At 42.6% G+C, this 120,000-nt stretch overlaps 1 protein-coding gene across 1 annotated transcript; it reads right to left on the bottom strand.

Moving 5' to 3' along the window:
- Positions 1–47,670: 47,670 nt before the first annotated feature.
- LOC311050654 (collagen alpha-6(VI) chain-like) lies at positions 47,671–115,360 on the bottom strand. The gene is made up of 37 exons (XM_084064740.1): positions 115,258–115,360; positions 106,028–106,134; positions 104,071–104,661; positions 102,476–103,111; positions 101,044–101,667; positions 99,560–100,120; positions 98,156–98,713; positions 97,368–97,937; positions 96,551–97,132; positions 96,103–96,443; positions 95,746–95,824; positions 94,536–94,681; positions 93,940–94,032; positions 92,461–92,514; positions 90,099–90,170; positions 89,479–89,505; positions 89,237–89,281; positions 87,834–87,887; positions 85,965–86,027; positions 80,758–80,823; positions 80,314–80,367; positions 62,940–62,975; positions 62,693–62,755; positions 60,833–60,895; positions 57,673–57,735; positions 57,511–57,573; positions 57,195–57,245; positions 55,024–55,059; positions 53,819–53,881; positions 53,488–53,550; positions 53,321–53,356; positions 53,193–53,229; positions 50,835–51,349; positions 49,407–49,503; positions 48,438–49,133; positions 48,252–48,341; positions 47,671–47,830 (listed from the first exon to the last, which is right to left on the bottom strand). Exons 2-37 carry the CDS (start codon positions 106,101–106,103, stop codon positions 47,718–47,720), a joined length of 7,377 nt encoding a protein of 2,458 aa, XP_083920866.1. The 5' UTR covers positions 106,104–106,134; positions 115,258–115,360; the 3' UTR covers positions 47,671–47,717.
- Positions 115,361–120,000: the final 4,640 nt, after the last annotated feature.

The following is a 120,000-nucleotide window of genomic DNA, read 5'->3' on the forward strand; positions in this document are numbered from 1 at the left end:
TACCACCTAAGGTGACCGTAAAGTTTTTGTATTTTTGTCTTCCTACATGTCTCTAGTTTATATTTTGGTATGATAACCCTTCCAATCTTGTAGCTTAATGGCAGTTATCACTACCTACCGGCTAATGTATCCGGTAGGAGACACAAAGTAGAATCTTTGTGTCTCCTACCCCGGGCATCAAATTATTGTGACAAAAAACAAAATATATCCATGTATTCAAGGCTTCATGGGGTGTGCAATTGATAACTTCTCAGATTTTTGGTGTTTGCAAAAAGACTGCTTTCCATAAGCTTGTAAAAGTTGACCCTCCTTCGGTCTGGGGTGGTCATAGCTGAATGGGTAGAGAGTCCCCCTGAAAAACTTAAAGGAGGAGTTCACCCAAAAAAATATTTATTTTCTATCAATTGCACACCCCATGAAGCCTTGAATACATGGATATATTTGTTTTTTGTCGCAATAATTTGATGCCCGGGGTAGGAGACACAAAGATTCTACTTTGTGTCTCCTACCGGATACATTAGCCGGTAGGTAGTGATAACTGCCATTAAGCTACAAGATTGGAAGGGTTATCATACCAAAATATAAACTAGAGACATGTAGGAAGACAAAAATACAAAAACTTTACGGTCACCTTAGGTGGTACCAATTTGTGTTGAATATCAGTGTTGGCCCCTGGACTATTGGCCGCACAGCAAGTGAGTGCAAAACGCGACTCTGTCTGTTAGATGTAGTATCAATTTACTATTTTTAAAAGTATTTCCTGGGCCGCCAGGGACCTTTCCGTGGGCCGCAAAACGCCCGCGGGCCGCGAGTTTGACACCGCTGGACTAGACGGACCCAGAACTGTCTTTGGAGACAATCTCCATTTATTCTGACAAGAAATAACATACAACACGTCTCCAGTTAGTTTGGTTTGTAGTGCAAGAACTCCTCTCTCGTTCCAACACGGAAATACACAAGCTCCAATATGAAATTGATAATATAATGCAACATACCTGACAAGAAATAACATACAACACGTCTCCAGTTAGTTTGGTTTGTAGTGCAAGAACTCCTCTCTAAACAAAGCCAAACAAACACTGTATAAATCGTTTGCAAGTACAATTCACATTTTGTTATACAGAGAAAACAACAAAAGACACCCACCTCGTTCCAACACGGAAATACACAAGGAAGAGGTGGAGGTGTGGCAAGGCATTTATACAGGGGACAGAAGGAGGAGACTAAATGAGCTGTGACCACTGTATTCTTATACACATGAACCATGGAGAATTAAGTCAGGTAGAAGCACTTATTTGTATCACATTTTGTGTAATTATATAACACTTATTGACACTGTTACATTCACCCCCTCAGAATTATACAAAATGCGTAACCCACACCACAAACGACACAGGCCCAGAAAAAAACAAAATCACAATAAAGTGAAATGACTCAGCTATAGCAGCTACCCATGGGAAGGTTAAGAGAAAAGAGATCCGCCTGGCTCCTAGCGAAATCACACAATACTCCATAGACAACATGAGGTGCCTTATACACCACACATATCCAGGCCATAGTCGAAGTGGGCACACATTTAAAAAAAAACAAAAAACAGATCAAACGTCTTTTTTTTTTTTTTTTCTTCTTTCTTTTACACATGAAACCTGGTAACAAAATCACACATGAACATCAACATCGAATATTGCTTCAAGTTGAGTCATAGACTCAATCAAACGACATACAGGCCTGATAACCCTACCAAACCGTGAGGTGAGTTGGGAACCTGCGTCTTGTCCCTGAGGTAAATCAAAACAGGCAGGGAAGGGGGCACACACAGGAGAGAGGCCCGGCATAGGGGAGGGGCCTGGCATCAAGGTATGTGTTACAGGGGGGGGCATTCGCCCCAGGGGAGAGATCTAGCCCAGGAGAGACATGTGGGTCAGGGGAGGGACAAGAGGGAGCATAAGCCCCAGGCAAGTCATTCGGAGCCAGGGAGGATGTTGTGGATGGAGGATATAGGCTGACAGTGTCAGAGCCCCCATCAGTGGAGGACTGCTCACGGACCCATGACTCTGTACGGTCATCACGATCACTGTCACAGGAGAGAGAATCAGACAGAGAGGGTGTAATGGTCGCTGCTGCTGTATCCACATCACACACCTCACAGTCACAGGAGAAACATCAAACACACTGGCGGCAGGCTGAGAGATTGTGGCGGGACCACCAGCTAAGGAGTCATCCAGGGGCAGGAAGTTGACCGGCAGCAACAGATTGCGATGGACCACTCGCTCATGCCCCCCCCGGTTTCTGATCCGGTGAATGTGGAGAGCAGGCTTTGAGGCAACGACGGTGTAGACAACGGGGTCCCACTTATCAGAAAGCTTCCGTTTCCCCTTCGTGCCCTTGTTTGCCACCAACACCCTGTCACCAGGAGAGAGCGGCAGGCCCTTAGCCTTCTTATTGTACTGGTCAGACTGATGCTTCCGCTCAGCCGAGCTGTTCTTCTGGGCCAGGAGCATGGCGGATTGCAGGTCACCCACCAAAGACTTCACATAGACATCGAAGTCACAGACAGTATCATCCAGTAGGGCATTCCTGAACATGAGGTCAACTGGCAATCTGGGGACCCTCCCAAACATCAGGTAGAAGGGAGCGAACCCTGTGGTCTCATGGACAGTGCAATTGTACACAAACGTCATAGACTGGATCATCTGAGGCCACTTCAGCTTTGATCTCGGGGGCAGGGACCTCAACATGTTGCCCAAGGTGCGGTTGAACCTCTCTGTCCCCCCGTTCCCCATGGGATGATAAGGAGAGGTCCTTGATTTGTCGACCCCAGCCAACTCCAGCAGCTCAGCGACCAGCTCACTTTCAAAGTTGGCCCCTTGATCAGCATGGATACGCTGCGGAAAGCCATAAACACAGAAGAAACCATCCCACAGCTTCTTTGCCACCCTCTTCGCCGTCTGGTCTTGACATGGGAAAGCATGAGCCAACTTCGTGAAGTGATCAGTGATCACAAGAACATCCACAGACTTATTGTTCTTGTCTTCAGCTGACCAGAAGTCGATGCATACAAGCTCCAGTGGGGCAGATGTTGTAATACTGTGCAGCGGGGCCCTCGCCGCAGGCTCTGGAGTCTTGCTGAGAATACATCTGTGGCAGCATTGCACATGATTGCGCACATCCTTCTCCATATCATACCAGAAGAAGCGCTGGCGGGCCAATGACAGGGTTCGGGGCAGACCCTGATGACCAGCCTGATCGTGAACACCAGATAACGCCTCCGACTTCAAGGATTCAGGTACAACAAACTGGAACCTCTTATGTCTGGTCAGTGGGTCTTTCGTGACTCTGTAGAGGATGCCATTCAGGAGTGTCAGCTTCTCCCACTGCTTCAAGACCCCCAGGCTTCGTTGGTCCTCCCTGCAGCGCTCACGTCTGGAAGGTCTGAGCTTCCTTCCAACGTAATAACTGACTCTCAAGATAACAGGATCCTGTTGCTGGTGGGACTGGAGGTCAGTGAGCGACATTGAAGGGAACATGTCATAACCTGGTGTGTTCAACGTGGCCAGATGGCCAGCCAGAGATGCTGCACACTGCTGCGGAACAGTGTCCCACTCATCAGGGAGGGATAGAATAGATGAGACATCACCCTCCGACATCGAAGCGTGCACAGCAGCAGATGAAGACGAATTGCCCAGTGACTGAGGCTGACATGTCAATCGGAAGACATCCTGCACACACACGTCTTGCACATCACTGACCTGTCGTAGCAGCTGAGAGTATGGTTCAGACAACAGGCGCTGGCTCAGAGGCTTCACAAATGGATCCCTGCTGAGAGCATCGGCCACCACATTCAGCCTCCCAGGAACATGTTTGATGTCAAAGTTGTACGGGGAAAGCTTAGAGACCCAACGCTGCTCGCAGGCATCTAGTTTCGGCTTGGTTAAGATATATGTGAGGGGGTTGTTGAACGTATGACCCTTGAGCCAGTGACTGAACTTATCACATACAGCCCATTTCAGAGCCAAGAACTCCAATCTATGGGCGGGGTAGTTGGCTTGACTGCGACTGAGAGACTTGCTTGCGAAAGCTATCGGCCTTGCCTTTTCTTCACCCGCAGGCACTTGAGACAAGACAGCACCCACACCATCTAGGGAAGCATCAGTGGAGAGGATAAACGGCCTGTCAAAATCAGGATGTGCCAACACCACACTGTTGAGGAGGGCACTTTTCAGATCCTCAAATGCTTTCTCACAGGCAGGTGTCCAATCCTGGGGCGTCAGCTTACGGAAGGTCCCAGCTCTCCGGCGGCCACTGGCACCCTTGACCTTCCTCTTCTGACCTGACGTTAGAGAGTAGAGGGGCTTCGCAACAGAAGAGCAACCCGGTATGTAATGCTGGTAGAACAGGGCCATGCCCAGGAAAGATTTTACTTTCCGCTGAGAAGGTGTACAGCCGTCGACATCCATGAGGTCCTCCTTCTTGAAGCCAGAGATGACGTCCACCTTCTCCTGGTCGACGGAGACGCCACTGCGGTCCACCACGTGGCCCAGGAACTTCACTGATCTACGGAGAAAGTGACATTTCTTCTATGACAGCTTAAGGTTATTAGCCCTGAGACGTGAGAAGACCACCTCAAGCCTTTTCAGGGATCCTTCCTCAGATGGGGCAAAGACCAATAAGTCATCCAGATAGCAGAGGAGGCTGGAAAAGTTCAGATCGCCAAAGATACTGAGCATCATCCGCATAAAGGATGCCGGAGAGTTGCACAGGCCTTGAGGGAGCCTGTTGTACTCATACAGGCCTAAAGGTGTCGTAAAGGCTGTGTACCGCCTATCGGACTCATGGAGGGGAATGTTGTAAAATCCCGACGTCAGATCCATGGTGTTGAAGAAGGCATTACCACCAAGGGCGGCTAGACAATCCCCCTGATGGGGCAGTGGGTGGGCATCCTTTACAGTCTTGGCGTTGAGCCAGCGGAAATCTGTGCAGATTCTCAAGTCCCCCGATTTCTTCCAGACCATGACCAGTGGAGAGGCATATTCACTGATAGACTTGCTAATGATGCCTCTCTCCTCCATGTCGGACAGCACTTCCCTCAGTTTATGATAGTCGGCTGGAGGGACACGGCGGTAGGGCAGCCGGAAGGGGCGTTCATCAGTGAGGTGAATACGGTGGACAAAATCATCTGCTTTTCCACAATCCAACTTTCGAGAAGACATCCTGATAGGCCAACACAAGCTCAGCCAGCCTCCTCTTCCATTCATCAGACACTTCACAGCCCTCCACATCGACATCAGCTAAGCCACAGCTTCTGAGCTGCTGCAAGGGGTCAGGAGCAAGGTCTGAGCAGGACCCAGAGTCAGGGGGGGAAACAGTCTGTGGCTTACATACACCTTGAGTAAGGGGCAGGTCCTCCATTGCAACACATGGGAAGACGTCGGCCAACTTAGCGTTTCGACGCAGTGTCACAGAGCTCTCAGTGGGGTTGAGGACCTTCATCGGGACCCAGCGGTCACCCCACATGGGTGTTACAACTCGCCCCACCATGATGTTCTTAGGAGCTGATCGGGCAGAGGTGGGCTCGACAATGACAGTACTCCCAGGAGACACAGGGGCATCACTTGGTAGCTTGCCCCACACCAGATACTCCTGCCGGGGCAGTAGGGTGACTGCTTGCCTCAACCTCACAGTGCCTACTCTCTCTGGTAGTTCTGGTTCAGACCAGCGGTTAATGCAACTCAGCAGCTGGAGGAACTCCTCACACTCTGGGTCAGTGTTAGTGGAAGAGATGAGATCCCAATACTTCTCAGTAGACTTCATCCTCTTCACAATGGGCCTGATCACATTGCTCCCAATGATGAGTTCATCACTCTGTCCAGGAACAAGGAATGTAGGGACTACAAATTTGAATCCATAAATGTCAATTTCCAAATCATAGATACACTTGGGCTGTGTAACAAGGCCACCACAGCCAACAGCCACCCTCCCGGGCACAGGTTTAGGATGCAGAAGAACACCAGCAGACCTCAGCTTAGCCTCTGCTTCAACACTGAGTGTGCAAGACATGCTTCCTGAATCAAGCATCCCTCTCATGGTAGACTGGCCACTGACCAACACAGGAGAATAAAACAGCTCACTGGCTTCTCCCACTCTCTGCGATCCCACAAGGATTACGGTCTTGTCATCAGGGAGCTTGTTACAACAGTTAACATAGATAGACTGCAAATCTTCTTTAACGAGGGCGAACGTGGCACTGCCCATGCTACCCCTCTCACAACATGGGCGGGCTAGTTTAAATCAGCACCAGAGGCAGGAGGTATTTGCATGGCAGGGGGCTGAGTAGCTTGCGTACATTCATGCCTCATGTGTCCAGGACCGTAGCAGTTGAGGCACAGCCTGTAGAGTCTGCAGTGTGCATGGGTTGAGCCAGAGCCACAAACTCTGCATGACGAAGGTTGAGAACCCTGCTGGGGTCGGCCAGATTGGCGGGTGCGGCCCTGCTGAAAAGAGCGGCCAGACTGATGGGGAGGCCCTCGACCTGGGACAAGAGAAGCAGTGCACAGGGACAGAACCTTGTCAAACATAGCAACCACCTGCTGAACACCAGGATCAGTTGCTTGAGGGCAGGCAGTAGCAGGCATTTGGGTGACAGCAGGAGCAGGGGACTGGGGGGAAAAGGCAGGAGGCAGGTGTTGACCCATCACTACAGTGGCGGGCTGAGATTGACCATAGACAGAGACAGGAACAGGAGAGACAGGGTCAAGGGCTAGATGGTGCGTCACTGGTGCTGGCTGAGGCTCAATAGGGTGAGAATAATGGGGGGAAACTGCCACGGGTCTCTGACTGTGAGCTGACAAGGTCAACACTTGTGGGGACTGGATGGCTGCCCTCCTCAGAGTCCTCATGTGAGCATCCAGGCGCTCCTGGACTTCAGCTGCAGTCCATTGTTCAGGTGCCTTCAGTTGAAATGACATGGCAAGACTGGGGTCTGGGCAGTGACTAATAAACATGAGCACCACTTCAGCACTAGGGTCCTCCACAGATTTACCCCGTCTACGGAGACACTCATCTGCTGCATCAATGGACTTGTTAAGGCGAATCCAATAATCCATAGCACTCTCACCAGCCCTCGGAACACTGCTGTAGAAATCTCTCATGGGCAGATTGGAGTAGGTCAACTCACTGAAGTTGCTCTTCAGGATGTCAAACACAGCGGTGGGCATATCTGCTGCACCCAACCCAGGGCGGCTGCGGAGAGACACCCTCACCACATCCCTAGCCTTGCCAGTCAGCCTTGACATAATAAGCTCATACATCTCTACATGCGTTTTACAGTCCATCCTCCTCAGGAAACATCTCATCATGTCCTCCCATTCATGGACGGAAAACGTATCAGTCTGGTCACCCCTGAAGTATGGTGGAGCCTTATTGTCGGACTGGACAACCACCCTCAACTGGGATGGATCAACATGACTGGTGGCCTGGCTGCTCGGGACCTCTGGCTGGGCGCTACTGCGCTGGTGCATGGTGTTAAAACTGGCTGTGATGTTTTCTCCAATCTGCTTTGCCAGATCAGCAATCATACTGCTAAATGCCTCCGTAGTGATAACTTGGGTGGGGGGAGGGTTCTGGACGGGGGGGAGGGTTAAAACCTGCAACTGATCTGGAGCCAGACTGGGCAATCGACACAGAGCTGGTAGCAGGGGCGGACTGGGCTATTGACATTGGGCTGGCAACAGGATTAAACTGGGAACCTGGCGTGGGACTGGAAATAGGGTTTGACTGGGTAATTGGTGTGGAGCTGGTAACAGGGACCAATGGTGAGTTAATCAGTGACTGGTCATTATAACCCTCAACCCCAACCAAGCCCACTGACCCACCCGTCCCATGATACATGGAGATCAATTGAGCCCTCCCCACCCCAGAAGTGATACCACGGCCAGCATTGTCACGGCCAGCCATAGCAAAATCATCAACAGTGTCTCCCCCTGACATGACAATGAAATGAAATATCGAAAAATTGAAGAAAAAAAAAAATGCACAAACACACTGTATCAAAAACACAGCCAAAACTCAAGCAAAGTGCAGATGAATTGTTAGACCTCATAAACCCTCAGATAAACTCGAAACAAACATGAGGAATTCACATCAAAACAATTATTGTGTACTTTTCACTTCTTTTTTTGTGTGTCTATTTTTCGTTCTTTTTTTTTTTTTTTTTTTTCTTTTCCTGTCTTTTTTTTTCAATTTCAGCAACTGGCATAAAACCAATATCTCGTACAAGCATCAATCAGTCCATGGAAGTAAGCAACAACAACAAAAAAACGAACTCCAGAATGAAGTCTGAACTCCATGAACCCCACAAAAACTGACCGTCAGAGTAGCGCCCACTCAAGTTCAAGTGCAGAGCTTCAAAGAGGCGGAGCAGACGGCGCGTAGTGCGGTGCGGAGGGGCCGCGGGGTGGACGGACGAGAGGAGCGGGGATCCAGCAGCTTTTCCCCGGGGACCAGGCGAGCGCTGGTCGGCGATGCGACGGGTCGTCACGGCACCAAGTGTAACCGGTGTAGTCTTTATCTCTGCGTTGTGTAATGGACTAGACGGACCCAGAACTGTCTTTGGAAACAATCTCCATTTATTCTGACAAGAAATAACATACAACACGTCTCCAGTTAGTTTGGTTTGTAGTGCAAGAACTCCTCTCTCGTTCCAACACGGAAATACACAAGCTCCAATATGAAATTGATAATATAATGCAACATACCTGACAAGAAATAACATACAACACGTCTCCAGTTAGTTTGGTTTGTAGTGCTCCTCTCTAAACAAAGCCAAACAAACACTGTATAAATCGTTTGCAAGTACAATTCACATTTTGTTATACAGAGAAAACAACAAAAGACACCCACCTCGTTCCAACAAGGAAATACACAAGGAAGAGGTGGAGGTGTGGCAAGGCATTTATACAGGGGACAGAAGGAGGAGACTAAATGAGCTGTGACCACTGTATTCTTATACACATGAACCATGGAGAATTAAGTCAGGTAGAAGCACTTATTTGTATCACATTTTGTGTAATTATATAACACTTATTGACACTGTTACATATATATATATATATATATATATATATATATATATATATATATATATATATATATATATATATATATATATATATATATATATATATATATATATATATATATACACATATATATATATATATACACATATATATATATATATATATATATATATATATATATATATATATATATATATATATATATATATATATATATATATATATATACATATATATATATATATATATATATATATATATATACGCACCATATATCTAGGTGTACCCTGGGATATTTTGGCTAAGCCAGGTGTACCTTGGCACCAAAAAGGTTGATAAACACTGATGTAGAGGATGCCATCATCTATACCTGCTAAACGGGGTCTGTATCCACCAGTCAAAGAATCATGTTCTTTAACTTCTCCAGCGCCTTCAACACCATCCAACCATGCCGGCTAGCTGAGAAGCTCGCTGCGATGCAGGTGGACCACTGGCTGGTGGTCAGGATCACGGACTGCCTCACGGGTAGACCGCAATACGTCAGACTGCAGGGTTGTCTGTCAGACTTGCCAGTGAGTAGTATAGATGAACCCCAGGGCACAGTGCTGTCACTCTTTTGTTCCCCCTTTACACCTCAGACTCCTGCATCAACTCTGATGACACCGTCATTGTCAGCCGCATCACAGGTGACAACAGAGATGAACACAATGCCCTGCTGGAGAGTGTCATGAGGTGGAGTGACAGTAACCTCTGGCTCAACACAGGCAAGACACTGCCTAATGCCCATTCTGATGACAACAGTATTTGTAATGATACTGTATTGATACTGTTTTTCGTCTTGGTCTTTCTTTGCAGTCATTGCTGGCAAACATCCACTTACATGACAATACTGAAATGAAACTGTATTTTCCACTGATATTGTATATTGTATTGATTCTGCAGCTTTTTGCATCTTTTATCATTACTATTAATAACTTGTTAGCTTAGCTGTGTCTCCTTTTTTTTCTCTGTGGGTTTTCTAAATGTACTGCTTTTTGCCATTGATTTGTGTGTGCGTGCGTGCTAGCATGCGTGTGTGTGTGTGTGTGTGTGTGTGTCAATGGGTTTGGTTGAAGTCAAGTTCACAGCTAATCACTGCTAGCATAATGAGTTTGAGTGATCATTTGTTCCCTGGTGCTATATGACAGAATGCAAATGGACTTTTACACGTTCAGTTATTTCTGGTTATTGACAAGGCATTGGGTTGACGATTTTGGCAAAGCTCTTGCTTGTCTTTAGTAACATCAGCTGACAGAACATAGTGCGCAGTCCATTCCACTTGCTTTTTTCTTTTCTGTATTGCGATGGTTGGTAGGAAGGCCAAGTTGTTGTTGGAACTTCATTAATTTAGGCTGCAGTAGGGTTATGCAGATTTACATTTCCAAACCGGTCTCATTTTCAGATTCAAAGACTGAGGACCAAACTGGTAATACAGACTTTGACCACTTAAGGAGACACATTTTCTGCTAATAAATGCAATGATTTTTTTTTTTTTGCATGGTTTCAGCTCACCTGTTTTGCCGCCTTCAAATATGTTTCCATATTGGCACAGTTTTCATTTTCTTGGACACTGAGTCGCTGCCGTAAACGTAACATCATTGGCATCGTTGCTCTTGTAGCCTATTCTTAACTTTTTTGCACATCTCATAGTGATGTATACTGGTTCAATCAGTAAACACAATCAAGCTCGTACAACGGACCGGCCTGGGTGAACCGGAAATCTACCCAAATCTAGGCTGCAGCATTACAACAGAATCCAGCAGGGGAGGAGCCAGGCCGAAGGCTGGGCCGGAGATTAGGTTTTCGCCCTTGTGTGTGTGTGACTCAGCAGTTAATGATAATTACTTTCTTTCCAACGCCTGCCATGCCTGTGGTTGATATGCCGATCAATTTTCCATATGATGGAGATCCACAGGCATGGGCTTCCCTGACTGTACAGCCCAACCTATCGGCTTCATGGATTGTCCAAGCTTTGCGTGACCTTTGTCCCACGCAACCATTATAAGTGGTAGTGGCCAGGATTACGACTCCATTCGTATACGAGGCTGTGCATTGTGCTTCTACCGTGGACCACTTCGTCCGTGTGTGAAATGTCCCGCCAGACAGTGCAGCTGAAAGGAGCATCCAAGAGAGATGAGTATGCTTCAGTGGCAGTAGGGCACAAGGTGTACTCCTTTGGAGGGCACAGCGAGAACAACAAGGATCAGATTGCTGTGCATGTCTTCAACACAGTGTCTTTGAGCTGGATGTTGCCCCCAGTGACAGTTGGAAGAGAACGTCACCTTGAGGTTCCCTCCATGCGCTGCGGTCACACAGCTGTGCTGATAGAAAATATCATCTACATCTGGGGGGGGAGGTACTTTGGACAAAATATTATCAGTAGATTGATACGGCAGCTAATCCGTGCTTGTTGCAATGTTCTTTATGCATTTGATGTCAACACACACAGATGGCTGAAACCCAAGATTTCTGGGACTAGTCCAAAGGCGAGGAGGAGGCACTCTGCCTGTGTTTCTGGGAAGGTCATGTATATCCATGGAGGATACACCACGCTGACTGTATGCACTAATGACATCTACAAGTTGGACACCACCACAATGGTCTGGTCTTTAATTAACACCAGAGGCACTCCAGTACCTGCTTCATCATGGCACTCTGCCACCATTATCGGAACAAAGATGTTTGTATTTGGCGGCCAAGGGAACCAGAGGGCCCTCTACAACAACATCAGAGTATTTGACACAGAGACCAGTTGCTGGTTGAGCACGCCTTCTGTACAGCAGCAACGATGCTTTGGCCATTCAGCTTTTGCCTACAACGGAGAGCTCTACATATTTGGTGGCTGGTTCAGCTGTTTCAGTGATCTCTGGAGATTCAATCCAGAGACCTTCTCCTGGAAGAAGGTTGACCCGAAGGGAAAGGGCCCATGTTCGTTGACTCTGATGTGCTGTTGCGTGGTTGGAAAGCATATCCTCTTTGGAGGATACAAAGGATTCAACACGCCAGCTGATGACCTGTACATCTTAGACTTAAGCCCTAGCCTGAAGACGTTATGCGAGCTAGTAGTTATTCAGTATGGTCTGGAGCAATCTGGACTCCCACACAACATCAGGTGGGAACTGGCAGCCATGACTACCAAAAGTAGACAGCGTCTAATAATGGGGTGTCTGCCCTGTGGATTTCTGCCTTCGTGTTGATGACATCATATTCATTATGTCAGTTCAGCTGACCTTTTTTTGGGCGGTGCAACCGCCCCTATATGTGAGGTTTGGACATCGACACCCATTGCACCCCCCCAACCCTGCGCTGTGATTGGCCACCATTGTACTCCCCTAACCCTGCACCGTGATTGGCCACCATGACTCTATTCAGGACTGTGATTGGCTAGAAACACATGACACATGTGCATAGCCCTATAAATAGGACTATGCACTTAAAAAAAACACATTGTTTTTTTTTAAGTGAATCACTTCCATCACTGTGATGACCACTGTGACCACACCACCCGCTTCACTCACACTGGGTGTGATTTTTTTTTTTATCCTTCGGCTATTTGAAAATAGCGTCACAATACAATCTACATTGTGGAGTTCCAACTTTTACGTATGTACAATAACACAAATAAAGCTATAGTCCATCCTGCAGCTGACCCTATTTCAAATTGCATCTCACCCCCCCTCTCCCACCTCTGTCGTATCAAAAATAAAGCAGAAATGCCAAAAAAAAGGGGGAAATATGACAATGGCACAGAACAAGTTCCAGGCAATAGAACAGAATAAATTAAAAGACAAGGAAATCACTGCCCTTAAAAAGGTTACCTTCATTCAGATAAGAAAGAAAGTTAAGCTAAGCAGCATCAAACAGGAGAATAGAGAACTCTACAACTCACAATCAGTGATACCCACCAGGAACTAAACAGCATCATACAGGACAATAGATAGTGCTTACCAATTGAACTGTGCATGGCTGCAAAGGAGATCTCCAAGGATATACAATTCTATGCCCAGTTGATCTCCATCAGGAATGAATATAGAAATAAAGAGATGGTTTGGGCTGAGGACATTATAGAAGAGGAAACATAGTAAACATTAGTGGATAGTAAAGAATAACTGGGGGTGGGAGAGGAAAATTAGTGTGACTGACCTTTTTCTTTTCTTTTAGTTTGCTGCTCATTTGCTGCTCATGTGTCATGTTTAACACAATAATAAAGTCAGAAGTAAAATTACATCAGAATTGCCGCTTACTTTCTAAAGTCCTCTCAGTTGTGTCCAAGAAAATACAATTCACTAGCTCTGGCACTCACTCCCCTTTCTGTCATCACAGTTTGTAGCCTACATGACACAGGACTTTTTTTTCTCCTGTCAGAATCTTGCCCCCTGGCTGGCAGAGACTAAATTTGCGAGGTTTTATGTTCGTTTTCATTTCGGTGCAGTTTAAACTAGAAAAAGTGCTCCTCGGAGCACAGGTCTCCGCCAGGTCAGGTAGGCTATTGTGGCCTCCTGGTGGCGCTATAATAGGCCGTGTGAAAAGGTTGCCATTTCTTCTTAGGCCTTGCACGACAATCGGACACTGACTGCATTCATGATTTGAGACATTTTGTTAAAAACATGTTTTGCTAAATTAGACCTGTTAAAAGTGTGGCATTTGTTCCTAAACATAGTGTGAATGTGCGTGCAAAGTTTGAGCGCAATTGGACGGTGCGTTCATGATTTGTGGAATTTTGTTCAAAACAAGCCAATAATGCAAACTTTAGATGTCAATCTTAGCCAATCAGTATGGCATATGAAAAATCAAACACATCCGTCGTGATCACATGACTATAGAGATCATGTGTACCGATTTGCGTGAAATTTGGATTCAATTGGAAGGAGTAGTATAAAATAATGTGTTTTACATAAGTCTGCCTCCTGGTGGCGCTATAAAAGGAAGATGTGAAAAATGTAGGGCAAAGGTTTTTCCTTGACCTCTAGGGAGTGTGCATACAAAGTTTTACACAGATCGGTGCAATTATAGGTAAAAACACGAACCGGCCTGTTATAGCGCCACCATGAGGCTGATTGAAAATGTTCAAATGGTAGTTCTTCCTCGGCCTAATGGGAATGAGCGTGCAACATTTCACGGAAATTGCATGCTGTGTTCATGATTTGAGGCATTTTGTTCAAAACGGAGCACTCCTGCAAACTTTGGAAGACATTTTTAGCCAATCAGGATGGAATATGAGAAATCTGAAAGACCTATTTGGTTTAATGACTACAGAGATACTGTGTACCGATTTGCGTGATTTTAGGACAAAATCTGTAGGAGTGCTGTCAAAAAATATGTTTTGCACAAATCGGCCTCCTGGTGGCGCTATAAATAGCTAAAAATTTGGGGCAAAGGTTCTGAATTGGCATCCAGGGAGTGCGTGTGCACAGTTTCGCTGCGATCAAGACAACGGTGCCGGAGATTAGCTGGTCACAGACGGACGGACACACGGACACACACACGGACCACGGACGGACGGACGGGGTGGAAAACATACTCTCTCGCCATGCCTTTCGGCCTGGCGGAGACAATAAAGCATATTTAAACATAAAGCATAGATTGCTAGCCTTGAACAGGGATATGCATTAGACAATGCATTTATAAAGTTTGGGACCGCAATGGAATTAAGTCTTCTGACTTTGTGCTATCTGGATAATTCTACTGTACTATGCACCTTGGTATCATGATTTATCAAATAAATCAAATCAAATACAATGCTGTGATTCCTGCTGATTTTGTGTCTTATCAATCTAGTTTAAAAGCTATGTTTCTGCACACCTTCGTAAATGGAGCCATACAGTATGTAGCCTATATTGCCAGAACTCTAATAAAAATATAGCTGCAAGCAGCAATGAGCGGTTTCGAGAAAACTGGCAGAGTGGCAGACTGGCAGACTGGCAGACTGGCAGACTGTGACAGAGTGGCAGACTGGCAGACTGTGACAGAGTGGCAGACTGGCAGACTGGAAGACTGTGACAGAGTGGCAGACTGGCAGACTGGCAGACTGGCAGACTGTGACAGACTGTGGCAGACTGGCAGACTGGCAGACAGACAGACTGTGGCAGACTGGCAGACTGGCAGACAGACAGACAGACAGACAGTGACAGAGTGGCAGACTGGCAGACTGTGACAGACTGGCAGACTGACAGACTGTGACAGAGTGGCAGACTGTGACAGAGTGGCAGACTAGCAGACTGGCAGACTGTGACAGAGTGGCAGACTGGCAGACTGTGACAGAGTGGCAGACTGGCAGACAGACAGACTGTGACAGAGTGGCAGACTGGCAGACTGGCAGACAGACAGACAGTGACAGAGTGGCAGACTGGCAGACTGGCAGAATGTGACAGAGTGGCAGACTGGCAGACTGGCAGACAGACAGACTGTGGCAGACTGGCAGACAGACAGACAGTGACAGAGTGGCAGACTGGCAGACTGTGACAGAGTGGCAGACTGGCAGACAGTGACAGAGTGGCAGACTGGCAGACTGGCAGACAGTGACAGAGTGGCAGACTGGCAGACAGACAGACAGACAGTGACAGAGTGGCAGACTGTGACAGAGTGGCAGACTGACAGACTGGCAGACTGTGACAGAGTGGCAGACTGGCAGACTGGCAGACAGACAGACTGTGGCAGACTGGCAGACTGGCAGACAGACAGACAGTGACAGAGTGGCAGACTGGCAGACAGACAGACTGTGACAGAGTGGCAGACTGGCAGACAGACAGACAGACAGACAGACAGTGACAGAGTGGCAGACTGGCAGACAGACAGACAGTGACAGAGTGGCAGACTGGCAGACAGACAGACTGTGACATAGTGACAGAGTGGCAGACTGGCAGACAGACAGACAGTGACAGAGTGGCAGACTGGCAGACAGTGACAGAGTGGCAGACTGGCAGACTGGCAGACAGTGACAGAGTGGCAGACTGGCAGACAGACAGACAGTGACAGAGTGGCAGACTGGCAGACTGGCAGACTGGCAGACAGACAAACAGTGACAGAGTGGCAGACTGGCAGACAGTGACAGAGTGGCAGATTGGCAGACAGACAGACAGTGACAGAGTGGCAGACTGGCAGACAGACAGACTGTGACATAGTGACAGAGTGGCAGACTGGCAGACAGACAGACAGTGACAGAGTGGCAGACTGGCAGACAGTGACAGAGTGGCAGACTGGCAGACTGGCAGACAGTGACAGAGTGGCAGACTGGCAGACAGACAGACAGTGACAGAGTGGCAGACTGGCAGACTGGCAGACTGGCAGACAGACAAACAGTGACAGAGTGGCAGACTGGCAGACTGGCAGACAGTGACAGAGTGGCAGATTGGCAGACAGACAGTGACAGAGTGAGAGAGAGGCAGACAGACAGAGAGACAGGCTACCAGGAGTATGTTTGTAACAAAGTAAGAATTCCAAATAATGATCACCTCGATGCATTGTTGGGGACAGGGATCAAACCAGCGACCTATGGATTCACAGGCTGCCTCTCTTCTTATTGAACTAGAAATATAGCCTCCCTGATGGTGTCTGTTGATATCTATAGGTTTTTCAGTCCGTTATGAACCAAGCCTCTGTTTTGCTAACTACTCTAGATTACTGGTTGACAAATATTTAGCAATAAAGTTTTGTTTTGTGTTCTTGGAATGGAAAGTAGTGAAAATAGTTGATCTACAAGCTGACAATGTGTTGCTATCTGAAAAGTTGTGAGATTGTAGATTGGCTATTTTCACAAGAAAGTATGTTGTACATACAAAAACAACTAATCTCAACAAAGCATTTCATGTTATTGTTTAAAAGTTGCACATGTCTGAATTAACAGGGTCATGTTTTGTACAATGCAATTTAAATGTAAACTGTAATCAGTGGGATTTGAACCAGGGACCTTCTGCACATGAGGCTCACACGCTACTGGTGGAGCTATTGAATCCACAGGATCAGACAGTGAGACAGGAGAATCTAACAAAACAAAACAAAAGGGCGAATGAAGTACGTCATGCATTAAAAATAACTACTTTCAAGTATACATTTCTTGTTATTTTTAACAATTGCACATGCATTTATTGATACAGTCATGTTGTGTGCAATGCAATTATAAGTCTACATGAGGTGGGATTCGAACCGGCGACCCTGTGGTTTCAAGGCAGATGATTAAGCTATCAAGCTATTGAACCAACACACCTGAACCTGTGAAAAAGGGCCTCAAACATTTATTTGACACAGTTTCACGCAAATTGCTCAGAAATCCTTGGTTTAAATGTTTTTCAAACTGCTCAATACATTTCGTAATGGAAACTAGTGAAAATAGTCGATCTACAAGCTCACAACGCGTTGCTATCTAAAAAGGTGTGAGATTGTAGATCAGCTATTTTCACAAGAAAGTATGTCATACATAAAAAACAACTACTCTCAAAAGCAATTCATGGTATTGTTTAAAAATTGCACATGTCTGAATTAACAGGGTCATGTTTTGTATAATGCAATTTAAATGTAAACTGTGACGAGTGGGGTTTGAACCGTGGACCTTTGGCACATGAGACTAACACTGTATTGATCAAGCTATTCAATCCACAGCCTTGGTCAGTGAGAAGGGAGAATCCAACAAAACAAAACAAAACAAAAGAGGGAATGAAGTACATCATACATTGAAAACAACTACTCTCAATAAGCGTTTCATTTAACAATTGCATGTTTATTCATTGATACAGTCATGTTGTGTGCAATGCAATTGAGTTGAGGTCTGCATGAGGTGAGATTTGAACCGGCGACCCTGTGGTATCAAGGCAGATGATTAAGCCATTGGGCTAACAGACCCGAACTGATGAAAAGGGAGTTCACACACATGACACACTTTCACGCAAATTGCTCAGAAATGCTGGATTTACATGTTTTTCAAACTGCTCAAAATTGCAGATAATCTAAGGGCGGAGCTTACTGGTCAAAGTGATACATGTGTTCCTCATGAGTCAAGGCACATGTGTAAGCAGGTTTAACGGCTGTCGGCCAAACGAGGCATGACTTTTGCCTGTTTAAAGTTTGCATTTTCAAAAAATTGCTATAGCGCCCCCCTTTGACCAATTGGAGTAAGATTGGTTTCAGTGATACTTGGAATGACCTTCTACAATATTGCAAAGTGTCAAACAAATGCGAGTCTGCATGTATGTTTTAGGGGCAGATGAATAATTGTCATAAAACTGCAATTTTCATTGGCTTATAAAAGCTTAACGTTTTCACTTATGGAAAATCCGCTTGCTCACGTCTGTCGGCATTGGTCCAAAGTTCATGTGTATACAGTTTCGTACAGATTGCTCAATCTGTACGAAGGAAGAGTCTTTTTTACTGCTTTTCATAGAATTCGAAATGGTGGGAGATCTAAAGGTCAGAGGTCAAAAGTCAGAGTGTGAAAGTTGTTAGGCATGAGGAGACGCATGTGTGCATCGAAGTTTCATGGCTGTGGGTCAAACAGGGCATGAGTTGTACCTGTTCAAAGTTGGCATATTTCAATTGAGTGCTACAGCGCCACCCTTTGGCCAATGTTTGTGAGTTTCGGGTTTTTGCCGTTTGGCATAGCCCTCTACCATATTGCCGAATTTCATAAAAAGTGACCACGCGGTTAGGCCAGAACTGGCAAAACCGGCGGAAGAATAATGAACTCTTACAGATGTAATAAGGCTTCGAGCCTATTGGCCTCGAAACCTTAATAATAGTGAAAGCCAAGGAACCCAATAAGGCTTCGAAGCCTGATAGGCTCTCGAAACCTTAATTTCAAATAAAAAGCCACCAGGCCACTAATGAGTTGTGAGTGAAGACAGGTGTGATTGGTGAGAAGGGTGGATCCAATCCATGGGAATAAGGATAATTCCTTTAACAATTCATGTAAGTCGTGCTTCCAATGACGGCCTGTGAGCAATTAGGGGTTAAGAGTCTTGCTCAGGGACAAATTGCATCGACACATTTGCTGGCCTGGCTTGGAATCGTACCTGGGGTAACCAGGGCCTCTGGCTCCTTAGGTAGGATCACTAACCACTCAGCTATAGCCACCCCTAAATAGGAGGAAGGTTGCTGACTAGATAGCTCTTTTCTATACCCACCCTGACTAACCTTAACCTCAGTAAAACAACGACCTAACCTCAAGAAACACTATTTGTAAAATAAAGAATTCCAAATAATGATCACTTTAACACATTGTTGGGGACAGGGATCGAACCAGCGACCTATGGATTCACAGGCTGCCTCTCTTCTCATTGAGCTAAAGATATGGCCTCCCTGATGGTGTCTGTTGATATTTATAGGTTTTTCCGTCCTATAGGTTCTTCCGGTGTGAGATTGTAGATCAGCTATTTTCACAAGAAAGTATGTCATACATAAAAAACAACTACTCTCAAAAGCATTTCATGTTATTGTTTAAAAATTGCACATGTCTGAATTAACAGGGTCATGTTTTGTACAATGCAATTTAAATGTAAACTGTGACGAGTGGGGATTGAACCGTGGACCTTTGGCACATGAGACTAACACTGTATTGATCAAGCTATTCAATCCACAGCCTTGGTCAGTGAGAAGGGAGAATCCAACAAAACAAAACAAAACAAAAGAGGGAATGAAGTACATCATACATTGAAAACAACTACTCTCAATAAGCGTTTCATTTAACAATTGCATGTTTATTCATTGATACAGTCATGTTTTGTGCAATGCAATTGAGTTGAGGTCTGCATGAGGTGAGATTTGAACCGGCGACCCTCTGGTATCAAGGCAGATGATTAAGCCATTGGGCCAACAGACCCGAACTGATGAAAAGGGAGTTCACACACATGACACACTTTCACGCAAATTGCTCAGAAATAGTGGATTTAAATGTTTTTCAAACTGCTCAAAATTGCAGACAATCTAAGGGCGGAGTTTACTGGTTAACAATTGCACATGTATTCATTGATACAGTCATGTTGTGTGCAATGCAATTATAATGAATTCTACATGACGTGGGATTCGAACCAGGAACCCTGTGGTTTCAAGGCAGATGATTAAGCCATTGGGCCAACAGACCTGTACTAGTGAAAAGGGAGTTTACACACATGACACACTTTCACGCAAATTGCTCAGAAATCCTTGGTTTAAATGTTTTTCAAACTGCTCAATATATTTCGGAATGGAAACTAGTGGAAAATAGTCGATCTACAAGCTCACAACGCGTTGCTATCTAAAAAGGTGTGAGATTGTAGATCGGCTATTTTCACAAGAAAGTATGTCATACATAAAAAACAACTACTCTCAAAAGCATTTCGTGTTATTGTCTAAACATTGCACATGTCTGAATTAACAGGGTCATGTTTTGTACAATGCAATTTAAATGTGAACTGTAATAAGTGGGATTCGAACCAGGGACCTTTGGCACATGAGACTCACACTCTACTGGTGGAGCTATCCAATACACAGCCTTAGACAGTGAAAAGGGAGAATCCAACAAAACAAAACAAAAGCGCGAATGAAGTACGTCATACATTGAAAATAACTACTTTCAAGTATTCATTTCTCATCATCTTTAACAATTGCACATGTATTCATTGATATAGTCATGTTGTGTGCAATGCAATTATAATTGAGTCTACCTGAGGTGGGATTCGAACCGGCTACCCTATGGTTTCAAGGCAGATGATTAAGCGATCAAGCTATTGAACCAACACACCTGAACCTGTGAAAAAGGGCCTCAAACATGTATTTGACACAGTTTCATGCAAATTGCTCAGAAATCCTGGATTTAAATGTTTTTCAAACTGCTCAAAATTGCAGACAATCTAAGGGCAGAGCTTACTGGTCAAAGTGATACATGTGTTCCTCATGAGTCAAGGCACATGTGTAAGCAGGTTTAACGGCTGTCGGCCAAACGAGGCATGACTTTTGCCTGTTTAAAGTTTGCATTTTCAAAAAATTGCTATAGCGCCCCCCTTTGACCAATTGGAGTAAGATTGGTTTCAGTGATACTTGGAAGGACCCTCTACAATATTGCAAAGTGTCAAACAAATGTGAGTCTGCGTGTATGTGTTAGGGGCAGATGAATAATTTAAAAAAAGCTGCAATTTTCATTGGCTTATAAAAGCTTAACGTTTTCACTTATGGAAAATCCGCTTGGTTACGTCTGTCGGCATTGGTCCAAAGTTCATGTGTATACAGTTTCGTACAGATTGCTCATAAATCCCAGGAGGAGTAGGCTTTTTACTGCTTTTTACTGCTTTTCATAGAATTCGAAATGGTGGGATATCTAAAGGTCAGAGGTCAAAAGTCAAACAGTGAAAGTTGTTAGGCATGAGGAGACGCATGTGTGCATCGAAGTTTCATGGCTGTGGGTCAAACAGGGCATGAGTTGTACCTGTTCAAAGTTGGCATATTTCAATTGAGTGCTACAGCGCCACCCTTTGGCCAATGTTTGTGAGTTTCGGGTTTTCGCCGTTTGGCATAGCCCTCTACCATATTGCCGAATTTCATAAAAAGTGACCACGCGGTTAGGCCAGAACTGGCAAAACCGGCGGAAGAATAATGAACTCTTACAGATGTAATAAGGCTTCGAGCCTATTGGCCTCGAAACCTTAATAACTAGAAAAGCACAGTTCTCTGCCAGGCCTGGTTGCCTACCCAGTGCCGTGTCAGTCGTGGGGTGCATCCGTCAGGACACAAGGAAGCTGTGGGGGGAAATAAGGAGTTTGAACGACAGACGGTGTAACTGTTTATTTTTTTTAAGAAATAGGCTCCGCCCCCACACATTTTTTAAGGCAATTACAGTATCAAAATACAATGTGTGTTCATTATTAGGTTAGGATTTTGCATGAAGCGCTGTGCATGAATGAACCTCGGTTTTCTTCCTTTCAGTCGACTGCATTGTGGCTCACTGACCTGTGTGCTAATCCAGCTCTCGCTATTGAAACTGTTGTATTAATTACTAACTTGCTAATCATATGAATTTAAGTCTTCTCATCTCTCCTTTGTTGTGCTCTGTATCTCTTGCATACAGCCTTGTGTGTGTGTGTGTGTGTGTGTGTGTGTGTGTGTGTGTGTGTGTGTGTGTGTGTGTGTGTGTGTGTGTGTGTGTGCGTGCGTGCGTGCGTGCGTGCGCCTGGAGACCACCAGGGGTCCAAATGGACCCTTATGTACCTCTGAGTGTAGAAATGGAACCAAATGGACCCGCAACACATAGTATGCAAGTAATAGGCTCTATGCACAGCAGCCATATTGTGAAGACATTCACAGGTGTTGCCAATGATACTAATGAAGGCTCTGTTCCATTCTTGGTCAAACAGAGTCAGGGTGCTGATATTGTGCATGTTGGCCAACTGGCTACACCAGTGGGTCTACAGTTGGGGTCCAGGGACCCTCATGGGCTTCCAAATGGCCCCTTACGGGTGTGTAACTCTTAGAGTGTACAAATGGAACCAAATGGACCCATAAGGGTCCATTTGGTTCCATTTGTACACTCTCAGAGTTATGGGGGTCGTGGAAACCACTGTGCTACACTAAATGGAACAGAGCCTTCATTAGTATCATTGGTAACACCTGTGAAGGAAGTGATAATATGGCTGCTGTGCATAGAGCCTATCCCACGCACCCCCAGGTGTCCTCTCTCTCTCTCTCTCTCTCTCTCTCTCTCTCTCTCTCTCTCTCCACATTTTCTTTCAACACAATTTTCTTCTTCTACTGTCCTACTGCAGCCTGATGACATGTCCCACTGCACCCTGTGTGGACACGCGCATGCGCTGTTGAGTTTTATGACAGCACTTAACCTCATTGATGTTCACATTATAAGTGAGTGTGCACAATGGCTACAACGCATAGGCTTGGATATACTTCCCACAAAGCCTGCACAATAGAGACAAACAGGGGACGGAGGCTCAGTCCTATCCTACATCCTCTCTTATAATATGTCCACAGACTTTATTCTATAATTGCCTACATTGTGTTGTAGATATAACTCGTAGAAATATAAAAATATAAAATCGTGAGTTACTATAATTACATTGCAATTAATGTATAACTTGGAAATTCCAAATATATTAAACCAGGGGTCTTCAACGTTTTCAGGCCAAGGACCCCCTAGCTGAGAGAGAGATGAAGCAGGGACCCCCTCAATATCGTACAAAATTGTGTTTCAGATTCAACATTTTTTGTTTACGTGGTCTGCTCTTTTTTACCCTCTACACCTATAGCCTCTTTGGCAAAAATAGCTGATCTACAAGCTCACAACACCTCGCGCTGCAAGGCGTTGTGAGCTGGTAGATCTGCTATTTTTGGCCAACGTTCTCATCAGAAAAGGGATACTAGGGTTCAAGTGGTTAAGGTGAAATAAAAAATTCTATCACACAAAGAAAAAATTTGGCGGACCCCCTGTAGTAACTCTGAGGACCCCCTAGGGGTCCCGGACCCCCTGTTGAAAGACCCCTGTATTAAACAAATAGGCTATCAAGGTGAAGTAAAAAAAAAAAAACGAGTTGAAGATGTGATGGAAATCAGTGTAGACTAGAGTCCTCCGTTGGAGACATTCTCACAAGGGCAAGGACATTACGACATGTTAGAGGCGTGGTATATTGGCATAATGAATAGGTCCTAGAATGCTAAATGAGGGCAAAGATAGAGCCAAGTTTGAGGTACTATAAAACTCCTTTATGGACGTTTTGTGGATGAGAAAAATACTTGATATGAACATCTAGTGATCGGTGATAGATCTTTCTGAGGATTTAAAGCTGCATGGACATGCGGACTGCGACTAAAAGTGAGCATGCTGGGAGCTATAGCCAATGTTGCATTGGCGAAGCTTTGAGATGGCTGGATAAAGGGGGCAGAGTCCTGGGCGAGGAAGGGTCTTGATCCTTCAGATATTGTACATTGTAAACCTACAGGATCGAATGACTACTGCAATGTGAGCCTTGAAAGACAGCTCTGAGAGAGAGAGAGAGAGAGAGAGAGAAAGGGGGGGAGAGTGCTCTCAGGGGAGTTGTTAAGGATTATTAAATGGGATCAATAGCTAACAAGGCCTCTGTGCACTCTCCCTCCATCCCTCACTACATCTCTCTATCTCTCCAGTTCTATCTCCCTCCATCTCTCTATATCCCCCTCAGGGGCGTCACGGCCATTCACTGTGCGTACGACGCGACACCCTCACTCTCACAGATCTGTGATTTCATACCCCCCACTTTTTGAAAAAAAATAAAATATATTTTTTAGATAATAAATCGGTAAAATCAGGCAAAAATAAGAATTAAATAACCTAACCCTAACCCTAAAACCGAAATAAAGTAACCAAAACACGAAAAAAACTAACAAAATCCGCCCCAAAAAACGCAAAATTTTGAAAATACAGAATTTGTTTACATTTGACAGTTACAAATGTTTTTCACGCTTTTTCAAAAATAGCAGATCTACAAGCTCATAGCGTGGCACTCGGTGCCGCGCTATGAGCTTGTATATCTGCTATTTTTGAATAGCCAAAGTGTAAAGTAAGGGGTATAGTCCACCGAAAGTCCATCCAACCTTCTGAGAGCCCGTGACGTCCCTGATCCCCCTCCATCTCTATACCTCTCCATTTGGTACTTGATGATGCTGTGAAGAAGAACATTAATATATGTAACATAGTTAAATGCAGTAACCTAATGTCTGCCATCCAATGTTGCTATACAACAAACATTTGCATTTATACTGCCAACTCTTTGCGCTCCATTACTCAAACAATGACACTGATCAACAGCTTTACTCTCCTCCATTACAACACCCAATCAAAAAACACATCAAGCCTAAGCCTGGTACAGATTCCAATCAGCACAAACCTGCCATGACATACCCAGCCGGCACAATTTCTATTATGCGTGTGCATGCGTTCAACAACATGTATGCTTTTGGGGTGGCCCTATGCACAGCAGCCAGGGGTCATCCCCGGGGAACATAGGTACGGTCCCCAGCAGCCACATTGTAAGACACTAGAAGTTCGGGCCGCTATGCGGCCCGAACGTCTAGCGTGACGCGTCGTTCACTTTGCAGTGCCACCTTACAGGCACCTCACAGTGTGAGAGAGAGTTTTGTGCTCTCCTAAATCCACGGCAGGCTTTGAAAGTACCCACTTCAGAAAGAGGTGACGTGCATCACCTCTCCAATGACCAAAACCCACTTTGTGATTACTCAGACCTGGTATGGCAGACCTGTGGGGAGTGTGCAGTGGTGTACAATGTGAAAAGATAGTTGAAATCGCAGGAGATGAAGTTAGCAGTTTATTTGTGTAAAGGGTCGTCGGCGTGGGTTGTGTTGAGGATGGAAGCCGTCGAACTGGTGCATCCTACCTATTTATAGGTAGGATGTGATGTCATGCTGTCGTGAGATTACGTCACACTGGCGTGTCTCATCGTGATGTCACGACCGTGATGTCATATGACGTCACACTGGCTACATACAACGTTACAGACAACCGACATGGCGCAGGATTCAAATTGTATATATAGATTCACAGGTGTTATCAATGATACTAATGAAAGCTCTGTTCCATTCTGGTCAGACGGAGTCAGGGTGCTGATATTGTGCATGTTGGCTCACTGGAAACACTCCCAAATGGCCCTTTACGGGTGTGTAACTCTGAGAGTGTACAAATGGAACCAAATTTGGTTCCATTTGTACGAGTTATGGGGGTCGTGGAAATCTGAAATTCAAAAATCTGAGAACTACTGTGCTACACTAAATGGAACAGAGCCTTCATTAGTATCACTGGTAACACCTGTGAAGGAAGTGATAATATGGCTGCTGTGCATAGAGCCTATAGGGCTACAAAGTTTGACAATTTTCTTAGCAGTTTCCTTTTTGATCAATCAAATAACTGAGAAACACAATTTTTGTCAACAAATCAGCGCGAATAGATTCCTTAGCATAATTGTATAATCCATTAGTCTGATTAACCACTTAAGCACCATTTTATACTTCATTGTGCAAAATGGCGAAAATAGCTGATCTCTATTATGTTGTGTTTTGGTCTTTGTCTGTTATGTCATGTTTATTTGTTGAAAAATTAATAAATACTTTAATGACAAAAAAATGTACATCTACATCAGGGATATTCAACTAGATTAGGCAGGGGGCCACAATTGTAAAATGACTTGAAGTCTGACAACAAAAACGCTTGTTGTGTGTTATAGGTCCGATAGGACACAAGAATGGACACATGATGATGCTGTGAAGAAGAACATTAATATATGTAACATAGTTAAATGCAGTAACCTAATGTCTGCCATCCAATGTTGCTATACAACAAACATTTGCATTTATACTGCCAACTCTTTGAGCTCCATTGCTCAAACAATGCCACTGATACACAACAGCTTTACGCTCCACCATTAGAACACCCAATCAAAAAACACATCAAGCCTAAGCCTAGTACAGATTCTAATCAGCACAAACCTGCCATGACATACCCAGTCATTTTGCCTGCACAATTTCTATTATGCCCGTGCATGCGTTCAACAACATGTATGCTTTTGGGGTTGACGTTATGCAGTGGTGGAAAGTAACTAAGTACATTTACTTAAGTACTGTACTTCAGTACAATTTTGAGGTATTTGAACTTTACTTGAGTACTTCCAATTTACAATACTTTTACTTCTACTCCACTACATCTCCGAGGCAAATATTGTACTTTTACTCGACTACATTTACTTGAAAACTTTAGTTACTAGTTACTTTGCAGATATAAATTATTACATTATAAAACATATATTAACCAATTTAGCCCTATTTTATACCTAGGCTATTTGAAAATAGCCGATCTACAAGCTCACAACGTGTCGCATCGCGACACGTTGTGAGCTTGTAGATCTGCTATTTTCAAATATTTAGTACTTTTACTTTTGGTACTTTAAGTACATTTTGATGCCAATACTTTTGTACTTTTACTCAAGTACATTTTTCATTCTGGACTTTTACTTGTAACAGTATTTTTATACTGCAGTATTGGTACTTTTACTTACAGTAAGTAAAGAATTTGAGTACTTTTTCCACCACTGCATGCATGCTTTTGGGGTTGATGCTATGCTGCACATCATCATCCCTGCCAATTAGGGCTACAAAGTTTGATCATTTTCTTAGCAGTTTCCTTTTTGATCAATCAAATAATTGAGAAACACAATTTTTGTCAACAAATCAGCGCGAATAGATTCCTTAGGATAATTGTATAATCCATTAGTCTGATTAGCCACTTAAGCACCATTTTATACTTCATTGTGCAAAATGGCGAAAATAGCTGATCTCTATTCTGTTGTGTTTTGGTCTTTATCTGTTATGTCATGTTTATTTGTTGAAACATTAATAAATACTTTAATGAAAAAAAAATGTACATCTACATCAGGGATATTCAACTAGATTAGGCAGGGGGCCACAATTGTAAAATGACTTGAAGTCAGGGGCCACAAGACGTGACAACAAAAACGCTTGTTGTGTGCTATAGGTCCGATAGGACACAAGAATGGACACATTATGTCCATTATGGTAACTTATTAGGGCCTGCTTCATACTGAATTCATGCATTTTGATGTTTGATAGGAAAATGTCTGTCAGTCCTTGGTGCACAGGCTTAGATTTTGATATTAAGAAAATAGGAAGTAGATATTTCAGGTAGTGAAGTGAAGAGTATTGCGAGCAATCAATCTTTCATCTGCAGCCCATAATCTCCTTCTTTTTATCTTTGTTTTCAGTTTCCTCTCTTCTCCAGGTCTCTACCCTAAAACACGTCTTTCTCCTACAACTGTGCGTGCGTGCGCACGTGCACATACAGTATGTGCGTGAGTGCACGCACGTGTGTAGCAGCCTAGAAGAGGCATTTCTAACTAATAGCGGTTTCACACTACGGCCCCGGGTGCGCACCCTGGGCCACTTGGCTGATGTTGTGGTAGTGTGAACGTTGCGTATCGTTCCCCGAAACGGATCCCCGTTCCGTTCCCGAAACCACCTCCGGAGGCAGTCTCGGATCCGAATCATGCGTCCTCGGAGACGGTACGCTGCAGTGTGAAAGCAAGCGTACTGTTTGACGGAAGTGGCCCGCTATTTGGAATAGGTGACGGTATATAAACTCGACAAAAACAGTCAACAAAAAGACGTTGCAGGTAAATCCACAGGGGTTCAACCATGGCCGGAACCGTGAAAGGATCCATCTGGTCTAATGAAGAAATTTCATGCTTGCTGGACATTAGGGCAACCGAGGACATACAAACACAATTGGACAATACACACAAAAATGCGGAAATATATGGAGTAATTAGTCAGTATTTGAGGGCTCGTGGGTACAACAGAACAATAGAACAGTGCCGTGTGAAGGTAAAAAGAATGAGATTGCAATATCACAAAGTGAAGGATGCGGTGCGCAAATCTGGCAGCTCTACTGACGAGAAGGACAAATTCGTATGGTTTGATAGGGTGGACAGTATACTTGGCCACAAACCATCGAGTGCGCCTGATGTTCTGGAGTCACAACCCATCTCACGTCCAGTAACTCCATTAACACCATCATCGGCGTCGCCAGCATCAACATCTCCACCTCCACCTCCCGAGTTCAATGTATCCGAGGAGAGCAGCACAGGACTGTTTAGTCCATCCCTGAGCCTGACAAGCAGTATGTAATAGTATTTAACATTAGCATTAAAATATTCTCAGTACAAGTGAGGGACTTGTGTGTGCCGGTCTTGTGGGGAAATGTGTTTAAATGCATCTGAATTATAGGAATACAAGCAATACTGCAATAAGCAGATGTCCGTATCCTTAATTTTACTTGAGTTAAAATACAAATGGATTGGCATCAAAAAGTACTTAACCAACTAGCCATGGTTCACATGATGCTTGTCTGGCACAAGCGTCACCTGTTCCTGGTTTGGTAAATGGTGCACGTATACATAAACGTTCAGATTTAAAATATAAAGTGCTTACTTCTAAGCCACGGATGTAACACGTTAAAGCGCCCTGGTCTAAGTACCCGTATTTTCCGTATTGTTCAATAAAATGCATTTTTATCCGATCGGTGGCCATTTGCTTAGAATTTACTCATGCTTTCAACTATGCGACTCTATCGGTTGGGAGGTGTACTGCACTGTTATACATTATAACTACATTATAAACATGGCCGCCGATCGGATTAAAATGCTTTTTATTGAACAATACGGAAGATACGGGAACTTAGACCCGGGCGCTTTAACTTGTTACATCCGTGGCTTTGGGTTAAGCACTTTATATTTGAAATCTGAACGTACAATCCGAACGCACACATGCATGAGATCCTATGACAGTTATGTTTCAGGGCTATTAGCCAACGTACAAGTCCTCATTATGCAGAATCATTAGTGATGCATTAATGTATTACGTTAATGGTGCAGCTGATAAAGCTGGGGATGATTTAAATGACTTTATGTGCTGCTGGGTTAAATTCATATATTCCAATAAATACCAAATAAATACATACTAATGTATGAATAATTAAAATCTGAATGAAAACATTTAAAATCGAAAGCTGTCAAATAATTGTAGTGGATTACAACTATAAATAAAAACACTGCAATACTTTAGTAAATGCATTAGTACTTTACACCACTGGCTGAAAGAGATTATATGAAGATTCAGCCAAGATCCACACACAATTTCTGGTTGCCTGTTATTACTGTAATAATATTTTTGATCAAGAGTTTGTTAATTTGTGCATGTACTTCATACCATCAAAAATGCTATTGCAGTTGAAGCCTGTAATGTTTTAGCTTTTTCATACTTTTATGCTGACAGGCACTTCAGATGAGACACGCAGTACATCCACACCTAGCAGTAGCACAGGAAGGAAGAGGAAAGCCAAAAGCAGTATGTCCAGCCTGATGAGCGAGTTCATGGAGATGCAGAACAGCCAACACACCGCATTTATGGAGGCAGAGCAGCTTCGTCAGCAGCAAGAGAAAGAATCTCTGGATGCCTGGATGAAGACCCAGATGGAGATGGAGGAGCGCCGGTTACAGGCACAGAGGGAGGAACGGCAAGAGACCAACATGATGTTCATGGAGATGATGGGCAGACTCTTTGACAGGATGCCTTCCTCCCAGCAGCAGCAGACCTCCTCACATCAACAACCTCCTTCACAGCAACAACCAGGATCATCCATGCAATACACTGCCCCACCAACCTTCAGAAATGCAGAGCTGCTGCCCAATACCCCTCACACCCAGTCTGCTGCTCATCATGCTACTCCCACTGTTCTACCTGCACAACCTGCTCAGTCTTTTTACTCTCCATCTCCATCTCCATCTCCTCCGACATCAGCATCAGCATTCAAGTGCCCTCACTGCCAGCGAGTCTGTACTTCACACCTGGGACTGTACAGCCACACCAAGTCCTGCTCCCGCAGTCAGAACCACCTCCCATTTTGAGTTGTTTACTTTGAGTTTGAGTTTTTGTTTTTTACTTTACTGTATACCATGTCCTTATGTTGTCTTTTTATTTAACTTCAAATGTGTGCCTACTATTACATACCGCTTGTCAGGCTCACGGATGGACTAAACAGTCCTGTGCTGCTCTCCTCGGATACATTGAACTCGGGAGGTGGAGGTGGAGATACTGATGCTGACGATGCCGATGGTGTTAATGGACGTGAGATGGGTTGTTGTGACTGTAGAACATCAGGCACACTTGATGGTTTGTGGCCAAGTATACTGTCCACCCTATCAAACCATACACATTTGTCCTTCTCGTCAGTAGAGCTGCCAGATCTGCGCACCGCATCCTAAACGTTGTGATATTGCAATCTGATTATTTTTACCTTCACACCTTCTATTGTTCTGTTGTACCCACGAGCCCTCAAATTTCATACGCAATGTCCAGCATTGAGCAAGCATGAAATTTCTTCATTAGACCAGAGGGTAAAGTAAATTTGAAGCAGAGAAATGTAAACAGATTTCACATGAACATTTTGTTCATGTTGTTATGATTTGATGTTTTGTTGAAATGTTTATTTTCTTTTATAGAAGGACATGATGTTTTGGCTGACTTGGCTGTTTGCAATAAAACAGGGTCATTGACCAGTATTTCTCTATACTAAGTTTTTTATCAAATCTTATTAGTGTGAAATCACAAGAGGTTCTCTCGAAACACTACATATCTTTGCTGTTAGTAAACTCTGTATCGCCATATAGCAACTTTTAATGCTTTTTCATCATAAATGAATGCCCTATTGCAGGGGTCTTCAACAGGGGGTCCGGGACCCCTAGGGCATTGGTTCTCAAAGTGGGGTCTGGGGACCCCCAGGGGTCCTTGAGGGGGTTCCAGGGGGTCCCCAGCAAAATGTGTGAACATAGCATAAAAATATTTTTGACCTTTTACACTTTGGCTATTCAAAAATAGCAGATATACAAGCTCATAGTGCGGCACCGAGTGCCACGCTATGAGCTTGTAGATCTGCTATTTTTGGCAAAGAGTTATAGGTGTAGAGGGGAAAAAAGAGCAGCAAAAGTTTTTCAGAAACACGATTTTATACAATATAGAGGGGGTCCCTGCTTCATCTCTCTCTCAGCTAGGGGGTCCTTGGCCTGAAAAGGTTGAAGACCCCTGCCCTATTGTCATACAGTGTCACACAAAAGTAGCAAAAACAGCCAAGCTACAAGCTGAAAATGCGGCGCAATGCGACACATTGAGCTTGTTGATCTGCTATTTTTGAGATTACAATATAGAGCAGATAACCACACTGATCTTGCATTGGAAAATATAAATTTTATTGTAAACATTAACAAAGATGCAACAGTGCTGGACCCACAAATCATAAATGAATAAAAATAAAAAGGTGAGTCTGCACACAGAATAACCAAAAGTGAACGCTCTAAAGTGAGCGTTTCTCCCATGTAGGGGTAGGGCTAATAAATTAATACATAAAATAAGACTATTTTTAAAGAACCAAAAATATATATATTACTTTGGAGACTATGGCAAGCGCGATCCTATCGCACACCTTCCTACATGACCAGCTATTGCTTTGCAGTCCAGAGGATGAGATCTGCGCGTAATGCGCGGATGTGCAGATTAAACAACAGACAGGCAGTGTCGAGGAATGAGTTTGTGTCAACTGTACTTTTCTTCATGGAGAAAAAGAAGAGCACAGGGCATCCCGTGTGGCGTTGGCCTCTGTGTTCGCCTGAGGGCGATCGAATTCATCCCCAGTGTCCGCAGGCTCTGCACCAAGGTCCAACTCCTCTTCCTCGTAAGCCTCATTGTTGACTTCACAGAAATTATGAAGGACACAGCAGGCTGTGATGGTGGCATTGATATTTTGCATGTGACTGTCATATCTCTTCATAAGACACAGCCATCGTCCTTTGAGGCGGCCAAATGCCCTCTCAACAGTTATCCGTGCCCTGCTGAGGCGGTAATTGAAATTCCTTTGGGCAGGAGTTGCTCCAGTTTCTGGGAATGGTTTCATCAACCAGGGGAGGAGTGGGTAGGCAGCATCACCCAGCATCACCACTGGCACATCTACACCACCAATCCTCTCTCTGACATTGGGGAACAGTGTGCCACTCTGACCCCTGTCGTAGACACTGGAATTCCCAAACACCCTGGCGTCATGCACCCGACCGGGCCATCCCACATTAATGTCCCAGAAGCGGAGCCGATGGTCGACTACAGCCTGCAGTATTACCGAGTAAAACCCCTTCCTATTGTAGTAGTCTGCAGGGGCGTTTGGTGGAGATACGATGGGAAGGTGGGTCCCATCAATAGTCCCTCCACACTGTGGGAAACCATGACGGTCACGGAAGCCTTGAATTATGGTTTGGAACTCTTGTTCCGATGGAACTGAAATGTATGTCGACAGTAACGTGTCCACAATTACCTTTATCACCTCATTGGTGATCTCACAGGCTGTCGATAGGCCAACACCAAATAAATGTGAGATGATCCTGTACAGTGTGTTGGTAGACATTCTCACGAGGCATATGGCCACACGTTTTTCCACCGACACAGGACTTCTCAGATGGGTTGGATCTCTCTCCAGATATGGGCGCAGAACGTCACACAGCTGCATGAAGGTGGCCCTCCTCATGCGGAAATTAGCTTGCCACTGCTGATCTCCCCAGGATCCAAGGACAAGCTGCCACCATGCCCCAGACCTCTCTTCAACCCACGTTGTCCTGAAGAAGAATAGAAACTACTTAATATATGTACATGTAGTATACTTATTTATATTATTTTGAATAGTGTACAAGTCGTTTTCTAATTGAGAATAATGAAAGTACAGTAGCTGATGATTCAGATGGTTATCACAACAATATATCACCAAGTTACATCTGAAGGGATATTACAAATAACATAACTTCACACTTTTTCTAAAGCATTGTGGAAATTGAAATAAACGTTCTGGTCAACAACTCGTATGTTTCTCACCTTGGTGACAAGCGCGAGTAGTAGTCAGCGAGTACAGTTGACATAAACGCGTTTCTCAACGCCGCCTGTCTGTTGTGGAATCTTCGCATCCGCGCATTACGCGCAGATCTCAGCCTCTGGACTGCAAAGGTATAGCTGGCCATGTAGGAAGGTGGGCGATAGGATCGCTCTTGCCATAGTCTCCAAAGTAATACAAACAATAATGCATAATAATCCATATTCAGACGACACACACTGGAGCGGAGCTGACCGCTGTGACCGCCGGCTGAGTGGCTGCAGTCAAGTAATGGCAAAGGGGCATTGAACTGCTTCTGCCCTGAATTTATGGCGTTTTTCCCACAAGTGGCTCCACTCAGTGGCTCCTATTCACAAAGCAGTTTACGACCATATGTTTTCATCTTACCGGCATCTTTTTATATATATATATATATATATATATATATATATATATATATATATATATATATATATATATATATATATATATATATATATATATATATATATATATATATATATACACACACACACACACGTATATCTTGTGGAGTTTCAGCTACTATGCATCCCAGAAATATATAGCTTATAAGGCTTTGTAATTTCGCATTTGTAAGTAAATATGGTAACTCATTTTTAGATGTAGGCCTACGTAGGTTTATGGTTTCCCAAGGACTATAGCCGTTTTACTCATGATAAAATTTCTCTTTCATAACAGATACATACATGTGCCAGATAATCCCCACACCAAGAGAGTAAAAAAAGGAAAGCCGTTGGATTGATTGATTGATTGATGTACTTTATTTAGTAAGACATGAGAAACAGTACATGGAAGTACAATTCACAATACAAGGTTTCAGTCATTCAGTCCGAATTCACTGTATAGGCTACTATAGTTGCCTTTTCATAAATTATATATTTTTGTACTTAAGCTGTCGTGAAAGTTTATAATATTTCGATACATTTTAAGTTTCAAATACAAAAATAGTAGTAGTTGTGAAGGTTTGCAAACTGGACAGTTAGACTGAATGTTTCCTGTATCCTCATCTTGCGCTAATGCACACAAGTGTTTCACCAGGTTTTATTTGTGTTGTTTCTCATAAGCGTGTATCCGTTGTCCGTCAACAACTGAACACATTCTTCTGTGCCTTGACTTCAGTGCGCTCTGTGCGCTGACTCTCTGCCCAGCCGCAACCCCGCCCCCTTGCTTTCAACTCCCTACGTAGAGGGTAGACGCCGCTGGCATATTTATGCGCGACCTGCACAAACATTGTCGCATAGTTGATGACGTCTGTGTCCACTGGCGAACAACTATGTGCATGCCGCCACCTATAGGATCGGGGGTATATATGCAAGTGTATTCGAGCGCGTTAGAGACTTGGCCAGTGTGAATGCGGGCCAGCCAAGCGCACTCGGAAACGGAGCGGTCTGGAGTGCGCACCCGAAACCATAGTCTGAAACGGCCCTAAGTTGCTAAAATACCAGCCTCTTGTGACTGCAGTCTCGTCATGTTAGTATGGATGTACGTATCTACAAGCGTTATATTTGGAAGGGGAGGACATGTCCACAGGGCGCAGTAAGACGTGTCCACAGGCACTAGTAGATACAAAAAGGTTGAACAGTTGAAAGGATGTGTGTGTGTGTGCGTGGTAGGCAGAGAGAGAGAGAGAGAGAGAGAGAGAGAGAGAGAGAGAGAGAGAGAGAGAGAGAGAGAGAGAGAGATAGATAGAGAGAGAGAGAGAGAGAGAGAGAGAGAGAGAGAGAGAGAGAGAGAGAGAGAGAGAGAGAGAGAGAGAGAGAGAGTGTTGTTGTCCATGGTCCTGACTGGGTGTTTGCAGCAAAGTACAGTGCAGCTGTTCTTTTTCTTTTCTTTTCTTTCTTTTTTTTTTTTTGAGGTGGTGAGTGTCGATGAGCGGATCGGTAGGGAAGCCTACTAAGTTAGTAATTAGTACAAACGCTTCAATAGCAAGAGCCGTATTAGCACATAGGTCAATGAGGCATAATCCAGTCGACTGAAAGGCAAAGAAACCATTCATGCACACGACTTCATACAAAATCCTAACCTAATAATAAACACACATTGTGAAACAATTATTCACAGGCACATGCAGGCATTATAGAGAAAAGTGACAGACAGACAGACAGGGGGCATGTACCAAACTACCAAACACTGAAAGACTACACGCACGCACACGCACACACACACACACACACACACACACACACACACACACACACACACACACATACACACACACACACACACACACACACACACACACACACACACACACACACACACACACACACACACACACACACACACACACACACACACACACACACACACACACATACACATACACACACACAGGGTTTGGTGAAAAAGTGTCAGGGCAATTCGTCATTGCTAGTGAGCCTGTCACATGGGGTTAATAGACTCGTCCTATCTTTCGCACACCCAGCCTTCATCTTTGTCATCAGTATCCCTCATCATCATCATCATCATCATCACCATCCTCCTCATCACTTATCACAGCTGCATATCATCTGCAATGATCACAAAACGGGACGAAGCTGGAACGGGACCAGTTGTTTTGGACGTTTACACCCAAATGAGCTGCATTTCAATGCACTGCTGCGAGTTCTGAACTAGAACATGTGGCTGTTTTCCTGTCAGATCCACCTTGACCGTTATCAGCTCACCTCCAGAATTCTAAGTGTATAGGGGCCTCTTGTTTCAGGCTTTAGAGGAGAGACGTTCATGTTCAAAGTTATACTGAACTATATATAAGTCATAGGAATAATGCATGACTTTAGAATCTTCTAGCGGAAGATTCACCGTTGAAAGGCAACACATTACAATACACACTATACAACACACACAAAGGGTGAGACGATTAATACAATAATCCATTAATCGATCAATCAGACAATAATAATGTAATGTTGGTAGTAATGACTGGTTTAGAGGTTTAGCATCATGCAATACTATTTCTAAACAAATTGCACTACATAACAAAGATTTTGAATATGCACTACTTACAACTTAAAGACCCTGTAAAGCAACATATGATATGTAATCAGTTTTTCATACCACACAATAATGTGTTATTAATAACCAACCAGCCACATTTGAATGATTGTCAAGTTTCCCTGCCCTCTCTGCCATGATTCAGGAAGTGGCCTTTGTTCACCAAAAAGAACTACGTTTAAACAAAATTGTTCATGACCGACGCAACACTATACTTTTCTCCTTGATTTCCTTTGTGCGGTAGTGCTATGCATCATGTTCCATCATATGACAGTTTCATGGGGGGCATACGTTAGTCCGACAGACCATTACTCCGACTATGTGGCATCCGCGTGCGGTTAGGGTTAGGGTTCGGGTTTGGTATAGGGTTAGTATAGTAAACGTCGGAGGCATGCGCTGTCGGAGGAACGGTCTGTCGGACTAACGTATTGCACCCGGGCGGGGAGGGTAATAAAAAAAAAAAACCTGAGAGTTTTTTTTTTTTTATTACCCTCGCCGCCCGCCCGCCCAGCGTGGGAGCCCAACCCGCCCCAACCCGTCCTGCAAAGATTTACATTAATCAACAACCCGGCCCGTCCTGCAACCCCAAAATGAGAGCTGGCTTTGCGACACGCAAACAAGATAATTCAATAGGCTTTATGCACAGCGGCCATATTGTGAAGACATTCACAGGTGTTACCAATGATACTAATGAAGGCTCTGTTCCATTCTGGTCAAACAGAGTCAGGGTGCTGATATTGTGCAGGTTGGCCCACTGGAAACACTCTGTTACACCAGTGGGTCTACAGTTGGGGTCCAGGGACCCTCATGGGCTTCCAAATGGCCCCTTACATGTGTGTAACTCTGAGAGTGTACAAATGGAACCATTTGGTTCCATTTGTACACTCTCAGAGTTATGGGGGTCGTGGAAACCACTGTGCTAGACTAAATGGAACAGAGCCTTCATTAGTATCATTGGTAACACCTGTGAAGGAAGTGATAATATGGCTGCTGTGCATTGAGCCTATTACTTTCCAGAGAGAGAGGGAGAGAGCGAGAGAGAATGAGTTGCAGACCATTTCTTTTCGTTCATAGCCTACATCAGCGCAGCATTTATTTCATGATTTTTCATTGTAGCCTACTTACGGCCCTCTCGGAAGTAGTCCAGGTCCAAATCCAAGTTCATGTTCAATGCCCTTGCTGTTGCAAATTCCAAGCCATATTGTAGTATAGGCTAAATGGCTAATCCACAATCAAATGATCGTCCCCTGGGGTTGTCGTCCGGCAGTGATTGATCCACACCGAGTGTTCTTTAGTCTTTTGAGTTTAACGAATAGGCCTATTGTGCCTTTTCCAACAATCGAAAACTAAAGCCACAGTTCTTCATCAGGGTGGGGGCTGTAGTCTCATGTCTCGCTTTGTTTAGGCTACAATTAATCGTGGAGATCCAAGAAGTTGCATCATGTTTAATTTGTAAAACATAGTTCTCAGTTTTCAGCCATGACCAGAATTAACATGTACAGTATGTGTTTAGAAACAAATCATTGAATCTCTTTTACAGGCTCTTCAAACAAAGTGTGAATGCTTGTCTTTGTTTTTCTACTGTCACTTGTGGAGTAAACTGCCATTGGAAGTTAGACGGGCTACCTCAGTGGCCGCTTTTAAAACCCCTTTAAAGACTCATCTAATTTCTATAAAATGGCTTTTAACTAGAGGAATGGATGACTAGACATTCTTAAATTATATTTTGTATTGCTCCTTCAATGTTATTGTTTGATTGAACTGCCTAGATGTTTCTGTTCTACCACACTTTGCTTGTCTGTGCAGCACTTTATGAACTTGATTTTGAAAAGGGCTATGCAAATAAAGTTCATCATTTATTATTATTATTTGATTGTCTACATTAATTGCATAATTAATTGAATCACAACAAAATTGATTCATCGATATCTGAAATCAAGTCTTAATTCCTGTACTAAATTCTACATGTTGCTGATGCAATCTTCCACCTCTTTGTAAGTCTGGACAAGGGCTGTGGAGTGATGAAAATGTTATGTGACGTGTTTGGGGTTTGGAAGTTGGTCTAGACTCATTACTGTTACATCACAAACCGTTACGGAGAGATGATGCGTTTCATCGCTTGTGCCAACCAAATACCCTGCCAAAGTGTCCTTGAGCAAAGGCATTGAACCCCGAGCCGTTCACTCATTGCAAGTCACTAGATGAGAACATCAGCTCAACTCCTTAGAGGTCAAAATGTAAATACACAAGGCCTCATATAAGCCCTTTCATACCCTCATTACGTGTGAGCAAGTGAACTGGTATTACAAGAGCCACGCACATACGCACACATACAAGCGTGCCCACACGCACTTATCAAGGCACACATTATACATGGACCCACATCTGAATCTGCTCCGACACTCTTAACTACTTTAACTTTTGAGCTGCCATGCAGAACTACAATTTGGCAAGGGCGGCAAGTTAGGACGGCCTCCCTTAAAGGTTAAAGCCTACTCTGTTATTCTACATCTTGTCTGACAGTTTGCAGCAGCCTGGAAAACCTTGCTTGGTTGGCAGGAGAGTTTGACTGCCACCCTTTGGAGAACTAGTGTAGCTGTAATAGATGTAGGCTACTGTATGGCCTGTGTATACTCACCCATGGATATGTGACATCATATATATATACACATATATATCGCATTGGCTGCTGTTGCTCACTGGAACGATGTGTCAAATTGGCCGTCATATTGGTTATGGCAAGCCACGCCTCCAAATGCATGTATGCCCCATGTATTTCTATCGAAGCAGGATGTCTCTCCACAACTAAAATCATCATAACTCGCTGAATTCTCAACCGACGTACAAGCGTTTGGCTGGTTACAAATGCTAGACATGTAGTTATGATACAGGATGTGGGTTTTCATGCCAAAACACCGTATTTTGTTGTAGATAATAACAGCAATGATTATAAAACAGGGACAAAAAGGTCTTGGTCTCAGGTAGGCTACTTGTATGCTAATCAGGCATATTTCTTGCTGTGGAGTTATGGCAATAAGCTGCTCTGCTTGACTTGCGGCCCAGTGACCAGACCAAATCTACGTATTTGTGTCTAACAGGTATACAAATATACAATTTGTAGCTCTGATGCAATAATTAAGACAGCAAAGCTTCCTTCATTGGTGTTGAAATACAAACGTTTGAATGCCTTTGAATACAATCCTGTAATTTGGTCAGGGAGATATTGGGTTTATGGTGAGCTTCGGGCAGGGCTACTTGTTAACCAGTAGGCATGTCCTACATTTCTGAAAATGGAAGAGTAGGAAGACCAACTCCAACCACTGCAGATGTGCTAGTTATATTGTATTACTTATACAGAATGGTTAAAATAATGTTTTATTCATTATAATACGTTTCGGATTGTAGGTTTACCAGAGTCAACATAAAAGATCTAAGGTCAAAGTCAGCAATAAGACCACTAGATCCATGATGCCTGCCTCTTATCTCAATGATTAGGCTTCTGTGTGGAGAGTGTGACTGCCACCTTTTGGAGTACTTGTGGAACTGTTGTAGATGGTACCTTTTAAACATTCTTTTTTTGTCTATTATTTTCTCAATCAAAGACAGCAACTTAAAAAGGAGAACTGACACCACAATCACACATGCAGACATGAATGCATGAGCTTTGCATTCCCACTCCTGCATGCACATGTCATGCACACAGAGCTAACACTGGCACTCGGAATATACACACTTACAAAGGACCATAATGGAAATGAGCTCTTGAGCATGATTTTCTTTTATCCTTTTAACATACGTAAATATATACGTTTATGCATTATGCATTTTGTCAATAACAATGTCAATACATCTAGCACCAACACTACTGTCCAGGCCCAAGCAGCAAGATGACAGAAGTGGCTGCCATTTCTATCCCACTGTGTTTCCTAGGAGCTGGCATATCATCTTACTCTGTGGATTATACAGCGGTGACATGACGGATGACTTTAATAGACCCAGTCAGATTCAAACTCGTACTAATACAGTTAGCTCGCCCACCTGTTTGTTTGAGTGACAAGAATTAAGAGTGTTATCAGGAGAACCCATATGAACTCAGCAGTGAAAGAATGTTAGTGTTAGTTTGAAGTGGGATAGGCTGCACCAGCGCTCCCGTTTTCATGTATAGAGGGGCGGGTGTATAGAGGCGCGGAGAGATTGCGCCTGATCCCATTGGTTCACCGATCTGTCCGTCAACCCCCGCCCGGTTAACACAACATTACGAGCGACGCCCACTGCACTCTGGTTGGTTGGGGAAATGAAACACTTCCCATACCGGGTACACCGACACGCTCCTCCAGGCTTTTATTTTTTTAGCAAAACTAAACAATAAAAGCCTGGAGATCGAGTCTAGAAATGGGATAACAGAAGCCAAATTTTGTCTCTAAAAGTAACAAGGGAAACCAGATAGAAGTCCCCCAGGGGCTAGGCAATTTAATATAGTAGGCCTTAGGGCACGGCCCCACCGCACTTTTATTTTACCTCTGGGGCGGAATCTGCCAATGCTTTGTCAATGCAAATGCGTGGATTCTTGGGAAAAATTCGCAAGACCAAGAATCCACGCATTTGCATTGACAAAGCATTGGCAGATTCCACCCCAGAGGTAAAATAAAAGTGCGGTGGGGCCGTGCGCTACATGTGTTTCTTGAGGTTTCAAGAAACTGTACAGCCTTTACAGTGAGGTGCTGAAAGAGATTATTGTTTACAATAGGAAGATTTTTGCTAACATACCATTAATGTCCCAAAGGTTTAAATTAAGAATGATTGTTGGGATGGTTAGATTTATGCATATGTGAGTTGTAACCAAGTTAGCAATATTGTATGTTACACTGTCAACTTGTATTGTACTTGTATCATGTATATACACTACGGGCCCTATTTTGCACGGAGCCTTATCCCTAATGCCTTTTTATAAAAAAAAATACATTTGAAAATAGTGAAAATAGCCGATCCACAAGCTCACAACGTGTCAATGTAGATCGGCTATTTTCACTATTTGAAAATGTATTTCAAAATAATAAAAAATGGCAAATAAGATTAGGCACAAGGGGTACAGCGCCTCGCAAGATAGGGCCCTGCATACACACAGGAGCGAAAACATTATGTCAGCCTCCCGGCCTTTCAGTCTGGCAGAGATAATGATTGTATATTGATCTCCAAAGCCCCCTTTAATGCCCCCATATGTCAGTTTAGCACCTTGCCACCAATTGCTTTAGAGCTGCATCAATACCGCACACACTGACACTGAACTAGTCACAGAGAGAGAGAGAGAGAGAGAGAGAGAGAGAGAGAGAGAGAGAGAGAGAGAGAGAGAGAGAGAGAGAGAGAGAGAGAGACACAGAGACACAGAGAGAAAAAGACAGACAGACAGACAGACAGACAGACAGACAGACAGTGTAAACGTGTGTGTGTGTGTGTGTGTGTGTGTGTGCGTGCGTGCGTGCGTGCGTGCGTGCGTGCGTGCGTGCGTGCGTGCGTGCGTGAGTGAGTGTGTGTGCCACCAACTCTGAAAGGCATGAATGCTGTGGTAGTATCCTGTCACAATACACAAAACATGATGGATAGCATTATTAAGCTTAATTTATACTTAATTTCATTCATTATACTTCATCAAAATTTAAAACTAGCTATTTTTAGCAAGCGACACTGCACTTCAGAGTCGAACATTTGGCTTTTGGCTACTGATGACCCAGGTATTGGTCGTGAGGTAGGCCTACATTGACAAAAACAAAACACAAATATGCAGCATGTACGTACAATGTTTTAGGACGTTAGTAACCAACATTTGAAGCTAACATTGTAGGTTTTTTATGTCTTCTGGAAAAAAGGAAAATGTCCACCTTTTCTGACACATACTTGTGCTTGAACCTCTATTGCCCTCTGCTGGTAGAACATGTAAACAACAAGCAGGGTTACACTTGCAGTACTAGGAACAACTTTCATTTGCAAGATCAGAACCGATACACACAGTTCTGCTCTGGTAATAGCCATTCTGTGGTAATAGCCACAGATTGGCTGTGACCGACAGTCACAGCCAATCAGACAGCAGCTCCTCCTCCTCGTCTGGTGGCGGTGGGAAGGAGCTTTCAGAGCTTCTGCACGGACCACAGGAAGAGCTCCGACTCATGAGCATGTGAGTTTATTGCAGTGTGGCTCTACAGGAGTCTAGCCGTGTGTGTGTGTGTGTGTGTGTGTGTGTGTGTGTGTGTGTGTGTGTGTGTGTGTGTGTGTGTGTGTGTGTGTGTGTCCGTGTCCGTGTCCGTCCGGAGTTAATCTTGCAAACCACTGGACTGATCAAGTCAAATAAATGTTCACATACTTTTTGAAATATTTAACTTGTATTTTATAATGGCTATGGTCAGGCTAAAACCTTGCCCGAATTTGAATGTCACAGCGGTCTGCCGTCATACATGACTGATATCACAGGCTGGCCACATGAAGTCACATTCGAGTGACACCGTTCCCATTTGAGTCCCGACATCCACGTGATTCTATTTCTTTCGTTGAAAACTGAGCAGAGTGCACACGCGTCTCGTGTCGCTTTCGTATGTTGGTCATGAATGCCAGTAAATTCTACAGAACTGAGTGTGTTATTGCAGAGAACAGGACGAGTTGATGAGGCAGGGTGAAGCCAGTGTGTCGGAGCGGGAGAGGAAAGAGCTACAGAGAGACCAAGAGATGCTGCTGCTGAAGATGGAGAGGAAAGGAGAGCAGATTAACAAGCTCTAGAGACATAAAACACTATACGTAAATGCATGCATTCACACCAAGATTCTAGATTTTTATTCTTACCTTTATATAAGAGTACACTAAAGTAAAATTTGATCATTCTATCATCTGTCATTATGGGTGAAATCAATCTTCAAGGCAATCTCCCGTTGTGAGCTTGAAGATCGGCTATTTTTGAAAAACCTTTAATCAAATCCAAAGTTTTTCAAATTGATTATTGATTGATTATCTATTTGATATTTGAGATCTATTATTGTATGTGTGTGCAAATACAGTACATGATTACAGTTATGTCATACCTCATTTCTCTCTTTGTCTCATTGGCACTAGATGAAGAAATTGCGTAGAGAAGCCAGTGGGAGCCAGAGAGGAGGAGCGAGGTGCGGGTGACCACCACGGTGGCCACCAGGGGTCGCTCTGCGGGGACGGTGAAAGTGGTGGCACCAGGCGAGCGGAGCAAGAAGAACCTGAGACTGCTGAGGGACATGAGAGCTCTGCAGAGCTCACTACGGACCTGAACCTCAACACAACAATGGAAACGGTGCAGATTGGTGCTACCTACTTAACCACTACCTATATTACTCGTTCTCCTTGTTGGGTCTGGGTCTAAATGCACTCTTACGGGTCTGTAACTCTGAGAGTGTTACAAATGGAACCATTTGTATACTCTCAGAGTTGAATTGACAGTGAGGATTGTACAATGTAAATTGGTGTCCCAGAGATAAGAAATCCTATCAAATGGGGGTCTTTGGCCTAATGCATATAAAACTGCAGGCTCTGTGAAATTCAAAAGGTTGAGAATCACTGACCTATTTCAAACCTGATGTCAACAATACATTTTTAAAGATCACTTTTTAAACAAATAATGAAAAGTGTAACCTCATGGACACATTTGCGTTGATCAAATAGCAGGTCTGGCTTCTGGTGCAACATTCACCTACTTGTAATGTGCATGGTCTTGGAACAATTCCTATTTACCAGAGCAGAACTGTGTGTATCGGTTCTGATCTTGCAAATGAAAGTTGTTCCTAGTACTGCAAGTGTAGTTTACATGTTCTACCAGCAGAGGGCAATAGAGGTTCAAGCACAAGTATGTGTCAAAAAAGCTGGACATTTTCCTTTTTTCCAGAAGACATAAAAACCCTACAATGTTGGTTACTTAGGTCCTAAAACATTGTAAGTACATGCTGCATATTTGTGTTTTGTTTTTTTCAATGTACCTCACGATCAGGGCAACAAAGTTGTGTCCCACACTGTTGTAGAGTAATACAGATTGTTAATAGAGGTATTAAAAGAGGCAGATAAGAGATTATGAATAGAGGTATTATAAGAGGCAGCCATGCAGTTAATAATAATAGGGATAATAATGATAGTCATTATTATTGCATTAGCTTAGTGTTTCTGCCTATGTTGCTATTCTATCTGTCTGTTGGAGTGTAAGATATATTAGATTCCTAGTGTTTATTTAAAATGAGATATACCTCTAAATCTGTGAAGACATGTAAAACATAGCTTATACCTATTTTCACAATATTTATCTGTGAAAAAGAGTCAAACTAAATGTAATGCCTCAACTCCTACAATTCCAAGTGCTTGTCAGGGTGGGGGGTCCCCAGTTCAAATATGATTTGAGGGGGGGGGGGGGGGGGGGGGGGGGGGGGCGTGTCGTAGCCTGAAAAGTTTGAGACCCTCTGATAGGTTTATTTGATATCTATTTTTTTATGTTTTTTTGTATAAGACATATTTTATTGGGTTTAACGTTAAAGTGCATGTTAGACCGTGACCAAGTGTGCGGCCAGAATTTGAAAGGTTGTTATTGTTGGTCTTGACGCTGGTTCTCCTATCCTGGCCACCTGGAGTTATGACCAGGGTTGCCAGATCTGCTTATTATAATTTCCCCGCAAGATTGTATTTGAAAATAGCCGATCTACAAGCTTGCAGAGCAGAGAGAGAGAGAACTTTTCAACCATCAGAATAAGTCTCATTTAGACTGTCCTGTTTTTAACTGCCTCCATCTCTCCTGTACTTCTTTCTAAGGTTAAGCTTTTAAGGTTTTTTTATTGATTAAGTAACAGGTTTTTACACATTAGATTATTGAGGTCATTTTTCCATCCGTGTGTCCGTCCATCCTGTCTGTGTGTTAGCAGCTAATCTCCGGCACCGTTGGCCCGGTCTCTCCGAAACTGTGCACACACACTCCCTGGATACCAATTCAGAACCTCTGCCCCAATGTTTTCACATGGGCCTGTTATAGCGCCACCAGGAGGCCGATTTGTGCAAAACCCATTTTTTTTACATTACTCCTACAGATTTTATCCAAACGTCATGCAAATCGGTACACAGTATCTCTATAGTCATGTGATCAACACGGATCTGTCCGATTTCCCATATTCCATCCTCATTGTCTATGGTTGGCTTCCAAAGTTTGCAGGATTGGTCCGCTTTGAACAAAAAGCCTCAAACTATGCACGCAGCCTGCGATTTCCGTGAAATTTCACACGCACATTCCCACTAGGCCAAGGAAGAAATGCCACCCTTTTCACATTGGCCTGTTAGACCAGCAGGTCTAATTTAGCAAAACACATTTTTGGAACAAAATGCCTCAAATCATGAATGCAGTCCGATTGCCGTGAAAGACCTAAGAATAAATGGCACCCTTTTCACATTGGCCTATTATAGCGCCACCAGGAGGCCAGAATAACGTACCTGACCTGGCGGAGACATGTGCTCCATGGAGCACTTTTTCTAGTTTCTTTTCGGTTACTTTATTTCGGTTTTAGGGTTAGGGTTAGGGTTAGGTTTATGTTATTTAATTCTTATTTTTGCCTGATTTTACTGATTTATTATCGAAAAATTTATTATTTTAACATTTATTTGTATTATTGTCTCCGCCAGGCCGAAGGCATGGCGAGAGAGTATGTTTTACCCTCCGTCCGTCCGTCTGTGTGTCAGCAGCTAATCTCCGGCACCGTTGGCCCGGTCGCTCCGAAACTGTGCACACACACTCCCTGGATGCCAATTCAAAACCTCTGCCCCAATTTTTTCACATGGGCCTGTTATAGCACCACCAGGAGGCCGATTTGTGCAAAACCCATTTTTTTTACATTACTCCTACAGATTTTATCCAAACGTCATGCAAATCGGTACACAGTATCTCTATAGTCATGTGATCAACACGGATCTGTCCGATTTCCCATATTCCATCCTGATTGTCTATGGTTGGCTTCCAAAGTTTGCAGGATTGGTCCATTTTGAACAAAAAGCCTCAAACTATGCACGCAGCTTGCGATTTCCGTGAAATTTCACACGCACATTCCCACTAGGCAGAGGAAGAAATGCCACCCTTTTCACATTGGCCTGTTATAGCGCCACCAGCAGGCCTAATTTAGCAGAACCCATTTTTGGAACAAAATGCATCAAATCATGAATGCAGTGTCTGATTGCCGTGAAAGACCTAAGAATAAATGGCACCCTTTTCACATTGGCCTCATTATACCGCCACCAGGAGGCCACAATAACGTACCTGACCTGGCGGAGACCTGTGCTCCAAGGAGCACTTTCTCTAGTTACAGTATGAGTTGCTGCAGATGCCAATACTTTTGGACTTTTATTCAAGTATCTTTTTGCATAAAGGCCTACTTGTAACAGATTATGTTTATATTGTGGTATTGCTACTTTTACTTCAGTAAAAAAAAACATCTGAGTACTTCTTCCACCATTGATTGTGAGATTGCAGCAAACCTGGCATATGCTCAATAAAGACTATAGCAGTGGAAGGCACAGACATTGTCATCATCATTAGATAACATTTCATCCATGTCAGACAACCAGTAAACTGACTCTTCATGCAGGCTTGGTGTAAAGCCTACCTTTCAGGGTTTTTGATTGATAGATTTTTGATTAATTGAATACTTTATTTACAAGTTTGTAGACAAAAAGCACATGATAGTACAGTTCAAATACAAGGTCAACTAAGTAGGATTAAAAAACCCAAGAATGGCTTATTCAAATTGGGGTCCTCCGTACTCAATTCATAGAGACATTAAATGACAGACAGATATACACTACTATGCAACACATCATAAAAACAGTTTAAGGAAAATAAAAACAATGGGGGGGGGGGCTAGGTTTTGTCTTTTACAGGGGCCAGTTTCGAATTGCAGCCTCCTCCTGTAGGTGCTCTTTTAGGGTGGTTTTGAAGGAGAGTAGGGTTCTACACTCCTTCGCGGCTTTTGGTAGGGCATTCAAAATGTTTGTGGCATAGCAGGAAAACGAATTCAGCCCCATGTTTGTGCCAAATCTGGGTCGGACATGACCCGCGGAGCTACTGGGTGGGTAGTAGGTTGTGAGTGAATGCCCTCTCCATCTCCCCTTCAGAAGATCTCCATCACATCCCGCTGAGTCAGGCCCGTCTGTGTCCGATGGCCTGTATGCGCTTCAAAGGTCTCCAGCTCCTCCTCCTGACTTCCTCCACTTGCCTCCGTGGCTGGGAAAACGATCAAAATACGATTATTTAACTACATTAGAACATTTATGGTCAGTTTCTTAACCATCATAAAAATATTATTAAGAATCACGTTATTTCACCGATTTTATTTATTTAATAAAAAATAAAAAAACTTTATGTCCCACTCACAGAATAAGCTAGTGGATTGTGGAATGATCCAAGAACCAAAACCAGCACTAAAGGACTATGGTTCAATCTTCACATGATCAATTCTGGGCATGACATAATACGTGAACATTCAGCTAAAGAAAGCAAAAATAGGGCTAAAATGTATAAGGCTTGGGTGAATTGGTTGCATATACACCTGATACAGATTATTAGATTAACTTGATAATGTCAGCTGCCACATTTGCAAAGCAGGCATGTCAGGCTGACATGTAACAGTATGTGTGTGAGTTACCCGTATAAAAATACTTCCTGTCCTCCAGCTTTGCTTTTAGCTGGTCACAGGTCCGTCTGATAGAGGCAGGTGGGTACACATTCATCCCTCCTAGATGCAGCAGAGACCACACACATTTATTTGAGTACAACGCTGTGATTTTACAAGTAACACGCTTTCTTGTTTTAGTTATGTGCTTTCTCTTACTGTTCAGGGCAGAGAGGAAGGTCCTGAAGAAACGCTGGGTGTAGCCCCGTTCCTCTGCCTTCAGACGACTCACGTGGATCGAGTGCTGCTCCGCGGGAGGACTGGCCATCTCTTCTGCCTGGGTGCGGTTGTAACGCTCGCCCACCGTCACCACAAACAGTGCCACCCCCTGACATTTGGCCTCTTGGGCGACGTGGTTCAGTCTGGCCCGGTCCAGATAATAATGCGCCGATAAATAGGCCGGCTCCGACCCCACCACGGCCAGGAGCACCCTCCTCTTCCTGGGCCTGGTGGCTTTGAGCAGCACCTCCTTCAGGGCGTACTCCAGGGTTTGTCCCAGCGCTGACCGGCCACCCTGCTGCTGCATGTCCTGGACGACGTGCCTTTTCATCTGGTCACGGGTCTGGTAGGCTTGCAGGCCAAACTCCAGCTTGGCAGCCGGAGTTCTCCAGCTTGGCAGCTTGGCAGATCCGCTCTGCTGGACAAGAGCCACTCTGGCCTGGTTGTCTTTCTCACCGGGTCGGGGACTGACGGCCAGCTGCTCCACCACGGAGCCCAACAGCTGTTGGACTCCAGCAAACTGGTCAGCCTGGACCTCCCTCGAGCCGTCCACCACTACGGCAAGGTCAATATCCACAGCCTGGGGTCCTGGGTTCTCTTGGATGCTGGCACACTCCTCTAGGGGTCTACAGGGATCTGAAGCACCGGAGAGTAGCCACTACTTTATAAACCCACCAGTCAGGTTAAAGAATACAAGCAGCTGGATAGTATGGCCTTGTTATATGTTATTGATATCATGTTGCAAATGACCTTTATTTGTACTATACATTAGAACTGTACTCAAATGATTGTGTAAATACTGTATTATGATTAGAACTATACTTCAATTGTTGTATAAATTGTGTATTACTGATTATTGAATTTCTTAAGTAAATTATCACATTACAGTAAGAGTACATGTATCATTACCATAGCAAATAGCACAGTGTCTGATCCTTCGCAGGTCAGTAGCCAGGTTGTCTGATCTTTCCAGCAATGAGAAGATAGAGCTGCCCGTGTCATCAACCTGCAACCATAAATATGTCACTGATTCACTGTTTGTTTGCTAGTAAAGGATCTACACCATGAATTATAAAATAAATAAAAACATATTTAATATGATATTGTTTATGTCCCTCAAACGTTTTTCAAAAGTTTTGAGCCTAAATCCAGCCTCAGATATACTCATTCCAATACCACATTGTCCTGATTTGGCACGTGGTGCTATTGAGCCAGTTTGTATGCATGTTATCTCCTGGTTCTGTGTGGAAAAAGTTAAACAAATATATATATATATATATATATATATATATATATATATATATATATATATATATATATATATATATATATATATTTTTTTTTTTTTTTTTTTTATTATTATTACTATTATTATTATTTTTAATGTTGGAACTGAAAAACGAGAGGGATTGTACCGCTAGTGACGTCACTTTCGGGGGCAAATCAGTTTGGCCTGTTTTGAGACCAATTTACATAAAACCCCAGATATGCTGTGAAAGCCTGAGTGCTCAAACTGGGGTATTTTTGGGGATAGAAGAGAGGTAGGGGAGACCAAACACACACATGTTAAAATTCATGGTGTAGTCCCTTTAAAAGTACATTGAAAATGACACAAATGAAATATCTTTGGCTCATTGAGAGTCTGCATTACATCATGCGATTCACAAATGGGCTTAAAGTAGCATGCCTGATTACATGCCTGAACATGATTAGAGGACACAATGCACTTCAGATGATATACTTATGGATCATTTGGTTCTGAAGTGAACAGCAGCTTTGGACTTTCCCCTTGGATAGTAAAGTTGTTCTATGGTGAATAGGCTCTATTCACTGCAGCCATATTATGAAGACATTCACAGGTGTTACCAATGATACTAATGAAGGCTCTGTTCCATTCTGGTCAAACAGAGTCAGGGTGCTGATATTGTGCATGTTGGCCCACTGGAAACACTCTGTTACACCAGTGGGGCTACAGTTGGGGTCCAGGGACCCTCATGGGCTTCCAAATGGCCCCTTACAGGTGTGTAACTCTGATCCTTACGGGTCCATTTGGTTCCATTTGTACACTCTCAGAGTTATGGGGGTCGTGGAAACCACTGTGCTACACTAAATGGAACAGAGCCTTCATTAGTATCATTGGTAACACCTGTGAAGGAAGTGATAATATGGCTGCTGTGCATAGAGCCTATTGAAGCTACATTACAAGTTTATGGAACAGGCTAACTTTCAGGGACCTGGATAATACAACAACTGGTTTGGATGGAAGAGGTGATTACTGAGGGGACAGAAATATTGTAAATAGACAAAGCTAATTAGTTCTGATGGCTAACGGTTCACCTGTAAAGCCTGGCGGATATTAGGGCTCTTCTTCAGAGCGATGACTGCAGGGACAATGTTGAAGGCCCGGTATTCCATCACTGCTGTAACGATGGTGGAGGGGTGCTGGGATGGTCCATTGGCGAAGAAGACAGCCACCTTTCTCATCCTCATTCCCTGCCGAATGCGCTTGAAGACATTCTGGCCGACGAAGCGCATGGCTGCACCCAGGTGTGCCCACGGTGGCCCCACGGTGGCCGTGCGCTCCAAGGTAATGTTTCGAACGGCTTCGATCAGCTGCTTCTTGCGCCGGTAGTCTTGGAATCGGATCAGGTACTTGGTGTAGGTGCTGTACGCCACCACAGCAACTCGTGCGCCTGTTGGGCAGTTGCTCTCAGCAATAGTTATGTCCTCCAATAGAGAAAGGAGGGCGGAACGTGATCGCTTAAATGCATCCTGCGTCACGTCCTCTGACATGTCCAGGGCAAAGACCAGCTCCGTGGGGTATGCAGGGCACGCCGTCTGACCTGGGCAACAGAGAGGAAAAACATATACCACAGTGTATGGAAAACATTATAGAATATGAAACATTATACAGTACGTGTACTATTCAAGGCTCTAAACTAATAGACAATGCCCGTTGATTATGCAACACCCGTTGTACCCGTTGTCAGAGTACTTTGTAGGACTGAAACTATCGATACGTTTCTTAGACATTTTTCTATCGATTACTTTTCCGATTGATCGAATAATCGAGAAGCATATTTTCGATCATTTGTTTTAGATTTATTTATAAATAAATTGACACAACAATGTGAATAATTATATTATAAACGACTACATTGAATAGAAAAATGACTGACCATTTAAACCCTATTATTATTATTATTACTCTCCGCAGGAGAGTATTGTTTTCACTTTCTAAATATGACACACCGATTGGTCAAGCCTCACGTGACACGTGACAATGCGGTGAAATACTGTATAAATACATGGCGTCACTTTGACAGTGTCTCCGCCACTGTCAAAGTGAGGTAAGACAGGAACCATCACGAAATGGCTGCATGGCTGATACATAATTGGCAGATAGGACAGATAGGACACTTATATAGACAGGAGGGATATGACACTTACAGTACACAGACAGGACGGATAGGACACTTATACAGACAGGAGGGATAGGACACTTATACAGACAGGACGGATAGGACACTTATACAGACAGATAGGACACTTATACAGACAGGACGGATCGGACACTTATACAGACAGGATGGATAGGACAGTTAGAACATAAGAATTAGAACATTCCCAACATTCCCAACACAAGTCTGGTAAGAGTGAGGTAAGACAGGAACAATCACGAAATGGTTGAGAAATGGCGGATACTGTAACAATTGGATAGGACACTTACACAGACAGGACGGATAGGACACTTACACAGACAGGACGGATAGGACACTTCTACAGACGGGAGGGATAGGACACTTATACAGACAGGACGGATAGGACACTTATACAGATAGAACATTCCCAACATTCCCAACAGCGGAGAGTTGTGCTCCGAGGAGCACTTTTTCTAGTTATAATTTGTCTTACAACATTGACTTGTAGATTGCTATCTAAATGCACTAGCAGTGAGTGAGTGACCGACCGGCGTATTTCTAGAACAGTCTGACTAATCGACATGAAACTCTGTCATATTGATGACTTCAGGGATCTCCATGTATGGGCATATAAGGGAGACACACAGACAGATATGAGATTTGTGGATTTATAGATACGAATAACCGCTGATCCGACCGCCTTCCTACTTGGCACTGCACTCCCTTGCACACGGCAAGTTTGAAGTCGATCGTTTGTTCTGTTCTCGAGATATGCGATAGAAAGACAGACAGACAGACAAACAGATAGAGATTCCGTGCATTTATAGATAGATGGATTTGTCATTGTGCTAAGAAAAAACAAACAAACTTATATGGCAAGTGTTGTACTTACAGTGAAGTCCTTGCTGACAGTGGCAACATTAATAAACTTACCATGGGAGCATGCTGGTTAGGGGAGAAAACACCATCAGTTAGATCCAAAATAGAATTATCGAAGATTTCATCAGAGAATGTTTGTATACTGTTTAGGTTTCAAATCATCACAGTGTAACAGAGCCAATTATGTGTCAAAACATTTAACTCAAAAGCAAGTTTAGGTTGCCGGATAAAAAATATTCTGGCTCCCACAACTTCTGCCATAAGGTTGCCTTTGAGCAAGGCACTTACTTGCTCATTCACCAGCAGAATACAGTACTTAGTAGTTAGACTATAGTCTAAATGTTTATTTGCCAAATATCAACATTATTACTGGATGTATTATTTGAACACTTACCACAGTTGTCTCGGATGTAGGTTATTAACTGGCATTCCTAAGGAAAAACACACAGTAGTCAAGTAAATGTCATATACTCTTTCATAACAGATCGCTGGTCCAAGAATCTTGTGTATAAGACCACTTACAAGCATGGATCTTACTCCTGCAGGGCCTCTATGACCCTGAGTGGACAGAGAGAATAGGCTGTTTTGATTTCATTTTGGAACATCACTTGATCACCGCCACCATCATCATTATTGCTATCCCCCAATAATGATGTCGAAGCATTATGTAAATTAGGCTTCATACTAACCGGATGTCCTGGATGTCCAATGTCTCCTTTCACACCTGGTTTCCCTGGATGACCTGAATACCCCTGCATCGGTGCAGACAGTAAACAATAAGGAAATAATAAAATAGTAATAATTACTGTCACACATGAACGGACATGAGCGCACGCATGTGCACCCATACACCCACACACACACACACACACACACACACACACACACACACACACACACACACACACACACACACACACACACACACACACACTTAATACCATCACAACTAAACAGCACATTTTCACAAATGAATTAGCCATCATTACAGTACTGTGACACATTCGTTTGGTAACATACCCTTCTACCCAGGTTTCCTTTGGGGCCTAGACCTCCATTGGCTCCTTTTAGCCCACTTTTACCCTGGAGACAATTAAGATAAAGATGCCATTCAAAGTTGCCAAGTAACACAATTAATTCTTCGATGTATTTTGGCCAGTGAGGTTTATTTTGTTTGACTTTTGTGCTGCACATTCACTTTGAGAAATTCAATAATCCTCCAATATTGATATTCCTATCAGGGCTTCTGGAATGATCCCTATCATGTGTGTTCTTTTGCTCAAATGATGTTATTTTCTGGTGGCCAGGGGATGAGAGTCTTGAGACACATATGCCTCCAATCATCCCCTGGAGCCTTTTTAATGCTGCATTGCCGTCATTGTTTTCTATTGAAACAGAGGCTGGTTGTGTCAGCCAATCACAGTCTAAGGCAGCCAACCATCCTACTCTTATCTGTCTTGTGTCGGGTTAGGAGAGAGGCAGTGACGGCGAAGTACGTTTTTGCCATCGATTGTCAATTATATCTCCATTATGAGCATGGATATGCTCTAAAAGTGTGAAAAACATATTTTTCATTTCATGTTGACTTTAAGGAGGCTGGCCAGAGTCTTTCTCTATCTCTCCTACCAGGGACAGAGTTTGTGTTCGGTTGCTTGGGTTTATTCTGTACACTTACATTCACTAATTACACTACTGACTCTGATGACTGCACACGTCACCTTATTATGTATAGTTAAAATAAATTACTTTAATTCATGACAAAAATGGGAAACCACACACAAAGGATAGATAGAGCCAGTTCATGAGACCTCGTAAAGACATCAGATGCTGTAATAATACATTCATAGTTCACATTGGCTGTATCTGTAGCCCTTTGTTCCAGAAACATCACGGGAACTTGAATATCTTGCCTTCGGAGGATATCATTGCCAAACCTACAATCATCTTTGTATTCCAGTGCATCCCTACAGTCTGTGTTGAGAATAAGGTTCAGATCTAAAACAATGGCCCTAACACTAAATCGGCCTCTGTGTTCTATGAACTAACTGTACAATTTGGCATTCAAACAAAACCTGCACTCCGTCATTGGTTAAATACATTTGAACCTCACTTTAGTGGATAATATTCAATATTAGATCATTTATATAATAAATTATAATGTTTATAGAGACAAAGTTTCTCATCTTTTAATTTCTCACTTAATGAATGAAAATGAATGAACTCACTGGAAGACCAGGATTACCAGGGAAACCAAGCTCTCCCTAGGAGGATAAAAAAACAGTGAGATAACAAGTCATTATTACAGAAAATAGATCAAAGTAAAATTGTATTTAAATTGAGAATTGAGAATCATTATCATAGTATATCATAGTGACAGTGATTCGTGTCTGAGTAGCTGTTTGAATTACATTAAAGGGACTACACCATGAATTTTAACTTTTTCTTCTTTTTTGTGTGTTTTTGGTCTCCCCTACCTCTCTTCTATCCCCAAAAATACCCCAGTTTGAGCATTCAGGCTTTCACAGCATATCTGGGGTTTTATGTAAATTGGTCTCAAAACAGGCCAAACTGATTTGCCCCCGAAAGTCACTGGCGGTACAATCCCTCCCGTATTTCAGTTCTAACATTAAAAATAATAACACAAAAAAAAATATATATATATTTTTTAAACTTTTTCCACACAGAACCAGGGGATAACATGCATACACACTGGCTCAATAGCGCCACGTGCCAAATCAGGACAATGTGGTATTGCAGGTAAAAGTGCTTTATAAGCCAGAGAGAAGTTAGTTGGAATGAGTATATCTGAGGCTTGATTTAGGCTCAAACCTTTTGAAAAACGTTTGAGGGACATAAACAATTTGATATTAAATATTATTATTATGTTTTAATTCATGGTGTAGATCATTTAAATCACTAAACATTGCAAGAATGAAATCAATCTTGATATTTTCACACTTAGCTGTTAAACAGATTCTTTTTTTCTTTTAGCACTAGAAATCAGGCCAGCGGATATTGGGGAAAAAAGGCTTCCCTCCAAAATGTGAGCAGAATTATTAGTCTCAATAAGAACATTATTTTACTGCAGTTCTTTGTCTCTCTGTTAATCTATCTCACCTGCAATGCTCTCCAAAGCCTTTCCAACTATGTTCCTGAATAACAGATCCAGTGCCTGAGCACTTATTTTACATAGTCAAAGGAAATTAAACTTTCAAATACTTGGAAACCATCAGAGCCGGTCCACCCTATACGCACACTACGCAGGTTGCGTAGGGCCCCGCCTACCCGCGTCTTTCTTTTTCTTTTTTTTTTGTCTTTTTTTACCCCCTTTTCCTGTATCCTGCTTAGGGCCCCTGTGGAGTCTAAACCGGCACTGGAAACCATATCTCTGCTGTCCAGCCAGAAACTGCCAACTCCAAAACGCTCATTGTTCAGGAAACGCAAAAACAAAATATACGTTTTTCAGGAAATGAAGAAAACCTTATATTTTTAAAACAAAGCAATACTGCCTCATCAAAGTTGGTATAGTGACTTTATATATTGTCAGATACTTGCATGTGTCATTATATTATCAACACTTTAACCAAATCGCGGGTAAATCAACACTTTACCCAGCGCAAGTGGAGTTAGCAGTTTCAGACGAGCAGAAATCAAGCTAAAGTGGAGTTAGGTGTCCAAACAACAATAGCTCCACTCGCTGCTAAGGGAGAGGTTTCTGAAGGGTACAAATTCTCAAAAGCTAACAATGGATCTCCAAGCTCACAATGCATCACAACAACGTGTGAATTAATGCCCTGATGCTTCATGCCACTTATTATATAGGCCTACAATAATAAACAGGACTTTAAATATTACAATAACTTCTGCAAAGAGGTAGTAGAATAGCGCGACAGAAATGCTATGAACGCCTTTCTTCTTGTCACATTGCTCTCCTCATTAAACACTTCATAGATTTTAGAAATATAATTACTTGTTTTCATAACATTAGCGTCAGTGCTAAGTTTGATAAACAGGTACACTGCATAGTTTTAACAGACTACGGGGAGCTTGTTTACGTGGTCCTCCTCCTCGTTCACTGCGCAACGCGCTCTACTCATGCTGTTGAAAAGCAGCGCTGTAGAGGAGAGGGGGGAGTTGTTTGTTTTTGACGGACAGTTTGAGGATCTAATGGAGTTGGGAGTTTTCGTCAGAGGCGCTTTTTAATACTTTTCATTGGTTCAAATGTTTTGATATTTTACACAGACCTAAAGGGTGTTCAATAGCCTTGATTTATGAAAAAAAAAAAAAACTGAAAATGGAGTTAGCTTGTCCTGGCTGGACACCGACGATATACAGTATAATATCCAATAAATTGTGCAGCCCTATCTGAGAGTACTTGTTAAAATGAAGGACTTACCTTTGCTCCCTGCCTTCCAGCGGGTCCATAGCCATCTCTGCCATCCTGACCCTGAGAACACAGAAAACATAGTTGTAGAGAGTAATGGACAGATACACATGTATTCACATGCACATACACTAAACACTAAACACAAACACACGAGTACAAGCACAAACTCAGTAATGCATGATGAACAGTTCCAGGACCTAATTTGTGTCCTGACCCATGGCTTAAGAAATGCCGCACAGAAGGGTACACAAACAAACACAAGCAGACACATGTTCATGCACACCAGGCCTATTCTACACACAGAGCACAAGCCCCAACATCTTACCGGCATTCCCCTGGGGCCCTCTGTGCCTGGCACTCCCAGAACCCCTGGATCACCAGCTTGACCCTGCAGAAATGCAGACGACGACGGATTGGGTGAGATTAAAAGCCTCAATGAGGTTTAAAAAGTCCTTGACAAGGGGACGATGGAAGTGATGTCACACACCTTCCGTCCATTAGCTCCATGGCGGCCTGCTGATCCCTTGTTTCCTGCTGGTCCAGGGCCACCCTGCAAGAGAGTAAGGGCGGATTCAGACTGGGTCCGTTTGAATCAAACCGTTCCCGAGTACGCTTAGCTTCTCCCAGCTGGCCAGCATTCACACTGGCCAAGACTCGAGACCATTTAATTAATAAAGTAATGGTAAATATGTGCCTCATGGGGGCGCTGTGGACTATGGGGCTTTGGGAGAGAGAATGTCATTCACAGAAGTCACTCTAGAGTGAATAATAAAGTTTGACTGTGTTCCTGACGTTGTCTTGAGTTATAATAACAACAGATCATCAATACACAACCAAAGCAGTGTCTGCACTGGTCTTTGAAACCTCGAAATGTAACGTTGTCTCTGCTAATATGATATTGGCGTCACAGACGCATCCTTGGTATTTTAGCAGTGACGTCACGAACTAATCCTTAGTATATTTATCCTTATATACGCGTTCGCTACACGTTTATTATTTTTCACGGCTTGCGCTACTCAAACACTACTGGGATTATTATTTCTTGTCAACATTCAAGTAGAACTATGAGAAGGTATAACCCAGCTAAAATAATGTGTCATTATAAAAATATATAAATGATATTTGATTAGCAGTCCACTTCCTCCTGTTGGTACGGATGGCTTCACATTGCATCGTTCCGTACTCGAATACGCATGATCCGGATCCGAGACTACCTCCGGAGGTGGTTTCGGGTACGGTACGGTGAACCGTTTCGGGGAACGATACGCAACGTTCACACTATCACAACATCAGCCAAGTGGTCTAGGGTGCGCACCCGGGACCATAGTGTAAATCCGCCCTAACATTCAGTTACACCACAGGCTTACTTACACTAATGCCGGGATTAGGCTACAACATCTGTTGGTCTTTCACGATGGTCACCATGTCAGATTATGCCATTATAGTGCAATGATTTCTTGACGCGCCTTGGTCGGGAGACTGGCCACACTATATAAGTACTGTATGATGCCGATTAATCATCGTTTGCACTCTTCCACGACGTTGCACGAGATCGGGGAAGCGGGTCCAGAAATGTTGATAATCGCATACATCAAGTGCATGCTCTGATAATCATAGCACATATCATCTGATGCCAGGGCCAGCGTTTTTTTTGTTTGTTTATTATTGCGCTCTGTACCGACACTGTAAATACCCAACACAGACAGGAGTGAGTCAGGAAATAAGACAACACAACCGACAATATGAAACGTGTGTGTGCGTGTGTGCGTGCGTATTTATTGTATAATTACTGTCTCCGTCAGGCTGAAAGGCATGGCGAGAGTATGTTTTGCACCATCTCCGTCCGTCTGTGTGTCCGTCCGTCCGTGTGTGTGTCTGTCTGTGAACAGCTAATCTCCGGCACGTTGGCCCGGCCACTGCGAAACTGCACATACACTCCCTGGATGCCAAAGCCGAACTTCTGCCCCAAATGTTTCAGATTGGCCTGTTATAGCACCACCAGGAGGTCGATTTCTGCAAAACACATCTTTGGATATCACTCCTACAGATTTTGTCCAAACCTCACACAAATCGGTATATAGTCATGTGATCAACACGGATCCGTCCAATTATCCATATTCTATCCTGATTGGCTAAGATTGGCTCCCAAAGTTTGCAGGATTGGTTCGTTTTGAACAAAGTGCCTCAAATCATGAACGCAGCATGCGATTTCCCTGAAACCTTCTGCGCACATTCCCACTAGGCCGAGGAAGAAATGTCACCCATTTCACATTGGCCTGTTATAGCGCCACCAGCAGGTCTAATTTAGCAAAACATTTTTGGAACAAAATGCCTCAAATCATGAATGCAGTGTCCGATTTAAAGGCCTAAGAATAAATGGCACCCTTTTCACATTGGCCTATTATAGCGCCACCAGGAGGCCACAATGACCTGGCGGAGACCTGTGCTCGGACGAGCACTTTTTCTATTTTTTTTCAAATAATTTTAAAGCAAAAGATAAGTTAAACTAGAAAAAGTGCTCCTCAGAGCACAGGTCTCCGCTAGGTCAGGAAGGTTATTGTGGGCCAGCAACAATCAGGATAGAATATAAAAAATCGGACGGAACCATCTTTATCACTTGACTACAGAGATAATGGGTACCGATTTGCATGATGTTTGGACAAAATTTGTAGGAGTAATATAAAAAAGAAAAGTGTTGCAAAAATCTGCCTCCTGGTGGGGCTACAATAGGGTAATGGTAAAAGGGTGATATTTGTTCTTCAAAGTAGTGTGACGGGCCACTCCTGCAAACTTTAGATGTCAATGTTAGCCAATCAGAATGGAATATGAAAAATTAAACAGATCCATCTTGATCACATGACTATAGAGATCATGTGTACTGATTTGCGTCAACATACATTCTGAAGGCTTAATATCATTTTTTTTTACATAAATTGGCCTCCTGGTGGCGCTATGAAAGGTTAATGTGAAAAATGCAGGGCAGATGTTTTTCCTTGGCCTCTAGGGAGTTGCGTGCAAAGTTTCACGCAGGTGGGAATGTGGGAATGTGCATGTGAAATCTCACGGAAATCGCAAGCGGCGTTCATGATTTGAGGCATTTTGTTGAAAACGGACCACTCCTGCAAACTTTGGAAGCCAACCTTAGCCAATCAGGATGGAATATGGAAAATTGGACAGATCCGTGTTGATCACATGACTGAGATACTGTGTACTGATTTGCGTGATGTTTGGATAACATCTGTAGGAGTACGGTAAAAAAAAAAGGTTTTGCAAAAATCGGCCTCCTGGTGGCGCTATAACAGGCCCATGTGAAAAAATTGGGCCAGAGGTTCTGCTCTGGCATCCAGGGAGTGTGTGTGCACAGTTTCGCAGCGATCAAGCCACCGATGTCGGAGATTAGCTGTACACAGAATGACACACGGACACACGGACGGACACGCGGACGGACGGACAGGGGGTAAAACATACTCTTGCCATGCCTTTCAGCCTGGCGGAGGCAATAAATACACAATTTGACTTTCATTAAACACATTCATTCAGTGTAAGCAGAAACAATAACATCTATTTCTTTGCAAATGCATGTACAGTCAGCTATTTTAGACTTCATAAAGAGTGGCATGTTGAGATGAAGGGCAAACTGTACCAACCTGATGTCCAGGCAAACCGATTGTCCCTCGCATTCCATGCTGGCCTCTTACTCCTCTGGCTCCCTGTGGATAAAGTGTATGTGGCACAATATGGTGATCTCATACACCCCTAGGTCCTAACTCTGGACAAAAAGTTGGCATGCAAGCATTGCGTTAGATATTGAAGGAGCGATTGAAGCAAAACGGAATGGTTCGAGGCGTGCAAACCTTAGATATCACACCAATGTCTCGCCCCGGCCTCCCCTGGCTCTATGACTAACGCCGCTGCTGGCTTAACGGCAGAATAGTAATGCCTCCCAGGGGGCACGGTGGCGCAGTCAGTAGCGCTGTCGCCTCACAGCTAGAAGGTCCTGGGTTCGATTCCCGCCAGGGACGCTGTGGGCGCTGGGGGCGTGTTCTCTCCTCCACGTCATCGGCACCCATACCCTAGGTGGGGTTGGCGAAAGGGCCTACTCTGTGTGGAGTTTGCATGTTCTCCCCGTGTCTCCTAGGGTAGTTAATACCCTCACAAAAACATGTAGTAATCCTGGTCACTATACTGCCTCCCCCTGGTCAGCCGGGGCGCCTGATGGAGGAGAAGGGAACTGGTTGGAATAACGTGTTCCTTCCACGCGCTATGTCCAACGAGGGAAACTCCCCCCTGTCGGGTGATAAGAAGCGGCCTGCTTGCTCCTCATGCATTGAAGGAGGCATGAGCTTCAGCTTGGGCTCTCCCTAGGCTGGCAGAGGGTAGTGCCCAGGATTACATAGGCAACTGGCACTGGGTGAAAAAATGTGGGTTACAAAATCGTGGGACAAAAATTATAATAAAAAAAAAAAAAAATAGTAATGCCTCCCATTCCATATCTGTACATTTTATACAGAACAGCGAGGCAGTATAACAGAATAACATTCCTTTCTTGAACAGGCTATGCATAAGTGGCTATTGACACAGACACACGTGCTTGAACACCATACACAAAGATCCCACATTTAGAGTGCGGGGAATCCCCACAGTTTAACATCTGCCTCTTGTTCCTCAGAATAAAAATACCAGCCGAAACAAGAGTCAAATCAGCCAACCCTGTTTTAGTCAAATTCTCAGTTAATGTACATGTTAATGTACCAAAGGATGTAGCTATTTGTGCTAGGATCGACTGCTACAGTATCTTCATACTGGACTTGAATGACTGGCTTATGAAAATTGCTGCCTGCCTGAAACAAATGTTTTCCCCTTGAAAATGTGTTTTCTTTGGTGAGCAACGTGTTACGTGGTTGTAAAACAAATTATATATTAGGTTTCACAATGGCCTACCTACAGTTTAGGCTTTACACATACACTGCATACTATATAACTTACTCTTCATCACCATTAAAGCTTTGATTCATTTTAATAACTTTTTCAGTTATTAGATTTAGTTCTTTCTGCCTCTCCAATGAATGACCTTCACCTGAACCTCCCACTCCACCGCCACACCACCACCAACACACCCACACTGACACAGATGCTAATGCACAAGAAAGCAATTACGTCATCTCACATTTAGAGTACTGGAACTTACTTGGAATTTCTTAGGAACTGCAGACATCTGTCTGCAGTTCCTAAGAAATTCCAAGTAACATTTATCACCTGCCAAATGCAAGTGTCAGAACAGCCAGATCTGGGCAGTAAGCCACGTTACACTGCAAGGAGACATCCTATCTCTATCAATCAATGCTATAATTGTCTTGACGTTTTAAATACTGACTTGTATTTTTCTGCAAAGGCGAGTTATACCACAGAGATGGTAGTTAAGCTAACGTTTACATTTTTGTTTTGCTCTGAACTGAATTGGTCTCATTGCATCTGGCATCAAAGGCAGGACAGCCTCCCACACTGACCTGGGGTCCTGAAGGCCCTGGGCTCCCTGGAACTCCCAGGGAACCAGCTTCTGCAATTGCCCCCTGGACGCACGCACACGCACACGCACACGCACACACACACACACACACACACACACACACACACACACACACACACACACACACACACACACACACACAGTAAGACCCACTGCCTGAAAAGGGAGCATGTATATGTAAATGACCAGTATGAACTAGGGAGATATATTATTACTTAATCTCATACCTTGGTACCAGGTTGTCCTCTTCTTCCTTGTGGACCCTACAGGGCATGGGGACAGAGTTAGTTTGTGACTGGGCAGTATGGTCTGTCAGCACGAGTCTACAAATGTAACCAAAAGGACCCTTGTGGGTCAAATGGCCATGTGGTTACATTTGTCAACTAGAATATTAGCAATTCCGTGAAATTGCAAGTGTGGTTGCACCGACGTGAGTCGCGGGTTGGGGGCACCGGGACTCGAGGAATACGCTGGGAGGAATACTGTCGGAGGCCATGAGACGTGCGATTCAAATTCGGAGCTGATCAAATCCTGCGTTCGTGATACATGGCGTTTTGATTTTAGGAAATAGGCCCCTCCTACTAAAGACATAGGCCCCTCCCACTAATTCTGCAAGACAATTGCATTGTCTCGTCACTCCTGAGATCACTTGTATTTCATTTTGAGAGAATTGATCCCCCCAAAAATCTGGTTTTGGCATCAAACGGTTACATTTTGCGCATTTGTGGCGCCCCCTATGGGTCAAAGTGAAAATGCTTGACCCTTGACATGTGATTCAAATTTCGGTTTGATTGGACGTTTCGTTTGGCTAAACAGGCCCCTCCCACTAACTTTGGAAGCCTATCACGGACGAACGGTATGGACTATCACATTTCCGCTTACAAAATCTGTAGGAAGAGGAGCAAAACGTGTGTTGGCAGAAAATCTATACAGACGCAAATGGGCGTGGCCCATTCAATGGGAGTTTTTGCATTTCTTTCTGTTTGTATTCGTGTCCCCATGAAAATATTGCAGAAGCAGACGGTATGCCTACTTTGCTGTTGGCAGGACCAGGGCGTTCAAAAAAACAACAACAGGTGGGACGAGTTCAAACCATTGCAGAAGTGGTCAGAAATCCACCGGGAGTGGGATTAACTATACAGTAATCTCTCAAGAACAGATTCCGACCTGCGGTGGAATCTGTCGGAGCGGTTCGTCCTAACCAGTGCGCATTGGCTAAAAGTGGGCGTGCCTTCAGATCAGGAAGTGGGCCGCGCTTTACCCAATCAAATGTAGTGGGCGGGATTCACGTGTCCATCCACCATGATCCACCCTCCCCCCCTCGAAACTAGCCGAAACTAATTTAACAATAGCGTCCTCGGAGCGGACAAAACCACGGAAAGATATTCACATTTTAAATTACTCTTTCATCATAGAAACAAGTGGGCTTATAACCAAAACCATCCATGTTCTCTGGGAGAAGTGGTGTTAGTGTTCCGTGTAGAAATATTGTTAGTGGGAATGAAAACATGGTCGCACCAACCGGAAGTGATGCGCTATAGGCAGACATGAAACCGGTGTTTCCCTGCGCTCTAGTCTAACATTATACTCCTGCCAGACTCCACAGAATATCAGAAAAGCAGAGGTCGCTGTTTTTCATTTTCTGTGGGGTCTGGCTACGCGAGACTAACTATACAGTATCTTATATCTTGCTTGCGCTTTTCATAGTGTGCGCCTGGATAATGTATTTTCACTTTTTTCACTTATCTCACTGCTGTGCGGAAAAAACTCTGAATTCTAACTATAAGATATCAAGTCATAAATGTAATTCAGGCCTTTTTTTATTGTTAAGCAGTGGCGGAAAAGGGTACTGCCTTTTATTTGTTTTGATGCTTTATAATCATTCTCATTTTTTCTGAACTATTAACTGTTGATTTTTCTTCCATGCATCAAATGTGCTATAGGACATAGGAATAGGTAAAAGAGGATACAAAACAAAACAAAAATGAAAGGTGCACTCTGTGAAACGCATATATCTGCCAAGCCGAGTGGAACTCCCAGAGCTGTCAAGTCTCACCCTTTGAGAGTGAGAGTCACGCAATTTAACCTGTTCTCACGCCTCACGCCACACTTGCCATTTCTCACGCTTTTTTCCCCCTCTCAGAGCAAAAAAAAAAAAACGGGTGGAAAACGAAACGCTCGTCCTTAAACACACTGCCCCATTTTTTTCGCGGACCGTGGCCGCCGGATTAGACCGGGGTGAGGGTGTTTTAGAACAATGGTTGAACCGTCGTCCTCAAACACCCTCGCATTGACGACATGCAGCCCCAAAACACACTCACCCCCATTTTTTTCGCCGACCGAGGCCGCCAGATATACAGTACCCGGGGCGAGCGTGTTTTGGGACGATGCGTTTTTGTATTCCATCACCGCCTCCAGCATGTGATTTCATTCACTGGCTTGTTTACAAGTCGAATTTGGGGAAAGAAAATAATCAGGAGCTCAAAAATATAATGAGAGGATACAAAAGCTATCTGTGCAAAAGCTGCAAAGTGTGCAGATTTAAGCAAGTATTTTAAAACAGTGAAAGCTACCGAGGAAAAAGTGTTTAGACGAACGGTTTGACCAAAACCGAAGGTATTGAAGAGGAGGACACAGAGAATGTTTCGTCATCAGAGATCAAAGGATTTAGTTGCTGTCATTCTGATAATGTCAGGATCAACCAGACAACACTACGACCAGGTAGGGGGTCCAAGTGTTTCCAAATGGACTCTGCACAGAACCCTATCCATCAGATCCAAAGTAGACTATCTTTTTTTGCAGTGGTGTGTTCTAGATTTTTTTGGAGGGTATACTATAACTATTCCCCCCCTAGTTCCTCCCACACACACGTATAATTCATGAATGTAAAAAAAAAAATGCGCGCACTCCGCGCGCGTTTCTGCCCCGCACAAACTCGGCCAGGCCCACTCAGGCCCAGTTTCACAGCAATACTGAGTACACTTACAATATGATTTGTACTGATTTTCTACTGTTTCTAATGTTAATCACCCTGTAACTCAACCACTTCAGAGCTGCTTTTAGCCTTAGATGCATTTTAATTTTTCTTTATTACCATAGAAGTGCAAGCATTGTTATAAACAAATGCTGGTTAGGCTTATCAGATATAATAGCAGTGTTAACAACGAGCATTGATGTATCTATTACAGAATAGTATTAACTTAGCATTGAAAACACAAACTGTATTGAAGATTCAAGATTTTGCTGTGCTATGACGAGCAATTTGAATACTAAATATAGCTGCAAGCAGCAATAAGCGGTTTCGAGAATAGGGCAGAGAGAGAGCGAGAGAGAGAAGAAAGAGAGAAAGAGAGAGAGAGAGAGAGAGAGAGAGAGAGAGAGAGAGAGAGAGAGAGAGAGAGAGAGAGAGAGAGAGAGGGGGAGAGAGACAGACAGAGACAGAGAGAGACAGAGACAGAGACAGACAGACAGACAGTGTGAGAGAGAGGCAGACAGACAGACAGTGTGAGACAGAGACAGAGACAGACAGACAGACAGACAGACAGACAGACAGACAGACAGACAGACAGACAGACAGACAGACAGACAGACAGTGTGAGAGAGAGGCAGACAGACAGCCAGACAGACAGCCAGACAGACAGACAGACAGACAGACAGACAGACAGACAGACAGACAGACAGACAGACAAACAGACAGACAGTGACAGAGTGAGAGAGAGGCAGACAGACAGACAGACAGTGACAGAGTGAGAGAGGCAGTGAGACAGACAGACAGACAGACAGACAGACAGACAGACAGACAGACAGACAGACAGACAGTGACAGAGTGAGAGAGAGGCAGACAGACAGACAGACAGACAGACAGACAGACAGACAGACAGACAGACAGACAGACAGACAGACAGTGACAGAGTGAGAGAGAGACAGACAGACAGACAGACAGACAGACAGACAGACAGACAGACAGACAGACAAACATACAGACAGACAGACAGACAGACAGACAGACAGACAGTGACAGAGTGAGAGAGAGGCAGACAGACAGACAGACAGACAGACAGACAGACAGACAGACAGACAGACAGACAGACATACAGACAGACAGACAGACAGACAATCCTTGGTTTAAATGTTTTTCAAACTGCTCAATATATTTCGGAATGGAAACTAGTGAAAATAATCGACCTACAAGCTCACAACGCGTTGCTATCTGAAAAGTTGTGAGATTGTAGATCGGCTATTTTCACAAGAAAGTATGTCATACATAAAAAACAACTACTCTCAAAAAAGCATTTCATGTTATTGTTTAAAAATTGCACATGTCTGAATTAACAGGGTCATGTTTTGTACAATGCAATTTAAATGTAAACTGTAATCAGTGGGATTTGAACCAGGGACCTTCGGCACATGAGGCTAACACTCTACTGGTGGAGCTATTGAATCCACAGCATCAGACAGTGAGAAAGGAGAATCCAACAAAACAAAACAAAAGGGCGAATGAAGTACGTCATACATTGAAAATAACTACTTTCAAGTATGCATTCCTCGTCATCTTTAACAATTGCACATGTATTCATTGATACAGTCATGTTGTGTGCAATGCAATTAAGCGATCAAGCTATTGAACCAACACACCTGAACCTGTGAAAAAGGGCCTCACACATTTATTTCACACAGTTTCACGCAAATTGCTCAGAGATCCTGGATTTAAATGTTTTTCAAACTGCTCAAAATTGCAGACAATCTAAGGGCAGAGCTTACTGGTCAAAGTGATACATGTGTTCCTCATGAGTCAAGGCACATATGTAAGCAGGTTTAACGGCTGTCGGCCAAACGAGGCATGACTTTTGCCTGTTTAAAGTTTGCATTTAAAAAAAAATCCTACAGCGCCCCCCTTTAACCAATTGGAGTAAGATTGGTTTCAGTGATACTTGGAATGACCCTCTACAATATTGCAAAGTGTCAAACAAATGTGAGTCTGCATGTATGTGTTAGGGGCAGATGAATAATTGTCATAAAACTGCAATTTTCATTGGCTTAAAAAAGCTTAACGTTTTCACTTATGGAAAATCCGCTTGCTCACGTTTGTCGGCATTGGTCCAAAGTTCATGTGTAGACAGTTTCGTGCAGATTGCTCAAAGATCCCAGAAAGCTATGGATTTTTACTGCTTTTTACTGCTTTTCATAGAATTCGAAATGGTGGGAGATCTAAAGGTCAGAGGTCAAAAGTCAGAGTGTGAAAGTTGTTAGGCATGAGGAGACGCATGTGTGTATCGAAGTTTCATGGCTGTAGGTCAAACAGGGCATGAGCTGCACCTGTTCAAAGTTGGCATTTTCAATTGAGTGCTACAGCGCCACCATTTGGCCAATGGTTGTGAGTTTCGGGTCTTCGCCATTTGGCATAGCCCTCTACCATATTGCCGAGTTTCATAAAAAGTGACCACGCGGTTAGGCCAGAACTGGCAAAAACGGCGGAATAATAATAATAATAGTGAAAGCCAAGAGATGCAATAAGGCTTCGAGCCTATCGGCCTCGAAACCTTAATGAAGTACTCAATTCAGTGACCTACGTTCAATGAAGTGAATGGCAGGTTGTTGAAATGTGTGAATTCCTTCGCCAGTCCCAGGTAAAAAAGTAGTATACTTTAGTATATGAAAAATATAATATAAGTGTCCTAATATTATTAAAAGTATACTTTGGATTTTTGTACTTAATTAAAAGCATATTAAAAATAAACTTATACAAAGTATACTTAAAAAAGATGTAATTAAGTTCAACTTCAATGTACTAAAAATAAATATACTAATTATGGAATACTTGAAATGCATTTTTAATGTACTTATCCAAAGTATACTTTATGCAAAGTATATTTTTAATGAAATGTAAGCACACTTTTTAAAAGTACACTAAATTGAAACTGCTTAATAGTGTACTTTTAGTGTACTTAAGAAAAGTGTATTTATAGTAAAGTCATTTGTAATACACTGTTAGTCTAATATATGTAAGTGTACTATAATTGCACTCCATTGCAAATGTATTTTAATATACTACAAATACGTGTACTTTAATGTAAGTATATTAAAAGTTGTATGCCAGTGTACTTTGAGATAGCATACTTTTGATTGATTGATTGAATTTTTTATTAGGCAAAAGAATGTAAAACAACACAGTTACATTTATAATGCTTTTGTCTAAAAGGTCCGGCCAAAAAAGTCCTTGCGGGCTTGTTTCCGTTGGGGTCCTTGAATTAATTTCATAGACATATATGAACTAAATTACTAATACTTATAAGTGAGCTTTTAGTGTACTTAAGAAGAATACATTTATTTTCAGTCATTTGTAATACACTGTTAGTGTACTTTATTTAAGTGTACTTTAATTGCACTCCATTAGAAATGTATTTAATATACTTAAAATAAGTGTACTTTAATGTAAGAACATTGAAAGTTGTATGCCAGTGTACTATGAAAAAGTATAATAAACTACTAATGCTTATACGTGTACTTTTAGTATACTTAACATAAGTACATTTATTTTTCAGACATTTGTAATACACTGTTAGCATACTTTATTTAGTGTACTTTAATAGCACTCAATTAGAAATGTATTTAAATGAGGTTCCGGTTTGGCTGTTGACGAGGACGGTCATGCGTCTGTGAGCTCCAACGGTTTGCCTCACAGTTACCTCAAAAATGTTATATTTTGTTTAAAAAACCTCAACTAACAGAACAATAGTTGGATTATTTCGTCGCTTGGTGCATGGATCCATACAACCTCAGAAGCAAGAAGGCTATTTTGTCGGAAGATTCTAACGACGCCACATCGTGCCAAACAATGGCGGACGGAGGTGGACCACTAACGTTAGAGACGGTGTTGAAAGCGATACGTGATTGCAAAGATGATTTGTCTAAACAGATTGATGACAAAACATCCAACATTCAACTGGCTCTCAAGACAATCGAGAACTCTCTAACAACTGTATCAGATCAAGTCGGAGAACTGGAAGTACGCGTATCGCGTAATGAAGACAACATGGCGGACGTTCTTCTCCGACTGGGTAAAACTGAGAAGAAGTTGGGAGACGCCGAAATTAAATTGAATGATTATGAGGACAGAAGTAGACGGAATAACGTGGTTATTTTTAATATACCAGAAAAAGCTGAAGGTCGGGATGCCACTGCGTTCCTGGAACACATTATTCCACAGGTCCTCAACCCTATCGTCTTTGAGACCACATTTGTCGTTGAACGCTGTCATCGCCTCGGTAAACCCATTGAGGACAAGACCAGGCCACTGATAGCAAGAATCCTTAACTTCAAACACAGAGAAAAGATTCTCCACCGATCTAGAGAGATGAAAGAAGTCTTCCTCGACACAAGAAGAATATATCTCCACCCTGACTGCAGCGCCGAGACGCGACGCAAGAAGAATGCTTTCAAGGCTGCAAAACAGCTGTTGCTGGATAAAAACATCACTGACTATCGCCTATATCATCCAGCAAAATTGCGCGTTGCCCACGGTGGAGCGGTCAAATGGTTCAACACACCAGAAGAAGTGGAGGACTTCGTGAAGACCTTGGATTAAAAAAGTCTTTCGTCAGGATCTTTCTTTTTTCAACAGGTTAAACCTAGCGAACATTAGGGCAGGACAGCCACGGGATTTTTTCTTCCTGAAAAAGGATTGAGAGTAAGTCAAATAACTATATTTACAATGCTTTTTTTTCCCCTGTTATAGACATTTTTTTAGTTGACTTACTTTACACATAGAGGGGGACCCTTCTTGTTAAAATTGGACTATATAAGGATTATCTTTTTGTTTATATGTTGGGTCACCACTTTGCACTTTTCTTTCTTGTACTGGCTCCGCCTGATTTTCATTTTATTATTTATTTTTGATCTAACAACTTGCAAAATGACAAATATATATATTATAAATGTATGTATTATTAGGTTGTTGGTCTATTCAAGATTACTCCACCGCTAGGTTACTTGTTTTGCTTTTCTCTTTTTGTTTTCTTTTCCTGTTACAAAAATACCCTAACATGGAGGATTTGTTGTTTTTGATATTGAATCAGCCTTGAATTTAGCTTTTCAAATACTAGATATGTCTTAAAACGTTGATTTGTTTTTTGTTTTGTTAGGGAGGGGGGGAATAATTATGACCGATGCTGTGATTTACTATGAGTGACATTACTAGTGATGAAGCCTCCATCTACATTACACTTGACATTTTTATAGGCCCATTTAGACTACTTTTTCTTATAGTATAAGATTTGATTTTAGAATTAATACCTTTAAAAGTAACTGGAATGTCTGGATTTATTATTTCACTTAATATTCTTGGCCTGCCAGCTTGCCCACTACTCCTCACCCCTTTAATTTATATAGTTGTACTTTTTTTGATGCACTTAACAGTTATACAGTATATGCATACTTGTGCTTACCTTATATTTTTGCTAAACCGATTAGTTAAACTACTTTGGGGACTAACTTGACTTCTGTGGTGCGTTGTGTAGATTTAGCTGGGAGCAGGGGGGGGGGCGAGTTTGGAATGCAAAGAATGTCTGCACACTGCACGGTGATGATGCAAGACTGCAATGCCAGATTCGGCCTGTTTTGTTTTTTCTTCTAAAAAGTACGTGGGTAATTGGCGCCACCGTGAGGCGAAGTGTGGTTATGTCTTTTTCCAAAGAATATTATATGGTCTATTTGCAGATCTGTCTGAAGGAGGCTTCAATTCACTACTTTATTTTAAATTTTTCTATTTTTGTTTTGTATTGAGGTTGGTATTTAGAGAAATGATTAGTAACTGTGAGGGCAGCCTTACACTAGGTAAGAGTAGCCCATCTAATGCTTGTTTTTCTGTTTTTCTGTTTTCTTGGGGATTTTTCATGGGCTCCTGGGGTTTTGAATGGTCGCTACTTTGGCTTTCTATTATCTTTTAATAGCTACGGCACCTTGTTCATGACACAATACCTGATTTATAGCTCACTATACATTGTTGGAATCCTTTTGCGCTGTACTCCTGACTGGGAATCTAGTATTACTATAATATGCTCCATATTCATTTAAATGACTAGTGAACTAAATTTTGTCTCCTGGAATGTAAAGGGAATTAACTCTCCAATCAAAAGGAAGAAAATAATTACTTATTTAAAGAAATTATCCACAGGTATTGCCTTCATTCAGGAGACTCACCTTACAGATCTGGAGCATATGAAGCTAAGAAGGGACTGGATCGGCCACGTCTTTTTCTCTTCCTATACTACTAGTGCACGGGGAGTTGCCATACTTGTAAACAAAAACATAATGTTCAAATTGAACTCAGTAAAAAAGGATAGGAATGGCAGATTCTTACTCTTAGATTGTGTTTTGAATTCAAACAGGGTAACATTAGTAAACATATATGGTCCCAATCATGATGATCCATCATTCTTTAGTGACCTTCTCTTAAAACTAGCAGCAGTCGAGGGCCAGTGCCTTGTCGGAGGGGACTTCAACCTGGTTTTATCGCCGGCAGCCGACCGTTCGCAGCCAAAGACACTCACACCATCCAGGGCAGCCTTGGTGTTGAATCATGGCATGAAGGACTTAGGACTGTGTGACATTTGGCGTACACTTAACCCCAATGGTAAGGACTACTCATTTTACAGTAATTCACAAAAAAGTTACAGTAGGATCGACATGTTTCTAGCTCCACAAAATATACTTACAAGGGTTACGAGCTGTGCTTATTTACCAGCTGCACTATCTGATCATAACCCAATAAAGTTGATTTGGAAAATGGAGACTTCACGGCCTTCCACATTTCGATGGAGATTTAAATCATTCATGTTAAAAGATCCGGAATTTATCTCATCTATGAACACCCAAATTGATCACTTTCTTGAGGCTAATTTGAACACGGCTTCTCATGCCAATATTTGGGAAAGTCTTAAGGCTTATATGAGAGGATGTATTTTATCATACAGTGCTCATAAATCAAGGGAAAAGAGAGAAACCCTATTGCAATTGGACGAAGAAATTAAAATGCTGGAACAGCAACACTCTCAGACTAATAGAGTGGACATTTTTAATACTTTGACTTCAAAACGGATTCAATACAATAATTTGTGCACTAATAAGGCGGAGGCTGCTTTGGCTAGGACCAACTATCACTATTATGAATATGGAAATAAAACAAGTAAACTTCTAGCATGGCAGATTAAAAAGGAGGATGCAGACAGGATTATTCACTCCATTGTTACCGAAGAGGGCAGTGTTCTGACTGGCTCAAAAGAGATTAATGCTGAATTTAAACTCTTTTACGAAACGTTATATAAATCTGATCATGGCACAATTAATGCTGCTGCGGAGCGCTTTCTGGAGGGCGTACCTCTTCCTCAGATCATTCCAGAGGATAAAGAAAGGCTAGATGCTGATGTAACTGAGGAGGAGGTTCTCCTGGCCATTAACTCTCTACAAAATAATAAAGCCCCTGGACCAGACGGCTTTCCAATTGAATATTTTAAAGCATTTTCAGATAAATTACTACCCCCTTTGACAAATATGATTAAGGATGCATTGGACAGACAAGCCCTCCCACCGACTCTGGAACTGGCAACTATAACATTATTACCTAAACCTGACAAAGATAGGCAAAAATGTGGCTCTTATAGACCCTTAAGTCTTTTAAATGCAGACTATAAGATAATCTCTAAAATGATCGCAACCAGATTGGAGCTGGTCTTGCCAAAAATAATCCATCCTGACCAAACAGGATTTGTCAAGAGGAGGCAAGGGTCAGATAATGTTCGCCGCTTGTTCCATATAGTAGATGCTGCCCAAAGGACAAAGGAGCCCACATTAATAATATCAATGGATGCGGAAAAATGTTTTGATAGAATTGAACCTAGCTTCCTATTTCAGACTCTTGAGGGAATGAACTTTGGAGAAAAAATGATAAAATACATTAAGACTTTTTTTAATGCGCCAAAGGCACAAATTCTTACTAACGGGCACATGTCGGACCCCTTCTTACTTTCTAGAGGAGTTAGACAGGGTTGCTGCGTCTCTCCCATGTTGTTTACGATCGCCATCGAGCCATTTGCCCTTGCAATTAGAGCCAATGAAGCCATTTCTGGAGTTAAATTTGATCAAATTGAACACAAGCTGTCCTTATATGCTGATGACGTATTGATTTACTTGACTGATTTAGCCGATTCAGTCCCTCCACTGTTCCAGTGTTTACAGGAGTACAGCGCAGCTTCAGGTTATAAAATAAATCTAACTAAGAGTGAGGTTCTTCCTTTAAATACACATGATACAAATGTCAGAGAACTTATCGATCCACTGAAAACTTGTCCTGGTGGTTTCAAATATCTGGGTATAAAAATTAGAAAAGAGCATGATAAGGTTTTTAAAGACAATTATTTAAGTCTATTGGAGAGAGTTAAAATCGATGTTCAAAGATGGACTGACTTGCCACTGTCCCTAATTGGTAGAGTGAATACGATTAAGATGAATGTGTTACCTACATTTATTTATCTGTTTCAGTGCATCCCATTGTCTGTTTCTAAAGGGTTTTTTAGGGATCTTAATAAACCCATTTCCACATTTTTGTGGCAGAACAAAGTTCCACGTGTCAAATTAAGCTCACTCCAAGCTCCCTATAATAAGGGAGGCTTAAGTCTCCCTAATTTTAGATATTATTATTTGGCTTCGCAGTTCCGCCCTTTATGGACGTGGTTGCATCCTGAGGTTGGTGAGGTCAGGTGGCTGCACATAGAACAGTTAGAGCTTGGTCAAACTCCCTTGAAGGTCGCCCCTTTTTTGGGCTCTAAGAAAACCCTCTCCAAAATCACAAAAAATCCTATAATATTGAGCGCTTTTGAAGCATGGCAGGAGTCCCATAAATTATTAGGAAAAGATACTTCTCTGATGGGACTGACACCTCTATGGGGAAACCCTAATATTCCATACCCCATAGCTGATGGTATACTGAAGAGATGGGTCAATAATGGAATCAGAACTGTGGGGGATCTATATAATAAAGGCATATTGTCAAACTTTCAACAATTATCGTCCAAATTTAACCTTCCTAGACATGACCTTTTTAAATATCTCCAAATTAGACATTGGATTCAAGAAAAATCTACAGACTTTCCAAATATCCCAAATAGATCCCCTTTGGAAGATCACATGACCAGTACACGTGTTACCTCTACCAAAGGTCTAACATCCTCCATCTATAATATTCTAAACAAAAATATACCGATCTATAATGCGATGACTTTTAAACATAAATGGGAGACAGACTTGGGATGCACTTATGATGACGCGGACTGGCAAAACATCTTAGAAAGATCCCAGAGAGTGTTGATTTCTACGAAACATAGACAGATGCAATTTAACATTTTTCATAGAACTTACTTTACCCCACTCAGATTGCACAAGATTGATGGGAATATTTCTGCTATGTGCCAAAGATGTAAAATATCAGAAGGTAACCTGGTTCATATGTTATGGAGCTGCCCATGCTTAGATGATTATTGGAAGTTCATCTTGTCCAGTGTCTCGGAGGTCGTAGAATTTGACGTTCCACATGACCCAAGAATATGGTTACTGGGGGACGTCAGTCTGATTAATATAAACTTTAATAAAAAATATTTTGTATCACTCGCCAGTACAGCCGCGAAGAAAGTTATTCTAGTTAATTGGAAATCTGAAAATTCGCCTTCACAGAGACATTGGCTAAATGAACTCTCATCTTATTGCACACCAGAAAAGATATTATATAATGTAAGAAGAAATCCTGCAATATATCAGAAAATCTGGGGTAATTTCCTTGATGTTCTTCCATCATTGTCTCCTAATTCTTGATTTTTCTTTCTCCTCTGGCTTTTTGTTTTTTGTCTTATTGTATTTGAAATTGTCTGAAAGGTGTTGTGAAAAGAGGAAAATAAGAGACTGTTGAGGGTTGAGTAGTGTACCATTCTGGGAATGGGGTGGGGGGAGGGTCTGGGGGGACTGTTTCTGTAATTGTTGTCTTTTTTCTTTGTGTTTTTTTGTATCATGTCTTTTCCTTTATTCTTTGTCTTTTTATTTCTGTCTTGTTTACAAAAAAGAAAAAAAAGAAATATGATATTGATATGTATACACTGTGTATTGTCAATAAACAAATCATTACAAAAAAAAGAAATGTATTTAAATATACTTAAAATAACTGTACTTTAATGTAAGTATATTAAATGATATGCCAGTGTACTTTGAAAAAGTATACCAACTTACTAATACTTATAGTAGGAATTAAGTGTAGTTTAAGAATGTTATAATACACTATTTCTATGCTTCATTAAAGTATACTTTAATTTAACTTCATTATATGTTTATTTAATTATAATAATACAAAATGCACTATAATAATTTTAAGTTGTATTTTAGTGCACTTTTAAAAATTATACCAAATTGCAAATACCTATAGTGTTAATTTAGTGCACTTATGAAAAGTACACTTATTTTCATTCCTTGTGTAACATACTATAAGTATGCTTTATGAAAGTGCCCTTTAATTTTACTCAGTTAGAAATGTACTTAAGTATGCTTATTTTAATGTAAGGCCATTTTAAAATGAGCTTTAGTGTACTTTAAAAAGTATGATTATTTGCAAATCCTTTTTAATATACTATTAATATGCTTTATTAAAGTGTAGAATAATTTAAATACATTAAAAGTCCTGCAATCCTGAGACTGCATGCTGCACTGGCTTCCCTGTGATTGGTCAGAGTCACAAGCCAAATTCCAATACCGAAAATCTCGGCCACTCGCTCACTCCCACTCGGTCACTCCGACTTCGAACCGGAAGTAGTCGCGGTCCAATTGTTCATGTGCTTCTTGGAGGAGGCGAGTGGAGTCGAGTGGAGTCGGCGAGGAGGCTCTCCACTTCCGCATTGAGCGAGTGTACATCAAGTGTATCCTCGACCACTCTCAACAGCTCCTCCGCGGCAGACTTCCGCATCACGTGTACACTTTTTTTTGTTTTTTTTCCCCTTCTCCCGTGACGTTTACATGGTCCTCCTCCTCCACATGTGCCGAAAACACCGGCCGCACCCCCCCCCCCCCCCCTCGCCGCCACCGCTCACTCGTTGCGCATCTCACACACACACACACACACACACACACACACACACACACACACACACACACACAGTGTAAAGTAACTGAAAAGACCACAAGCCACTGGCTTTATTGCGTTGTTGAATGATATAAAGCATAATACAATTATACATTGTAATATATTGTGCACACTTTCTGTCTCAAAAGCTGTTTCTCTTCGTGCATGCCTCAATGCAGTACACGGACTACTATAAATGACTGAGACAAAGATTATGTTAACATTTTTAACTTCTGGGACGAAGAAAAAGAAAAGTAAACGGGAGGTGCGCGAACAGCGCGATGGAGAAGAAGGACCCGCCGATATTTAATATTGTTTGTTGGTGAAACAATCATGACTGATACACATGAAAGAAGACCCTTCACAGCTAAATAGAGAATTTTACATTTTAAGAATCGGTTCAGAATTGAATGAGTACGACTATAGTTAAATGTGAACCTGTTTCTGCTATAAATATGCATCCACCGTTCTGCGCGCCCCTTGGCTGCGACGTTTCCTTTTTGACACACATCTACACTTCATGGAGTACATTTTGTACTGGGGTTCTGGGGACTGTACGAGCAATAAGAGGGACAGGTCAGGATTAAATTCATAAATGTAAGTTTGCTCATCCTGGCGCTTCATTCACTATTTCAGGAATAAATGGCTTTGCACAACAATGTTAACTATAAAGATAACGATGTGGCCATTCATCCACATTGATGAATTGTCTATTCTTATATTCTGTATTATTCTATACCTGCATATTATTCTATGCATGTATATTTTCATCCACGCCTCTGCTGCTCTGGTCCAACTGTGTGAGACGTCATAAGTGATCGCGGAATTTGCCGTCACTTTGAAATGACGCGATGAGTGTAGTCCGATCCTTTGAGGGAAACCGCTCGACCACTCGTCCTCTCAAATAATCCTCGGCTCCTCGCAGGGGCGGGGCTTAGGCGCGAGTGGAGGAAGCGAGGAGAGTGAGCGAGTGACCGAGTTTTGGGGAATGGAATTCAGCTACAGGGTTCCCTTTCAGCAGAGCCATTGGCTCTGCCTTTCAAATTTGCAGTCATGTGATTATGACATAATCAACTGTTCCGTTTTTGTCACCATCTTGTCACTTGTCACAAAATAGTACATCCATACTAAAAATATACTTTAATACATTTTAAATAAACTAAATGGGACACTTAAAAAGTACATTTGAAAAGTATTATTAATATGATAAAAGTGTTTTAATAATACACTTTTACACTACTGATAATGTACTGTAATCCCATTTAAAGTAGATCTACAGCACACTAATGATATAATATAATTGCACTAAAAGTGCATTTAGACCGCTCGTGGGTATACTTTTCACTACTGTACTAAGTATACTTAAAGTTTGTAAAAGGTTGTACGAATTTAGCACACAATTTGCACTTTTAGTATACTCAAGCATACCGTAAGTAGTAATTTATTAGTACTTGAGTACACTTAAGTTCAATTTAAGACGGCAAAATAGTACATCCATACAAAAAATATACTTTAATACATTTTAAATAAACTAAATGGGACACTTAGAAAGTACATTTGAAAAGTATTATTAATATGATAAAAGTGTTGTAATAATACACTTTTACACTACTGATAATGTACTGTAATCCCATTTAAAGTAGATTTACAGCAGACTAATGATATATAATATAATTGCACTAAAAGTGCATTTAGACCGCTCGTGGGTATACTTTTCACTACTGTACTAAGTATACTTAAAGTTTGTAAAAAGTTGTACGAATTTAGCACACAATTTGCACTTTTAGTATACTCAAGCATACCTTAAGTAGTAATATATTAGTACTTGAGTACACTTAAGTTCAATTTAAGTCGGCTAAAATAGTACATCCATACTAAAAATATACTTTAATACATTCATCAAAAGTATACTTTTAGTATGCTATTTTTTTTACCTGGGGTAGCCATTAATTATCACCTCAAGAACAATAGCCAGTTAGCCACACACACAAGCCATCAACTCAGTTAGACTAGTCAGACCACATTCTTGCTGTTCGTAATGTATTATGCAAGCACATAATGAAGTTGACCAAAGTTTCTCAGCTGCATTTTATTAGTGTCTATATGTCCTCTGAAACAAAGGGGTTTATAGCGAAAACTTACTTAAGCTGCTTTATAAATAAAGCACTTTGAAACTGAAGATGATGGCCAATGTTGATGATAATTGATTAAAAAATATAATATATATATATATATATATATATATATATATATATATATATATATATATATATATATATATATATATATATATATATATATATATTGTTGCGGCTGATAATAGTCCCAGTGACTAATCAGCCGGCAGGCTAAGCCTGGGAGATTTAAAAACTGTATGACGCGCATTAAAATGTAAAATACTCGGTTCGAAACTAATGCTCAAGTTTAAAATGCTTTACTTTCAAGTTCAGTGCACCAATTATTACAATTTACAATAAAGAAAATAATGTAATAAATATGTGTCAAGAAATCGAATAACTTAAACAGTGAGCAATAACAAATACAAAATGCGGTAAACAAAAATATGGCTCTCCCAGCTCACCCTGCCTCCAATGGGCAAACCAACTCATCAAGGTGAGCAGGTGAGAGCCACTATTTATAGTTGCTGAGGCCCACCCACAGAGACACACCCATCAACAATGTGCCAATGCGGTGCCTTTGTCAATCACATCAATAATCCTCATTTGGCTCCTACATATATATATATTTAAAAAATGAAATAAGCCCCCCCTGCAACGTTTCCTTTTTGCCACACATATACACTTCATGGAGTAATTTTTTTTGTACCGAATTAACCGAATTAAAGTAATAAAAAACGGAAATAAAAGGGGAATAACCGCGAAAAAACGCGCAATAAAAGGGGAATAACCGCGGATGCGCTGATGGCCACGTTGTGCGCACGTGCATGTGATGACACTAAAGTCTCACTCCAAGATTTTCCTGAAACTTGGCAGCCCTGTCCCTATGTCTATGACATCAGTCGCCTATGACACATGAACATGTGTGAAATAACGTCTGAAATCTGAAACCCATTGAGCTGGAACACAATGGGATTTAAACCTCAGCCTGATACACAAGAAGTCAATGAAATGTTCCCAAACAGCAGACATGTGACATCTGGTCACTCGTCCTAGACAGAGCTTCAAACAGCATCTACTTATAGTGTCACGCACCATAAATAGAAAAAAGAAATACAGGAAATTGAATCTCCAGTTGCTTATGTGTTCCTTTTCCATTTTTTTCAGAAGAATACAAAGGTATTCTTGCTAGCAGATGTTCCCATAAATGCTAGCTAGCTGTTTAGACTTTACCCTCAGGGTGCGAATTATGGGGATCCTTGAAATTGAAAAGTTTGAGAATCACTGACTTAGGGGGTTTAGATTCTTAAATTTAGAACTTTAAATTCTCACCGGGTCTCCTTTAACTCCACTCTTCCCAGGTTTGCCATCGTCTCCTGCATCTCCCTAGAACAGGAAAAAATATGTGTGATTTGTTAGTAGCATGTGATAATTCCAGTACACATTTTAAAGGCATCTGGGTTCTACGTTATCCTACGTTATCCTACATAGAACCCAGACTACTATAATTGAAATGCACGTCCGGGGTTGGTCAGCACACGATCACTCCACTTGCCCCAAAACGTTTATGCCGGACTTTGCAGTCCGGCAAAAACAGGAGAGGAGAGGAGAGGAGAGGAGAGGAGAGGAGAGGAGAGGAGAGGAGAGGAGAGGAGAGGAGAGGAGGGGAGGGGAAGGGAGGGGAGGGGAGGGGAAACATTAAACATCTAGATGTGAGGGCCGCAGAGTGGCCCAATCCTCTAGTCCTATCAATTGTCAACCACGATGTCACCTAACTGGTAAGCCTGGGTTCCCGGTTTCTCCTTTGGGTCCCGGATCAGTGTTGTCCACACCCGCTTCACCCTATTGGATGACACAACACAGATTCTTACTTTGAAGATTTTCATTGAGGTGAAAAGACCATGGCGCTATGGCCCAGAAAGGCATGCAAGTTGAAGTCTCTGCAATACTTGTGGGTTACAGATGTGTGCCAGCTGTGTGTGACATTTCGTAAATACAAATGACCTGTCACACAATCCTCCTCCAATCAAAACCAATCAGATATTTTCTAGAGTCAACAGTTAAAAGGATTTGATGTACACTATATCATATATAGCGATTTTATGAGGGGGCCTGGGGGGCACTTGCCCCCCCTGGTGGCCGGACGTTTTTTTTACATGTAACTTTTGCCAATATATGGCAAGTATATGCATAATATATGCTGCATATATGCCATATTCAGGTTCATATATGTGGATACATAGGAAATATATCTCTATGTCTCTTCTTTGTCCACATATATGGATATATATGTACATATATAGAGAAATATATGCAGGCAGCCAATTTCATATATGTCACATATGATAAACATAACATGTTGCATATCGTCGGCGTCCAGCCGGGACCAGCTAATTCCATTTTCAGGTTTTGTTTTTTTTTCATATATCAACGCTATTGAGTCTGTGTAAAAGGAAAAAACAAAACAAAACAATGAAAAGTATTAAAAAGCGCCTCTGACGAAAACGCCCAACTCCATTGGATCCTCAAACTGTCCGTCAAAAACAAACAACTCCCCCTCCTTTCATGCTCTCCACTGCTGCATGACACAGCTAGCCAGAGAAGATCAAGCCAATGAAATATAAACATCTCCAAGAGCTCAAGGAGATCATGCCAAAGGACTTTCACAGCTTTTATGACAATCTAAAGCACTAAGAAACACCCACCACACACATTGAAAAGTGTACTATAGTACTATAGTCATAAAACTTCATTCTATTGCAGTAAGTTGTAGCATAAACCCAATTTCCATACATTCCAATTTCTGACTTTTGCCAATTGTCAGATCAATACCATAGTCTAAAAACTTCAGGGTTTTTGCCAATTGTCAAATATAAATACTACAGATAAAAAAAAAAACGTAATTCGGCCAATTGTCAGATATACATTTGGACAGTTTTCACTGTGTACTTTCAGCGTTAAACCAATATGCAGGATGTGACTGAATATCACTCATGTTAGACTGCATTCATGCTTTACCCTCCACCTTTAGCAGAGACTTTAAGTGAACAGTCATTTGCTCTCGGCTCTAGTCACCGTTTTGCGGGGTGGCAGAATTGTTTGTTGCATGATCCATGGATGTTTCCAATGCATGTGAAAATAAAAGTTGCTTAAGTACAGCATTCAGCTTGATCTATACTTAGTATATGAGGATGGCGCACACCATAAATAGCTGATCTCCAAGCTCACAATGCGTTGTGATGTGTTGTGAGCTTTGAGATTCATTGTCAGCTGTTCTTATCAATGATGGACAAAACCTCCTAACTCCACTCAATGATGGACAAAACCTCCTAACTCCACTTGAGCTGGATTTGGGTAAAGTGGTGATAATATAATGACACATGCAAGTATCTGATAATGTATAAAGTCACAATACCAAGTTTGATGAGGCAGTATTGCTTTGTTTTAAAAATATAAGGTTTTCTTCATTTTCTGAAAAATGTATATTTTGTTTTTCATTTCCTGAACGATTACCATTTTGGAGTTAGCTGGTTCCGGCCGGACAGCAGAGATATATAAAAACATATATGTTCATATATTTTCTGTGCCGCCCCTGGTGGCAGAGGCACTGGCCCTCATTTATCAATGGAGCGTATAAACCGGCTTATATTTTTCCATAAATGCGGCCCTACACCAACGTCAAAGTCACAGTTATCAACGAATCCTACACAGCCAATCCTAGCGTACATTGGGTCGGAGCCTTGATAAATGTCACGGCTAAAACTGAGCGTCATTTAAATAACACGCCCTTAAATATTCTCGAAACGCCATGATTTTACGACATGGCGAACCAGAATACGACCAAATAAAGCATGGAATGCCAATAAGAAAGAGTTTCGCCGGCTCGCCTCGCATCGGTGCCTGTCAAGTCATACACACACACACACACACACACACCCACACGCACACACGCACCTACTTGTAGCCCAACTGCGTAACGGTACAATCTTTGTCAATGAAGTAGGCTAGTAGCTTACATGAATGACAGATTATGATACCACATCGCCATGAATGGATCCGACTACGTTTGTATATTAATGTATTTAACCCATACCGAGCAGTGCGCGTTCAAGTTACTAAAATAAAGCAGTCAAGGCTATTCCCATTTCCCAGTGAGACTCGGACCGTCAGGCGGGCGAGTCCCCATGCCGTGCCACATTAACGAGAGATAGCCTGAAGAGAACATTAATGGATGAAGGCTGGTGTGTGTTGGACCATGGGTTAAATGTTTGATCTCCCGGTGGCCATGAAAATATAACAACAGCGCCGCTGCGCCGGTCTAAACTCCCGAAAATGCGCTCGCAGAAGCGCTCGTATATTTTGAAAATAGCAGATCTACAAGCTCACAGCGTGTCGTGATGCGACCTGTTGTGAGCTTGTAGATCTGCTATTTTCAAATAGCCAATGCAGCCAGATCGGCAAGCTTAACCGAATGACTGTTAAAGCATTTTGTTTACATTAGTTTATAAAATATTATATCTTTACAGGGATTATTTATTAGTGTAGATATACATTTTGGAGTGGATATATGTGTCCAGATGCCTGTCAGACAATGCTGCTCCGCATGTCTACAATGGAATAAACGGGCGCAGCCAACGTCAACAACTGCTCTCGACCAGACAGCTTAGAAAGGGAAATTAAGTATTTCTGTCAGCATACCAAAGTATCATGTAACCACACGGCTAACCACATCAAGCATAGAGGAGGGTATGGGGTCACATGCATGTCTTGAGTGACAGGAGAGCAGTGGTGGAAAGTAATTAAGTACATTTACTCAAGTGCTGCACTACAATTTTGTACTATTTTGAGGTACTTTAATTAACATGAGTATTTCCCTTTTTCAGTACTTTATACTTTATACTGTACTTCAGTTACAAGTTAATTTTCAGATTTAGGTTATTAGCACAAAACATACATTATCCACTTAAAACCTAGCCGGTCTACAAGCTCACAACCTGTGTGAGCTGGTAGATTACTTTAGCACTTTAAGCATATTTTGATGCCAAAACTAGAGAGAGGGGAGAGATGAGGAGGGGGCGGGGGGGGGGGGGGGGGGGGCAGTCTGTGCATGAGAGACAAATGGAGGGAGACAGAAATAAATAATGAAACACGGAAACATAGAAAGTAGCAGAGTGTAAGAGAGTAGCTATGCTCCATTTGTGGGGCACGATATACTAATACTTTACTTTAGTAGTACAGCATTTGTATTATACTAATCCTTAAAGTATAATATTGTGGCAGTTAGATTTATGTTTTTATTTATGTTCATTCATTTATATTTATTTCCCGTCCACGAATAGCTCTCCCAGTAATGGCACACAGTGCATTGTGCCACAAAATACTCAAAACATGGTTAACATGTTTTTACTGTACTGTATTTGTTGCTATCCGGCAGAAACCAGCTAACTCCGTTGGATCCTCAAAGTTTCTGCTAAACCAGCTAAGTCCAGCAAAGGGGGGTGGAGTTAGCTGGTTTTGCTGACTCCAGGCTCCACCCCCTTTTGACCCCCAACCTCATTGTGAGCTTGGAGGTCCATTCAGCTGTTCTTATCAATGATGAACAAAAACTCCTAACTCCACTTTTTGTTTTGTCATTTCCTGAAAAATGTACATTTTGGAGTTAGCTGGTTGCTGCCGGACAGCAGAAATATACACTAAAGCATTGGGACAGTGAGACAGATAAACTGATTTCTTGTACTGTATATGTTACAGGGTGATTGGGGAACCAGGGTGATTGAAGAAGGAGCGCTTGTTTTCAGGCAATTCTGTAAAACCAACGCTAGAGGGCAATGCAAGCCAGACTAGAGGGTGTGTGTGTGTGTGCGTGTGTGTGTGTGTGTGTGTGCGTGTGCGTGTGCGTGTGCGTGCGCGTGCGTGTGCGTGTGCGTGTGTGTGTGTGTGTGTGTGTGTGCGCGCGTGTGTGCGCGCGTGTGTGTGTGTGTGTGTGTGTGTGTGTGTGTGTGTGTGTGTGTGTGTGTGTGTGTGTGTGTGTGCGTCCGCGTGCGCTTTTATGCACACGCGCACACGCATGCACACACATGCGTGCGCGCATGCACACACCCGCGCACACACACATTGTTTTAGTTTCTCCCTGACACACACACACACACACACACACACACACACACACACACACACACACACACACACACATACACACACACACACACACACACACACACACACACACACACACAGACAGACAGACAGACAGACAGACAGACAGACAGACAGACAGACACACACACACACACACACAGTGATCCATGAAAAGAACTATTCTGTCCCTATCGGTTTACAACTCGGACGGCGCTGTGTCGACTAGCAGAGTATCGGCCGGTCAGTGCGGGCACTTGCGCCTGGAGGCGCGAGGCCGCGCCTCCTCGGCCTCAAGCTCTGCTGAGTCGGCGCGCCTCCGTCATGGACAATAACTATTATCACGTGTGCGTGTGAACACGTGTTCAGCGTAGCTTCCTGGTTGCTATGTGGGGGGGAACAACAAAAGACAGGTCCGCGTCGGCGTCGCATCAAAGCCCCGCCTCGCGGCGCCCTCTCCTCCTCCTCCTCATCACGCCGCCTCGCATCAAAGCCCCGCCTCGTGGCGCCGCGTCCTCCTTCTCCTCGGAGGAGGAGGAGAACAGTTTATTACGCGAGGCTCGTGAGGAGGAGGAGGAGGAGGAGGCTCCTCCGCCTCCTCCTCGCGAGCCTCGCGTAATAAACCCCCGCCTCGCAGCGCCTTGGCCTCCTTCTCCTCCTCCTCCTCGCGAGCCTCGCTAATAAACCCTGTCTCGAAAAGCCCCGCCTCGCCCCGAAGCCCCGTGCCTAAAAACGAGCGCTCTGTCTTCAATCACCCTGGTTCTCCAATCACCCTGTGACATATACACTAAAGCATTGGGACAGTGAGACAGACAAACTGATTTATTTTTATTTTTATTTTAACTCACCGGGTCTCCTCTCAGTCCCTTTTCACCCGGTTCCCCCGGCTCTGCCCTGATACCCGGGATGCCCTGGGGAAGTGAAACAAATCAAACTGTAGGGACAGGTCAGAGGGCAAAAGTCATTGCCACCGAAAAATGATCAATCACGCTCCAGGCAAACCCATCTCTGCTGAAGATACTAAATTCATACCATAAGAGCTTAAGTGAACAAACACGACTTCCTCCAGCAGCCAAGATATAGAGATACAGTAGAGATAGTGTAGAGATACAGGGATATACTGTGAAGTATAGAGATATAGATATGTAGTGAGATATCTCCTACAGCTAGAAACAACATAATCATACTACCTTTGACTTGACCGATTTGTTTTTTTTGGTGTTGCACTGGTCCTTTTAAAATTAATTGAAATATCCGATCTTATCATTTGTTCAGATTAAAGTTAATATTAATACACTATGAGTTGAGACTATCAGTTGTCAGGTTTGTGTTCGAAGGGAGTTCATGTTGGTACATTTTAAAGCGGTCCTACACCATATACTGTACTTAAAAAAGAATGTAATTCAAAATATAATAGGTCCATAACATGAATTGTTTAGAATATAGGTAAAAATAAGCAACTGTTGAGTGGTGCTCATCTTTAGTAATAAGAGAGAGAGAGAGAGAGAGAGAGAGAGAGAGAGAGAGAGAGAGAGAGAGAGAGAGAGAGAGAGAGAGAGAGAGACACAGAATGAACATAGTCTCTCGAGCAGGGGTCATCAATATGTCATCAATATGTCCGTAAAATCACTTGGTCTCAGAGAGCATACATAACAAAGAGAGCCTAACCCTAACCCTGTCAACAAAGGATATGTAAATCCCGCTATGCATGATGGGATTGATAGCCCTGTTTACTATCTTAGAATGAGATCCATTCAACTGGTCTGTTCTCTACTGAAGAGTTTTAACTTGACTTCAGTTCTATAAGCTGTATAGTTTCAAAACTATTCACTCAATCTTATTAACCAATATATCATTATTTTGCTATGATTCCCTGCTTGCATATGACATGAACAAATGAAAATGAAAAAAAAAAATGCTAGATGACTGTCTCCTAGTCAAATTTGGTCACATACAGTATGCTGTCATGTTTGTGTTTGAAGGAAGTTCATGAGAGAGAGAGAGAGAGAGAGAGAGAGAGAGAGAGAGAGAGAGAGAGAGAGAGAGAGAGTGTGTGCCAGAATGAACATAGTCTCTCGAGCAGGGGTCATCGATATGTCCGTACACGGACACATGTGTCCGTGGCAAAGACTTGGTCTCGTCCGTGGCACATTTTAGAGTTTCTTTTTTACACACCATTATAATGTTCTTATTTTGATCATACGAACCAATTACTGAATGTAATTGGGTCGTCTCCAGGTTTTCTTCATAATATGTATATGACACTGATTTACTACGTCTTTATGGCACATTAGGAGTCCAACTAGGACAGTGGTTCTAAAACAACAACAAAAAGTACTGGTGGTTATCAAATGTTTTATTTGCAAGGACCCTCTTAACTCTGAGAGTGTACATGTACCATTTGTACATGTCTGTGTCATGTATGTGTCAAAAATTTTGACCAAAATGTCCACCACAAGCCAGCATGCCGATGACCCCTGCTCTCGAGCCAGACTGTTGGCTCACACAATTTTCAAAAGCTTTGTGCAACTGAAGCACTGGAAATGAGAGTTTAAAGCGGATGCCCCGGCTCCCCCCACTTCCATTTATATTTTTTCATTCATTTTTTAAAATATTTTAAAGACATTTTAAAATATATTTTCGTGAACAGAAGTTGTCTGTCTTGAGAGACTAGTATGAACATGAATGAATAAATAAAAGACTGCATGTATATTTACTGGGTTTCCTGGGTTTCCTCTCTGTCCTGAGCCGCCATCAAGTCCTGTTAGGCCCTGCAAACAGACAATAACAACTTAAAGACGGGTGCCCCCCCCCCCCCCAGAAAAAGTGCAAAACCATAGCACCACCTCTTTAAGTAGGAGACATTGACAAACATTAACAAACCGTCTGCTTCCTCAACACGCCCAGTCACTTCCTGGACACAACATAAATAAATAAATAAAAAAGTATACACTGCTACCCTAGAACAAGCCAAGACATTGAGCTACAATTGATTGATGTGGTGATGACTACAGAATAGACAAAACATGCTGTATTTTATTATTGAAAAGTCAACATTTAAGGTTTTGTTCCAATGGCAAAGATAGCCTCTTTTTTTAGGCAAAGAATTAAAATGTAACCACCTGAGGAAATAAAGAAAAGAAATGCATTCAGTAGGGCAGTAGGGTGTCACTGTCAACCTCGAGGACTTAAAAACTCCCCAGTTTACTCTTTTAGAGAAAGGTTATTTCCACTTGGTCTCAATGTGTTCAACATATTTGTAGTGTTTGATGGTAGCACTGAGCTGTCAGTGGTTCTCAATGTGGAGTCCTTGAGGGGGTTCTAAGGGGGTCCTTGAGCGAGGGGGTCCCCAGCTTAATGATAGATAGTTAGAAACCAAATGGACCCTTGCAGGTCTGTAACTCTGAGAGTGTACACATTTTCTGAACCATTCTTCAGCTCCATGGTCACTGGACTAAATATTTGACCCGATCGTCAAAAGCGACACAATATTACCAAGACGCCCCCTTAGGAGACCATTTGTAGGATTTGTGTACATTTCGCCTCTAGTGGCTCCAATAGGCTCTATGCACATCAGCCATATTGGGAATGAATTGGGCCCCTTCCTTACTTCCTTCACAGGTGTTACCAATGATACTAATTAAGGCTCTGTTCCATTTACTGTAGTGTGGCATAGTGGTTGTCTTATTTTCAAGGACCCCCATAACTCTGAGAGTGTACAAATGGAACCAAATGGACCCTTACGGGTCCATTTGGTTCCATTTGTACACACTCTCAGACACACCTGTAAAGGGCCATTTGGAAGCCCATGAGGGTCCCTGGACCCCAACTGTAGACCCACTGGTGTTTTCAGTGGGCAAACATGCACATTATTAGCACCCTGACTCTGTTTTACCAGAATGGAACAGAGCCTTCATTAGTATCATTGGTAACACCTGTGAATGTGTTCATAATATGGCTGCTGTTAATAGAGCCTAGATAGATTAGGGGTTAAGAGTCTTGCTCAGGGACAAATTTCATTTCATCGACACATTTGCTGACCCAGGTAATAATAACACAGACAGACAGAGATACCAAGAATTAGCGTAATAGAGATAAAGAACTGCATAGTCTTAATTACCTGTTCACCAGTTACTCCATCAAGCCCATGCTCTCCGTCATCACCCTGCAATGGCAAAATGATTCAAAGATGTTAAGTACTTGTAACTGTTACACATTTAAAACCTATTTTCTTTTCTTCTCTTTTTCCAGCTGTCATGACCTTTAAACTAGACTTGTTAAAGATATTTCACACTACATGCAACATGTCTTATAACTTCCTTAGATAAATGAATTTGCATTCCAAATGAGTCAATCACTCACTTTGTTTCCCCGGTGGCTTTGGTATCCCTGTAACATACACACAGATTGAAGGCAGGTCAGCTAAAGTGGTTTAGTTACTCAACACACGTGTGTGTGTGTGTGTGTGTGTGTGTGTGTGTGTGTGTGTGTGTGTGTGTGTGTGTGTGTGTGTGTGTGTGTGTGTGTGAGTGTGTGTGAGCGTGTGTGTGTGTGTGTGTGTGTGTGTGTGTGTGTGTGTGTGTCAGGGGCGCCGGAACGGAATATGACGTGTTTGCGCGCGTGCATTGCGGTTATTTCGGGTGGGTTTGTTGATTTTTGGGGGGGATAATGCGGTTATTTCGGTTAATTCGGTTCGCCTCGCGCTCGCGGTGGTCGCGAGGTGCGGGGGACTGGACTGATTTTATTATTTATTTTAAAAACACTTTTTTCCCCCTTTTTTTTGTGTGTCTGGACTGAATATTGGGGGGACACAGTGTCCTTTAATTAAACAGGCTCCGGCGCCACTGGTGTGTGTGTGTGTGTGTGTGTGTGTGTGTGTGTGTGTGTGTGTGTGTGTGTGTGTGTGTGTGTGTGTGTGTGTGTGTGTGTGTGTGGGTGGGTGGGTGGGTGGGTGTGTGTGTGTGTTTTATCATCTGTTGTACCTTCATTCCTCTTCGCCCAGCACAGCCCCGTATCCCCTGGGGTCCAACTGGTCCAGGTAGACCTCTGTCACCCTGGGGGTAGACACAGACAGCCACAACAAGAGGTCAAGGTCAGACAGATCAATGCATGTGGAGTGACTCTATATTGAAACCTTGCGGACAGCTTCAACAGTGAGTGGGTATCCAATACAAGCCCAGTTGAAAGAAAGAACAAAAATGTTCATAGACACTACATACAGGGGTCATCACCATTCTGGCTTGTGGTGGACATTTTGGTCAAAATTAAATTTTTGCTACAGACATACAAAATGAGTGGACATACAAAATAAAATGAGTGGACTTTCTAGTGAACTAGAAAAAGTGCTCCTCGGAGCACAGGTCTCCGCCAGGTCAGGTACGTTATTGTGGCCTCCTGGTGGCGCTATAATAGGCCAATGTGAAAAGGGTGTCATTTCCTCTTAGGCCTTTCACGGCAATCGGACACTGCATTCATGATTTGAGACATTTGTTCCAAAAATGTGTTTTGATAAATTAGACCTGCTGGTGGCACTATAACAAGCCAATGTGAAAAAGGTGCCATTTCTTCCTCGGCCTAGTGGGAATGTGCGTGTGAAATTTCACGGAAATCACAAGCTGCGTTCATGATTTGAGGCATTTTGTTCAAAACGGACCAATCCTACAAACTTTGGAAGCCAACCTTAGCCAATGAGTATGGAATATGGAAAATCGGACAGATCCGTGTTGATCACATGACTATAGAGATACTGTGTACCAATTTGCATGACGTTTGGATAAAATCTGTAGGAGTAAATGGGTTTTTGCACAAGTCGGCCTCCACAAATTTGGGGCAGGGGTTCTGAATTGGCATCCAGGGAGTGTGTGTGCACAGTTTCGGAGCGAGCGGGCCAACGGTCAGGAGGATTCGCCCCTTCCTCACGGAGAAGGCAGCCCAGGTGCTCATCCAGGCTCTTGTCATCTCCCGCCTGGACTACTGCAACTCCCTCCTTGCTGGTGCTCCGTCATCTGCCATCAGACCTCTGGAGCTTGTTCAGAAAGCTGCGGCTCGTCTGGTGTTCAACCGCCCCAAGTTCTCCCACACAACCATCCTTCTCCGTTCTCTACACTGGCTCCCCGTAGCGGCTCGCATCCAGTTCAAAACCCTGGTACTAGCCTATAGGGCAGTGAAAGGAACAGCTCCTTCTTACCTCCGGGCTATGCTGATGCCTACACCCCTGCCCGACCACTTCGGTCTGCCACCTCGGGGGCGACTAATTGCCTCGTCACTCAAGGGTCCTTCTGGCCGATCCACACGGTCACGACTCTTTTCTGTTCTGGCCCCACAGTGGTGGAATGAACTTCCCACTGATGTTAGGACTGCAGAGTCACTGCCCATATTTCGCCGCAGGCTGAAAACCCACCTCTTCAGGAAACACTACCCTTCCTCTCTAGCTGGCCTAGTTGTTGTTAACTAGTTGTACGAACGCTTGTTTTCTATTGTTGTATTATTGGATCTTGTTTAGTCGATACACTTATTTGTTTTAGCTCATGCTCATTTGATTTTGCTATTTTGTCTCATCTGTTTAAGGAAATAGGTAGCTGATATATTGCACTTTTACCTTAGCGCTAGGTATACTCTTGGTTGCTTGCTTTTGCAGAAAATGCACTTAAGACTTCTGGTGATTAGTAGTTTTCGTTCCCTACCTATGTTGAATACACTTATTGTAAGTCGCTTTGGATAAACGCGTCTGCTAAATGACTGTAATGTAACGGTGTCGGAGACTAGCCGCTCGCAGACGAACGGACGGACGGACAGAGGGACGGACGGACGGACAGAGGGACGGACACACGGACGGATGGACGGACGGACGGACAGACGGACGGGGTAAAACATACTCTCTCGCCATGCCTTTCGGCCTGGCGGAGACAATAATATTACCAGAAACACATAAAGAGCTAGCCCTGAATGACCATAACAGGTCTGTAACTCTGAGAGTGTACACTCTCAGAGTTAAGGGGGTCCTTGCAAATAAAACATTTGAGAACCACTTGTACTTTTTGTTTTTGTTTTAGAACCCCTGTCCTAGTGGACTCCTAACACCATAGTAACATATAGTAAATCAGTGTCATATACATATTCTGACGAAAACCTGGAGACTGACATTTAGTAATGGGGTCTTATGATCAAAATAAGGTCAAAAAGAAAATCAAAAATTTGCCACGGGCGAGACCAAGTCTTTGCCACGGGATACATTTGTCTGTGTACGGCCATATTGATGACCTCTGACTACATAGCATGTTGCATGCTTTCTTGGCCAGGTATGTCATGAACAAAACAAATAAAAATGGAAGGACAAACACTTACAGCAATTCCTTCCTCTCCTGGGTAGCCAGGATGGCCCTTTGGCCCGACCTTGCCCTGTTCAAAGGGAAGGACAACATGTGAGGAGCTACAGTAAGACACTATTACACCATTCAATAGGCTCTATGCACAGCAGCCATAGTATCACTTCCTTCACAGGTGTTACCAATGATACTAATGAAGGCTCTGTTCCATTTAGTGTAGCACAGTGGTTTCCACGACCCCGATAACTCTGAGAGTGTACAAATGGAACCAAATGGACCCGTAATTTGTACACTCTCAGAGTTACACACCCGTATAAGGAGCCATTTGGAAGCCCATGAGGGTCACTGGACCCCAACTTGAGACCCACTGGTGTAGCAGAGTGTTTCTAGTGAGGCCCAACATGTATGACATCAGCACCCTGACTCTGTTTGACCAGAATGGAACAGAGCCTTCATTAGTATCATTGGTAGCACCTGTGAATGTCTTCACAATATGGCTGCTGTGCATAGAGCCTATTCGCCATTTACAGCACTCAACCAAATCTGTCACACTGACTGTCAAAGGTCAGCACATAAATACACAAGAAAACCTGTTGCCTCATACACACGTACATTTTACAGTTCACAGCCACTTATTCCCATACCCTACTAGCATATCATCTATTTTGCTATATATAAACATGCAGTTTGTCCCAATACGTATACTTTGTCGCACAACTGTGTTGGTCACAGGAAATAACACATTTTCAACTAAAATTCAATTGAAAATCTGTTCTCTTCGGTGAGTGACACACTCGTTATGACAAAGTAGCCTATTAAATAAGCAATATTACACTTGAGGTGTTCTTTACTGTTATTATTGCCACAACCGTGATTAAGAGGGGTTAAGAGTCAAAAGCAAGTCGATTTGAGGAATGTCCAAGTACAAGCCAAAGATGGAAAACTTTATGTGTAGGCTACAATTACAAGACAATGTAACCAGCCACACTTCTCATACTGACACTTACTAAAGTTTTATGTAAAAAAATATAGTAAGAAAACAGTCATACCAACAAACACCTTTATAAACATAATGAAAACAAGCTATAATTTGGACATCAGCCTGTTTTCAAATGTATTTTATTTTCATTGATAGTTTTTATGAATATATTTTCTCCCCAACAATAGACATTTAAGTTTATTAAGGGATGAGACAAATGGCCTGGATCTCCATTCATCAAGAACTGCTCCATGAATACTCTGCTAAAAGCATTATTGCAGTAGAAGACACAACAATGAATTGGGCTGTGAGTGATGTTGTATCTGTTCATTGCTTTACTAATGGTATAGGGTAGTTTTTTTTCCCCTCATCGTTATGTTTTTTATTTGAATGATTATTTTCCTCGTCGTTACTGTATATCTCTGTGTTCTGAGCACAACCAATGGAATGTTTTTAGGTTTTTCTTCTGTTTTAGTTTCACACACGTTGAAGGTTTAAAGTCATGCAAGTTACAGTCACCTTTGACCCTGAGATGCCCCGAGATCCGCGAATCCCTATGTGTCCAGAGCACTTGCATGTAACATTACAGCAGTCTCTATCTGCCACTGTGTCCTGGAGAGAGATAAACAGCAAAATACATTCAATGGGAGGGAGAGTGTGCGAGGAAGAAAGAGGACAGAATAAAAGACAGATCGAAGGTTGTCAGGAAGTACGAAGGGAAAGAAAGATAATTGTGGTAAATGATTATTAGGAGGTGACTGTCATCATCAAGGTTCTCCTTTGAAAGACAATCCACATTTACCATCACCCACCATTATTAACTTTTTCCTTTTGACATTACCCTTAGGACCAAATTTTCACTCCTCCAGACTGACAAGCTGAGACAAGAAACCATTTCTGAAGAGACAATAACGACATACTTCACATGTTGAAATGTCTCATTTGCAAATGCAAGGCCATTGTTGAGCACAGACTTAATTGTTTCGCAAAACCACTGCAAACTCACTTTCGGGTTTTAGGGCTACGGTACAAATGTTCTATTGGGCAATCTTGTTCCATTAGAAGACTAAAGTGGTCAAGGTAATAATGGCTGTAGACTGACAGCCACAACTTACAACTTGTCTCAGCATGGTGCTGCCCACACTCTGCATGCCAATGCTGAGAGGAACTTTGTAGCCAAACCCTCGACCAAACTCCACCATTTGCAGTTGGCCGGCATCTCGGGCTCCCTCCAGGGCAACTATCAGTAGGGCACTTATACCTTAGCGAGCAAGACATGATATTTAATTAATGCATTTGTTCTCCTCTTACAGAAGATATAAATAGTTGCATCATGCCATATGCATGTCAACACATAACAACATTTCTATTGAGGAAATGCACTGAAAATAGAATATTTTCTGTATATACTGTATGTACACTGATATACAGTCTAAGTATTCTGTGTATGTGGTCTCCTATTGTATTATACCATGTGTACCAGTATACACATATATAATGTAATTTTGTAACAACAGCATGTCTTTGTACAGCGCTAGCCTCGCTTAGCCAGCCTAAATATCACAAGCTCCGTTTTTTGAGTTACTTTGTTTGGAAAATATCTACTGAGTATCAATTGAGCCTGTTAGCTGGAAGTCAGACCAGCTGTTTAGATGATAACGGCAATGATTATCCTAGTGTTTTAAAATGTAACAATGGCTGTATTTGAAGATATTAGAGTTGATGCTGCTATGAATTGGTTTGAATTGATTGAAGGCCTTTCTGGAATAAGAAGATGTTTATTTTTTTTTCTTCTGGGCTTTCAACTGGGCTAAAGGCTGATCAAAATCAGCCAGCCGTATGCAAAGGGTTAGGGTTAGGGTTAGGGTTAGGGTTAGGGTTTAGGGTTAGGGTTAGGGTTAGTATTTTGGTCTACACCCACTGATGATGCCCACAATCTGCCCATTGAAGCAAATGCCTAACGAAGCAAATGCCTACTGAGCCTTGCCCAACCACAATCAGGGAAGGGAAGTTTATGGGCTGGCTTTGCAAGGCTAGTACTTATGCCGACAAATGTGCTATATTACCATAACATCTGAAATCAAGGCATTTAATAACAAATTAAACAATAAATGATCATTATTGTCCATCCAACCCCAACACCCTTTGTCCCATAAAATCGGTTCTGCTGTCCTGAAAATGTTTTGATCTGGTCACCCACCCTAAGTCCACCATAAAACTCAACATCACTTATATATTATTTTTTAGGTTTGAGCTCACACAAATTATGAATTAAATATGAGTGTATACGTGAATAATAATGATTGAGATTCTCTTTATTTTTACCAGATTGATGTAGAAGCTCTGATTCCCTCTTCAGTTTCATCACGTCTTCATCGAGTCCATCTGAGAAGATCACTAGCACCTGGTGGGTAACAGTAGCATTGTCACATTAGATTGGTGCTAATGGATTAGGTACAATCCTGATGAAAGGTTGGCACAATACTAATGAAAACAGGCCTATCACAATTTCTTAATTATTATTTCTAAATTACTGGACACACAAATAAAGTGTATAAGGACATTGCCAACATTTACTTCACAATACAATACATTTACAATACCAAAGAAAGGTTGATAGGCCAGTACATCGACAGTGGTGGTAGTGTGTGCAAGATTCTTTTCAGCATACTTCCAACTCACCTTCACACCAGCATTGGACTCTGTCCTAAACTTGTCTCTGAAAGAGTGCAGCAGATCTGTGTTGAAGTAGGTTGCCTCAGACATCTGCCAGGCCATGACCTTCTTCACCACCTCATCGCTGTAAGCTTCGAAGTGGTAGTTGTGTCCATTACGGCCCCACACGCTGTATGCAACGTTGGCAGAGACGAGTGGGGGTCCAACGCAGCACAGGCGCTGCAGTGTGGACACATAGTGGACGATCTCTGGCAGGAATGTTCGGAGTTTGGGGTGACCGCTGACCAGAGGCTGGGTTCTGGGCCTGTATGAAATGTCGAATCCAAAGGCGACATCTATGCTGCAGCCTATGGGAGAAAAGACAAACCATTTGCTTACTGCCACTCAGTCAATGTCACACTTCAGGCTCTGCTTCTGGAAGAGATAGAGAAGCGGGTTCCACAGACCAACTCACCGGATCGTTCACTGGGTGTGGATTCGCAGATGGTCTTAACCACCTTCTGCCTGATGTTGGCCAAGGAGCCAAAGTTCTGCACTGTGAATAACCTCTCGAACTTATTGCCAGTGATCTGCTTGAGCTCCATCTCTTTTGGCATTTTTCCGATTCCAATGGCAAACACCTCTATTCCCTCAAGTCGAAGGCTCTCGGCCGCAGCCTCCACGTCATCCTGCGAATCACCGTCAGTGATCAGCACCAGGTTCTGGGAAATGCCTTGTGACTTGCGGCCGCCATGTGATGCGTTAAAGTGGTCCTTAATGAACTCGAGGGCACGTCCGATGTTTGTCCCTCCATTGATTTGCTTCATGGCACGGATGCGTTTGTTCACTGCTGCTTCATTGTGGAAATCATTGAGGTAAAACTCCTTCTTAGGTTCATGATGGAACTTGGCAACTCCTATCCGGAAAAACTCGTCACTGACTTGGAAACTCGACACCAGGTCTGTCATGAATGTCTTCATGATCGTGAAATCACTGGGGTCAATACTTTCGGACTGATCAATCAACATGACCAGGTCAGCTTTCTTTTTCTCACAGGCTGCCAATACAAAAACATGTAAAGATAAATTAAGTATGTGTCTGTTCTGTGGCAGTGGAGCAGGGTTCTTTTGAAAATTATACTATAATTGTATATTAATTAGAAAAATCAATTTAGAATGTGAAGAACATTTGATCCAAGAAATGTTTTCTACATAAGGTTTTACAAATGTAAGGGAAAGCAATGTTTAGTTTATGGACAGATAAATAGATAGAAAGATAGATAGATCTCTCACCTGGCTTAGTGTTATTGCAGATGACATGTGAAATATTCTTATATAGACCCTCTAAAGCATCAAAATCGTTCACATAGAAAACCCTGGATGTGTCCCCACCAGCCATGATCTCCAGCTGAGTCTTCTTTGCTTCTGCCACTCCAATACTGAAGACTCGGATATCATTGTTTCGCAGTGCATTAGACGGCTTAACTAAATTGTTGCGGTCGGTAGCATCGCCATCTGTGATCACAAATAGAATCTGGGGCACTCTTCTGCCACCATTTGCTTCATTAAAATATTGTAAGGAATATTCCAGAGCTTTGCCTGTATAGGTGTCACCATATGGTGACTGAAGGGCCTGTATGGCCTTCAGAACTTCTTTTTTGGAATAAAACTGATTCAGAGTGAAGTTCACTTTGGGTGTGTTGGAATAGAGAATGACTCCAAAGTGTGTCTGCTTCTCGCCAACTGTGGTTTCATTTACTACGGTCTCCATAAACTTAAGCATGCTTTTGAACTTGGGCTGAGTGATACTCGTGGATCCATCCACCAAAAAAATCATGTCAGCAACTTCTGTCTTCTTACATTCTGTTTGAAAAAAAATGGAGGAAAAACACATAGAACTTTAATCCCAATGCCAATTAGTGTTTTGTCATGATAATAAATCAGTACATTAGTTTTAGTGCTATTTTTGAAGAAAGTATGATAAATCTTTGTAAAATATGTTCGCTTTCAGGAAAAGCACATAATTGGGACTGCCTTTTAGTTTTTAACTACAGTGCCAAACCAATCCGGAGCCGTCTCACCTCTCTCTGGTTCACAAATTTCCAACGCCAATTGACCTTCCAGATCCTTCAACCCTTCAAAGTTCTTCTGAATATACACCCTATCCTGGGTGCCACTGATCTCCTGCAGCTGGGTGGAATTGGCATATGACACTCCAATTGCATAGACTACCACCCCCTTGGCCCTCAGAGACTCAGCAGGGCCCTTGACCTCATCCTGGGACTCTCCGTCCGTGATAACTATAAGTCTCTGTCCCAGGTCCGGACGACCTCCGAACCTGGGATCAAAGTACTGAGAAATAGCAGAAATTGCTTCGCCAGTAAGTGTGCCTCCATACATCTGTGTCATATCTTCTATTGCTTGCGACATCGCAGATTTGTCAAAGAAACGGTCGAGACGGAATTCAAGTTTTTGAGAGGTGCTGTACTTCATGACGCCGAAATGCACCTTGTTCTGACCAACATGAGACTTGCTGACAAGTGATTTCATGAAGTCCTTCATCTTCTGAAAGTCCCCTGGATCGATACAACCTGAGCTGTCAATCAAGAAAAGGAGGTCGCCTGGTCTGTCTTTGCAGACTGTGGGGAGAGAAATGGCAATTTTAGAAGAGTGTTCCACATTTTCCTCTTGAAAGCATGTTACCTTTACCTATTGCATTACGAGGAGACATTTGCTTTGTCTCCTAGCACATAGTAATAAGCTAACAGTGCTGTTGTACTCTTAGATGTACTGTAGCTAATACAGCTTATTTAAATCATATTTTGCAATTAGGCATGTAACGATTTATCGTAAATCGATTTAAATTTATTAAAACGGGTGACGATTTAAATCGATTTAATAAAAAATGAATCGCGTGTGAAAAATAGCCAGAAGAAACAAAAAATAGCCAGCGTGAAAAAATAAAAATACGCCATGGAGTGACGGCGCTGGTAAACAAACACCGACACGTTGAAAGGCTAGGATCATAATACCAAGGATTCGACAGTGATGTCACTAACCCGGAAGTAGCACGGACGTACGCCATTGCGGTCAAAGCTGGTTATAAAGATACCAAGGATTCGTCAGTGATGTCACTGAGATGTGCAAAAGAAAATACAGGATCTTTGTTGATCTTCTAGAGTTTTCAGTCATTTGCTACTGAAAAGAGGATAAGAGAAAACACAGTATTGTAAAAAAAATAATAATACAAGAAGAAAATACTGGATTTGTGTAAGAGAAATAAAGTTTTATTTAAAAAAAAAAATGTGAAAAATTGTATCGGGACCTCTAATCATGATTCGAATCGTATCGTCAGTTGAGTGAATCGTTACATGCCTAGAGGCAATACATACCAATTGTCATTTTAAATTGGAACGTATTAAACATGGAACATCAAAGCCATCTGTAAAAAACAAAAAACTAAAAAACATTCCAGCTTATTTTACCCTCTGTGGTACAGATTTCAGTCATGATGGCATCCTTGATTGGCCTCAGGGCATCAAAATCATTAACCTTGAACATCTTCTCTCGGCTGCCAGCAATCTGTTGCAGCTCTGCCTCGACTGCACTTTTCACACCAATGGCATAGATGATGATGCCTTGGGCTCTTAGTTTCTCTGCAGGAAGCTTGACCTCGTCCGCAGACTTCCCATCCGTGATGACAATGAGGTACTTTGTGGCATTATTACCACGGGTGACCGCTGCTTCGTCAAAATATCGCTTCATAAATGACAGCGCAGCTCCTGTATTAGTACCACCGCCATCATTCCAGATGTTCTCAATTCCCTTCTCCAGTGACTGGACGTCTGCGTAAGCTGTCAGGTCAAATTCTAAGTTTGGTGAATCTGCATACTTGGCGACGCCCACGCGGACAAATTGTGGGCCGATACGCAATGTATGGACAAACTCCATCATGAACTTCTTCATGTCTGTGAAGTCATCATTAGGAATGCTTCCAGAATGGTCAATCAGAAAGAAGATGTCCGCTTCTTCAGTTGCCACACAGCCTACAAGGAGAACAACAACGTCACTTGTAAGGATTCATTTACCGTATATGCATTCCATTCTGAGCATCACTATATCAATTTACTAAACTTAAAGGAGTTCCACCTGATCTTCATATGCTCTTCATACAGTATGATGGCACAATTTCAGTCTACTCACTCTGTGTCTCATTGGTGGACTGTGTGGACAGTTCAGAAACCTACCTACCAATGACATCATCGATGGGGATTCTAAGCTAATAAAAACTACAACTCTTCATGGGAAGTTGAAGCCATTGTTCTTGCATTAATAAACACAAACAAAATCTAAATCTTATTTGACATGACCCACCCTGCCTACCGATGTCGTCAGTCCTCCGCTGACACACAGACTTGAGAAGACAGACATGGTGTCATCTTATAATGAGCATTAGTGATGATTATATGAAGATAGTAGTGATGCGCGGGTCGACCCGTAACCCGCGGGTCAACCCGTAACCCGCGGGTCAACCCGCGGCGCGGGTGGGTCGAGTCAGATGCAGCAATTATGCGGGCTGCGGGTGAGCGGGTCAGCCGCTCTCACACGCAAAAAATAAATAAAAAATCACATGCTCTTGTTTTGTGTTTATTCCTAATAAGAATAAGAATAATAACAATAAAACTGTTTGAATACACTTGGGGATTATTTTCTAACCATGATTTTACAGAATTATAGGTACGACCCGCGGGGCTCGGGTTGAGCCATAGATTTATATATGGGTTCGCGGAGCGGGTTGAGGCGGGTTGGGTTCCGGGGCGGGGCGGGGCATGAAAAAACCCGACCCGCGCATCACTAGAAGATAGGTTGAAAATGGTTGAAAGTGGTCCTTTAATATAAAATATATTTTTATTTTGTTGAAATCTGAACATTTAAACACTTTAAAACAACATTAACAGCGGCCTCAAACCTTCTTTGATGGTTGATCTTCGCTTATTGATCGTGATCGCGTTGTGAAAGATGTCAGTGCACAGGATCTTTTGCATACTCTGCACCAGGGGCTTCAGTTCGGTAAAACTGTCCACTATAAACACATAATTCCTTGGAGGATAAGTGGCCATCTCCATTAGTTCCTTCTTATTAGCATGTTGGATCCCCAGACAGTACACGGTGACACCAGATCTACGGAGATCCTTTGCCGCTGTTGTCACGTTGTCTTGGGATTTACCGTCTGTGATAATAACAGCCACCTGCTGGACACCCATGCTTTTCCTGCTGCCTCGCGCCGCGACAAAGACGTTTTCCCTAGCAAACTTCAGGGCAGCACCGGTATTGGTACCGCCTCCACGGTAGGGTAGGATCTTGATGAAGTCAAGAATATCACTCTTGTCATCAAAGGAATCAAGGTAGACGTGTGCCATGGGCCTATCACTGTCCGAGACGATGCCAACTCGCACCCTTTTCTTTTTGTCGACATTTAGGCCACTCACAAAATTGTGCAGAAACGTGCGTATCAGCTGGAAGTTGGGAGTTCCAATGCTGTCTGATTCATGAACGATGAACACCACATCTGCCAGTGTGGCTTTCTTGCAATCTGGTAAAAAAACAAAACAAAACAAAAAACAGCATATGCTTTTTGTTAGGGTAATTTATATTGCTTTGTTCCAGACCTCTAAATTTAGAGTAACTCATGCATTATTGTCTACCTAAATTGGTAAAAGGATGTGTAATCATTTTATTATGGTGAAATTAATTCTGTAGTCTGGGTTAACTCAGTAACACAGCGGTTGTATTTGTGTATAGTTTAAGGAGAGTAAATCAATAATGAATTCTCCCAATTAGGATGGGGGGAAATGTTTTAGCCTATATAAAATTGTCTTGTTTTATATGGTAACAATATTTTTTTTGTAATCACATACCATAGAGTATAGTTATACAAATGTTACATTACAGTATGTATGAGGGTGTTAGTATGTACAGTACTAGTGTGATAGTTGTATGCATGGCTTGTAGGTATGTACTGTAGGCTCATTGGACACGTTGTTGGGTGTACCTAATGAAAGGTCTACACTCTCGGGCCTGATTTATACTTGGCTGTGGCAGTGTTGTGCCCCAAAAATAGTGGAGCTACAAGCTCACAATCCGTCGCAGCCTGAAAATAGCAGATCTACAAGCTCACAATGCATTGCACTGCAAAGTGCTGTGAGTCATCTAGCTGTGACATGTTTTAATAACTGTCTTTGTGGAAAGAGGACTAATGTAAACAAGTTATATTTTAACTTGATTGTTTTCCTCAACATTTTCAACATATGTATTTGTCGCGTGTATGTGTATGCTTTGTAACTAAATTATATGTATTGTCTTATGTCAAATAAATGATAACAAATGATAAGGATTCTCACCTGCAGTTACAGTGGCTGCATCGTCCTCAGACTCAAAGTAAGACTTCAGTTGAGGTGTGAAGTCGGAAGCCATCCTTCCACCTGGAGCCGCACGTGGAGGAGCACCTGGAGCACGTGGAGCCATTGGACCCGCAAGACCCATGTACCTCAAAAGCGTAGCCACTGCATTCATCTCTCTCTCTGGTGCAGAGCCCAATGCTATCCCGAGCACTTTCACCCCTTGAGACTTGACTAAGCGGGAACCCTTAATCACAGGATCACTTGAATTGCCTCCTGACACGACAACCAGGAACTGCCCAAAGCCTTGGTCTTGTCGTCCGCCAGCCGCTCTGGTGAAAAAATGTGTGCTGGCAGTCTCTAGTGCAAGACCCAGGTTGCGAGGTTCGTTGGGTTTCAGACGGCGCAGATGGAAGCGCTTCACAGCAGCCATGGTCTCCGCTTTGGTTGCGTACTTATTGAGAAGGAATTCAACACTGGCATCTTTGCTAAACTGGGCCAAACCAATGCGGTGGGCAGAAGCTCCTATGTTGAGTTGGGAGGTCAATCGGCTCAGAAGCTTCTGGGTCTCCTCAAAGTCTTCAGGTGACAAAGTACTATCGACTAGGAAGAAGATATCTGCAAACCTTTGGACCAAAGCTGTAAAAGTGTAAAAGAAAGAATGAAATTAAACAGATATAAAATGTATGAACACACAACAATTATAAGGAGGGAAAGTAAAAATGTCACCCTGGTGGTAGCGTTCCTACAATACCTATACTACTAACAGAATGGCTTCAACTAAGCAAAAACAACTGCAAATACGAAATGGACAATAATTTGTTTATCACATATCCGTAGCCTACTTACTGGCATTTGATCAACGCTTGGCTGAAAATATGGTAGTATACTCCTGGCGGGCGGGTGCAGTACGTTAGTCCGACAGCGCATTCCTCCGACAGCGCAGTGCTCCGACAGTAAACAGTAAACCCGAACCAAACCCGCACCCTAACCCTAACCGCACGCGGATGCCACATAGTCGGAGAAAAGGTCTGTCGGATTAACGCATGCCTCCCCTGGCGGGCCGTGCCTTTGCTTGTACGCAGCCATATAGTGAACCGTAGAACCCCCCCCCCCACCCCCACCCCCCATTAAATGGATGGGTCAGATCCCTCTATCTGTGGGAGCCACAGCGCCACCTACTGTACATTAATGTCAGTAAACTTATTTAGTGTCATAAACAGAGTCAGGGTGCAGCTATTGTGCATGTTGGCACAGTGAAAAGGCTCTGCTACTGTAGCAGCTACACCAAATGGAATGGAACCCTTAGTTACACCATGTTGCAGAGATCTTTGCAACTTGCCAAGAAAGCATTTCTGCGAATAACCCCATTTGAGTTCACACACAAAATCTGCTAGCCAACTATAAAAATAAACAAAAAAACACTTTCTGCTATTTCCTCTCGTCTGATTGTTTTCTTTTCTAAATAATCTCTGTTTAAATCTTATGTTTTGGCTGATGCTGCATTTCATGGCTGCCTGAACCCAAAAGTATAGTATTTGGAATGAGAAGTACTTCATTAATCATGATGATTAGAACAAAATGAATGATTAACTTACCAAGCCTTTTATCCTCCATAGTAGTGCACACAGTCCGCAGCAGACCATTCGCCAGACTCTGCAGAGCCTGGAAGCTGTCAATTCTGTGAGCAAAACGTTCATGGGGCCGGTTGGCGATGGACTTCAGTTCATTCTCCTCAAAGGCCCCCACTCCTATGGCAAACAATATGACTCCCGAGGAGTTCCTCAGGAGCTGGGCCGGCAGGGCAACGTCGTCAGCCGACTTCCCACCTGTGATCACCACGGCAATCTGAGGGACCCTCTCATCAGCGCGGCTTCCCGCCTTCTTCGTGAAGTAGTGAGTCTGGAGGAACGTGAGGCCCTTGCCCGTGGAAGTGGCTCCCGTTTTGTAGGGGAGGTTGTCCACTTGCTCGAGTAGAGATCTTTTGTCTGCGTGATCCTTCAGTAGGAACTCCTGCCGCGGCTCATCGCTGTATTGTGCCAGACCAACGCGTACTTTGTCCGGACCGATATCCAGGCCTTCAATGATGCTGTGGAGAAACCGCCGGATCTCCTGGAAGTTGTCGAGGCCGATGGTCGAAGAGCCATCCACTAGGAAGACGATGTCAGCCTCAGTGGCTGTGGCACATGCTGCAGAGCAGGGACAGTGGTGGAAAAAGTAATCAAATGTTTTAATAAAGTAAAAGTATCAATACTGCAATGTAGAAGTACTCTGTTACAAGTACAAGTCCGGAAAAAAAAAAAAATAATTGACTTGAGTAAAAGCACAAAAGTATTGGTATCAAAATTGTTATATGGTGGGTTTACTAGGCATTTTATGGACTGTCATTACGGGGCCTGGACAGGAGGGGGCACAAGTACACTAGGACGAGGAGTTAAGGTAGCCAGTAGGAAGTACCCGCCCACTGGGGCAGGAGATGTATGTTGGCGCTCGTTCTACATGTATGTGTCCATGGCTGGAGAATAAACAAGCAGCCTGTACCGGTTGATACAGTATCCATTGTGTGGCGTCTTCTATATGCAATATACCACAAAAATGTACGTAAAGTACCAAAAGTAAAAGTACAAAAATAGTAAAAGTGAAAATAGCAGATCTACAAGCTCACAACGTGTTGTGATGCGACGCGTTGTGAGCTTGTAGATCGGCTATTTTTAAGTAGCCTAGGTATAAAATAAGGCTAAAGTGGCTAAAGTTGTATAATGTAATATTTTATATCTGAAAAGTAACTAAAGTGTTCAAATAATTGTAGTGGAGCATAGATATAGACAATTGGAAATACTCCAGTAAAGTAAAAGTACCTCAAAATTGTACTTAAACTTACAGTACTTGAGTAAATGTACTTAGTTACTTTACACCACTGAGCAGGGACGACACAATCAGTATTTGGCATCACAGACTTGGTCTAAATCTACTTTCTTGAATGGTCACTTGACTGTGGAGCAGAGAGTGTAATCGCATTTGATCAACAGTAATTGTTTTTGTCTTGTGCACTGTCCACATTGTCTCTAAATAGCCCAACAAAAAAACATTTTTTTTAACTACTTTTTTTTGTCATTGAAATTACAAATGTCATAAAGAACAGTTTTTTGGGGTGAGTGACCTCACTAATACTTAACACTAAACTACATACCTTACATACTTTAAATGCCCAGCAATCTGTATCAAAATATCCTCTATTGTGTGTTACTGTGAATCTCTTAATGCTTAGCATAGTGAACAAACAATAATAAAAAACACGTGTAACATGTATGTGTGTGCGTGAATGCGTCTGCGAGTGTGTGCGCGTGAATGCGTCCGCGAGTGTGTGTGTGTGCGCGTGAATGCGTCCGCGAGTGTGTGTGTGTGTGTGTGTGTGTGTGTGTGTGTGTGTGTGTGTGTGTGTGTGTGTGTGTTAATGTGCCCTTGGATATTGTGTGTAGTGGTTTCACAGATGTATATAATGAGCAGATGTAATGTTGACCTGAAGTAGAGTCATATATGGGCAATCATACACACCTGTTTTCTGAGCACTGTTGCCATAGAAACATGCGGCTACAATGAGACTAAAGAGAAGGCCCCATCTCCCCTCCATGCTGGAATGGTTCTCAAGTTTCTCTCTTTACCTACAATGAAGAAACACTGTGTACAATGAATGATTACGTCAGAAGGGCTGTCATGAAAAATTGTTATTACAAATGATGGCATATACAATGCAACATATATTGCATACTGTATTTGTATGGGCCAGTGGGACTGAGTCCCTAACAATGGCTGTACTTTATGTGAAGCCATTCTCATGTGTTCATTATGTTATAGTCCATCATAATAGTTGATCAACTGTGACGTGTTGAGAGCTTGTAGATCGACTATTTTTGGCAAAGAGGTTTGGTGTAGGGAGAGACAAAGGTCAACGCATCCAACATATTAATAGAAAAGATCATGTGTAAACAAAAACAAACAAAGAACATTAATTCACACAACACTGATGATAGTGCTGTCAAACAAGTCTATGAAATCTTTGAAAAAGTTGAATCTACGACCACATTTTATACAATATGTAGTAATGCTTAAAGACGGGGTGCCGTGATTCCCCCCCCCTCCCCTAAAACATAATCATCAGGTATTATGGTTATACTAGGAGGAAGATTCTTTTCAAAAAAGTGTACAGAAATTGTTAAAATTATGTTTTTATGTGGACACGCCTCCAGTTCATTAAGTATACCTGGTTCTCACCTTAGCACCTCCTCCACCACCTTAGCACCACCCACCTGTCCTAGTCCCTCCTCCTCCTCATGCCCACACCTGTTGTGTTATGATAATGAGGGGGAGGGTATGTTTTTAATATGTCACTAAAGCGCTATTTTTCTATTGGCACGTTTGACCCTCAAGGTTTCAGCCTCCAGGTAGAAACTCAAAATAGTCAGAGAAGACATAAAACACCACCAGGGGGCTTAATGAAGTTCTATCAACCTCATAGACACATGAAAAACAGAAAAAGTGCAAAACCATGGCACCACCTCTTTAAAGGGATATTTCACATTTAAAAAAAAATCACACCCTGTGTGAAGGAAGCGGTGCCTTTGGGGCGGGGCTTAACTCATTTCAGTTCGTCCCTATTGGTGGTCTGAGTCCACTTACCAAATTTGTACTTGGTAGCATGCTGCAAACTGGAATGATGGCTGTTTAAAGGCCAGCCAATGGGTAGACAGAGGGGGCGGGGCTTAAGTAATTACAGTTCGTCCCTATTGGTGGTTTTAGTCCATGTACAAAATTTGTACTCCGTAGCATGCTGCGAACTTGAGTTATGGCTGTTTAAAGGCCAGCCAATGGGAAGACAGAGGCTTCAGCAATTCATGCTCGTCCCGTATTGGTGGTCTAAGTCCACATACCAAATGTGGACTTGGTGGCATGCTGCAAACTGGAGTTATAGCTGTTTAAAATCCCGTGCTCATCCCGTGCTCATACGGGCGGACGGACATAACATACGCTGGGGGTCCCTGGACCCCTCTTTGATAACTTCAGCAATTCATGCTCGGCCCTATTGGTGGTCTAAGTCCACATACCAAATGTGGACTTGGTGGCATGCTGCAAACTGGAGTTATAGCTGTTTAAAATCCCGTGCTCATCCCGTGCTCATACGGGCGGACGGACATAACATACGCTGGGGGTCCCTGGACCCCTCTTTGATAACTTCAGCAATTCATGCTCGTCCCTATTGGTGGTGTAAGTCCACATACCAAATTAGGACTTGGTGGCAGGCTTCGAACTGGAGTTATAGCTGTTTAAAATCCTGTGCCCTAAACGGGCGGACGGACATAACATACGCGGGGGGTCCCTGGACCCCGCTTTGATAACTTCAGCAATTCATGCTCGTCCCTATTGGTGGTGTAAGTCCACATACCAAATTAGGACTTGGTGGCAGGCTTCGAACTGGAGTTATAGCTGTTTAAAATCCCGTGCTCTAAACGGGCGGACGGACATAACATACGCTGGGGGTCCTGGACCCCTCTTTGATAACCAGTGGCACGTGTGGCCAATGAGAGGAGAGATGGCATAGGCAATCTCCGAGAGGAGAGATGGCATAGGCAATCTCCAAGTGTGTGTGTGTGTGTGTGTGTGTGTGTGTGTGTGTGTGTGTGTGTGTGCGTGTGTTTGTATGTGTTGCTTCTTTGCCGTGCTGACATAACATACGGACGCTCATACGGACGCTCATACGGACAGAGTCAAGTGTAGAGCGGTTGGCACCGCTAAAAATTGGGTCATTTTGTCGTCTACTCAGGCTTTTGTGAGCACCCCGGACAGTTTTTAAGTTGCTTGAGCTTTAGTATTTAGATATTTGATATTCATTTTATCCTATACAAACCTATTGTAACTTCAAATTCCGTTTTAACCATGTTAGATTCATTGAAAACACCCGTCCTTGGTTCTGGTGACTGGTAATACAGTACCTGAGGAGACGGTGTTTTTTAAACATTATTTTTGGAAAATGAAAAAAGAAGTACAATAAAAATATTTAAAAGTTATGAAAAAAGTTATCGAAAAAACATGACCCCCTCACATATTAGGAGGGCAGTATGAGTTACCAGAATCAAGGAAGGATGTTCTTGATGAGTCTAACATGTTAAAGGATCTACACCATACATTTAAAAAAAAAAGATTTAATATTTAATATCATATTGTTTATGTCCCTCAAACGTTTTTCAAAAGGTTTGAGCCTAAATCAAGCCTCTTCTCTCTGGCTTATAAAGCATTTCCCCTGCAATACCACATTGTCCTGATTTTCAGTCCTGGTTTTGTGTGGAAAAGGTAAAAAAAAGAAGAAAAAAAAACTTTTTTTCTTCTTTTTTTTTTTCTATGTTGGAACTGAAAGTGACGTCACTTTCGGGACCAAATAAGTTTGGTCTGTTTTGAGACCAATTTACATAAAACCCCAGCTATGCTGTGAAAGCCTGAGTAGGCCTACTCAAACTGGGGTATTTAACTGGGGTTAGAAGAGAGGTAGGGGAGACCAAAAACGGAAAAGGAAAAGTTAAAATTCATGGTGTAGTCCCTTTAAAATGGCGTTTGAAGTTACAATGGGTTTGTATAGGAAGGGGGCGTGTCTGATAAAATGAATATCAAATATCTAAATACTGAATCAAGCTTAAAAACTTAAAAACTGTCTTGGGGGCACACAAAAGCCTGAGTAGACGATACAATGACCCACGTTTTTTTTTAAGTGAAATATCCCTTTAATGCTTAATCTTTCTTTCAGCTAAGAGGTCCTTGGCCTGAAGAACGTTGAAGACGCCTGTTATAGTCTTTATACAGCTGGTACAGGATTTTAAAAAAACAAACATTTTATAGAATATCTAAATACCGTCATATCAGACTGTTTCCTGTCTCTGCTTTACTAACAGTGAGATTTCTTAAAAATAATTAATTTTCTTTGAAGAAACATGACATTCACATTGGATAAGCTATATGTAACTACTAACAACAGTATAAGAATTTAGCATTTAGTTTGACTGCCAAGTGGGCTGTAACGGGTGGTTATTTGGCACATTACATTACATTACATTACAGTCATTTAGCAGACGCTTTTATCTAAAGCGACTTACAATAAGTGCATTCAACATAGTAGGCAAGAAAACTACTAATCACCAGAAGTCTTAAGTGCATTCTCTTCTAAAACAAGAAACTACATGCACATGTAAGTATACAATTAAGGAAGTTGTGTTCGTCAAGTAGTTTTCTCACATTTAAGGTGCCCAAGGTCAATTCTGAATTAGGTATATCTGCTTTTAGCTTCTGTGGTCCTACCACATGGAATGACCTGCAGACTACAATTGAAATTAACCACTCTAGTACCCTTCAGTCGTTTTAGAACTCTGGTGACCAAACAGGTCACCACAATGTGTAATTGTTTTTAGAATTCTGAACAATACTGTCTTGATTTATTTTTGTAACTTTTTATATCTCACATGTACTGTATGCCTTTTTCTTTTCCAATTCCCAGATGTAATGTATTTTTAAACTGTGATGTTATTGAATTTGCACTGTATTGTATTACTCGACAACACTGCAAATGAGTTTAATTACTCAGTGTAATTTCGAGAATAAATCAATCTTGAATGAATGAATGTATCCCTCAGGGGATGAGTAACCATGAACTCGACTCCTCAAAATGATATAGGACCACAGGGAACCCACAGGGATGATGCAGAATTATCCAATGACTGTGCATGACATTCTCTCCAATCTGGTCTATATTAGGGAATCATATAAATCAGTAGATAATGCAGGGGACGTTTTCAATGCATGATTGCGAAAATGTGTACTTGACACTGTCTGTCTGTCTGTCTGTCTGTCTGTCTGTCTGTCTGTGACCGTGTCTGCATTTTCAAAAATGGCATGTGAGCAAGGAGGTTTCTAAAATTAGAATTTCTTTCCTTCCTTTGGTAATCGTGAACACTTTTTGAAGTCATTCTCCCTCCTGGTGGATTGAACATGCCAGGAAAGATGAAGAGACATTACAATGCCGTAAGAGAGGGATTATAGACTCTACAGTAGGTCAGGGTTCTGGGGTTTCAGAGGGACTAAAAGCAAATGTATCCAACATTTTCCACATGGAATACACAGATAATGTCAAAGCTACAGTATAGTGTGTATTAGAGATCCAAACCAGAGGGGTTAACCTAGCAATGTAAAGTAGAGTAATCTCTATAGATTATTAGTAGAGTAGCAGGTGACTACGAATTATTGTAATGCAATGTAATGTATGCAGCAAATGCATTATGCATACCTCTTTAAAGGGTTAGTTCAGATTTTTTGATTTTTTTTCATATGTTTGTGTCCAGAATCACTGCGCCGCGGCAGCCTACTCACGCACAAAATATATGACACAAAAAATAGTACCATGTGACAGAGGGGTCGAAATTGAACGAAACCTGCTCTATAGGGTAGAAATAGGTCAACAATACAAATGACGCTAGTTTTTTAAATGTATTTATTTTTAATGAGCGGCCCCCACCAAATCTACTAATCTACCGGAACTACATTCATATTTATCAGAAACGGACCATAACTCTGACCACGGGACTCGGGCAATCAATTAATACCTTTGCAACCACTACATTAATGGTAAGTATTTCCTACAGAAAATACTCAAAAAATCTGAACTAACCCTTTAATGGTATGTTCCACCCATTGGGGTACAGTGAATTATGAAGAAATGTTGCCATTGTGGTATCTTGATACACATTTATGGACTTATACACACACACACACGCACGCACGCACGCACACACACACACACACACACACACACACACACACACACACACACACACACACACACACACACACACACACACACACACACACACTGCTGAGGGGCACAGATGACCCCCACCCATTCTTTGCCTATGCCACAGGATCCATCTCTCCTCCGTGTGTTTGGACACACACACACACACACACACGCGCGCGCGCGCACACCCACCCACCCACCCACCCCCCCACACACACACACACACACACACACACACACACACACTGCTGAGGGGCACAGATGACCCCCACCCATTCTTTGCCTATGCCACAGGATCCATCTCTCCTCCGTGTGTTTGGACTTTGTGTTTGTGGACGCGATGGAATGTTTAACATGTTTCAATGTTTGTCTGTCTTTTCAACAGGTTGTTTGTTTGTTGAGGTTATATGTTGGTGGATATTAAGCTGACTAAATTAACATGAAGAGTATTAGAGGAAAGTTGACATGTGAAAGAAAATGAGTCAACGAGGTAGTTGCCACGAATGTGAAGATTATTAGTTTTTATGGCCTAACCTCTGGCATTTTAACGTTTCAATTGAGCGGGTCCGACAGAGGTTTGGAAGCTCTTGGCCTTGGAAAACAGAGATTTAAAATACAAACAGATGTATTATCTTACATATCCTACATTTGAAGATTGGGGAGAGTTTTTACACACAAACCAGCAGATCTATTACTCTGTAAGTGAGTGAAGACGAAGCTGTATCAACTACTGTTTTGTTGAATGTATGTTGGTTATATGTTTGTGATAATGGTGATTTAAACTGCGGAGTCTTTGGCTGCCGTTTTATTGCAGTGTCGTGAAGGATTATTTTTCACTCTTTGGTCTCTTGTACTTAATGTGGGTTTACTTTGTGTTTTATTATTTCACTGTCCGTTGGGTAGTTACCATAGAGTTACCTTATGTAATTCATTTTCAGGGTTAGCTTTGCCCAGTAATTTGTGGAAAGCTTTACGTTGTCTTTGGTTATAGTTTGGTAGCTCGGCGGAAGGGGCATTGGAGGAGGGTGGTGTTATCAATTAGTGAGTGTATGATTCATTGTATTCTTTCAGCTTCCATTGTTGGATGATTAACATTTTTTTCCCAGAGTTTAAGGAACAACAGAGGGGTCCTATGCACTGATTGGAAATGCGTTGGCACACAGGGGATTGTGTCTATGTTTATTCTATGCATCTAGAATAACCGCCATACCACGCTCAGCGGTGTTCGGTGTATGAATTGATGTTAATGAATCTCTGTGTCAGCTGTAGAAATGTTTTGATTTGTTATGCAGTCCGACTATTATTTTCATTCATTGTACCCTTGTTTACGAAGGACCAATAGAGCCCTCCGTAGAGGGGTATGTGGTATCCTGATACACATTTATGGACTTATAGAGCCTAAATTGAACACAAACACACACACACACACACACACACACACACACACACACACACACACACACACACACACACACACACACAGAGACATACGTTTGGATACTGAGTGGTCTACAGCGCACATTCCAGAGAACCTGCAATTGTCCAGTATAAAGGATGCTTCCTAGAGGGCATCTGACCTTAGCTGACCTCTAGGATCTTGGGGTGTTGTTCTTCTGCAAAATGGACACACACACACACACACACGTATTTCAATAGCTTTCTTTTCTCGCTACGGAAATCTCGAGATTCTCTCACAAACACACAAACACACACACTCACTCACTCACGATGATGAACTCATGAACTCGGAGTGAACTCAGTCTACGTGCAGACTACAGACAGTATATGCAGCTCCGTGATTACAGATAGCCCCTCGGGTTAAAAATGCAAGAGAAGCAACACGTAGCTTTATAAAATAAATGTCCGTTTATAAGTTGTTGTGTCACTGTGGCATGCTGAGTGATAATGACCCACAGCTGTTTGTTCTTCTAGCAGAGTCTCCGACGCAAGATCATTTTGTAATTAAAGAAAGCTTCTGCGCTGTATTAGCCACACACACACACACACACACACACACACACACACACACACACACACACACACACACACACACACACACACACACACACACACACACACACACACACACACACACACACACACACACACACATGAACAACAACAACGTTGCTGGGGCCGGGAGTACTGCTTGTGTTTAAAACAAAGTATTTTTCACAACTTTTTGCTATTGATGCCCTTTCTTTCTCTCTCTGCTGCTGCTGTTGCTGTTCTCTCTGGGATAAATCCTAATTTACACTTCGCAGCACGACGGTGTCCCGTGCCTATAATAGCAGATATACAATCTCACAATGTGTTGTGGATGCAACTCATTGTGAGCTTTTAGGTCTGCTATTAAAACATCTACAAATGGCATAATCCTGGATTATATTCATATAATATAATAACAGGCCTGGGTATTGAACGTTTTTCAAGTCAAGGAACCCTTAGCTGAGAGAGAGACTCTTATTAATGATTTTTTCATTTATGTATATATATATATATATATATATATATATATATATGAACCATGAACTTTAGTTCAAAATGTTGAATTATGAACTGAACTTTGAACTAGTTAATTTTAAAATTTGTGAACTGAACTTTGAACTAGAAAAAGTGCTCCTTGGAGCACAGGTCTCCGCCAGGTCAGGTACGTTATTCTGGCCTCCTGGTGGCGCTATAATAGGCCAATGTGAAAAGGGTGCCATTTATTCTTAGGTCTTTCACGGCAATCGGACACTGCATTCATGATTTGAGGCATTTTGTTCCAAAAATGTGTTTTGCTAAATTAGACCTGCTGGTGGCGCTATAACAGGCCAATGTGAAAAGGGTGGCATTTCTTCCTCGGCCTAGTGGGAATGTGCGTGTGAAATTTCACGGAAATCGCAAGCTGCGTGTATAGTTTGAGGCTTTTTGTTCAAAACGGACCAATCCTGCAAACTTTGGAAGCCAACCATAGGCAATGAGGATGGAATATGGGAAATCGGACAGATCCGTTTTGATCACATGACTATAGAGATACTGTGTACCGATTTGCATGACGTTTGGATAAAATCTGTAGGAGTAATGTAAAAAAATGTGTTTTGCACAAATCGGCTTCCTGGTGGCGCTATAACAGGCCCATGTGAAAAAATTGGGGCAGAGGTTCTGAATTGGCATCCAGGGAGTGTGTGTGCACAGTTTCGGAGCGACCGGGCCAACGGCGCCGGAGATTAGCTGCTAACACACAGACAGGATGGACACACGGACGGACGGACACACGGACGGACGGACGGAGGGTAAAACATACCCTCTCACAACTAGTTCCTATTTTAAGTGAACTTTCCCAACACTGCTCACTCACTCACTCACACACACTCTCTCTCTCTCTCTCTCATGTGCTTGTGTGCATGCATGCGTGCGTGTGTCTGTATCTCTCTCTCTCTCTCTCTCTCTCTCTCTCTCTCTCTCTCTCTCTCTCTCTCTATCTCTCTCTCTCTCTATATCTCTCTCTGTATCTCTCTCTCTCTCTGTGTGTCTCTCTCTCTGCATGCGTGCGTGCGTGCGTGCGTGTGTCTCTCTGTGTGTCTCTCTCTCTGCATGCATGCGTGCGTGCGTGCGTGCGTGTGTGCGTGCGTACGTACGTACGTGCGTGCGTGCGTGCGTCTCTCTCTCTCTCTCTCTCTCTCTCTCTCTCGTGCGTGCGTGCGTACATAAGTACGTACGTGCGTCTCTCTCTCTCTCTCTCTCTCTCTCTCTCTCTCTATCTCTCTCTCTCTCTCTCGTGCGTGCGTACATAAGTCCGTACGTCTGTCTCTCTCTCTCTCTCTCTCTCTCTCTCTCTCTCTCTCTCTCTCTCTCTCTCTCTCTCTCACACTCACAACACAGGTACCCGCATGCTATGAATGCAGTGCATCCTAGGTATTACATGTATTTTAGTAGACCTACTGTCTTTCACATTTGACTCAGGTCCTACCTTGATAAGAAAGGATACCAGGATTCACTCGTTCACATCACTGAAAAGAAGAGGGGATAAGATGTATTACCCTTTAAAGCACAACATTAGCCTACATTCTTTTGCACATCCTTAAATCAACATAAGAATACAGAGGGAAAAAAATATATACCATTATGTACAAAAAAGGCATGAGTAAATAATGAAATATATACAAAAAAAAACATTAGAAAATAAAATAAAAAGTATGTACAAAAAAAAGGGGGAGGGGGGGGTCGTCTGTCTACAGGGAAACTGGTACTAGCTCCTCTTTAGGCCTCCAGAAAGATGAGTTTTTAGGGCTGTTTTGAATGAGCCCAGCGAACTGCATTTTTTGAGGGATGGGGTTAGACTATCCATTCCTTGGTGGCATTGCTATAGAAGGAGAATTTGCCCATGTTTGTTTTATGGGTGGGTGTTACCAGATTGTTGTTTACGCTCCCTCTAGTTTTGTGACTGTGGGTGTCACTAACTTTTTCGAGGTACTTATACAGATATGCAGGTATAGGGGGCATTTCGGGCAAATCTGCATTTACAATTTTGAAGGCCAGTCTCATTTTTAATTGTATAACCCTGTCTTCCACCCTGAGCCAGCCTAGGCTGGCAAAGTGAGTGGGAGAGAGGTGGGTCATGGGCCCCAGTCCGAGAAGTAGTCGAATCAGTTTGTTTTGGGAGGTTTGAAGCTTAGTCTTCAGTGACACTGAGGTGTTGGGGTACCAAGAGGAGCTAGCATAGTCAAAAAGGGGCTGAATCAGGGCCCCAGAGAGGGTCCTGAGTGCCTGAGGGTTGACAAAAGAGGAAACTCTGCCCATAAATCTGGTTCTCTGGTTTACTCCTTTGAACACCTTTGTTGCCATGCTTTCACCTGTCAGGTGTTTGTCAAGAATACATCCCAAATAGGTAATCTCTTCTTTGCTAGTGATGATTGTGTCATCGACTTTGACCTTGAAGTCATTTACCTTCATTTTACTGAGGGAATGTTTGGTCCCAAATAGGATGGATTCGGTTTTCCCAAGGTGTAGTGACAGTTTGTTATCGGTAAGCCAGGTACGGATTTTTGAGAGTTCAGAGCTGAGAGCTTCCTCGACTTGCAACTTGTCCTCACCCGAAATCAGGAGTGCCGAGTCATCAGCGAACAGGAACAGTTTGCAGTTACAGGCAGCATTCATGTCGCTAATGTATAGAAGAAACAGTAACGGCCCTAGAATGCTGCCTTGAGGAACCCCGCAGCTCACCGGGAGGGATGAGGACATGGTTCCGTTGATGTCAACCACTTGTTCTCTACCCTCCAAGTAAGATCTCATCCAATTTAGTGATGTGCAATCAAAACCAATCGCCCTCAGCTTATCAAGTAGAATTTCGTGGTTTACAGTGTCAAATGCCTTTTGGAGGTCCAGCATGACCATGCCGCAGTATTTGCCCGAGTCTACCTCACGTTTGATGTGATCGGTCAAGTACAGTAGGCATGTGTCAGTGGAGTGGGATGTTCTGAAGCCCGATTGGAATTCAAACAACAGCTTACGCTCGCTGAGGTAGCTGTTGATTTGTTCTTGGATTGATCGCTCTATAACCTTTGAGATGGAACAAAGGATGGAAACAGGCAAATAGTTGCCAGGATCTAGTTTGCTTCCTTTTTTAAATAGAGGGATTACTCTTGGCAACTTGAATTCTTGTGGGACATGACACTGACTTATGGATAAGTTTGTAATATGGGCTACTAAGGGAGCAATGGAGACCGCTGCGTCTCTGAGGAATCTGGTGGGGATGTTGTCAAGGCCGGTGGCCTTGTTTGGCTGTTTGGCTTGTTTGGATGGACCTGTAAGGGTCCATTTGGTTCCATTTGTACACTCTCAGAGTTATGGGGGTCGTGGAAACCACTGTGCTACACTAAATGGAACAGAGCCTTCATTAGTATCATTGGTAACACCTGTGAACGAAGTGATAATATGGCTGCTGTGCATAGAGCCTATTGACTAAGCTGGTCGTAAATAAGGTGTAAATAAAGTTCCTAAAGGAGGGTGTATTTTCTGTAAGCTAAAACTGACGTGCGATTCACAAAGGGTTGTGTAAATCCCTCAAATGTGTGGATCACAGATGTAGGTCATGATAATACTGGACGGCTGCCAGCTGGTCGTAAATTAATTTGCATTGTTCCACTCCCCTTTTCGCACCATAAAAGGCAACAGGAAATTAAATATCCAACTTCAACTTCACCGTGCTGAGCAGTGTTGCTATATCTGCTTATTATAAGCGAATTTGGGCTTATTTTGGGTGTGTTCAATTCAATTCAATTCAATTTTATTAAAGTGTCAAATCACAACAAGTTGTCTCAAGACACTTTACATGCAGAGAAGAGACCCGACAGTCCCACCCTGGTCCCTGAACAAGCAATTTTGCGACAGTGGCAACGAAAAACTCCCCCTTAACTGGAAGAAACGGGTGCATGCTGCCTTTCCGACATGTCGCCTTTCCGACGTTAACGAACCCTATACCTAACCCTCACCCTAACCCTAACCGCACGCGGAAGCCACTAGTCGGAGTGGCGAGATGTCGGAATGGAAGGAGCACCCCGGAAGAAACGTCAGGCAGACCCTAGGCTCTAGGGTGGCGGCCTTCTGCCTCGACCGTGTCGGGGGGAAAGAAGAGAGAGAGGAAGAGACAGAGGAGAGACAGAAAGAGATACAAGTAGTAACAATAAAAATACTAACAAATATAATAGTGTAAGATAGTATATGATAATATAATATAGTACAACAATAATGTGTATGCAGTATAATGGTATAATATAAGAATGTTAAGATAATATACAGTATAGTGTAGTGGTGTTGTAAGAATGTTTAAAAAGTATTCCAAATATTCCACATTTTATTTCATTTTTTTCATCGACAAGCTCACAACGCATCGCATTGTGAAGCGTTGTGAGCTTGTAGATCGGCTATTTTCAATGTGCTTGTAGATTGGCTTGTAGATCGGCCATTTTCAATGTAGGCCTACAGTATATCATTTCAATGTATATAGGCTACAGTATATAGGTTTAATTAAAGTGTCAGTGATATTTCTTGGTTAAAATGAAAAGCTCTATAATTTTCTGATAGTAACTATGTGTTGGTTAAATAACGGGAGTCTCTCTCCATCTCTTCAGCTCAAACAAAAAACATACAATTTCAAATGTGTCACCAATCCAGTCAAGATAGAGAACCCATTTATCATCCTCAATTTGATAGTTTTACAATTCCTGTTTTGTCTGCTCATGTTTTTCTTTCATCACTTCCAATTGCACTTGTTTATATAGCCTGGATGAAGACTATCATAGATGTGTTTTATCGAGTCGGACTTTTACTTGATCATAGATATGCAAATGTAAAAATCGATTAAATACATCTATGAGAGGCTTGATCCAAGGCTATTGTTTATCCTGTATGATCTCTCCTGATTAGATGAAATTTGGTATCCTGCACGGAAAATGCATCTGTTTAAAAAGGGCTAGGGAGATGGGGAGACCCCATCAGCAAACACAGAACAGGATTGGCTTGGCAGGTAGGCTACTACAGTACAGCATGGATAGGGTGGACTGCATAACTTAATAGTAAATTAATTAATCTGTATCTACCTATGAAATAGGCTATCTAATTGAACATTTCGAACATTTTCCACTATTCTCTGCTTTAACACAATATCTCAAATGCAATTTTTGGGTGATTAAGCAGTTAGGTTACAGTTATTGTAGGCTAACCAGGGAATTTATTGCAGCACTAGTGATGATGTAGCATTAGTAGGGCTACATCATCAGCAGCTGCTCAACCTGCAACTTGAACATGTCTCTGGGTTATTGTCAGTGTTGGGACTAACGTGTTACAAGTAACGCGTTACTGTAACGCCGTTGTTTTTGTTCAGTAACTAGCAGTACTCTAACGCATTATTTTTTGAATTCAGTAACTCAGTTACTGTTACTACATGGTGCGTTACTCCGTTATTTTTTATATAGTATTTATATATACAGCGAGGCGAACAGTGACTGAGAATTGTACTTAAGTACAGTACTTGAGTAAATGTGTGAGTAAATACTTATTTACTTTACACCAATCTGTGTCACATGCGGAGCCGCGCTGTGAGCGGCTTTGCAAGAGTTAGAATATGTCTCAGACACTAGGCTACTACAAGGGCACTTGTGAGTAAAGTTGGCAAGTTGCCCTACAGTTTAACAACAATGCAAGTTGAAGATGAAATATCCAACACAGATGCGTAAATACACTTAACAGCTATAGACCCCTTAACAGACGACGTCACACTGATAAGAGCCAGTATGCGTGCAACCAGTATGCGCGCAATGAAACCCATTCTATCAGGTCTCGTTAGGACGCGCCTCACTAGCCAACACACAAGAGGGGGTTGGGGTGTGCTGAAACAAACTCACCCTGAAACAACAGGTTGAGAATTGATTGCGTGAAACAATCACCTGTGCATCCAGTCTCAATGTTGGTAAACAAATAATTGGTCTATAGGCTACTGCAACTGTGGCATACAGGTGAAATAGGCATCAACTGCCTAGATAAGGCTCTGCCACTGCCTAACTATACAGTATAACCTCCTGTGAGTGAGTAGTGGTCTATAATGTATTACCCTAACAGGTCACCTGATCCACTTTAGGATTAATCTGAAATGCCCATTTTTTTTGCAGTGCCCTTTGATTAGAAAATGCGTTCAAGCGCAATTGATCATTGAGAA

This window comes from Gymnoscopelus microlampas, assembly GCF_963454915.1.
Source record: "Gymnoscopelus microlampas genome assembly, chromosome: 8".
Lineage (NCBI taxonomy): Eukaryota > Metazoa > Chordata > Actinopteri > Myctophiformes > Myctophidae > Gymnoscopelus > Gymnoscopelus microlampas.

Coding starts and splice junctions, on each gene's coding strand:
- LOC311050654 (XM_084064740.1), bottom strand. CDS start 106,103: ATGGAGGGGAGATGGGGCCTTCTCTTTAGTCTCATTGTAGCCGCATGT. Junction 100,121..101,043: donor AAGATCAACCATCAAAGAAG/GTTTGAGGCCGC, acceptor TTCTCCTTGTAG/GCTGTGTGGCAACTGAAGAA. Junction 48,342..48,437: donor CTTCCTCTCTGCCCTGAACA/GTAAGAGAAAGC, acceptor TGCTGCATCTAG/GAGGGATGAATGTGTACCCA.